We start from the raw sequence: 125661 nt of genomic DNA, 5'->3' as shown, positions 1-125661 counted from the left end.
TCACTCTACTCACTCACACTACTCACTACTCACTACTCACTCTACTTACTCACTCTCACTCTACTCACTCACTCTACTCACTCACTCTACTCACTCTATTCACTCACTTTACTCACTCACTCTACTCTTCACTCACTCTACTCATTTACTCTCACTCACTCTACTCACTCTCACTCACTCTACTCTACTCACTCTACTCACTCACTCACTCACTCACTACTCACTCTACTTACTCACTCTCACTCTACTCACTCACTCTACTCACTCTACTCACTCTACTCTACTCACTCTACTCACTCTACTCTACTCGCTCACTCTACTCACTCACTCACTCACTCTCTACTCACTCTACTCACTCACTCACTCACTCTACTCACTCACACTACTCACTACTTACTACTCACTCACTCACTCACTCATTCACTCACTCACTCACTCACTCTACTCACTCTCACTCACTCTACTCTACTCACTCTACTCTACTCACTCACTCACTCACTACTCACTCTACTTACTCACTCTCACTCTACTCACTCACTCTACTCACTCTATTCACTCACTCTACTCACTCACTCACTCACTCACTCACTCACTCACTCACTCACTCTACTCACTCACTCACTCTACTCACTACTAACTCTACTCACTCACTCTACTCACTACTAACTCTACTCACTACTAACTCTACTCACTCACTCATTCTCTACTCACTCACTCTACTCACTCACTCTACTCACTCACTCTCACTCTACTTAATCTTACAAATCGGAAGAGGGAATTTATTGCAAACCATTAAAATCAAAAAAGGGAGGTGGTATTTTTTCCAGACTCTTTTCATCGTATGTGCCGGTGGACAGGGCCTGTTTCAATCCTGTCTTGCTGGAAATGAAAGTTACCTTTTATGGGCTGATGGTGTTACTGCTCGGTGGCCTAGTTTAACTAGATTGAATTGTTTTATTATTGTGAGAAGCCTTAAGTGTATACGTGATCACATGAACCTAATAAATAATGTTGGCCTAAATTAAATGTAGGCCTAATGGTGAATCCCTATGCTACGCCATTGGCACAGGTTCATGAGGCGTCCACATATATATGCCTAATTCGCTTTCCCAACAGGTCTTTAGTTGGGTGATGTTACTATTTATTGCAGATAGAAGTCAATGAAAGTGCAACTTTGCATGATAAATAGGCCCACCGTAGGTTCCAACATTAAGATGGTGCTCTACACAAGCATTTTTCTGTAAGAAGTGTATGCTCTCCTCTCACCTGTGTTGCGCTCAGAACGACAGAACGGTGTGCAACATTGAATTCAACATAAATGGTACTGTAGTGAACGACCAATTGAAAAACATTGTAATTGCGGTGGCTAAGGTTGCAAACTTTTGAAGTTTACCAGTAAACTACCAGAATTGCGGTCTCTTTCAAGGATTTTATGTAATCTATCACAAGACATCTAGTGTCCTTTTTGGGTACTTCAAATGATCACAGGTTTCTCTTCATGTTTGGCCTACTGTGTGGCCTTATCATATGTAAAAGCATTAAATAGTACCCGCAAAACACCAGTCTCAACGTCAACAGTGAAGAGGTGACTCCGGGATGCTGGCCTTCTAAGCAGAGTCTGTATTCTATTGCCCATCTTAATCTTTTCTTTTTATTGGCCAGTCTGAGATATGGCTTTTTCTTTGCCCCTCTGCGTAGAAGGCCAGCCTCTTCACTGTTGAAGTTGAGGCTGGTGTTTTGCGGGTACTATTTAATGAAGCTGGCAGTTGAGGACTTGTGAGGCGCCTCTTTCTCAAATCAAATCAAATCAAAATCAAATGTATTTATATAGCCCTTCGTACATCAGCTGATATCTCAAAGTGCTGTACAGAAACCCAGCCTAAACCCCAAACAGCAAGCAATACAGGTGTAGAAGCACGGTGGCTAGGAAAAACTCCCTAGAAAGGCCAAAACCTAGGAAGACACCTAGAGAGGAACCAGGCTATGTGGGGTGGCCAGTCCTCTTCTGGCTGTGCCGGGTGGAGATTATAACAGAACATGGCCAAGATGTTCAAATGTTCATAAATGACCAGCATGGTCGAATAATAATAAGGCAGAACAGTTGAAACTGGAGCAGCAGCACGGCCAGGTGGACTGGGGACAGCAAGGAGTCATCATGTCAGGTAGTCCTGAGGCATGGTCCTAGGGCTCAGGTCCTCAGAGAGAGAGAAAGAGAGAAAGAAAGAATTAGAGAGAGCACACTTAAATTCACACAGGACACCGAATAGGACAGGAGAAGTACTCCAGATATAACAAACTGACCCTAGCCCCCCGACACATAAACTACTGCAGCATAAATACTGGAGGCTGAGACAGGAGGGGTCAGGAGACACTGTGGCCCCATCCGAGGACACCCCCGGACAGGGCCAAACAGGAAGGATATAACCCCACCCACTTTGCCAAAGCACAGCCCCCACACCACTAGAGGGATATCTTCTACCACCAACTTACCATCCTGAGACAAGGCTGAGTAACTAGACACTCTAATGTACACTCTAATGTACTTGACCTCTGTACATAGCCCATCTGTATATAGCCCATCCAACTACCTCATCCCCATACTGTTATTTATTTATTTTGCTCCTTTGCACCTCAGTATCTCTACTTGCACACTCATCTTCTGAACATATATCACTCCAGTGTTTTATTGCTAAATTGTAATAATTTTGCCACTATGGCCTATTTATTGTCTTACCTCCCTTATTTGCACACACTGTATATATACTTTTTCTATTGTATTATTGACTGTATGTTTGTTTATTCCATGTGTAACTCTGTGTTGTTGTTTGTGTCGTACTGCTTTGCTTTATCTTGGTCAGGTCGCAGTTGTAAATGAGAACTTGTTCTCAACCAGCCTACCTGGTTAAATAAAGTGAAATAAAAGAAAAAATATATAATTGTTTTATTTATTTTATTATGTCAACAAATGTATTTGTTGTCAATGTTTTGGAGTCAAACTGGTGGCAGTAGTGAAGAAAGTAAATAGTTGGAAAAGTTGCAGAGTTAATTGAATGTTAATGCTATTGTTGATTAGTGTAACGATCGTCGGTGGAATTTGACCAAGATGCAGCGTGGGGTAGGTTAATCATATTCTTTAATGAAAAGCAAGCAAGAGAGCACCAACACAACGTACAGCCTTGTAGGGCTCAACAGCAACAATACAAGGACAAGATCCCACAACATAGGTGTTAAAAGGCTACCTAAGTATGATTCCCAATCAGAGACAACGATAGACAGCTGCCTCTGATTGGGAACCACAATCGGCCAAACACAAAGAAATACAACACATAGAATGCCCACCCAAATCACACCCTGACCAAACCAAATAGAGGCATAAAAAGGCTCTCTAAGGTCAGGATGTGACAATTAGACAGTTTCAAATTAATTAGGCTATTTTCTCTTGAACCATATGGTATCTGCTAGAAACTCAGGGACAATATTGACACATAAATTAATACTATATATGAATACATATAGCTTGGGTGAAGGCCTTGTCTGCATAAGCATTGGACAAAACACAGAACCGTCGACATTGGAAACAAAATGTTGCATCTGCAGCAATCGAGCATTGCAGCTACTCTCTTCCTATGACCAATTGTTATTAAATTAATGTTTTTGGACAGCAAATCTGCAGCTAGAGTAGGATTCTAAGCTAACCTGGGCTGGATTCTCTGTTCCAAGAGAATCAGGAACAGTCGGAGGTGGAGGGGGCTGTGGAGCTATTATCGTGGCGGCGCTTGTGGAAGGGTGGGTAGGCTCTGCATGCGGAGCTACCTGGAGCTCGGCAGCCTCATTCTTTTACTGTTAATAATATCCTGTTGTGACTAAGGGGCAGTATTTAAATTTTTTGAAAAGTAAACGGGATATTTTGTCAGGACAAGATGCGAGAATATGCATATAATTGACAGCTTAGGATAGAAAACACTCAAAAGTTTCCAAAACTGTAAAAATATTGTCTGTGAGTATAACAGAATTGATGTTGCAGGCGAAAGCCTGAGAAAAATCCAATCCGGAAGTGCCCCATGTTTTGAAAGCTCTACGTTCCAATGCGTCCCTATTGAGCAGTGAATGGGCTATCAACCAGATGACTCTTTCTCCGTATTCCCGAAGGTGTCTACAGCATTGTGACATAGTTTTACCCATTTCTGTTGAAGAATACCCGTAAGCGGCTACATTGCGCAAGTGGTCACCTGATGCTGCCAGAGAGATTCTCACGTAAAATACAGAGGTAGCCATTACTCCAATCGGTCCTACTGAAAAACGAATTGTCCCGATGGATATATTATCGAAAAGATATTTGAAAAACACCTTGAGGATTGATAATAAACAACGTTTGCCATGTTTCTGTCGATATTATGGAGCTAATTTTGAATATTTTTTCGTGACTGCAATTTCCGGGCAATTTCTCAGCCAAATGTGAAGAACAAACGGAGCTATTTCGCATACAAAAATAATATTTTGGGAAAAAAGGAACATTTGCTATCTAACTGGGAGTCTCGTGCGTGAAAACATCCGAAGCACTTCAAAGGTAAACGATGTCATTTGATTGCTTTTCTGATTTCCGTGACCAAGTTACTTGCTGCTAGCTGAACAAAATGCTATGCTAGGCTATCGATAAACTTACACAAATGCTTGGCTGTAAAGCATATTTTGAAAATCTGAGATGACAGGGTGATTAACAAAAGGCTAAGCTGTGTCTCAATATATTTCACTTGTGATTTTCATGAATAGGAATATTTTCTAGGGATATTTATGTCCGTTGCGTTATGCTAATTAGTGTCAGGCGATGATTACGCTCCCGCATGCGGGATGGGGAGTCACTAGGGTTTTAATGTAACTAGCCTAAATATAGATTGTGTTGTTTACTAGGGCCTACTTGGTATCGCTGTTTTGTTCTGTTTGCATTCATTTGTTCTTATTCACGGTTGTGTCCGTTTTCTAAGCCAAACTGCTATTCAGTATTTTTGTTTGCATGCATGAAAAACTAGGCTACTACTTTCGGCATTTAGTTTGCATTCTTTTGGTAAATGTTATTGCTCAAGTGAACAGCAAACCTGAAAAAGCAACACCTCACGGCACAACAGCTCTCCCCTATTTGACCAAGATAGTTTGTGTGTATGTATTGATATGTAGGCTACGTGTGCCTTTTGAATTTATTTATGTCCTTGAGCTGTTCTTGTCTATTAATGTTCTATATTATGTCATGTTTCTTGTTTTATGTGGACCCCGGGAAGAGTAGCTGCTGCTTTTGCAACAGCTAATGGAAATCCTAATAAAACACCAAAAGCCTGTTATTATTTAATGAAGTGTACTTTAATAATAAATTCAATGCATCTGATTTTTTAAATATAAATAAAGACTTGCTGAAGTGCCAAAATTCAGCATTTTGACATGTCCCTCTGTGCTCCCTCTCTGACTTTGAGGAAGATTTGAACCCACTTAACCCCAACGTTTCACCATCATTGTAAAGCCCTAGTTATTTTGTTGCTTTGACAAAGTCATTTCTGAAGATTATTTATTTCATGTGATTCATCTAATCACATGAAATGTCTGTCCCTCATTGTAAGGTCAACCCTATTAAGTGAAAGGAAAGGGGGACAACCTAATCAGTTGTACAACTGACTGCCTTCAAATGAACAGTGAACTGAACTCTCATTTTAACATGGTTAAACTATTAATTTCAAAAGAAACATTGAACATATACTGTAACAGTGGAATCAGAGTGTAAAAGCAGGTTAGCTGTTTCTACTCTATTTGGAAATTTTCTGGTGTTTTATGGTGGAAAACTGAACGGGTCGAGCATAACACCCTGTTACGCATAGATAGACAGGTTAAAAATGTTTTAACAATAACATGTGAAGCTTGCATTCAATTGTCCCTTCCTGTTACACAAAGCAAACTTCCATCCCCCTGTCACAACAGGATTTATGGCTGATTTAAAATGAAATGGTCAACCCTGTTACTTTATTTGGCACTTAGTAGGCACTTAGTATAATTAATTTTTCCATTTAACCTCTTGAGATGTGTTTTACTAAGCTAAAATCAGGTGAATATATACAGTACCAGTCAAGTTTGGACACACCTACTCATCAAGCATTTCTTTTTTCTTTTGACTATTTTCTACATTAGTAGTGAAGACATCAAAACTATGAAATAACACATTTGGAATCATGTAGTAACCTTGTTTCATCGCGCACCAGCGACTCCTGTGGCGGGCCGGGAGCAGTGCGCGCTAACCAAGTTGGCCAGATGCACGGTGTTTCCTCCAACACATTGGTGCGGTTGGCTTCCGGGTTCGATGCACACTGTGTTAAGAAGCAGTGCATGCTTGGTTGGGTTGTGTTTCCGAGGACGCATGGCTTTCGATCTTCGTCTCTCCCGAGCCCGAACGGGAGTTGTAGCGATGAGACAAGATACCACGAAATTGGGGAGAAAAGGGGGTAAAATAATAAAAAAAATAGCTTTTACACAGCCTGGAGGTGTGTTGTCCTGTTGAAAAACAAATGACAGTGGGACTAAGCACAAACCAGATGGGATGGTGTATAGCTGCAGAATGCCATGCTGCCTTGAATTCTACATAAATGAATTCTAAACAATGTCACCAGCAAAACACCCCCACACCATTACACCTCCTCCTCCATGACATGTGGAGATCATCCATTCACCTACTATGTGTCTCACAAAGACAGAGGCTGGAAGAAAAAATCTCAAATTTGGATAAGACCAAAAGGACAGATTTCCACCGGTTTAATGTCCATTACTAGTGTTTCTTGGCCCAAGAAAGTCTCTTCTTATTATTGGTGTTCTTTAGTAGTGGTTTCTTTTCAGAAATTCGACCATGAAGGCCTGATCCACGCAATCTCCTCTGAACAGTTGATGTTGAGGTGTGTCTGTTACTTGAACTCTGTGAAGCATTTATTTGTGCTGCAATCTGAGGTGCAGTTAACTCTTATTAACTTGTCCTCTGCAGCAGAGGTATCTCTGGGTCTTCCTTTCCTGTGGCGGTCCTCATGAGAGCCAGTTTCATCATAGCACTTGATGGTTTTTGCGACTGCACTTCAAGAAACTTTCAAAGTTCTTGAAATGTTCTGTATTGACTGATCTTCATGTCTTAAAGTAATGATGGACTGTCGTTTCTCTTTGCTTATTTGAGCTGGTCTTGCCCTAATATGGACTTGGTCTTTAAACAAATAGGGCTATCTTCTGTATACCACCCCTACCTGTCACGGCTGTTGAAGGAGGAGGACCAAGGTGCAGTGTGGTGAGCGTACATATTCTTTATTTAAGATGACGCCGACAAAAACAATAAACACGACAAACAAACCGTGAAGCTAAAGGCTATGTGACCTAAACAAAGTCAACTTCCCACAAAGACAGGTGGGAAAAAGGGATACCTAAGTATGGTTCTCAATCAGAGACAACAATAGACAGCTGTCCCTGATTGAGAACCCTACCCGGCCAAAACATAGAAATACAAATAATAGAATATAGAATACCCACCCCAACTCACACCCTGACCAAACCAAAATAGAGACATAAACAGGATCTCTAAGGTCAGGGCGTGACACTACCTTGTCACAACACAACAGATTAGCTCAAATGCATTATGGAAATAAATTCCACAAATTAACTTTTAGCAAGGCACACCTGTTAATTGAAATGCATTCCAGGTGACTAGCTCATGAAGCTGGTTGAGAGAATGCCAAGAGTGTGCAAAGCTGTCATCAAGGCAAAGGGTGGCTACTTTGAAGAATCTGAAATATAAAATATATTTTGAATTGTTTAACACTTTTTTAGTTAGTACATGATTCCATATGTGTTATTTCATAGTTTTGATGTATTCAGTATTATTTTACAATGTAGAAAATAGTAAAAATAAAGAATGTGTAGGTGTGTCCAAACTTTTGACTGGTACTGTATATTTATTTTACTAAGTTTCACTACCCAAAAAGCTTTTGAAGAACAGTGCACACCATTTTGGGGAAATGTGTCATTCGGTACACACCGTCACGCAATGTAGTGTAGTGACCTTAATCAAACACCTAGCAATCTCATCAAGAGGTTCTGTCCTCTTGGGGTTGGCTTCACAGTCGCTGGACACGGAAATGTGTTCAATATAAATAAATATACACAATATGTAGAAACCAGCTCCTCCTTCACCAGGGACCGACTAGCCAGCAGATCTGAACTAGTGTCGGACAGGCTTCCTGTGTAAATTATGAGACAATTTATGCTTAATCCAGAAATGTGGTCGTAGACTCCGTATGGAGGGTGTGACGCAATTCCTGAGCCTCCGGAGGCACGCAGAGGCCAAAATGAGCCCCGTACAGCATCGCTGTGGGCCTCCAAAAAGTTGTAACAATGAGGAGGGCTCAGTATAGGTTGGTTGACAGTAGATGGGGGCGGGAGGTCCTGTATGAACACAAACTCACTTCCTTGGCAACTTCCTTCACAACAATTCTGCTAACATCTCTGTGCTGCTCCTCGAAGCGCAATAAGTATGAATGTCCTGACTTCTGCAGAGGTCGTATCACTGTAAATGCTGCACGTCCAATGCAGACAATGGATAGACCATGCAGCGCCTTTAAGATGTGTGGAGCCAGCGCAAGATATGTCTCGGAAAACATACCTCAATCCAGGGATGACAAATGCATTGTACTCTGAATTGTCTCATTATCCAAACTGTTTCACTGAGAAAATTGAACAAATGTGCTGTCATTGAATCTTCTTGGTGTAACAATTGGAATAATGGGACAATTCAAAAGTACAATGCATTTCTCAACCCTGGATTGAGGTACTTTTTCCGAGACATATTCCACGCCAGCTCCGTGGTGTCTTAATCTACACAGGAAGCTTGTCCAACCCTAATGCAGCTGTAAGCAAGCAGGTTTGATCTGTTGACTAGGGACTGATCTAGAGCAGATAAGATGCTTCGACCCACCACCGGTAATATCAGAACTCTGGATGACATTATAAGGTCCTACCGAGATTTGAACTCGGATCACTGGATTCAGAGTCCAAAGTTCTATCCATTACACACTAGGAATGGATGACAACATGGCAGCTGAATTTAAGTTTATAAAAGATGGTCACAGTAACATTCTATTTCCTGTATTCAGAACAAACCTACTCTACTGTTTGACATTTTGATTCACCTGAGTAGTATTAAGTTCAAAGCAATGATGTGTAGTAGCTCAACAGCGTTTAGCCATCAGAACCCGCTTGGTTACAGCTGCACTCGGGTCGGACAGTCATTTAATCTTCTTGGTGTAACAGTTGAGATAATGGGACAATTTGGAGTTCCATGCCTTTCTCATCCCTGGATTGAGGTACGTTTTCCAAGACATATCTCTCGCCGGCTCTGAGGTCTCTTAATCTACACAGGAATGCTGTTCGACCCTAGTGCAGCTGTAAGCAAGGGGGTCGGATCTGCTGGCTAAATAGTAGTAAACCATATCAAAGAGTATGCATGCGCATGCAAACAACCTAGATAGCTAGTTTAGCTCTTCCATGCTAAATTTGCACTGCAAATGTGAATAGATGCACAATAGAGTTGCTATACAGATAAAAATAAGTCTGAACTAAAATATTGTTAGCCTGTTTCTATAGAAAATATTAATATCATGACGCCAGTGCAGACATGTCTATAATAAATGAATAATGGTTTCTGCAGGCCAGGCATAACCAGTGCATTGACATAAATGCTGGAAACCCAAAGCTCCATGTTTGAATTGAGGCGTGAAAGTGATTGAATCCATTATTCATCATCCTAGTCCCTCTCTATGGCAATGTAGCAGGCTAGACCTTTAGGCCATTGCAAAACATAGTCACAAAGAACTTTTCAGAATAGGCCTGCCAGTGATGGTAAGTGCTGTCCCTTTACAACACACCTAAGTGCCATTGCTGCTATATCTGGCAAGTGTTGCCATTGATAATATAAATATTATATCAGCTTTGAAGTGAATGTTAGCAATGGAAGACTAGTCAAACAAATTCAGAGAACACGCCATTTCACAGTTTGTTGAGCCCCAACATGTTTATGAGTGCACACACTCTCTGGCCGTCGGAGAGACAATGGAAAACAAGGCACCTCACTCAATGTTTTTGTCATGACCATAATAGGTATCACAACCAGCAAACCTGCCCTTACACCACCATCACCATGGGATCACTCTCTGCAGAGTTGGATAAAAGCGGATCTTTCCCCTAAAAAACTGATATGGGGACTCCGCTCAGGTGTCTTTTTATGCATGCTATGCTAGGTTACCATGGGATTGACCAGTACTCAAGGACAACATTCGATGAGTCCCATTTGGGTAGCTTTAGATTAGCTGGGTTGACCAGACAGATAGGCTCTTGCTGAAATTGGATCACTATCTGTCTGGTCAACCAGGCTAGGGCAGCTTATCATAGGGCCCATGCTTCAGCTTTTATGGGACCCCAACTGAAAATATAATAAACATCAGTCAGCATTAAGAAATTAGGTACACAGAACCCTTTCAAAATCTATGATGCCCTGGATCAGCGTTTCCCAAACTCTGTCCTCAGAACCTCAAGGGGTGCACATTTTGTTTTTTGCCCTAACACTACCCAGCTGAATCAAATGATCAAAGCTTGATGATAAGTTGATTAATTGAATCAGCTGTGTGGTGCTAGAGCAAAAACTAAAACGTGCTCCCCTTGGGATTGCGAGGACTGAGTTTGGGAAACTCTGCCCTAGATAATCCGGTTGGTGTTATAGTAAGTGTCTTGTTTAGAAATATCTCAATCATAGCAGCTGGTTTCGCTATGACTATAAATATAAGTCTGAGTCTAGGTTACTACCACCAGAGAGCGCTAGAGCCTACAGATTTACTCAGCGTCCATCCGGCATGTTCTTGTTTTGATATGATGATCTTCATCTCTGTCTTGTGTCATACTAGAAAACACTAACAGTTTTGTCAGTTTAGAGGGTTATAATAGCATCATCTTATGTCACTCCATCCACATAAATTAGAAGAGGATAATTTAGTCTTATGGAAAAATTAGACCGAGACTAGAAGATGAGCATACATTACCTTGATCGCCGAAGGCTTGCCATGTACACAGTCATGGCAATCCTCCTATACTAGTGTGCGTTTGGTGTGCGTGTCCATACCACCCAAATGCATTTGACCTCTTCATAATTCACCATTAAGGTCAACCACATGGGCTGCATTTACGCAGGCAGCCCAATTCTGATCTTTTTTTCCCACAAATTATTATTTTGACCAATGAGATCAGCGCTGAAAAACATCTGATGTGAAAAGATCTGATGTGAATGGTCAAAAGTCAAATGTGAATGGTCAAAAGTCAAATAAGTGGAAAAATATCAGAATTGGGCTGCCTATGTAAACGCAGCCATGGCAGTAGCAACATGTCAATTTGAATCTTTACAGGGGACATCTACAGTCTTCAACGTGTAGTTCTTTACTATCTCCTGTGCATCAGAGGCAGGGGCGCAAATTTGTTTTTAGAAGTGGGGGGGACATATTTCTTATTAAAAAATAAATAAATCCTGAATGATAAACACTCCAAACAGCCTACCCGACCACTCGGCGGCATCTGCATGGTCCTAAAGCACACTGTTATCTCGTTTTGTATCCCAATCCAATTTATTTTTTATTTTATTTTATAAAAATGTTTTACCCCTTTTCCTTCACAATTTCATGGTATCCAATTGGTAGTTACAGTCTTGTCCCATCGCTGCAACTCTTGTACGTGTCCTCCGAAAATCAACCGTGTCAAGCCGCACTACTTCTTGACACACTGCTTGCTTAACCCGGAAGCCAGCCGCACAAATTTGTCGGAGGAAACACCATCCAACTGGCAACTGTGTCAGCTTGCATGCGCCTGGCCCGCCACAGGTGTTGCAACAGCACGATGGGACAAGAACATCCCGGCATGCCAGACTCTCCCCTAACCCAGACGATGCTGGGCCTCCTCATGTGTCTCCTGGTCGTGGCCAACTGGGACACAGCCCAGGATCAAACCCAGATTTGTAGTGACGCCTCTAGCACTGCGATGCAGTGCCTTAGACCACTGCGCTACTTGGGAGGTCCTCACATTCCAATGATAAAACTGGGGGGGACAAAAATGCAATTTCAGAATGTGGGGGGGGACAGAATGTATCTGAGACAATCCTTAATCTGATTTGAGCTAAGACCCTGATGAGTGTTAATCAACATTTTTGCCTAATTAGCACCTACTACTAGACCCTTTGCTAATCTGCATTACCAACCCATCCCCGGGATGCTGGACATGTGTGTATTGGTACGGTCTCCTCTCATCCATTTGATTAACCAGAACAGAGCTGTCTTGACCTGCCTCCACAGCCGACATCTTGGAATCCCATGGCTCTTACAAAGCCCCCAGACTCACAATAAGACATCCAGACAATGGCAAACCAATTCCACAATGGACCATAAGCAGACGACATAGGCTGCGTTTAGAGAGGAAGACCAATTCTGATATTTTCTCCACTAATTGGTATTTTGACCAATCACATCAGGTCTTTTCACATCAGCTCTTTTTCAGAGCTGATCTGGTTGATCAAAAGACCAAATATTTCCTGTCTAAACGCAGCTACAGAAACACAATGTTTACATTTGCAGGATGAATGGCTTTCTGTCAGAAACCTTTAGGTCTATTCCCAATGTATACATTTATTTGTAATGAACACTTCTATATGTATTGAATGTACTTAGACATACACTTACTATAGATTAATCACACGTCAGTGAACTGCCAGCGAGTAAAAATGTCCTTAGAAAAAGCCATTCTCTCTCCAGAGAATCTCAAATTGGGATGGAGCTACATAAAGGGTTCATATTCAAATTGTGGATGGTAATTAATGATGGACTTTCTCATTCCCCCTCACTCCTCCCTCCATCTCTATCTCTCTGGACACACCTCAATAGAGCAAACAAAAACAATCCTTTTTGTGGGATTTTGGTACAGGGAACAGTTTGTGGACTTAGAATGTTAGCTGTGTCAAGTCAGGTCGAGAGCAAACACAACAGCTTTACAGATTTATCGCAAGCCGGGCTTCAGGAATGAATGAGGAGTATTTGTGCTGCAGAGTCTCAATAGTGCTCTTGTCAAATGTACCATGCCTATGTGGCCAGCGGGGTGTGAGGATGCATATCTATTTTCATCATGGGTGAATCGGTCATGCCGATCTAACGGTCATCTGATGAGGAAGGATCGGACCAAAGCGCAGCGTGATAAGTGTTCATGATTTTTATTAACACTGAACACTAGAACAAAATAACAAAGTGAGAAACGAAACCGAAAGAGTCCTGTCAGGTGCAGAACACTAAACAGAAAACAACTACCCACAAAACACGGGTGGGAAAAGGCTACCTAAGTATGGTTCCCAATCAGAGACAACGATAAACAGCGGTCCCTGATTGAGAACCATACCCAGCTAAAACAAAGAAATACAAAACATAGAAAAATGAACATAGAATGCCTCTAGTGCGGGGACCCTTGCTGCCGACCCCGGACTGGGGACCCTCATTGCCGGCCCCGGACAGGGCACCCTCATTGCGGGCCCCGGACTGGGCACCCTCATTGCGGGCCCCGGACTGGGCACCCTCATTGCGGGCCCTGGACTTGAGGGCGACTGGAGACCGTCGTTGGAGAGAGGAGACGCAGAGAGGGGAGACCTACAGGAGGCCTGGTCCTTAGAGGAGGCACAGGATGAACCGGTCTGTGGGGGAGCACTGGAGATCTGGTACGCAGCCTTGGCACCATTCCTCCAGGCTGAATGCCCACTTTAGCCCAGCACCTCCAGAGTGCAGGCACTGGTCGAACCGGGCTGTGGGGGAGCACTGGAGATCTAGTGCTTGACAATTGCACCTCTCCACTTGGCTGAATGCCCACTTTAGCCCGGTAGGGGCAGAGCGCAGGCATAGGAAGCACTGAGCAGTCCCAGCTCACCAGAGACACAGTGCGCAGAGCTGGCGCAGGCTACCCTGGGGGCTATGAGCGTGCACTGGAGACACCAGTACGCTTTATCGCATAACATGGTGCCTGACCAGTTCCACGCTGCTTCTGGTAAGCACGGGGAGTTGGCTCAGGTCTATAGCCTGACTCCGCCAATCTCCCCGTGTGACCCCCCCCTCCAAAACATTTTTGGGGCTGCCTCTCATGCCTGCTTCACTGACTTGCCTCATATCACCGCCTCTCAGCTTTAGCTGCCTCCAGTTCCTCTTTCGGACAGCGATATTCCCCAGCCTGTCTCCAGGGTCCCTTTCCATCCAGTATCTCCTCCCAAGTCCAAGAATACTGAACCCTCTGCTCCTCCATACCACGCTGCTTGGTCCACTTGTGGTGGGTAGTTCTGTAAGGGTCATCTGATGAGGAAGGATCGGACCAAAGCGCAGCGTGGTAAGTGTTCATGATTTTTATTAACACTGAACACTAGAACAAAATAACAAAGTGAGAAACGAAACCGAAACAGTCCTGTCAGGTGCAGAACACTAAACAGAAAACAACTACCCACAAAACACGGGTGGGAAAAGGCTACTTAAGTATGATTGAGAACCAGACCCGGCCAAAACAAAGAAATACAAAACATAGAAAAATGAACATAGAATGCCCACCCAAATCACACCCTGACCAAACCAAAATAGAGACATAAAAAGCTCTCTAAGGTCAGGGCGTGATAGCCGATGTATACTGTATCTGGAGGACTTCATAGGCCTGTGAGCACATTCTTGCTTCTTAGGATCAGAGGTGGAGATAATATGGTATCTGATTCAGCTGGATTTATTGTTTGTTTGTTGTTGACATTGTAATCTCATCCTTTGAGTAAGTGGCCATTGTGAATTTGGCTCTTGTTTCATCTAGTCTGTAAATAGTGAATTGTAACAAGAGACAGACCCGTCTCTATTGAGAATCAAAGGTGTAGTACAAGAAAGAACGAGACAACCATTTCACACTCATTTGAACGAATTAAGAGAATTTGCAAACATGATCATGTTTGACAGATATGTCTACCAAGGAACTCAACTACTTATTTAACCAGGTAGGCTAGTTGAGAACGCGTTCTCATTTAAAACTGTGACCTGGCCAAGATAAAGCAGAGCAGTTCGACAAAAACAACAACACAGAGTTCACATGGGATAACCAAACGTACAGTCAACAACACAATGGAAAAATCTATATACAGCATGTGCAAATGTAGTAATAACTATCACAATACATTGCTGCATTAGCAATAAGTGTAAAGGGGAGGTTGTCTGAAGATGAGAAAGATAGACATGGACACAGGGAAAAAGAAAGGCCAGTGGCCTCCAGGGGGAGGGAAAGGGACAGCTAATCTGTGACGTCTGTTACATAAGACCTACTACTTGGGCACTGCAAATTATGCCAGAACTCTGGTAGGTCGCAGTCATAAGGAGGCCACCTCCAAAGGCCCCTGTGACATAAATAGCAACGATGGACACACAGTTAGTCAAACATTTACTCATCTCGGGCAAGAAGCTAATAGCGTTGCCTGGAGAGTTTCACAAGGCCTGTTTACTTATTTTACGAACCGCCATTTAAAGATTGGACGAGTCCACATTGCATCACTGGTTTGGCAAAGAGGCCATCTCTCTACTGCGCTGTAAACAACCAGGGTAAATAAGACAGCAGAGTGCTGTCAAGTGCGGTCAAGATGTGATGGGAGCCCTCTTATTTTACCTCTCTGTCTCATCTTCCCTTGTATTTTTCAAGGGCAGTGTCGGCAGGGTTTGGCAGGGAAGGGTGTAATTTTCTAAGTATAACCCTGGCTAAGGGGGTAGTTGGACATGAGTTGCCAGTTTATGTTTGCTTTTTTAAATTGGATCCAAACACAGGCTCAGACGTACAACCAAAAGTCCTCCTGTAGCAGCTCAACTCTTCCTTCCCACCTCTGTCTATTCTCTCTTTCTCTGCAGGAAGGAAGTCTCAGGAGAAATGTGAAGCTGACTACAGTGTTGGGAGGAGTAGGTGACGTCTGAAGGTCCAGCAGGATGACATGCTATTGTCATGACTGTCCTGATCAGGTCAGGTTACAGGAGACCACAACCCTACAGATTATCTCTCAACCCCAACAGAGGAGGAGAGATCTAGGGGTCTGAAGATGTGTTTTTTTTATTACCCCTCACACCCATAGTAAATCTTAGGCCACAGACAAATTCCTTTGTCCTGTTACTACGGAGAACCAGCCTCAGAACATTAAACATGAAATAAAGGGTTTTGAAACAATGGTTTCTGTCAGCCACAATGATGGTCATGACTATAGATGGAATATGAAAATGTATGTCATTTTTGTTTTGTTATTAAAGGTTAAATAGATTACGTTATTACGGAAACATTGTAACGTGAAGAGTTTTCCTAGTATGTGTTTGATGTTTATACATTGTACGTTGTATGGAAAATATCCAAATCAAAGAGAATGTTTTGGGAAAGATTAAATGTGAAGTTAGTTGTCTAAAATTGGATTTGAGTCAAATCAATAACTTGGTATGCCCAGAGTATTGCCCTAAAGGCGGTTACGCCCACTTCTGACCCAAGGGTATAAAACCTGTGAGTAAAGAATTTACAGACAAGACTACGAGACCCAAGCTGCAGCCAAGGTCTAAAAAGTCAACTATCCCAAAACGCAACGCAAGTTTGAAGACAAACCTTTTTCTACCCAAGCTACGGATGAGTAGCTGTGTCTAAGCGGGTGAATTCAAGTCGAATCTACGCTGTTTCATTCCAACGCTGTGAGCTCTGAGCTACAGAGCTGTCTGTCCTCAGAAGACCCCTTCCAGAGAAAGAGTGAGGGAACAGACTCTTAAGCCAAAAGGACACTGACATCGGGAGGATGATCAGAGAGGTGCGCTGGAGAAGTGCGTCATCGAGCAGCCTGAACGGTCCCCTCAACGGTCTATGCAGAGAATCCTCGGAGGTCCTCCCCACGTAATTACATCATTATATTCTGACCAATAAGAGCGGCAGTGTGGGGCAAGACTAGGGTTAGAATAGCATAGCTGACAAATTCACCCAAATGTATATTTCTCTCGTGTACTTTCTTTTTCCTCTCTCTCTTTGAAATCCCCATTTTGGGTAACATGCGCATAGTGTGTTGGCCCGTTATACTAAGTTCTAATCAATAGCCTATAATGTGTATCTATCATCATTTTAGCTTTTTAGTAAATAAATATTCAACTAAGATTGGTGTGGTACGAACTCATTGGTGAGACCCGGGTCTGTGCAGATTCACGGACTATACGAGGTTCAGAACGATATTGTAGAGGCAACTGGTTAATTAGCGGCTGTTGTAAAATCGATATTCTGATATTCTTTGAGTTAATTTGGGAAATAGAAACTCAATAAAAACTAGTTTTCCCATGGTGCCCCAGGTTAATTAGTTAATAATTGCTTGATTCAGTTAATCACGCAATTAGAAACTTTTAATAATTTGATGAGCAACAGTCGTCATATTAACTAATACAACGTCACAACACTGTGATGCCTCATCATAAGTCAACCCTAAGGAGAACATGGCTGACTATACCATATAATCTCATCTGCATAAATCAGGGCCGTTCAAAGAGCCGACCATCTACAATAACAAACATAATGGTCTGCATCTAGCTTGGATACTAACTTTGTGTTATTCCACCTGTTGCCTTGATAACTACTGTTTAAACGTTGTTCTGTTTAACTGAGCTATATCAAACCATCTATTCAGGACATATTCAGATGTTCCATGATCACAGTTATGAGAGGCTATGGTGCCATGGTAACTAGAGACCATTCTTCTCAGCTGTTGCAATGTTTCTGAAAGTGCATCTGACAGGGTGATGACATCCCACTTTATTGTTTCTGTGTCACAAATCTCCCTCTGTACTATAAGGGATAAAGGTATTTGGTTTACTAAACATTTGAACATGTACAGAGTATGCACCTGTTGTTTTTAGAAGATAATAAGACATAACTGAGGTTTGAGTTACAAGGGTGCCCTAGCAGGCAGGGCAATCCCATAACAAATCAGGGCACCCCCATGAGATAATATGTATGCCCATTTCTTTCGACACACCCATTAGTCTGTGTGGCAAAGGTCAAATGATTGGGAAATATTAAAAGTTGGTCCAACGTTTTACGCACACCGTCTAGAATCAATGTGCAACAAATATCCTGCATAAAATAAATGTAAGTCTTTATTTATTAACATTTAAATATATCCTGATATATTTAAATATATATCTTCATTTCATCTTTCACTCATCAATGTATTGTATTTCCTATGGAAAAAAGCTAGTACAAAATTACAGTATATCAACATGTGCTGCATGTGCTGCCAATGCATGTTCATATGAACACATGCAAACAAAGTAAATGAACATTTTCAAACATATATCAATATGAACATGTGCAAACAGAGTATATATCAACCTCCACACCCAAGTGACAACCCACTGGGCACAAACTGGTTGAATCAATGTTGTTTCCACGTCATTTCAACAAACAAATTAAATTTGATGGATGTTAAATCAATATGGAAAATTGATTGGATTTGCAAAAAATCATCACTGTAAAGATCTTTTTGGGAATGTTTGTCTACTTTTCACCTACTTTTTTTAACCTTCATCCAATGACATTGTTAAATGTTTTGTTGAATTCACGTTAGTTGACACCTCAATTAAATGTAAATCAAAACTAGACGTTGAGCGGATGTCTGAGTCCAGTGGGAAGCGCTAATCAATTCAAAACAGAAAACACTTACACACTCGGGTCTATGATTGACATGTCTCGTTCATTTCCGCTCTCTCTTTTGTTCTCTTCGCTGTACGTTTTTCCAGGGATGGTCACATGTTCTGTGTGCTCCTTAACCTCTGATCTGGGGAAGTTCTCACATGCATGGTGCTGTGCTGTGTGTCCAACCCCTCCCTTATCTCCACACAGAGCCAAGTGGGGTAGAGGTGGAGGGCCGGTTGTTGTGCAACACTTGACATTGACCTGGGGCTGATGAGCAATGACACTGCAGTTTACTGGTGTTAAACAGCCGTACAACATGCCTCCTTCCTTTTCACTCTCTGCTCTGCCTGGATTCTCTAGTAATACACACATTGTTGTTGTTTTCCTTTTTCTCTGGTGCATTATGAGTCGTCCCACCTCCTCTCTCTCCTCTTTCACCCAACCAATAATTTTACTGCAGTTAATAAGGAACCTGCATGTAGTATTTTGCGTCAATATTACATTCCAGTGTTCTACAAAACAATTACAGAATATTACAGTTTCTCTGTTGATATGGCCCAATGTGTAGTGGGTTAACAGTTGGAAGAAAATATGAATCAACACTCATGAAATGGGCTTTATGTAGAGACTGGCTGGATATACAGTTGAAGTCGGAAGTTTACGTAAACTTAGGTTGGAATCATTAAAACTCGTTTTTCAACCACTCCACAAACTTCTTGTTCACAAACTATACTTTTGGCAAGTTGGTTAGGACATCTACTTTGTGCATGACACAAGTAATTTTTCCAACAATTGTTTACAGACATATTATTTCACTTTATAATTTACTGTATCACATTTCCAGTGGGTCAGAAGTTTACATACACTAAGTTGACTGTGCCTTTAAACAGCTTGGAGAATTCCAGAAAATTATGTCATGTCTTTAGAAGCTTCTGATGGGCTATTTGACATAATTTGAGTCAATTGGAGGTGTACCTGTGGATGTACTTCAAGGCCTACCTCCAAACTCAGTGCCTCTTTGCTTGACATCATGGGGAAATCAAATGAAATCAGCCAAGACCCCAGAATTTTTTGTTGTAGAAAACCCCAAGTCTGGTTCATGCTTGGGAGCAATTTCCAAAAGCCTGAGAGTACCACGTTCATCTGTACAAACAATAGTACGCAAGTATAAACACCATGGGACCACGCAGCTGTCATACCGCTCAGGAAGGAGACGCGTTCTGTCTCCTAGAGATGAACGTACTTTGGTGCGAAAAGTTCAAATCAATCCCAGAACAACAGCAAAGGACCTTGTGAAGATGCTGGAGGAAACAGGTACAAAAGTATCTATGTCCACAGTAAAACGAGTCCTATATCGACATAACCTGAAAGGCCGCTCAGCAAGGAAGAAGCCACTGCTCCAAAACCGCCATAATAAAGCCAGACTACGGTGTGCAACTGCACATGGGGACAAATATCATACTTTTTGGAGAAATGTCCTCTGGTCTGATGAAACAAAAATAGAACTGTTTGGCCATAATGACCATTGTTATGTTTGGAGAAAAAAGGGGGAGGCTTGCAAGCCGAAGAACTCCATCCCAACCGTGGAGCACGGGGGTGGCAGCATCATGTTGTGGGGGTGCTTTGCTGCAGGAGGGACTGGTGCACTTCACTAAATAGATGGCATCATGAGGCAGAAATTACACAAACAACAACACAGAGTTGAATAAACAAACATACAGTCAATTATACAATAGATTAAGTCTATATACAGTGTGTGCAAATGAGGTAGGATAAGGTAATAAATAGGCCATAGTGGCAAAATAATTATAATTGAGCAAATAAACACTGGAGTGATAGATGTGCAGAAGATGGATGTGCAAGTACAGATACTGGGGTGCAAAGGAGCAAAATAAATAAATAAATAACAGTATGGGGATGAGGTAGTTGGATGGGCTATTTACAGATGGGCTATGTACAGGTGCAGTGATCTGTGAGCTGCTCCGACAGCTGGTGCTTAAAGCTAGTGAGGGAGATATGAGTCTCCAGCTTCAGTGATTTTTGCAGTTCGTTCCAAGGCGGCCAAAGTAGGAATTGGCTTTGGGGGTGACCAGTGAAATACAGTATACCTGCTAGAGTGCGTGATATGGGTGGGTGCTGCTATGGTGACCAGTGAGCTGAGATAAGGCGGGACTTTACTTAGCAGAGACTTATAGATGACCTTTAGCCAGTGGGTTTGGCGATGAATATGAAGCGAGGGCCAGCCAACGAGAGCATACAGGTCACAGTGGTGAGTAGTATATGGGGCTTTGTGACAAAACGGATGGCACTGTGATAGACTACATCCAATTTGCTGAGTAGAGTGTTGGAGGCTATTTTGTAAATGACATCGCCGAAGTCAAGGATCGGTAGGATAGTCAGTTTTACGAGGGTAAGTTTGGCAGCATGAGTGAAGGATGCTTTGTTGCCAAATAGGAAGCCGATTCTAGATTTAATTTTCGATTGAAGGTGCTTGATTTGAGTCTGGAAGGAGAGTTTACAGTCTAACCAGATACCTAGGTATTTGTAGTTGCCCACATATTCTAAGTCAGAACCGTCCAGAGTAGTGATGCTGGACGGGCGGGCAGGTGTGGGCAGCAATTGGTTGAAGAGCATGCATTTAGTTTTACTTGCATTTAGGAACAGTTGGAGGCCCACGGAAGGAGAGTAGTATGGCATTGAAGCTCGTCTGGAGGTTAGTTAACACAGTGTCCAAAGAAGGGCCAGAAGTATACAGAATGGTGTCGTCTGCGTAGAGGTGGATCAGAGAATCACCAGCAGCAAGAGCAACATCATTGATGTATACAGAGAAGAGAGTCGGCCCGAGAATTGAACCCTGTGGCACCCCCATAGAGACTGCCAGAGGTCCGTACAACAGGCCCTCCGATTTGACACACTGAACTCTGTCTGATAAGTAGTTGGTGAACCAGGCAAGGCAGTCATTTGAGAAACCAAGGCTGTTGAGTCTGCCGATAAGAATGTGGTGATTGACAGAGTTGAAAGCCTTGGCCAGGTCGATGAATACAGCTGCACAGTATTGTCTCTTATCGATGGCGGTTATGATATCGTTTAGGACCTTGAGCGTGGCTGAGGTGCACCCATGACCAGTTCGGAAACCAGATTGCATGGCGAAGAAGGTACGGTGGGATTCGAAATGGTTGGTGATCTGTTTGTTAACTTGGCTTTCGAAGACCTTAGAAAGGAAGGGTAGGATAGATATAGGTCTGTAGCAGTTTGGGTCTAGAGTGTCTCCCCCTTTGAAGAGGGGGATGACCGCGACAGAGAGGTTGAACAGGCTAGTAATAGGGGTTGCAACAATTTCAGCTGATAATTTTAGCCTAGCTGATTTGTAGGGGTCCAGATTTTGCAGCTCTTTCAGAACATAAGCTATCTGGATTTGGGTGAAGGAGAAATGGGGGAGGCTTGAGCAAGTTGCTGTGGGAGGTGCAGGGCTGTTGACCAGGGTAGGGGTAGCCAGGTGGAAAGCATGGCCAGCCGTAGAAAAATGCTGGGTGACAGTGTTTCCTAGCCTCAGTGTAGTGGGCAGCTGGGAGGAGGTGCTCTTATTCTCCATGGAATTTACAGTGTCCCAGAACGTTTTGGAGTTTGTGCTTCAGGATGCAAATTTCTGTTTTCCTAACTGCCTGTGTATATTGGTTCCTGACTTCCCTGAAAAGTTGCATATCGCGGGGGCTATTTGATACTAATGCAGTACGCCACAGGATGTTTTTGTGCTGGTCAAGGGCAGTCAGGTCTGGAGTAGACCAAGAGCTATATCTGTTCCTGTTTTTTTTTTAATGGGGCATGCTTATTTAAGATGGTGAGGAAAGCACTTTTAAAGAATAACCAGGCATCCTCTACTGTCGGAAGGAGGTCAATATCCTTCCAGGATACCAGGGCCAGGTCGATTAGTAAGGCCTGCTCGCTGAAGTGTTTTAGGGAGCGTTTCACAGTGGTGAGGGGTGATCGTATGACCGCAGACCCATTACGGACGCAGGCAATGAGGCAGTGTTCGCTGAGATCATGGTTGAAGACAGCAGAGGTGTATTTTGAGGGCAGGTTGGTCAGGATGATAACTATGAGGGTGCCCGTGTTTATGGATTTGTGGTTGTACCTGGTAGGTTCATTGATAATTTGTGTGAGATTGAGGGCATCAAGCTTAGATTGTAGGATGGCCGGGGTGTTAAGCATGTCCCAGTTAGTTCACCTAACAACACGAGCTCTGAAAATAGATGGGAGGGCAATCAATTCACATATGGTGTCTAGGGCACAGCTGTGGGCGGAAGGTGGTCTATAGCAAGCAGCAACGGTGAGAGACTTGTTTCTGGAAAAGTGGATTTTTAAAAGTAGAAGCTCAAATGGTTTGGGCACTGACCTGGATAGTAAAACAGAACTCTGCAGGCTATCTCTGCAATAGATTGCAACTCCACCCCCTTTGGCAGTTCTATCTTGTCGGAAAATGTTATAGTTAGGGATGGACATTTCAGGGTTTTTGGTGGTCTTCCTTAGCCAGGATTCAGACACGTGTAGGACATCCGGGTTGGCAGAGTGTGCTAAAGCAGTGAATAAAACAAACTTATGGAGGAGGCTTCTAATGTTAACATGCATAAAATCAAGGCTTTTACAGTTACAGAAGTCAGCAAATGAGAGCGCCTGGGGAATGGGAGTGGAGCTAGTCACCTGGAGTAACCTCTACATCACCAGAGGAACAGAGGAGGAGTAGGATAAGGGTACGGCTAAAGGCTATAAGAACTGGTCGTCTAGTACATTTGGAACAGAGTAAAATGAGCAGGTTTCTGGGCACGGTAGAATAGATTCAAGGCATAATGTACAGACAAAGGTATGGTAGAATGTGAATACAGTGGAGGTAAACCTATGCAGTGAATGACGATGAGAGAGATATTGTCTCTAGAAACATCATTTAAACCAGGTGAGGTCACCGCATGTGTGGGAGGTGGAACTAAAGGGTTAGCTAAGGTGTATTTAGCAGGGCTAGAGGCTCTACAGTGAAATAAGGCAATAATCACTAACCAAAACAGCAATGGACAAGGCATATTGACATTAGGGAGAGGCATGGGTAGCCAAATGATCATAGGGGTCCCGTGAGTAGCTAGGCGGGCTGGAGACACGGTGATTCAGACAGCTAGCGGGCCTGGGCTAGCAGGTTAGCAGAAGGGTCTTAGAGGGACGTCGCGACGGAAGAAGTCTATTGTAGCCCCCTCGTGCGGTTACGTCGGCAGACCAGTCGTGATGGATCAGCATCACTTGAGTGACTGAAGGATACAAAGTACATTGAAAGCAGGTGCTTCCACATAGGTGTCGTTCCCTGAGAAATTCCTTAGCAATTAATATCTCATCATGCTTAGGGTCATGAATAAAAATGGCTCAAACCCCATATGATGACAATGCCCCCATCCACAGTGCACAAGGGGTCACTGAATGGTTTGATGAGCATGACCACGATATGAACCATATGCCTTGGCCGTCTCAGTCACCAGATCTTAAACCAATTGAACACTTATGGGAGATTCTGGAGAGGCGCCTGAGCATTTTCCAACACCATCCACAAAACACCAAATGATTGAATTTGGTGAATTTGGAAGAAGAATGGAAGAATGGTGTCGCATCCCTCCAATAGAGTTCCATATACTTGTCAAATGTATGCAAAAGTGCATTGAAGCTGTCCTGGCTCGTGGTGTCCCAACGCCACATTAAGACACTTGGGGGCGGTTTCTTGGACAGAGATGAATTTAAATCAGGACCAGGCTAATTCTACTTAAATTAATCCAGATTTAAAAAATTGCTTTCTGAGACTTTGCTTAACTTCAGACTAATTAGTTCTAGACTAGGGAGTCACAGGCTAAGGTAAATAAGGACTACCCAGTTAATTTTTGTGAAGCCTAATTAGATAAAAAATGTGGACCGTGTGCTAACCTAAGGATGCTTCTAAAACCAGGGATGGGACATTAATACATAATCTTACTGACAGTTGTGGCTGCTTTGCGTGATGTATTGTCTCTACCTTTTTGCCCTTTGTGCTGTTGTCTGTGCCTAACAATGTTTGTACCATGTTTGTGCTGCTACCATGTTGCGTTGCTGCTTTGTTGTTGTCATTCTGTGTTGCATGTGTTGCTGCCATGTTGTATTGTTGTCTCAGGTCTCTCTTTTATGTAGTGTTGTGGTGTCTTGTCGTGATGTGTGTTTTGTCCTACATTTTTATTTTATTTTAATCCCAGCCTCCCTCCCCAGGAGGCCTTTTTGTCCTTGGTAGACCATCACTGTAAATACGAATTTGATTATTGACTGGAATTGGAGCAAGTCATCTAAACCAAACAATGGACGGAGGTAAAATAAAACTTTGAAAAAACCCTCAAAGTGAATTGTGTCAAATCACCCAATTATCGAGAATAAACAGAATGATTCATCAACAGAAAATAAGAAAAATAATGCCTGGACCACCATTTGTAATGAATTGAACTCTAATAAAGTGTTTTTTTAAATCACAAAAGGATGCTACAATAACTTCAAACAAAATGCTATATTTATTGTTGCCTCACTTTTACAAATCACTTTGAAATGTTAGTTTTCTTGCGTAATAACACAGTGGGGCCTAAATGTATTTGTGACAGTAACAAACTCCTGAGTGGTGCAGTGGTGTAAGGCACTAGGTGCCATAGGTGTCACTACAAACCCGGGTTCGATTCCAGGCTGTGTCACAGCCAACCGGGAGACCCATTAAGTGTCGCACAATTGGCCCAGTGTTGTCCAGGTTAGGGGAGGGTTTGACAGCCCGGGATGTTCTTGTCCCATCGTGCTATAGTGACTCCTAGTGACAGGCCGGGTGACTTTGTGTTGCCAGCTGTACTGTGTTTCTTCTGAAACATCGGCGCTTCTGGGTTAAGCAAGCAGTGCGGCTTGGAGGGGTTGTGTTTTGGAGGACGCGTGGCTCTCGACCTTTGCCTCTCCCGAGTCCGTACGGGAGTTGCAGCAATGGGACAAGACTAACTACCAATTAGATATCACTAAAAAGTAATACAAAAAAAATTATATTATTTTTTAAATGTAACAAAACAATATCATACATAATTACGAATAATTTCTATATTATCTTGTCTTTCTAAGGTCCTGTGGAAAAACATAAAAATCAACTAAAAGAAGACAAATGCTGTTGCTCATAGGGAGTGTTTCAAGACTGGTGGCTGACCCCCTAGTAAGACCACAGACAGATCAGATTGGGGACCATTCCAATCCTCATTTGGTAGGAAAAATGCATTCAACATGTGCTATCCCCGGACTGCAGGGAATATGTAATGTTGTAAGTCATGTCTTGTACTCCCATAATAAAACATAATGCAAGGAACTCAACTCTAGAAGAAATAATGTTCTCTAATGCAGCAATGTCATCATTTTCTATAGGCTGATGATCACCTTAGATTGTATGGGACAAGACAGGATGAAGGGCAAATCACTACATCTGCAGCTGCCAGGAGGGAAGATTGTGTCACTAACTCGGGCTGGAAGACAAAGACAGAAGCTGAGCATGCATGAAAAACTGACCATGGAATTTCATGAGCGCAAACTAATGTATTTAAAAGAAGAGCATGACATGAAGATGCACATCCTTCATGTTGAGTTGTCTATGAAGGAGGAGGAGAGAAACATGAAGCAGCAGTAGTACCAATCTTCTTCTCAAATAAGCACCAGTTCGGGGTCCCGGTATTTCCATTTGTGAATAAAAAATGTTTGGGATATTACTTGTTTCAATCACCTGAGCTGTCTTTGTTGGGAGAAGTGCTGCATAGCAAAAGCATCTCTGCAGGCGAGTCCATTTCTGTCATTCTCTGCCTCAACCATGGGAACCATCCTCATCTTCAATGCGAGGATCTGGGCAGCCATGCTGTTTGGGGTAATTGTGAAGCACTGCTGTTGGAATTATGACAATGCAGCATCTTCTTGGTAGAAAGCGCAATGTGTTTCAGAGACACTAGAAACAACTCTTTCATACACCAAACGTGCGCTCCACTACACCACAGGTGCCGATATGAGCTTGGTTGTAGCGTTGTTGCTAAGGTCCTATTACATGAAGATGAGCCTTCCCCTAAGAGAGTCAGATGAAAGCCTTGGCTCAAGCAAATAAATTATGTCAACAGCATTTTCTTTGTACATACGGAAATTGTCACACAAATTGATTTCATCAAAATCATTCAGAGGGTTGCTCCTCTCTATAACTGCCTTTCTGCCTGGCCTTGATGGTGCTCTGTGATCATCATTGAAAGTCCAGGCAATCAATTTTCCTCCATTGCCAAGGTCAACCTGGGGACCAACATCCATTCATCTGAAGTTTAACCTGCCTCTGGCCAGGTTTCATTTTAAGGCTTCACTTAGATCTAGATTAAGGCCATTTCAGTTAGTCCAGTTTAAAAGTGCAATTTAGTCTATGATTAGGCTTAATCTGTGTCCGCAAAACCACCCTTTTATGTTGGTCTTTCCTTTATTTTGGCAGTTACCAGTATTTTTTCACATAGTTGATTATGTGTTTATTACCAGGATGATTTGTGTTGTATTGTTTTTCTCTATACTTTATCTCAGAGGAAGGGTTATACGTAGATAGGTGAGAATCCTTTTCAGACAAAGCTGCTGCTTGTTAATGTTCCTCAAATAAGTGGAAATTGTCTATCAAACATTTCCCTTGGGTTAAGTGGGCTGGGAACTCACCCAAGCCGCCTACAGGCCTGTATAAAATGAAGTCAACTTTTGTAAATAAGGCATAATGCAGCAAGAGGTCACAATAAGTGTTAGGATTTATGAATATGTCATATCATTGATAATTAAATGGTAAATGATTACTTTTATAGCGGATAGAGTCTCTATTTCAATTCATTTTAAACTTACTACATTCCCCATGAGTTCAAGTTCAAGACAGCATTCATAGAGTCATGGGCCTGGTCAGTGAGCTTTTATTTGCTTTTCCAGCTGGACTCACTGTGGCTCTGGGGCTTTTTAAATAGGACAGTCTGGGATATGTGCCCTTGTGGTGAACACAGTAAAAGCAGAACAGTAAACATGATGGACTGAAAATTGCAAACGTCCTTTGTGCATCATCCTTTAATACACATTTCACTCACCATCAAGAGCACTGGGCAAACGGGAATTTCAACCAATGGAGGTGAATCCAGAGAATTTGTGGCTTGTTTATGTTCCAGTGGAGTCTGCATTCGGGAGAGAGGATGCCTAGTGTATGGAGGGGGTGTGAGCATGGGGTGGAATTTGAGAAGGAGAGAGTGTCTCCTGTTCCTCAGTTGCACTGTGTTTACACAGTGGACACACCCCTGACCCAGGAACCACCACACACCCCCATGCCTCACTTCCCCCACATACACTGATCCGCCCCTCAGACACAAAGCCACAGGGATGGCCTAGATTCCTGCACGTGCAGACGCAGGCACATAAAGGCACAGGGGAAATATTACATGCCTGTTCTGTTGCACATGCGACCCACATACCTTGCCAGATGTTAATTTACATGTACACATAGCACAATGATGCTCACGCCAGATTCACACACTCCATCATATGCTGTGTGTATGAGCATGTTGAAAGACTAGACTACTAACAATTGCCTACACATTCACACACATGTATACGCCCACACAAGGTATGTAGACAAAGCTTTATGCGGTCACTGTTACACACTGAGCCCCCTCCTCCACACTACACACATCTCGCCATCTGCAGAGTGCTTTGTGAGGAGAGTTCTGGTAGGTTCGATTTGAGAGACACACCCAGGTCGCAGGAAACCATCCGAGTGGGGCCCTTGTGACTCTACAACAACACCACTTTCCAATGAGTGATGAGTGAGCATGTGTCCTACTGTTCACAATATGGCTTTGAGGAACCACTTGGTGCTATAACAAATCTAATAGCCTACTGGTCAAAGATGTGGCTCTGGTTTAAAGGTCTGAAATTCTCTATTATTTGTAAGTGAAACCAACCTACCCAAGCTCAGCTCGCAGCCTCACACATGATCACTGACAGACAAAGAGGCCTGACAGTCATTCCTTCAGACTACCTCCAGAAAGGCATGTGCCCCAAGTTAAGCTCTATATCAACAACAACACTGGGCTGCATACAAAATCAGTTTCCCTAACCTGCATTCGCTTTCAATGCAGAGAGGAATAGAGGCTTTGATGCAGCCTTTGACAATGTATAATTCATAACCAGAAACACTTTACATTTTTGTATCCACATTGTTAATGTCTCTTTCTTGCAATATAATCATAGATCACTGTAGAAAAACAGCAACATTCTCCAATTCTCCTTTCAGTCATTATGAGAAATCCCCAAATACACATACATAATTCCAAACTTCACAACAGCCGAATTGTTTAGCGTTTAGCTGGTTTTCTATGACGTCAGGACACACCCCTACATGGCAGGGGGGCATCGTCTTCAATAAATTCCGAGGAGTTCTATTCGACCAAAAATATGAGACTGTCATGCTCCTGTCCAATAAAAAGAGAGATTATTCTTACATGTTTGTTATGATTGGCTGCTTGCGGTGATATACTTACAGATATGCCTTTCTGCTGAGCTATGGGGCGGGACAACGCAGAAGTGGTGGTCGTAGCTATTTATGGGTAGATTAAAGATTTGCCTCCGTATGGATTAATGTAAGTTGTTTTACTAATAAGCTTACAATTAGGTCCTTATAACATACAAACGTTTTAAATACATTTGATAATGAGCCACTGACTTTTAGTAATATGTGTTTTGATGCGTTTGAGACTGAAAAAAATGGTTCGCTCGCGCAGCGCTGCACGCTTTGCTGGCGCTTCGCAACTGCGCGGCTAGCTCGCGGCATTTTAGCCAGCTAGTTTGTTAATATTTTAACATGCTGACAATGTAGTTAGTTAATGTAATTTTACAGCGTTTAATTTGGAAATGTTGGTGAATAGTATTCTTATATACTTTATGAGCTACTTAATAGGTCTACCTAGCTATCTTGCTACAATATTACTTGTTAGCGAGTTATACTCCTAACGTTAGCTATTTTGTTCTGCATAATAAATGTTTTGATTTATCGTCTTTAGTCATAGCTAGCCCGTTACGGTTACGTAAAGTTTGTGTGATCCATTGCCATTTCTTTCAGTTTAACACCAGAAAAGTTTCCATTGAACGAAGAATACGTTCACCAGCTACCAAACATTTGGAAAATTCTCGACCTGGCTTCAAGTTTAACAGTCCCGGAGACCCTACCCAGCAAAGTAAAGAAACGTGACATGCCACATCAGGTATGAACATAACTAGCATTATGCAAACTTGCTAAAAAGCTAACTAACTTTAGTCACAAACTCAATTAATCCAATACAGCAGGGACTGTGATGCAGCTAGTTGAGGAACGCTCTAATCCTTTCTCTTATCGAGGCTGAATTGAGTTTTGATATCTGGTCGCGGGATTTTCTAGCAACAACATTCAGTGCGGGTACATGCACACAAAAGCGATTATTTAGTATAGTCTGATTATTATAATAGTTAGATTAAAACGTTTACTTTGCAAGAAGAACCTAATAATCATTTTTACATTAACACATCTGAAATCAGGTTACCTGATGGTAATCTGATAAATGCAGAAAATAGTGCTGAGTGATTAGTGCTTTTTGGTCATTAAAAAAAAACATCAAATGCATTATGTGGGTTGAATGCTGTAACAAGACAGAATAAAACGGGTAATAAAAGTCCCATGATGGTAGTGACCGCCCATTACTGCTTATTACTTATTACCTATTAACTATTTATTCACATTACTTTACTTAATTAAAATGTTTCAGTTGTGTATATTATATTTGTTTTATTCACTGGCTATTTCATTCCAAGTCATCTCATCTCTATAGAACTGCTGCCTATGCTATCTGACAAAATCACTATTTTGTAGTTCTTCAAAGTAAATGAGGCATACTTTTGAATATCAACTATCAATCACTGAATACCAACTATCAATCACTTAGATCATGTATTTTCAAGTAGATGCTTCCCAAAGCAACTGTTATTAGTTGTTTGAAAAGTAACTTGCTCGGCACTAGCAGAAAACTGGCAATCAAAATAAACGTTCCACCACAGCGAACATGTTATTTTTGCTAAGCATATTCGATGCGGAGTTCGTACATATAAAGTTTGTATGTGCAAGCTACTTCTAAGATGCATGCATTCAGTTCCGAACACAGTTCTCATGCTTAAGAGGGAGACTTGCTCGGCTGGTGCTAGCACATGCGCAGATCAACTGCACCGCTGGTATGTCGATTTTAAGGTCATTACGTGTCGTAATCATTTTGAAAGATTGCTTAGAAATCCAGGTGTTTTAATCTGCGAATGCTCTCTTGATTTTGACCTTACGCAGATTAAAGCTGCAATATGTAACTTTTGGGGACCTGAGCAAATTCATGTAGAAATGTGACTTATCGATCTCTCATTCTCATTGCAAGCAAGTCTAAGAAAAGGTACATCTGTTCTACCTTCCCATTCTTAAGTTTTGTTTTTGCATCTTTTAGTTTCTGTTTTGTACACCAGTTTCAAAAAGCAGAAAAATACGATATTTTTGGTTATTGAAAAGATGTTTAACAGCGATTTAAATGGTACAATGATTCTTTACATTTGTTTTCTCACAAACTGAAATGGATGGATGGATGGATGGATTTTAGCAACTAGGAAATGGCAGTGATTTTTCTGCCTAGTGTACCTTTAAGATAAGATAAGCAGAGTATGGTGTTTACATGACTATTGCATAATCGGTTTAATATAATTTTTATTGGGTAAACTTATTAATTGTAAACCTACTTATTTGAGTTACTATCAGTCGATCCTTGTGAAAATGTCAATTCTGAAAACGATTCTGTTTTTCCTGTACAACTGCGGTCCTGCTGAAATTCATATTTTTAATAACTTTTTGCTAATACAAACACTGACTTTTAAAAAATCTAACATTTAGGTAATGTACTTTTACCTTTGCTGCTATTTCCCATAGAAACACATTGAATTACTCATTTGTACATGGCAAAACAGATAGTCAAAAAATAAATCATAAGTTTCTGACAGGTCTGTCCTAAATCGAATCAAATAGGCTTTGCAAAAATGTGGTAGAATGTTTATTTTGATTGGCGATTTTCTTTTACGTCCCATCAGGTAGCCTGCTTTTAAATGTGTCCATGTAAACAAGATTATTAGGGAAATAGTTATTCTTGAAAGCATGTAGATGTTTTTTAAAACTATTATATTAAAGGGAAACTCTGCAACTTCATATTTACTATCTCCGCAGCAAACCAATTGTCTACATATGTGAAAAAGGCACGTTTCTATCATCTGTGGTTAAAAAAAGATCAGAAAGTTCCTAAAAAAATGCAGGGTAGGATTTAAATGTAAAAAAAAAATGATTTTCATAGCCTGCCATTTGTTTCTAGCCATACGGATGGTATTTCTTTCTTCCCAAATCACTGTGAATCTGTTTGAACATCACTGCTTTTAAAATGTTTAAACTTTTGATATCAGTTAACTTCTTTACGTTCCATTTTTTTCTTCTTCTGCAACTTAGAAATGTGGCATTTTTTTCTTATGTAGACACTGGTTTGATGAGGATGGAGATAATGAATATGAGGTTGAAAAGTTTCTGAGTTGCCCTTTTTAATGAGTATCCACAAACCCTAATTACTCACTAAAGTAGCTGTATGGGTCCCAAAAAAAGATAAGGGAACTAAAATGTTACATTTTTTATTTCAACCCTTAGTTTAGTGTCTGAAATATCTCCATATACTTCCATTCATTTTTTAAAAACTGGTTCCAGGGACTTTCATACGAGGCTTGTGGGCATCCTAGATCAAAGTGGAGAACACCTTTGTGAGAGTCTCTGGTTTCAATAGTGGTCATAATAGGCCAAACCGTTTGGATGCTACAGATGTTTTCATGAGAAGACCAATTTTCGGGAAGTGTATGGTCTGACAAACACCACTGTAGCTCTGCCACCTTTCACCGCAGATGCGGAAGGGAGATATTGGCGGATGTGGTGGATTGAGACACAGCTCATTCAAAAAAACACATCTCTATCTAGGTTTACAAACTGAAGCTTTCCACTAAATTACCTGGAATTTCTCCAGAAATTTTCCATGGGAATTTAAGCCCTGGAATTTTGCTTAAATTCGTCAAAAAAGTTAGCTTGTAACTGAACTTTTTTTGTGGGATCTGATACACATAAGGAAATCTAGGTATTGTGGCTTATTTTGGTTAAACTATCCCCAATTCAATGAAATTGCAACCCTCTGCATGCACACTGCTTGCACACTAATGAGATTCTATTGAGCCCACGCTACTACACTGTCTGAGCCAAGGACTACATGCTTTCTGGTAAGTTTTGATTACAATACTGGGTGGGGTGAATATATTTTATGACACATGATTTGTTGTTAACTAGTAAATAGTAGCCTACAGCAAAGTGTGTTTAAATAATTTACAACTTGTTAACAATTTCTGCTAGTCAGTTTTTGCTACCATGTGGGTTTTTAGCTTGGTTAAGCCTGCTAAAACTGAGTGTTAATTCACCTGTTTCCATACATGTTTCATTTAAAAACATTTATCTTATAATGGAGTTTAATCTAACTGCTTAACTATTTATCTGTACATGAAATTATATATATTTTCTTACTAAGTTTTTATTTTATTTCATCTAATCTTTACAGGAAAAAGCCACAGGCACTATCTGATGTGTGGAGACATTTCACTGCAGCTAATATAGAAGGAGAAAAGCTGTGTACATTTGCTAATACTGTGCCAAATCATATGTGAAGAATGCAACAAAGATGCAGAATCATCTGGCCAAGTGCATAAAGTTCCCTCAGCACACGCAACAAACAAGCTCTGACAAAAGTCCCTCTACTTCTATTCAAGGTGAAAATTATGAATCTGACACCTTATTGATAGCAACAGCTCAGGGTCCTCCTGGAATCAGAAGTTTTTTTTTGACTCAATGGAGGAATGTAGTCAGAGAGATGCTGATGAATGTCTTGCTTGAGCCGTGTATGCAACTGGTTCACTTCTGATGCTCACAGGCAATGTGTGTTGGAAGAGATTTCTGAATGTTTTTTTCGCCCAGCTTACACCCCTCCAACCAGACATGCTTTATCTACCAAGAGTTCAAGTGAAGGTCAAGCAAATCGTAGAGAAAGCAGACTGTATTGCAATCATCTCTGATGGGTGGTCGAATATTCATGGGGAAGGAATAAGTAACTACATCATCTCCACCCCTTAACCAGTATTTTACAAGAGCACAGACAAGGGACAACAGACACACCAGTCTCTACATTGCAGATGAGCTGAAGGCAGTCATCAATGACCTTGGACCACATAAGGTATTTGTACTGGTGACAGACAATGCCGTGAAAATGAAGACTGCTTGGTCTAAAGTGGAATAGTCCTACCCTCACATCACACCCATTGGCTGTGCTGCTCATGCATTGAATCTGATCCTCAAGGACATCATGGCACTGAAAACAATGGATACACTCTATAAGAGAGCCACGGAAATGGTTAAGTATGTGAAGGGTCATGAAGTTATAGCAGCAATCTACCTCCCCAAGAAAAGTGAGAAAAATAAGAGCACAACATTGAAGCTGCCCAGCAACACCCGTTGGGTTGTGTTGTCATCATGTTTGACAGTCTCCTTGAGGGGAAGGAGTCTCTCCAAGAAATGGCCATATTACAGTCTGACCATATGGACAGCCCCATCAAGAGGATCCTCCTGGATGATGTATTTTGGGAGAGAGTGTTAAGCAGCCTGAAACTCCTGAAACCTATAGCAGTAGCCATTGCACAGATTGAGGGAGACAATGCCATCCTGTCTGATGTTCAGACTCTGCTTGCAGATATAAGAGAAGGAATCTGTACTGCCCTGCCCAGTTCACTGTTGCTCCAAGCAGAGGAAACTGTAGTTCTGAAATACATCAAAAAGCATCTGGTGAAGTACACTTCTAAGCAAGGGCTTTGGGATTGAGATGCAATATGGGATTCGTGCCAACATATCTCATCAGCCACCTGGTGGCAGGGACTTTGTTGATCTGAGGGTCTTTCCTCTTTTGCCTCCATCATCCTCCAAATCCCACCAATGTCAGCCGCCTCAGAGCGCAACTGGTCCTTGTTTGGGAACACACACCAAAGCAAGCAACAGTCTGACCAATACTAGGGTTGAGAAATTGGTGGCCATCCGGGCAATTTTGAGGCTTTTTGAGCCTGACAACGAGCCATCCTCAACTAGTTTGAAAGATGAGGCCTCAGAGTCTGAAGTTCAAGAGGTGGACATTGAGGAGGTTCAGGAATAAGACATGGAAGTCTGAGAGGAACACAACCAAAGCTTTAGTTTCTGGACTATCATTTTACAGATGTATGTTGAAAATGTTTTTGGGAGATGCGATGGATCATTGGGGATCATTATTCCCTTATCAGTATTCCCATGTGAAGCGTCAATTCATTTAATTAAAGTTCATTTTGTAACTAAATTGTTTTTTCTTCTTCTATTCGAATGGTTTAATAATTTGCAGTTATGTCTACTTATGGTAAGGTAAAAGGTTTCTGTCTCCATATGATATTAAAACCTCTACATTTAAATGGTATCTTAATATTAATTGCATATAATCCCATGGAAAGTTTCCACTTCTGAATATTCCCTAAAATGTGCAACCTATCTTAAACATATGGATTTTTTTAAAATGTATGTTAATTGTGTTAAAAGTAAGAAAAACAATGATTTTCAAAACCTGCAATGAGAGAGGGTATTTCCCCCCCCCCATATCACTGCAAATCTGTGTTTGAAAATGACTGACTTTTTAATGCACTTTTTGTTTTCTTCCTACAATTTACAAATGTGCCATTTTCACACACACACTGGTTTGATTCTGGAGATAATGAATATTAGATTGAAAGGTTGCTGAGTCGCCTTTTTAATCTGACTATCCACAATACTCATTATTGTGTGCATGTAACCCTACTCACTAAAGTAGCTATGTGGGTACTGTTACATCCTCCTGTATGTGAATCTATAGAGACATTCTCTGTTGCAGACACATTTCTAGTGACTTGGCAGTGTTCATAACTTTACCAGACTATTAGCTTTTTTTTACCTGAGTGGTTAATTTAATTTATTTATAATTTATTTCCCCCCCAAATTCTGTTCTCTCTGTTTTGTTGCTTCAGGTTTTCACTGTCAATCACTTGTTTAACACTTGCTTAAACCACAGACTACTTTTGAGGCCTGGGGAAAAATAAATGTTTTTGTTTGAGTAGTTACTCTTTTAATGGAAGTGTATACCAGCAAGAGACTGTTTCATTAGCAGTGTTTCTGTAACCCTCATGTGATTGCAGAGTTTGCTAAACAAATGGCCACTGGATTCATAGGCTAGTTTGTAGTTCACATTTAATTGAGAAGGTTTTGGGAAAGCCTTTCCGTCTGATTCAAAAGATGGTTATCGTTAGCATTGTCGCTAATGGCTACACATGTAGACATGCGTACGCACGACACAGATGAGCATTCCTGTGCTTTTGCATTTTGTCTTATGATGCATTTTATTCATGTCTTATGTTTAACTTGGGAAAATGTAATGCATTTTCTAATAAGTTAATACATTTAGTTGATTTCAATAAAAGTTCAATATATTTAAAAAAGATTGTTAATTTTTATGTCTGGATTCTTTTCAGCGGTCTCTGCAGCGCAGACTGTTCCTAAATGTTGTAGTCTGGCCTTATTTGTGGTCTGATGTATGGATAAATTTGATGTTTTTAGCACCATTATCACATAGGCTAAATCTCGTACCTCTGTGAAAAGAGACTTTGTCTACGGTACTTTTTGTGGCTGATGGCCATATTACGTTGGGAGTCACTGTATTGTTTCAGAAGCCATTACCATGCAGAGATCTTGGCTGGCATGGTTGGGCTGTTTGATGTGGTCAGATTGTGAGGCACTCCATGCTTTTCTGAGGCAGTGCTGATAAAACCCTTTACCCCTCACCTCCCCAGAGCAGAACAGAGGTTCACTTCGATAGGGAAAGAGCCAGAAGATTTAGCACTGCCAATGATCTTTGTTTACCCTCAAACTGTAGGCAAGAGTTGTTATCAAAGAGATTTTATGTGATGGTGGAGTTTGAAAATAATCATATCATTCTGCCAAGTAAGCATAGGCTACTTTGTAGTTAACATTTAATTGAGAAGGTTTTTGGGAAAGAGTTTCCATCTACCAGAAGACTTTCATTAGCATCATTGCTAATGGTTACACAAAGTGGTACACTCGCGCACCACACATACCCAAATGGGGAATTGTCAATGTCTCTTCAGAAAGTTGCAGGAGATACAAATCACTGCATGCATTCTGTTCATGTCTTATGATAAACTTGGGCAAATTAATACATTTTCATTACATTTAGTTGATTCCCTAAGTGCCAATATGTTTTTGAATATTGTTGAATTCGATTTTAATGTCTTGTATTCCTTCCGCGTTCTCCGCATTGTGTATTTTATATGGCCCTACATAATAGGCCCCCATTCAGGCAAGTGTTCCCAGCTCATCTGAGTTCTGCCCTAGTAGCTGGTTAGTTCAAAGTGCAGTACAAACTGTCAAGCAGAAATGTTTCCAACACCATAAACAAACACGTCCAAGTATCTTGGCTATTGCTGGTCTACAGCAATTCCCTGGCTTGTGGTGTGAGTGCACGTGTTGCTGTACAGACGGTGAGCTTTCTCTTGACGGCTCCCATATGGGCAAGGCTTGTGAAATTTTGTGTACATGCTTTGAAAACAGAACTGAAGGTGTATCATTTGTGTTCCCCCAACCACACATTGCAAACAAATAACTTGCTGTGCAGGAAGGCCCCTTGCGCATTGCGTAGGACCACCCAGCTATGAGTGACACGAGGGAGATCATTCAACAAGATAAAAATGGTCAGTTTTTTTAATGAGTGGAGACCCATGCCATTATTAATTAATACCCTTTGCCTTACTGTCTTTCACTATTTTCCTTGAAGATGCAGGTTACGCCTAAGTATTTAACTGTTAAATCACTACACTCCAGTAGCCTTGCAGCCTGAGTAGTGGATTACTTTGAAAAGGGGGCTAATGGTTTCCACATGAGTGTAATTGCAATGGAACAAAATAAGTGTAGGTATAATTCAGGCCTTTAGAAAAATCGCTGATGTTATAGTTTTGTGATTAGGCCTTGGCCTTAGGGGCTTTGAGATCCCCAGGGGTGGCCAATGTTTGTAACAGGCAAGCCAGGTGGCTTTCTATGACTGATCTGTACACCTTGACACTGTTAGTCTCCAAGCACGTTGACAGAAGCCACATGGCTGGTTAATCCTGTGCTAGCATTCAATACCGACAGAGAAAACGACAAGTTGAAGTACTCCATTGAACTATTTAAGTTTTAACAAAACCGCTCTTGGAGAGGACATTGACTTTTTCAAAAGGTTTTCATAGTGTTCATTTTTTTCTAAATAGGTGACTCGATCAATGGTAAAGGCCTTGCACAGTGCATACAACATGGAATTAAAGTTACCAGAGAACAAGGATTACTTCAGACTTGTTTTACTTTTGGCTACTCGATTACACTAGTTTAACTACCATTACCTTAATGTTTTTACTGCTACAATAACATTTGCTCGTAGTGCTCATTAAGCCTTAATGGGCAGTGTTGATGTGCTGCTGTGTAAAGTGTATCCCTGGGGCTTGCAGTGCAGGAATTCACATGCTTTTGTCCTGTGCAGGGTATGATCCCTGGACTTGGAGAGAGCATAGCAGTAGGGAGGGGCTGTGTTTTGTAAAGGACTCTGGTCTGAGCTCTCCCTCTCTGACCGGTTGTCCTCACAAAGAGGCCCAGCGCAAGGGGGGTATCCACTCCTCCCTCCCGCTCTCTCGCTCCCCTCCTTCCTCTCTCCGCAGCTCATGGGTCGAGTGGATCAGGGAGGGATGGGGTGTAAACTGAGTCCACTGGATAGGATTGGTTGAGAGACAACAAGCCCCCCACTGCAGCCTCCTCCCCTTCCTGTTTGTGTCCTAGTCATGCGCACCCCAGACCCCCCACCCCTCATCCTCACCACCGCCACTACTGCACAGAAGAGCTGCTGACTCCTGTGGATCTTCTGTGAATACAGAACACAGGGGTAAGCCCATGGAACAGGACTGAGCATGTTTGGCTTGAAGTGTTCTTCTCCACACTCTCTCCCTTTTCCTTCCACTCCTGTCTCCTCTTCTCTCCTCCTGTTTTTGAATGGTTCTGATTTTCATTTTGGTGTCTGTCTCAGAGGTGTGTAATATGAGGTAGCTTGTTGAAATGTTTTTCTCGCTCTGGGTTTCTGTCTTTGTTCTACTGTTGTTCTTGTCCTTGGTAGCATCTGTTTGGTTCTGTGCTGTTTTTTGGGGCCATTCTGAGGTCTTCTCGGGTCAGATTTGTTTTGTGTCTGTGCTTGTAGTCTGCCAGCTATAGTATTCTTTAAACCAACACCCACGTTCCTTTCTCTTAGGAACTCTGTCAGATCAGATGACAGATATTACCCAGTGACGCAGCATGCATTAGAGTGACTTAATGGGGTAGTTGGATATTATTTTTTGTTTGGTTTCCTCTGGCATGATGTATTTGTCTGATTGCTGTATGTGGGGTTCCCTGTATGGATGTGAAAGCTGACACCACTATGCTTCAGTGACCTTTCTGCCTACACCACAGGCTACAGTTACGCTCATGCTGCGTTCCTGTGTTCACCTTTCATCCCAGGGATGTTATTGACTTAACAAAATGCTGTTGACTATTGAAATGGAGTACCTCTGGAATGCATATGGGAAACCTAAAGAGAACGGATACAATGTGATTGCAAATATTGTGCGAACTAAGGACATCTGACATTTATGCTTATTCTTTGATGCTGTTCGTTAACACAGGAAACCATGAAACCTTAGATGGTGGCTATTGTCTCTATTGCATAATGTGTCTGTAATCTCAACAATCATTTTTAATGCTCAATTGCACTGTTGTAGTGCGGGGTGTTAACATTTAGATGAAATTTGGATCCTTAACGTTATGAAAATCCTAGACTGAAATGTCCCCTCCACAAAATTAAAATCACAGTGCAGTTATCACAAACATTATTGTCCGTGTTATAGCCCAACTAGACAATAGGCTATAAAGGCCTGGGAAAAGTTGTGTTATTTAAATAAAACCAGAGCGGAAAAGGCTAACTTTGGTGAATTTTGCGAAGCATGCAAGACAGATTACCAAGACACATGCACACCCAGCCTGCCTCTCTCTCCGTCGCGCTGGCTCGTCTGGTGCGTATTCATTATGCTGATTATGTTACAAAACATTTCTTAAATGGGTGCAAATGGGACCTTCCTGAATTTGGCCAATAGAAACTCATTTTAGATGAATGATTACACCCCTGCTCTTTCTCTTTGCTAATGATGCAAGTGTATGTTGTGTGTAGAATATCCTTGCCTATTCATTTTTCTTTTCACCTTTATTTAATAACAAGGTAGGCTAGTTGAGAACAAGTTCTCATTTGCAACTGCGAACTGGCCAAGATAAAGCAAAGCAGTGTGACACAGACAACAACACAGAGTTACACATGGAGTAAACAATAATCAAGCTAATAACACAAACAAGTCAATGACAGTAGAAAAAAGAAAGTATATATACAGTGTGTGCAAAGGCATGAGTAGTTAGGCAATAAATAGGCCATAGGAGCGAATAGTTACAATTTAGCAGATTAACACTGTAGTGATAAGTGAGCAGATGATGATGATGTGCAAGTAGAGATGCTGGTGTGCAAAAGAGCAGAACATTAAATCAAATAAAAAACAATATGGGGATGAGGTAGGTAGATTGGGTGGGCTATTTACAGATGGACTATGCACAGCTGCAGCGATCGGTTTGCTGCTCAGATAGTTGGTGAGGGAAATAAGTCTCCAACTTCCGTGATTTTTGCAATTTGTTCCAGTCACTGGCAGCAGAGAACTGGAAGGAAAGGCGGCCAAATGAGGTGTTGGCTTTGGGGATGATCAGTGAGCTATACCTGCTGGAACTTGTGCTACGGGTGCGTGTTATCGTGAACTGAGATAAGGCGGAGCTTTACCTAGCATAGACTTACAGATGACCTGGAGCCAGTGGGTCTGGCGATGAATATGTAGCGAGGGCCAGCCGACTAGAGCATATAGGTCGTAGTGGTGGGAGGTATAAGGTGATTTGGTAACAAAACAGATGGAGCTGTGATAGATTGCATCCAGTTTGCCGAGTAGAGTGTTGGAAGCTATTTTGTAGATGACATCGCCGAAGTCGAGGATCGGTAGGATAGTCCGTTTTACTAGGGTAAGTTTGGCGGCGTGAGTGAAGGAGGCTTTGTTGTGAAATAGAAAGCCAATTCTAGATTTGATTTTGGATTGGAGATGTTTAATATGAGTCTGGAAGGAGAGTTTACAGTCTAGCCAGACACCTAGGTATTTGTAGTTGTCCACATATTCTAGGTCAGAACCCTCCAGGGTGGTGATGCTAGTCGGGCGGGCGGGTGCGGGCAGCGAACGGTTGAAAAGCATGCATTTGGTTTTACTAGCGTTTTAAGAGCAGTTGGAGGCCACGGAAGGAGTGTTGTATGGCATTGAAGCTCGTTTGAAGGTTAGTTAGCACATTAATGCTAGGTCCTACTCTACTGCAGTTGCGATACATTGCAAGCTAAGAAATTGTGAGATTAAGCATTACATTGCAAGATACAGCTTTTGATTGCCAATCGAAGGCCTAGTACACAGCTCTGACTGTCTAGCTGGGGGCCTATACTGTGCCTCTCTTTCTCTCTCTTATGAAAGATACAAGTGTTTGATTAGCTGCCGTACTTCAGAGAACAGTCTACTCCGTTCCAAAAATACTGAATCTTAGGTGTCGATTCCTAGCGGAAACTAATCTTTACGCTCAGAAATATGAGTCGACGTGCAAAGTTGAGGAATCAATTATTTTAGTCGACTCACCACCACTACGTCGTTATCCTTTGGAAAAATAGCAGAGGAAAGGCAAGCAACAGCAACAAAGTTTAATGAGAAGGAAATGTAAACTTTGCGACGTGGAATTGATGTAGGCCTACAATAATGTTAGTTGAGTTGCAATGCTTAACCATCTGAAACGGACACATGAGACCCAAGCACAGAAAGTCCGTGGCACCTTAATTGGGGAGAATGGGCTTATGGTAATGGCTGGAGCAGAATAAGTGAAATGGTGTCAAACACATGTTTGATGCAGGGGCGTAGCCAGAATTCTTTGGGGGGATAGGTCTAGAAAAATTTGAATAGGCATTTTTTTCCTACTTGTTTATTACATTTATTTTGCGATGTACACCGTATATTATTTCGTAATCCAATCATTTTATACTAGTGCATAGTACTTGGAGCAAACTTGTTACATATACAAATAATTACTTATCCCAGCATATTAAAATAAGACAGTTGCCAACAACATAAAACTGATCTTCAGGCACACTTTAATCTCGATGGGCAAATATGCCTATATTTGATGCTACCATGTATACCACGACGGGCAGTAGTACTATAAAAGGTACCTTTAGTAGACGTATCATAAGGCGTGACCTACATCACAAGGTGCAGACTGTGAGGCTTTGCGTTGACTATAGTGATGATTTCATCATAATCCAATGTATCCATCAGTTCACACTCAAAAGACAGCAAACTGAAGTGGATCAGCCGGGCGCTTGTCATTGATGTGCGAAGACTATTTAAAAAAAAATCCTAGTTGTTGAGAAAAGTCTCTCCGCACTGCATGATGTCATTGGAAGTGTGACAGTGATCCTTAACAGAGAGTTTATATTAGGGAAAATATCATCAGGGCAGCTATCATGTACACTCATTATGGAGGAAAAGTCACTCTTTTCCCATGTTCATTTTGTGACTCAACTGCTGAATAAAAACAGTGAATTCAGCATCCTCAATTGATATTGTATAATGATCGCATGTGGTCTTCAGCTGCTCTTTAAGGCCGCAGGTTTGGGATTCTTTGGAAAAGGAGACGCTTGCATGATCCCATATGTGTGTGTCTTCTTGAAATCTTGAGTTTAACTCAGTAATCTGTCTGTCTGAATATTGTTCCAAAGTTGCCTCAGGTCACTGTCACTCTTGATGCTGGATCTTTTCCCTAATGAAGTTGTGAAGTTGTGACTACAGACAGTTTTCGCTGCCGTGATGCGCTCACATCCCAATTACTAATATCATGCTTAATCATCATCTCTTCAGTTAGCTTGAACTTTATCAAAGTCTCCCCCGAGTTATCTCTGAATGTAGAAAAGCTGCTTTTAAGGATTTCAATTAAACCAATACAGTCCGTCACAGATAATGTATAGCTTTGTAATCCCTTCGTAGCAAAATCACTAGTGTCAAACAATTTGCTAAACGTGACTAACAGGAATAAAAACGTATTGTTCTGGTTTTGTTGTAAGAGGGCATCGGCTTCTAGTTTGGTTTGTCCACAAGCCTCTGAAAAATCTGCAAGAACCACTAAAAGCACTTTACTCACAGACCCTGATTTTGAACTCCAAAGTACATCTGTGGATCTTTCTAGTTCGATACAAGTTCTATCGGGATGCAACTCTTTCTGTGCTTCTATGAATAGAGCATGTCAGTGGGATCCACTCAAATGTGTGTAGCTGGTTTACTGTGTCAAAAAAAGTACTGACATGTCCCGACACTTTTGCAGCGGTGCACAGAACCAAATTCAAACGGTGGGAGTTGCAATGCACATATTCCTTTTGCTTTAGTAGGACATGTTCCCCTATATGACTGAAGCGCCATCAAAACCCACACACATAGTGGGATCCAACTCCAGGGGTTGAAACACTTCAAGTATTTTCAGAGAAATTCCTTGTGCAGACAAATCAGCTGTTTCCATAAACCCAACAGCTCTTTCTTTAATCATTCCAGCATGAATGTATCGGATGCACACAGCAATAAGTTCTCGTTTAGATTGTTCTTTATATTCATCTGCTATTATGGCAAAATACGCAGAAGGTGCAGAATGAACTTCATATTTTATCCTGCACAGTAACAATGATGCTGCACACTCCAGCAACTCGTTCTGAATTTTGGGGCTCATAAGTGTGGCATTGCGAGGTAGCTCATTAAGCCTATTTTGTACTACATACTTTGAGATGAAATTGAAGATTTCTAAAAAGTAACCTTTTGTTGATTGCCTCTTCGGTTTCTCTATGCCCTCTGAGTGGAATATCCTGCTCTGCACACATTAGAACAATATCTATGACCACTTTAACATGTGCACAGTTTCTTTCTATGAAATCCATGTTTGCATCACCATGTATTTGGTTTAACTCTAGGCCTATGGGTCGCCTTGTAGGATTCAAAATTTGCAAAGGCACTAGCATGTAATTTTCTATTCTCATGTTTGCAGCAAGCATTTCTTGTGAGTTTCCAGTTTTTAAATCCATCTCGTACAAATCTGAATTTGACATTTGCCCCAGGAAAGTGACTGCAAAACTTACAATAAATTGCATCTTTTGCTTTACTATACTCAATCCACACAAACTGGTCCACCTTGAAGAGAAGCAGCGTGATTTATCATACTTGAAGGGAACTATGCTAGCTTTGGTTGACAGGCTGGTCCATCAACGGCTGTCGGTGGACCTACTGCAGGTTCACCCCCGCCTGCAGCATCAAGAACGAGAGGAGACTGTGGGGTAGGCAAGCATGCCTGGCTCAACGTGGCATTTGTGGTTGTGATGGCTTTTGCCATTGTTTCTTTCCTGGTGCCACCTGTTAATGTCTCATTCTGGAAGATATCGGTAGATTGAGCCAAATTATTTTCTGGCACACACTTTTTCCTCCAGTTGTCTTTTTTCTAAAAACCCAGTGGTAAACATTTGGTTTGACATTGCTAGAACTACTAAATTAATTTGAGTAAGCTAGCATGGTAGAGCTTGCTACCTTATGCGCTACAAAGTTTATCCACGTGACGTTCAGGTAAACCACCGTATGAGTTTATTTTAAATGTAACCAATAGTCGGAAGCCAACTTAATCCTTGCGGACTATTACATTATATTAAAATTACCCATAGAAAATACATCTCATAAGCATTTCTTTTAAAGATTTAATAAAATAAATGCAAATAAAAATGTATATTGAATAATAAAAACTTTATTTGGGGGTAGGCCTGAGATCAAACACCCAGGCCTACCTGTGGCTACGCCGCTCGTTTGATGCCATTCGCTCTGTTCCTGCAGTTTTACTATGAGCCGTCCTCCCCTCAGCCTCCACTGGGCCCAAGCCATTGCAGGCAGCAGCGCAGCTGCATTGTGAATTTCTGGAGTTCTATGATTTTTTTTTTGTGCATTTTAATGGACAAAGTGTCTTAAAGATTGTCAAATTGTCATATCCCTAGTTGTAGTCGTCAAGTCATACTGACTATAACAAAAGTGAATTGACTGACTGGTCTAAGATCTGAGGGACTTGCTTCTTTGAGAGTGGTAGGCATGCACAGTAGTGACGGGTCAGCTATTTGTTTACCTTCCCGCAATTGGTAATAACCCTCTTTCGGCAACCGCCCGACAATATGTGATAAAGTGAAAATCTGAGGCCCGACCCTCCCCTGCAAATATAAAGAATGATGTGTTAAACAGTCAGTTGGCAGAGCAAATATTTTTGGTGGGATAGGACTATCTTTGTGCTTAGAATTTCTGACATTTTGGAAGGCTACTTGTTCACTAGAGAACACATTATCACATGTTATAATACCTTTAAAATGATAACCTGCACTCCAGATCGCCAAATCAGCCAATAGATGGTATGGGCATACCTGTCTAGAACACATCCATCAGTATATATCGTCATGACAGAGTATGTGCCGTCAGATTAATACCCTTAATACTGCAAATCAGTTTTCCCCTCTCGGCTCCCTGCCAGCGGGTTCTTGACCTTTGCACGTTTCCATAGCAAACTCAGCAACTCAGTTTTGAGCTAAACACATGATCTCTACCAGATTCAAAATTGTGAGAATGTAACTCCTAAGTTGATAGTGCAGTGTGTTTCAGGGATTTTACAGCTAGCTACCAACGTCACATGCTGATATTGACTTTGGTTTTATTGTATGTAGCTATGTTTTCTAACTAGCTAGCCAGCCTGTACAGAGTTAGCATTGAGTTTTGTACCAAACAAATTTCCAAAACCATTTTCATGTGTTGCTTCCTACCTTATCACAATTAAATGCAAAAAAAAGCATGGTATGTTATTACATTTTCCTTATTTAACCCCCTTTCGGTATTTTAAAGGAGTAGTTCATTATTTTACTACATGATGTTAGACTACTTTCAGGGTGAGGAACTATGGGCCGGGAGAAATTGTAATCCATGGTTCGGTTTTCTTAAAAAATTCACTACAAACTTCAGCTAACTCTAGCCACCGCTACCTAAAATGAAATGGTAATGATAGGAGCATGTGAACACGTATTTATTTTTTGATTCAAAATGCAGAAATCACTCCATTTCCTGGTTACAAAAGTTCTAATAGTTTGCCTAATTTCAGTTTGTGACAAAACAAGCAAGTATAGTGTGGAGAATCATTGTACTGTCTAAACCGCTGTGAAATATGCTTTCCATAACCAAAAAGATTTTGTTTATTCAGCGGTTTAAAACTGGTGTAAAAGACGCAAAAACTTAACTTAAGAACGGGAAGAATAGAAATAGTGCTCGTAACAGATCTATAACACTAATTTCTAATAATAATGAAATAATTTCTAATAATGAAGCTTTAAAATGGCCAAATCACCTTTAAGTAACATCAAACCAAATATGAAGTTGATTTCCAGTGATTGTGGTCACAGGTGATTTCAGGCCCCCACCACTGCCATTTTAGATTTTTAGCTGCATATTGTAGTGGCGGTTTAAAGAACCAATCTATGGAGCAGAATTTCTTCTTTCTCATAGCCTACTTTCAGGGTGAAGAACCATCTAACATGTTGTAAAATAGTAAACTACTCCTTTAATTTCCCTTAGCCAGGAATTGAAATCCTTCAATGGATCTGCACTCATAACTCTGTCCTGTGTGCCAGCTGGGCCTGGTCAGCTTTAGGAGATGTAGGCTACAGCAGTAGTGTAATGGTGGTGCAGTAGTAGTGGATGATGTGATGGCAGGCTGCAGCACACTCCCTCATTGCAGTACCAGCCAGGAGCCAACAAAACTGTGCCTTTTTCTCCTGTGTACTGCTGCTGCATTAACACAGACAATCCGTCGTTTCCCTGAGTAAGGGTGGGAGGGAGAAACGAACTAAGCCAACACCAAATAAGAGTGAGGTAATGATTTTCGGAACTGCCTCTCTCCCGCTCTCTCTCATTATTTTCCCCGTATGGGCTTGGTTGTTGTTTTTCCTCCCTCACGTAGGTTTCATGTGGGAGCGACTCATGCCTGGCTGAGGAATACAGAGAAACATCCAGCTCCTCTCTGGACTGGAGGGACAATGTAGCTGTTTGCTGCTGTGCCCATTCTGTCCATAAGGCCTTGTTGTTTACACTTCTGTTGGATAGAGGTGGTGTACCAGATTTTGCAATCAGATATTCACTGTTCAAACAGATGTTTTACTGTGATCTGATTTATGATTTTTAAAATTATGATTGGTCAATCTGATTTAATTCCTCTGTGATAATTCAGTGATAGAGAATTATTTGTCTCCATGGCAGACAGCAGTGGTTGGATCCACCAGTGTGTATGTGTAGTTTGGGGCTTGGCTGTGTGGAGCAGAGTAGCTTTCCCTGCAGGTACCTCCCACACTGTACAGTAATGAACTCTGACTCTTGCTGTGTGTGAGGTCTTTTTCTGCTGTCCTAGACAAGTGTGGTAAGTGCAGCAAGTGGGTCTTGAATTAGTGGCATCTATGTGCTTTCCCCACTTGCCCTCTTCCATGTTTTGCTATAAATCTCCTCCCCTGACTTCAGCTGTGGGCTGCATTTGCGCTGGCATGATTGTCTACTCACCCACTCGCTCGCTCACTCACTCACGCTCTTCCTCGCTGTCAGTTTCTGGAACAGCCTGTAGATTTGTTTTTTTTCTTAAACGGATGTAGCAGGCAGCGATGGATGAGTCATTTTCTTTGTTGCGTGTAAACCTTTTTTCCACATCTCTTTTTTTTATCATTAATTGATGCCAGGGTTGCTTGGTGAAATATATTTTTTTCTGTTCTTTTTGTAATGGTGGAGATGTGTGGAGGGAGATTCAGGGCCGGCTGAATCCCTGAGCAGATGGAGTGGTGGTGTGTCTGTCTGCTGAAGATGTGGGTTTGGACACCTGACTCCAGGAAGGGTTAATATTAGGTGAACTCTACAAAGTGAGTGGAAAGCAGTGCTCCAAGCCAATTACAGACCTACTGCAAATCATCTATTTTCTAAGAATATTTTTTTTTTTAAATATGATTTATTAGAAATATTTTCATAGTTTCTTATACTCATGATGGTTAATTTATGTCTACCCCTTTAACACTAGAACCACTAAAGCAGTCATTCTGACTGCTCATGATTATGAAACATTTTCTCTGCCATTTTTAAAGTCATGACCCCCTCTGTCCTTGACTTTTCCTAAATATTTCAACAGGCTCCTGTTTAAATGTTAATATCACAAACAGAACTGGAGTTATAACAAGTTTTAGGAGGGTATGTCATTTAAAAAAAAAAAAAATGGTTTTCCCTCATTGCCCCGCTTCCCGACAGTAGGGCCGATCTGCGCCTCCTCCCAAGTTGCCTCAACTGAACCTAAACTATACCGCCACTAATTTAATTTATGTATCTCAGCAGATGAAATGAATGAAGTGAAGTATGATGGGTGAGTTGATGAGCGAGGGGAAGTGAACAATACATAGTTATGTAATCACCAATTGTGAATGAAGAACATGGCGGGCTGTTCTGCTTTTTAATTTTCTAATTATAATCTCAAAATGGTATGTACCCTATCTCAGTCCACCAAATCCAATCCGTTTTAACAGTCTACTCTGGCCTACTTGGGAGTACACAGTGAGAGCGTGCACAATTTACCATGTCAAGAAGACCAAGACGAATGGATGCACATGCTAGGTTAGCGCTGCTACAAGATCTGAAGGAAAACTACTTGGATAGTGGGAAAGAAATTAATCATGACATCTCTGATTATTCTTCTGATTCTGGGCTTCAGCCTGAAGAGCAAAAAAGCCAGAACGGTGCACACTGAGCAGGGGCCCCGCTCCACCACCCAAATGAAACGGTGAGAGGGGAAGGGACGGCACCATTTGGATAGAACAAGCCGGTGACAATGTTACGGGACAATTATCAGCACAAAATGTCAGGCTCTACACCTCTTAAGCAAAAAACATCAGCAATGTACTCACCAGCTTTCATTGTTTATGTGAGATGGACAATGCTACAGCACATCAGGGACAACTGTGTCTGAAACACTGCCTGGGATCTGTCTGTTGATGAGCTGGAAGCATTCATTTCAATCCTGTGTGTATGTGGAGCATTCGGTGGAAAGAGCGTGTATATGGAGAGCTTCTGATCAGATGTATTGGATACCTTTCTTTGGAGAAACCATGTCACGGGATTGCTTCAGAGATCACGTGTTACCTTCATTTTGATGACTAAGAAACGTGACCATGACGCCTGGAAACAGACATTCACTGTGGTGTCCTACATATAAATAATTGACTATTGGTGACTGCTGTCATATCCCCACTATTTTTTATTATGCCATTTATTTATTTTGTGCTGAATTTCTGAGCCAGAAAGAAAATGTAGCTCCAGTAAAATGGGTATTTAAAAAAAAAAAAAATGTTTTTGAATGGTTTGAGCTACAGACGAGCGGTTTTCTGTATTGTGAAGGTGCAACCACAGGCACAAAGCCATGCTCTGTTTGTTTCTATGGCAAAGGCTGTGGTGTGCCTAATCAGACTTGCCTGTGCTAATGGTTTTCAGAAGTAAAAAATGGCAATTTACTTCAAATTTAGTTTAAATTGGTGCGTATATTTTCATTACCCATCACCTGTCAGCTGGTTTTGGAGTGAAACGTGCTTTTATAAGCCCAATCATTGTGCAACAAATAGCAATTCTAAATGCAATCGTGTATTAAACTGTAACGGCTATGATTTATTTTTTTTAACTTTTTTTTCTTCTCAACTCGTAATTTAAGCTTGCATCCCATTCTCCATTCGAGTGCATAGGCTATCAGTGCGTCACCCAATGTCAGTTCCAAGTATGCATGCATAGCATTTTCTGTTGGTCTTGTCATTTTACTGTTTGGAAAACATTTAACTATTTGTTGACTGGTTAATGAGGGTCGGTTAGTCGGCTGAAAAATGTACCGACATGTGCGTCCCAAGTCAAAATTCCACAGGCATTCCTGTGAAGTAAAAAAATATATAACAAGATTAGGAAAGGATTGGTGGCACACCTGAGTTCCTCAAGGTTTAGAGCCACTTATAGATCACAGGACTTTATAGATCCTTGGTTTGTAGGCTCTCTTATTTTTCCCCTCTCCTCGGAGACGGGCACTTACAGTGGGGCAAAAAAGTTTTTAGTCGGCCACCAATTGTGCAAGTTCTCCCATTTAAGAAGATGAGAGAGGCCTGTAATTTTCATCATAGGTACACTTCAACTATGACAGACAAAATGAGAATTATTTTTTCCAGATAATCACATTGTAGGATTTTTTATGAATTTATTTGCAAATTATGGTGGAAAATAAGTATTTGGTCACCTACAAACAAGCAAGATTTCTGGCTCTCACAGACCTCTTCTTTAAGAGGCTCCTCTGTCCTCCACTCGTTACCTGTATTAATGGCACCTGTTTGAACTTGTTATCAGTATAAAAGACACCTGTCCACAACCTCAAACAGTCACACTCCAAACTCCACTATGGCCAAGACCAAAGAGCTGTCAAAGGACATCAGAAACAAAATTGTAGACCTGCACCAGGCTGGGAAGACTGAATCTGCAATAGGTAAGCAGCTTGGTTTGAAGAAATCAACTGTGGGAGCAATAATTAGGTAATGGAAGACATACAAGACCACTGATAATCTCCCTCGATCTGGGGCTCCACGCAAGATCTCACCCCATGGGGTCAAAATGATCATAAGAACGGTGAGCAAAAATCCCAGAACCACACGGGGGGACCTAGTGAATGACCTGCAGAGAGCTGGGACCAAAGTAACAAAGCCTACAATCAGTAACACACTACGCCACCAGGGACTCAAATCCTGCAGTGTCTGACGTGTCCCCCTGCTTAAGCCGGTACGTGTCCAGGCCCGTCTGAAGTTTGCTAGAGAGCATTTGGTTGATCCAGAAGAAGATTGGGAGAATGTCATATGGTCAGATGAAACTAAAATATAACTTTTTGGTAAAAACTCAACTCGTCGTGTTTGGAGGACAAAGAATGCTGAGTTGCATCCAAAGAACACCATACCTACTGTGACGCATGGGGGTGGAAACATCATGCTTTGGGGCTGTTTTTCTGCAAAGGGACCAGGACGACTGATCCGTGTAAAGGAAAGAATGAATGGGGCCATGTATCGTGAGATTTTGAGTGAAAACCTCCTTCCATCAGCAAGGGCATTGAAGATGAAACGCGGCTGGGTCTTTCAGCATTACAATGATCCCAAACTTTTTGTCTCTGAAGTTCCCTGTCCCACTTCAACCCTATACATTTTTCCCTCAAGGCTACAGTAGGGCTGTGAATCTGTGTTTAAATGAAGTTGAATCTTTTTTCTGCTGCAATTAAAATCAGTGTAATTAGTACTGGTTTGTGATAACGGGTACCAATCATCATAAATTAACAACAAAAAAAACATTGTCTTGCCAATGACCCCAAGCATACAACCAAAGCAATGCTGGAATTGCTTCAGAACTAGAATGTGAAAGTCCTTGAGTGGCCCAGCCAAAGCCCGGACTTGAATCCCATTTGAAAGTCTGTGGAAAGACTTGAAGATTGCTGTTTACTGCCACTCCCCATCTAACTTAACAGAGCTTGAGAAAATCTGCAAGGACGAATGGGAGAAAATTCCCAAATCCAAATGTGCAAAGCTGATGCAGATGTACCCAAGACGACTCAACAGTGTAATGCCCACCAAACGTGCTTCCACAAAGTATTGACTCGGGTGTGAATACTTGTAAATTAGATTTCTTTCATTTTTCAATACATTTGCAAGCATTTCTAAAAACATGTTTTCACTTTGTGTGTAGATGGGTGACAATACCCCATAATGACAATCTATTTTTTTCCATTTTGAATTCAAGCTGTAACATGTGGAATAAGAATAATTTCTAAAGGCTCTCTGTGTGCACGTTACAGCCTTGTTACGTTACAACCTTATTCTAAAATGGATTAAATAACAATTCAATCTACACACAATACCCCATAATGGCAAGGGACTGGGAGACTAGTCAGGATCGAGGGAAAGATGAATTGAGAAAAGTTATTGATGAAAACCTGCTCCAGAGCACTCTGACTGGGGGGTGATGGTTTACTTTCCAACAGGACAATGACCCTAAGCACACAGCAAGACAACGCAGGAGTGGCTTCGGGACAAGTCTCTGAATGACCTTGAGTGGCTCAGCCAGAGCCCGGACTTGAACCCGATCGAACATCTGTGGACAGGCCAGAAAATAACTGAAGCGACGCTCCCCATCCAACCTGACAGAGCTTGAGAAGATCTGCAGAGAAGCATGGGAGAAACTCCAAATACAGGTGTGCCAAGCTTGTAGCGTCATACCCAAGATTACTCAGGGTTGTAATTGCTGCCAAAGGTGCTTTAAAAAAGTACATAGTTCAGGGTATGAATACTTATGTAAATGTGATTAGTATTTTTTAAATATATTTTAAAACATTTGTGAACACCTGTTTTTGCTTTGTCATGATGTGGAATTGTGTGTAGATTGAGGCGTAAATGTGTTTATTCAATTGTAGAGTAAGGCTGTAACATAGCAATGTAGAAAAAGTCAAGAGGTCTGAATACTTTCTGAATGCACCTTAACTGCTGAGTATACCAAACATTAGGAACACCTTCCTAATATTCAGATGCACCCCCCTTTGCCTGCAAAACATCCTCAATTCGTTGTGGCTTGGATTCTACAAGGTGTCTAAAGCATTCCACAGGCATGCTGGCCCATGTTGATTCCATTTGCCTGGATGTCCTTTGGGTTGTGGACCGTTCTTGATACACACGGGAAACTGGGAAGTGTCCAAACCCAGCAGCGTTGCAGTTCTTGACACAAATCGGTGCGCGTGGCACCTACTACCATTCTATGTTCAAAGGCACTTAAATCTTTTGTCTTGCCCATTCACCCTCTGAATGGCACACATTACACAATCCATGTCACAATTGTCACAAGGCTTAAAAATATTTTCGCAGCTCGCTGCTGCTAAATGAAATATGGGAAACACTGAAGATGCCTTGTCCTGTTCATAAAAAGGTTGTGTTCAGCTCAAATGTCTTGTGACAGAAGGTCTTCAGGTGCTGGGTTCTAAAGGAATATACATTAAAAAAGGGAAAAACCTGCGCTCACTGAAACATTATTTCGATTTTAATGAATTTTTTTAGCACCAGAGGTAAGAAAAAATTGAGAGGTTTTGGCAGTATCCTTCACCAGCGTTTACGAAGGCTGCTGCCTAAATGCGCCCGTTTCTTCTGACCTCTGCTGCTAAAAAAAGACATTAAAACACATATTTCAGGGAGTGCTGTTCATCTCAGTGCCTTCAGATCGAAGGCCAAGGGGGTGTCAAATTGGCGATGGTAGGGACTGAAGCTCGGTGGGGAGCCTGTATACATTTTGTCTCCCTGGGCCTCGAGGAGCTCTCTGCCTCTAGGGTGCTACTTTTCACCATTTTTAAACTGCCCGGAACAGCTTTTTATCTGGAGTACCAATCACAACCATTTCCTTCCAAAAAGTACATGAAGATAGAGTCCGTGGCCTTTTGCCCCTTTACCAAACCTACTGTACACGGCCAGTACGACATGGCTAGACACTTAGATATGCATAGCCTAAACATTGATCGCAATTTGGATTAACAAAAGTTTCTGATTAGTTAGCTGATTGGCTATAAATCATACTACTCTCACGCTTGAAGTTTTCTGGTGTGTGATATCATAGGGCAATTCCACCGTTATAGAGTGACACTGAGACTGATTGTTCACTTTAAAATCTGTCAAACAAAAACCAATGATTGCAAAGTTAAAGAACCCGTAACTCTATGCACAATGCTTACTTTTAACAATTTCCACTGAGTTGTATGGCTTAACTTGGAAATCAATGGATTTTGTTAGACATTTTAAAGTGAAAGATCTGAGTCTGTCACTCTTACTGTGGAATTGCCCCATAATTACCCAGCATACCACTCACTGACCTGAATCGCTCCCTGTCGTACCGTTTTCTCAGCTGTGTTTGATATGTAGGCTAATGCCTGCTGGCTTTATCTGATAGAAACGCCATGGAGTAAGTATAGCGATCAGTGCTCTGATATGTACAGTGCATTCGGAAAGTTTTCAGACCCTTTGACTTTTTCCAAATTTTGTTCCGTTACAGCTTCATTCTAAAATGGATTACATCGTTTTTTCACCTCAATATACACATTACCCCATAATACATTTGCAAACATTTCTAAAAAACAGTTTTTGCTTTGTCATTAAAATAAAATTGAACTCACATTTACATAAGTATTCTGACCCTTTGCTCAGTACTTTATTGACGTACCATTTGCAGTGATTACAGCCTCGAGTCTTCTTGGGTAAGACGCTACAAGCGTGGCACACCTTTATTTGGGGAGTTTCTCCCATGCTTCTCTGCAGATCCTCTCAAGCTGTCAGCTTGGATGAGTGAGCATCACTGCACAGCTATTTTCAGGTCTCTCCAGAGATGTTTGATCGGGATTAAGTCAGGGCTGTGGCTGGGCCACTCTCGGACATTTAGAGACTTGTCCCGAAGCCACCCCTGTGTTGTCTTGGCTGTGTGCTCAGGGTCGTTGTCCTGTAGGAAGGTGAACCTTCACCCTGGTCTAAGAACCTGCTCCAGAGCTCACAGGACTTCATGAAGGATCTCTCTGTACTTTGCTCTGTTCATCTTTGCCTCGATTCTGACTAGTCTAATTGTTCCTGCTGCTGAAAAACATCCCCAGAGCATGATGCCGCCACCACCATGCTTCACCGTAGGGATGATGCAAGGTTTCTTCCAGACTAGAGGTCGACCGATTTTATGATTTTTCAACGATGATACCGATTTATTGGAGGACCAAAATAAAGGCTTAATTTATTTAAAAATATATATTTAAAAAAAGTGTAATAATGACAATACTCAATGAACAATTATTTTAACTTCATATAATACATAAATAACATCAATTTAGTCTCAAATAATGAAACATGTTTGGTTTAAATAAGGCAAAAACAGTGTTGGAGAAGAAAGTGAGAGTGCAATATGTGCCATGTGAAGAAAAAAAGCTAATGTTTAAGTTCCTTGCTCAGAACATGAGAACATTTGAAAGCTTTTGGTTCCTTTTAACACAAGTCTAAAATATTCCCAGTTAAGATGTTTTAGGTTGTAGTTATTATAGGACTTCCTCTCTATATCATTTGTATTTCATATACCTTTTGACTATTGGATGTTCTTATAGACACTGTAGTATTGCCAGCCCAATCTTGGGAGTTGATGGGTTTGAATTCATAAACAGCGCTGTGCTTCAAGCATTGCGAAGAGCTGCAGGCAAACGCAGGAAAGTGCTGTTTGAATGAATGCTTACGAGTCTGCTGCTGCCTACCACCGCTCAGTCAGACTGCTATATCAAATCATAGCCTTAATATAATAAACACAGCAATACGAGCCTTGGGTCATTAATATGGTCAAATCCGGATAACTATCATTTTGAGAACCAAACGTTTATTCTTTCAGTGAAATACGGAACCGTTATGTATTTTATCGAACGGGTGGCAAGCCTAAGTCTAAATATTGCTGTTACATTGCACAACCGTCAATGTTATGTCAGAATTATGTAAAATTCTGGCAAATGAATTACTGTCTTTGTTGGGAAGAAATGGTCTTCACACAGTTTGCAACAAGCCAGGCGACCCAAATTGCTGCATATACCCTGACTCTGCTTACACTGAACGCAAGAGAAGTGAAAAGATTTCAGGCACCGCATTGATTATATGCAACTCAGGACAAGCTAGTTAACTGCACATGGTTGATGATAGTACTAGTTTAACTAGTGATTATGTTAAGATTTTTTTTTTTAATAAGATAAGTTTAATGCTAGCTAGCAACTTACCATGGCTCCTTGCTGCCTGCATTCACATAAAAGGTGGTCAGCCTGCCACGCAGTCTCCTCGTGGATTTCAATATAATCGGCGTCCAAAAATGACTTGTGAAAATTTGAAATCGCCCCTAATTAATCGGCCATTCCGATTAATCAGTCGACCTCTACTCCAGACGTGAGGGTTGGCATTCAGGCCAAATCTTGATTTCATCAGACCAGAGAAATCTTGTTTCATGGTCAGTCCTTTTAGGTGCCTTTTGACAAACTCCAAGTGGTCTGTCATGCGCCTTTTACTGAGGAGTGGCTTCCGTCTGGCCACTTTACTATTAAGGTCTGACTAGTGGTTCCAAACTTCTTCCATTTAAGAATGATGGGGGCCCTAACCCTGTTCTTGGGGACCTCCAATGCTGCAGAAATGTTTTGGTACCCTTCCCCTGATCTGTGCCTCTATAAAATCCTGTCTCGGCGCTCTTATGGACAATTCCTTCAACCTCATTGCTTGTTTTTTGCTCTGACATGCACTGTCAACTGTGGGATCTTATTTAGACAGGTGTGTGCCTTTCCAAATCATGCCCAATCAATTGAATTTACCACAGGTGGACTCCAATCAAGTTGTAGAAACTCTATGGAAACAAGATGTACCTGAGCTCAATTTCGAGTATTATAGCAAAGGGTCTGAATAGTTATGTAAATAAGATATTTCTGTTTTTATTTTTAATACAAAAATGTCTAAACCTGTTCACTTTGTCATTATGGGGTGTTGTGTGTAGATTGTAGACTATTTAGTCCATTTTTAGAATAAGGCTGTGACAAAATGTGAGGGTTAAGTCTGAATGTTTTCCGAAGGCACTGTAAATGTCATGTGATCTGTGGATATGGTGCATAAGGAGTAGAGGATGGAGAGTAGGAAGGAGGGGCTTTGGATGACTAAGGTGACCCACTCTGCCCTGATACCTATGCTAGCCTGTATGCTAGTGAGGTATGGTACACTTAGTACTATCATTTGCATGACCACTTAACTTTTTTCTACACTTTCTTCCAAGATCTTTTTTCTTCCACATTTTCCTATCCCTACTCTTGTTTCTATTTCATCCTTTTAGGAAAATGAGTGAATTTCTAATGAATTCCTTCAAGTGAGCTGCACTGGCAAATCGGAGATCATTTCCATGAGAGCTTCATATCGATCTTTGTTTTGCTTGTTATCAGACTGATGTCATCATTTAGCTAGGCAATCTCCTAGCACCCCACTCCTTTAGTCAATGGCACCAGTTTTCTTGGTTGATCGTCACCCTTGCCTGGCGGGGGGGTCTACATGCTTGGCCTTGTAGACCGGAGGACTCATCACAGTGCTCCCATGATCAATTGTGGTGATAGTTAAGGTATTATTGCCATCATTACTTTCAACAACAGCATTTGCAGCAATTCAGATGGAATTAATTAACCTTCCTTCACACTTTGTCTACCAGACAACGAGTCAGGTGACTGAGTCGGGTGGCAAGAATCTGCATGACTCAATGAAGGTATAGGCTGGCCTAGCTTATGCATTTGTATGGGCACTATTTGGATGTGCTGATCTGTTGTTTGTAGTCAAGCATGCCTACTATGTGGGTGCACTCTGCTGATATGTTTCTTGTGTTATTAAAGTACCCACATATGACTGTCTAGGCCTGAAACTGCTTTCCTCAATTTCCTTGCCAGTATCTGTTCATTCAGATGTGGACAAAATGGAGGATAAATATGTTGCCTTTTGACTGTTCCTGGTCGGAACAGAAGATGGGATAGAGTTGCATAGGCCTACCTGTTGAGGTTATCCTCTGCTTTTGGCCTCCCCACCACACAAAAAGATCAGCTCACCTTAGCTCACAAAATGCTATCTAAATAGGTCACATTTTCTGCCAAACAGTCTGATGTGGACAGATATGAGGTGAATCTTTTGGGATGAATTGTGTTAAGTATGTTTTGGAGGCCAGTGTTCCTGAGATCAGTATGGTTGCAATCAATGACAACATGGAGATATTGAGGGTAATATGACAGTTGGAACTAAGGGGCTTGGGGGGTCCTGACGGTGGTAAAGCATTAGGAGAGGCGTGACCGTTCGGTTTGCTCCATGGAGGCAGCATCTGTTGTAGACTGCTGAGTGCAGCCACAACTTTGTTTGGTTAAACCCACATTTATTTGATTAACTTTCCCTTGTTTGTTTTTGTAACCACCTCTGTCTTGGCCCAGACGGTTACTTCAGTGCAACCAACTCTACCCCTGTCTGCCTAGGGCTGTGACAGTCATGGAATTTTGGATGGCGGTGATTTGTTTGTCAAATGACCAAAGTCACCAGCGGCAGGTAGCCTAGTGGTTAGTGTTGGGCCAGTAACCGAAAGGTTGCAAGGTTGAATCCCCGAGCTGACAAGGTAAAAATCTGTCATTCTGCCCCTGAACAAGGCAGTTAACCCACTGTTCCTAGGCCGTCATTGTAAATGAGAATTTGTTCTTAACTGACTTGCCTACTTAAATAAAAAATAATTAGAATAGTCCATTTTTAATACTTAGAATAGTCCATTCCCCCCCAAAACACACAATTTCACTCCTGCTCCTGACTGTCAGTGTGCCCTGTTTTTGGTGCATGAATTTCATGATACTCGTTTGCTACAAAACTTTGCTGAACAAGGAGCAACAAAGTTTCCTCATGTTAGAAAGTGTCTGATACCATGAGAAATGGACCACACTGCACAGCTGCAGCTGTTTCATACAAAAAAAAACGGCCTTTTTTCCTTCTCTCCTTTTATCGGGTGTTACATGTGAACTAGGTGTAATTTAACTGCTTTTTGGCTAAAGTTAGTCTTAAATTAAGTTCAGAAAACATAAAGATTATGACTTGTTTTCATTATGGTCTTCATCATAATCGTTGTAACACGATTATTGAAATGACCATGTAAGCCCTATGCCTGCCAAAAACAAACATCACTTGAGTTTTCATATCCTCTAGCCTCTGTCAACTAGATGTCCCATAAATTGGTGTTTTCTGCTGTTATTACTGTGATATCAGCTGCATTTCTGTACAGTAGTATTAACTAAGGGTGTGCTGAGTACTCTGACAAAATGAGTATTATAACGGATATGGAGAATTCTTCGTAATGATCAGTGATCGACAAAGTTATTTTCAGCTGTCAACACGCATCTCTTTCACCGTGTGAAGCGTTGTGTGCTCCAAACAGCTATTGGCTAGTTCTTCTGTCTGTAATGAAGCGGGCGGGGTATTGGTTGAGCCTGCTGCAGAGACTAGGACAATCCCCTCTCATTTCCAAAGACAGGCACGCGCGACTGTTTCACTCACTCAGTCACTTATCTCAGGGCACAAGCCTCCCCTTCTCCAAAGATGATGTATGAATCTGTAGCTAGACATTGTTCAACCTAATTATTTTCTGTACACATTGCTGAAGCCTTTTGGGAAACTCCAAGTGGGTTGTCACGTGCCTTTTTACTGAGGAGTGGCTTCCGCCTGGCCACTATCATAAAGGCGTGCTTGGTGGAGTGCTACAGAGATTGTTGTCCTTCTGGAAGGTTATCCCATCTCCACAGAGGAATTCTGGAGCTCTGTCAGTGACCAACAGATTCTTGGTCACCTCCCTGACCAAGGCCTTTCTCCCCTGATTGCTACATTTGGCTGGGTGGCCATCTCTAGGAAGAGTATTGGTGGTTCCAAACTACTTCCATTTTAAGAATGGATGCCACTGTTTTTGGGGACATTCAAAGCTGCAGAATTATTTTAGGTACCCTTCCCCAGATCTGTGCCACAACACAATCCTGTCTCTGAGCTCTGGACAATTTCTTCGACCTCATGGCCTGGTTTTTGCTCTGACATGCACTGTCAACTGGGAGGTCTTGTAGACCAATGTGTGCCTTTCCAAATGTCCAATCAATTTACCACAGGTGAATTCCTAGTTGTAGAAACATCTCAAGCATCTCTACTCAGCAAACTGGATGTAGTCTATCACAGTGCCATCTGTTTTGTCACCAAAGCCCCATATATTACCCACCACTGCGACCTGTACGCTCTCGTTGGCTCCAGGTCATCTTTACTAGGTAAAGCCCCGCTTTATCTCAGCTCACTGGTCACCATAGCAACACCCACCCGTGGCACACGCTCCAGCAGGTATATTTCACTCGTCATCCCCAAAGGCAACACTTCCTTTGGCTGCCTTTCCTTCCAGTTCTCTGCTGCCAATGACTGGAATTAATTGCAAAAATCTCCAAAGCTGGAGTCTTATCTCTCTCTCTAACTTTAAGGGTCAGAGCAGCTTACCGATCACTACCTGTGCACAGCCAATCTGTAAATAGCACACCCAACTACTATCTCCATGTTGTTACTTATCCTATTGTTCTTTTGCACCCCTGTATCTCTACCTGCACATCTATCACTCCAGTGTTAATGCTAAATTGTAATTATTTCGCCTCTTTAGTTCACTTGCTTTCGCTTTATTCCCCCCCCCCCCCATAATACAGCCTTTGTCCCATTGCTGAAACTCCCCTACAGGCTCGGGAAAGGCAAAGGTCAAGAGCCATGAATCCTACAAAACACAACACTGCCAAGCCGCACTGCTCACTTAACCCGAAAGCCAGACGCACCAATGTGTTCGAGGAAACTCAGTCCATCTGGCGACCGAAGTTTGCTTGCAGGCGCCTGGACCACCATGAGTCACTAGAGTGTGAATAGACAAGGAATTCACAGCTGGCCTAACCCAGACAACCCTTGGCCATTTGTGACACAGCCTGGGATCGAACCCGGGTCTGTAGTGATGCCTTAAGCACTGCAATGCAGTGCCTGAGACAGCTGCGCCACTCTGGAGGCCCCTTCTTGGGTACAGGAATAATGGTGGGCATCTTGAAGCAAGTGGGGACAGCAGACTGGGATAGGGAGAGATTGAATATGTCTAAACACTCCAGCCAACTGGTCTGCACATGCTCTGAGGATGCGGCTTGGGATGCTGTCTGGGCCGGCAGCCATGCGAGGGTTATTGCACTTCAATGTCTTACTCGCATTGGCCACGGAGAACGAGAGCTCACAGTTTTCGTGAGCAGGGGTGGCCTTTTTTTCTTTGAAGCAGGCAAAGATGTTAAGCTTGTCTGGAAACGAGGCGTCGGCGTCCGCAACCTGGCCGGCTTTCCCATTTTAATCCGTGATTGTATGGAGTCTGTCACATACTTTTTGTATCTGAGTCGATGAATTACAACTCCACTTTGGCCCTGTACTGTTTTGCCTTTTTGCTTGCCTTATGGGGGTCATAGCTGGTCTGTACACGCCCACGTTCCCAGTCACTTTGTCGTGGTTAAATACGGTGGTTCGCGCTTTCAGTTTTGTGCAAATGCTACCATATATCCATGGTTTGGCTAACTCAGTCACTGAGTCATTGTATATGTCGATACTGTTCTGAGGCAACCCGGAACATTTCTCAGTTGGTGTGATCAAAACAGTTTTGAAGCATATGTTCCAATTTTTCTTCCCAAGGAATGCTATTTGTCTCAGCACCTCTCCGCTCAATCACTGGATTTCTTTGTCTCTTACGCATTTGTTGTCAGTTTGATGTATATTCAAACCTATATCAACTTCTGATTCCATGTCTCTCTTGTCTCCAAATCTAAAATGCATTCTGCAGACCATCCCATAGGTTACTACTGGAAAGATCAGTGTAACCTTGTCACCACTCCATTCAGTTCCAAACCGCCAAACCACTATTAGAGGAAAATAAGATTTAGAGAAAAATATGATCAATGACGGAGCTACTGTTTCAACTGTCAAGGACTCTGGGCCAACGAGAGCGATGAGGGGCCTCAAGTAGCAAAAAGCTTTCCCAGGCCCATCTCCCCATGGTAACCCAAATGCCCATCTGATGTCCATTGCATCCTGTACATCTCATGCCCTATAGCTGTACATAACCTAAATGAGGTATAATAATATTATAGCTAAGTACCTTTAAAGCCCACCCAAATGTAAGTTTAGACATTTCTAAGGTACAGCCCTATTTAAAAAAATGTAATAATAATATTTTTTTAAGAGAAGTGGAAATAAAATTAAACATTAGTCATGACTTAGTTTTATGATGTATGTATGTATGTATGTATGTATATGTATGTGTGTATGTATATATTTTTATTTATTTAACACTTATTTATTTTAATAACACTTATTTATTTTAATAACACTTAAAAAAATGTGACAAGTCTGGATTGAACTTAATAGGTACTGAATGTACCCTTTAAGACCATAGGTATTCCAAATAAGCCAACCTCTTAAATAATACTTTTTTTTTTTGTAATTTCCAAATGTTCAAAACTTGCAAACTGATATTTCTTATAGGGAGATTAATATAATCCAAATTTATATTAATCTCCCCAAAGTTATTCAAATAAACTGATCATTGCTGTTAATCATGAAAGTAGCAGTTATGAGAGGAGGGTGTCCAATCGTATCCACAGAGATCAATGTGGACTTAGGCTTTTGTTCTTGCTAACCAGTACACACACACCTGACTCAATTAATCAGACTTCAATCAAGACCTGATTAGTAGAACGGTGTTGGTCTGTTGCTTGGTCAGAACACAACCCTGTACCCACACGGGCGCTCTGTGGATAAGAAGCCATGCAACAAAGACCATAACTTTAAATGAATTATCTGGAAGGTGATTCACATTTGCTGTACTGGTTTTCTTCTTAATTAGTCCAACTTGTCTTCCTAAAGTCTATTTAATGTGTATTAAAAAGGTACCGGTGCTAAATCAACAACAGAAAATCACCTGGATGAATGAAGGACAACAATATGACGATGCCCCCACCCAAAAGTGCATGAGTAGCTGCCCAATAGTCATCTCTTGTCCCTCACTTGTTTGCATTTTTGTCCCTCACTTGTAGGTCTTCTGTCCCTCTAACCTGATCATATTCTTCCCACTGCATCGACTACCTGTCCACCCAGTCTTGGATAGATTACAGAGGTTTCACATTTTTCCTAATTGTTTCTAATCTTGGTAAAGATACAGTATTTAAGCTCATGTTCATTGAAATATTAGGGATATCATACACTATCGACATGTGTTTCAATGCAAACAGGGCTTAATAGGAGTGATTTTTATGGTGACAAATATAGAATAGCAGTCTACTCATAAAATATTTGGAAACCAATGGTTTAGGGTATAAATATACACTATGGATTACAATATTATGCAAAGTTAGTATTGAAAAATATGTATTTTGTAATTTACATTCTGTATAGAGGGAGTGCTGTTTGTGCTCCTGTACCATTTAAGCCCACCTGAGAAATGTCAAATTTACAAAATGGAATCTATGTATAACAATGCAAGGTTCAAAATTACTAACAAAAAAGTAGCTGTGAATGCCTGATATGTTGTAGTTCACCAAGTTATGTTGCTACTGTGTGATATATGCAGGTATGAAAAACCCATATTTTCAATTGGCAGGAAGTAGTAATACATGCTCATGAAATATGCTGTCATGAGAATTTACAGTATCAGTACATGAATCTCTTAATTTGACCAAGTATGATCACATATCTGAGAAAGTATCTGATGTGTATCTGAGGGTCGCCTTAAGTTTTTAAACTTTTTTATTACATTTTTTTTCATCTTTGAAATTGGCCATTACTGGGAACTTAACCAATGAACAGTAACTTAATAATAACTTCTGATTGGCTTATTATTATAATAACCAGTTATGGATATAATAACCAGATGAATAAATTGAAACATTAAACAGCAGATATTTGTTCCTATATTTTAGTTTTTTAAATCCAAAAATGGAAGTGGGCTTAACCCTTGTTTGGGTCTGTAGGACCTATATCCAATTATTACTAAAAGAAAAATGATACAATTCAAAAAATGATTAATCTGAGACACATTGGCCTTGGCTCATCTTCTGTGAAGAACATGCAAAATAACACATTTTCATTGAGTGCACACTGTGCACCTCCCTGCACATTTATAATACATATGTGGTGTTCAGGTCCAATGGATCCGAGGGTAATAAAAGTGTGTGTGTAGGTGAAAACCCTGTGCCGGCTGTTTCAACATAGGCAGGTTATTGGTGCTGTCTCCCGCTTTTCTCAGAATCTTTACCCTTTGTAGTGTGTGAAACTACACAATGTCTTGCGGGAACCTGCACAATGTTATTACAATATATTATGTTGATACATTGTAAAAAATAAGAAAAAAAGAAATGCTGTACATTCCCACTCTACCCCAGCCAGGTGCAAATTGAGGGAGGGACAACAAATAAATAGCTTAGCATGTGTGGCTCCTTACCACAATCAGTATGGCAAAAATAATCTCTGCCTCTGAATTTTCCAAATATGAGGATCATGTCTCTGTCACTTCGGAGTCTGAAAGTGAGATGGAAGGAGATTGACCCTCAGCCAGCCCCAGGACCATCCCGTCAGCAGCCAGCACCAGTACCAGCTCGACAGTAACCAGCTCATCAGCTAGCTGCAATCAGGTCAGTGTGGGACAAGTGGTTAGACCGCCTTCCCCTTTTTTACAACCCTGGGCCCAACGTTACTGTTGATGAACAGCTTATGCTATTTAGGGGCCTGTGCCCCTTCAGGCAGTACGTACTGTCTAAACCAGCAAAATATAAAATCAAGATCTGGGCTGCCTGTGATGCTGCTTCATCATATGCGTGGAACTTCCAAGTGTATACGGGAAAGCCAGATGGAGGAGCCCCTGAGAAGAACCAAAGGATGCAGGTTGTCCTGGATGTGACACAGGGACTCCGTGGACACAACATCACATGCAATAACTTTTTAATTTTTTACTTTGCACAAGCTGGGACAGGAGCTCCTCAAGAGGAAGCTGATGATGGCAGGAACCGTATGAAAAAACAAGCCAGAGCTCCCACCTCAGCTATTAAATACACGGAACAGGCTTATCAATTCCTCTAAGTTTGTGTTCACGGCCGACACGTGCCAAAGAAAGGCATAAATGTGGTACTCGTGAGTACTCTGCATAGTGATGGGAGAATCTGTGGCCAGGAACATCAAAAAACAGAAATCAGAATGGATTACAATGCCACAAAAGGAGCAGTGGACAATTTAGACAAGCTGGTGACTGGCTACCGCTGCAAAAGAAGGAAAACCCTGCACTGGCCACTTGTGATATTCTTCAACATCTTGGACATCACGGCATACAACATGTTTGTTTGTTGAACCCAGACTGGAACAGAGGGGAGCTCCAGAGGAAACGTCTCTTTCTTGAGGAGCTGGGCAAGGCATTGGTAAAACCTCAAATCCAGAGGGGGCAACATATCCCAAGGACCCCAGCTTCTGCAGCCATCGTGAGGTGGATGCTTGTGACCCATCTACCCGACCCACAGAACCAACAACTCCAATACTGGAAGTAAATGTGAATGATGTGTGTGTGTGTGTCTGACTCTCCTACCCTTGTGTGTGTGTGTGTGTGTGTGTGTGTGTGAGAGAGTAAAATTCCTCAACAAAGTGTTCATTATTCTAGTTTGCAGCCGGTAGCAATAAGAAGAAGCCCTGTGACGTGTGTGTGGACCCAAGAAGGACAGGAAGACACAATACACATGCATCAAGTGCAAGAAATACATTTGCAACACACACACAGTAAAATTCTGTCCCTCTGCCTTAATTTGTGTTCAATGGGACTTAAAAAATAATAATTTTCATAAAATACTGTATGTACAGTTTGTCCTTCCAATTTGTTCATTTCAACGCAATAAACATCAATAGTGATAAACCTTGTTTCATTTATATTTGTTCATGATATCATGATTTATTCCACCAATGTTTTTTCAAACAGCGCTTTTATTAATAAATGTGATCTAGCAGAGTTAAATGGCAAATAGTAACCATGTAAGCTGTCTATATTGCTTGTAATTTAAGTCAACATCTAAGTTAAGTATTTTTACGTAAATTGTTATGGCTGTATTGTTTTAAAAACCTAATAATGTGGGTCCGTCAGACCTGCGAACATTGGGTGAATAACAAAAACATGAACACCACAAAAGGGTTAATAGGTACGCTTACCCTAACTCTCAACCAATTTAGTAATTGTTCAATAATCTACAGATCTAAAATGAAGGGAATTTCTTTTCTTTCTTTTGAAACTAATTTATTTTGAGTGGCTGAAGTGAAGATGAATGTGTTCCTAATCATAAATCTCCTCATGTTGCATGTAGGGCTATTACTGCCATATTAGGCACCTTTTTATTCAACAGGCTAATATGTTACGCTTGGCACTTTTTTTTTGCCTAACATGAAGATTTGGCAGGAAACAAAGCTCAGATCTTAATCTGTTCCCCTTCTTAACCAAGTTGATAATCTCAATGTTCTTGTTGAGTCCACCCCTATTAGCTGAGGAGAACTTAATGTATAGTTTCCTCAACCCCCTCACAAACTTGAGGTCTCGGTGCTGTACAGACAATGGGGCGTTTCCCAAGGTCATATGTCGCTACCAGTATGTTTAATAGAGATGCATAGCCTGATGATTCTCTTTTGAAGGGCTCATCTGCCATGTCTTGTCTTGAGGTTAAGTGCACTCCCCTACAATTTCCATCGCCTGTTTGTTTTTGAAATGCAGTACTGTAATAAAATCCAAACCTTCCTGTCAAGTGATTTTTTTTTATGTAGGCCCTACTCCCATTGGTCAGGTGATGTAACAACGTACTGGTCGGTGGCTCAGTGCACACGGCAAGCAGAGCTAAACTCTTCAGACATTTCAGAACATGGTTCTGCTAACCTACAACATTCCAATGTCATGTGGGCTGTTCCAGCTTATAGTCGATTCCATAGAAAAAAGTCTAAATCAAAGGGGCTTATTCAGCTAGAATGTAAGTTTTACTTTGCGAAATATTGGTTGAAAGCAATCTCACCGTAACTATCGGAGCACCATAATACCGTTACGCTGCATTATGTTAATATAATGCTAACTTTGATCTGTCCACACATCCTACTTACTTACTGTGTTTATGTAATTATTTCCACACTTAAGTGAATGTCAAGTACATACTCTTGTTTTAAAGGCTGGTCTGTTAACTGTTGCGGTTTCACTACCTGGCCTTTCCTTGCTCATGGTCCTTTTTATTTTGATTAATGCAATTGCATGTCAGGATGTTATGAGAACATTTGTACTGCGTCTCCCTGTGTTATGAGCACATTTTTGGGCCACATCTCATATGTTGGTGGACCTCTCTCCTTTGCCCACACCAGTCCTGGAGTTTGCACTGCTGACCCCATGAGTATGTTAAACATTAACTAACACCACTCACCTCTTTGGCATCACTACCGAACCGGTACAAAGAGAGACATTACTGCACCTGAGGGGTTGAGCCACCAAAAGGAGTGTTAGGCAGAGGAGAGAGGAGAATACTCTTTTTCTCACAGACCTTGGGGGATTTTGTCTGGAAACTGTATTTTCTAATTCAGAGGAAATGGATCCACAGACCCCTCTCTGAGTCGCTCAGGTCAGTGCTCCTGTGTTTTACCTAGTTTGATGAAGTCTGAGTTATCAATTCTATGTTTATAGTCATTTAAGGATTTCTTGTAGTTTCTGCCTAATAGTGCCCACTGTATGTAAGGTATTCTAGCTTTTATTTTAGGAGGTGAACACTGAGCCGTTTCTTTGGGAGCTTATCTTTGTGCATTGGACTATTAAATTAGCCTGTGTTCAATGCCCGGCCAATGAATGTGTGAACACAAGCTGTCGAAAGAAAAAGACCACATGGTGAGCACTGAGCACTCATTGACAGCTCCACTCCTCGGTGAATGCTTAGTGAGCCCATCTAATACTTGAATATGAGTACCTAGCCTCTTAGGTTTTAATAGGCAAGTTTTAATGTGACTCTTCAGGGAAAAGTGATGGTGGCCATAGTAAAATTGAGCCTAGTCGGACATTAGCTATAAGTGTGTCAGTTCAGTTCATTTTTCATGCACTGCAGCTGTCTGCTGGGCGTTTCATTGACGCTTTGGTTCTATACTGCAATTCTGTAATTGACAGAATTCCATTGATCTTTGCGTGACCTCTCAGCAGCTGAGTTGTCACACTGGTGTTGAAATCTGACTTGAAGAGACCCCACGTGGCTTTCCAGCAGAGGGGGCATTGTTCCCCACAGGAGAATCACTTTACTACAACGGGCCTATATTGATGAGGAGCAGCTATTTTGTTTACTAACAGTCTTAACATATGTTAACAAACAAAACGTGAAAGGGATTTGCAAGAACGGCAAAATATGAATATACTAGTCCCTTGTATTTTGCAGTTTTGGTAAATCTCTTTCGGTTGGCTGATATTATCGACTGATTATTAGCCTTTCACAGAAATATTTGGATCAGTCTTTATTCCACCGATAAAGCATAAATATTATATACATAGAATGAACAAATGTGCTCGTTTGCGGCTCATTGAACGTCATTCAGCCCGTAAGTCCCAACGTGACTCAGTGGGCATGGTGGTTTGACGGTGGTGCATGGTGGTTAGCTTGCGACAGCGTATTTCAATCAGTAAACAATCAAAAGTACACTTCACCAAACAAGCAGCCCTGTCATCACATGCTCACTTGGTTAACATTAGCTGACTAGCTAACCAGCAAGGTAGTTAGCCAGGCTAGCTTGCAATCTGTGCTACTTATGTGAGAACACTAGACTGTTGCCAAAGTTAACGCTGACTCATCCTTCATACAATAATAACACTGTTACCGTCTGGGCCTGTTATGTTAGTGGGCTTATTTAGATATATAGCCAGTACATTTTGTATTGAATAACAGTGTAATTTAAGGTTTCAGTCATTTTTTTTGTCATGAACAGCTAGCCTGTGCTTGTCATAACACAGTACATTGTGATAACAAGCCAGAGAGAGAAAAGAGGGGATAGGAATCCCATTGGGCAATGAATGGAGGAACGTATAACACCTCACAGCACTTTCGATCAGTCGCGTTCACGTTGTCATGCTGTGTTGCGTGATTGCTGAGCTAATCGCCAGGCAATTGCTTCTCAGTCAAGAAACCTGCCTATTTTCCTTAAGTACGTAATGTCACAATTCCAAAACTCTGCGATATTTCAGAGAACAAGTTAATTAACTCACATCTCTGAAAAATATTTGTTGTACTTCTTGTTGACAAAATTCATGCTAATGTTGTTGTTTTTTGTTGAGCTAGTGCCCAATTGACTCCATACAGTCCTCGAAGGAGAGCTGTATGGAGTTGCCAGAATGCACTGCGCGTTCCATTGACGATGCATGGGAAGCATACACAATGGCTGTTAATACAATGGAGTTTCCCATCTCTCGAAAGTATCTCCGAACAAGCTGTCATTGCGAGGCTGCCGTAAAGTGTTTATTTACATGACATTTGACTGTTGCAAAGCGCTAGTAAATCTACTCAATGCAAAGTGGTGGCATTATGAACCGCATGCTACAGGATTTCACTGCATAGTTTGATCTTGTGAAAAGTGCAGTTTCAGGTTTACTTTGAGACCAAGTTCAATTAATTTGTTCCTTGTTTATTAGTGTGCTTGTGGTTCTTCAGCACAAACACTTCTACATTCTTATCTACTCCCATAGATATGTATAACTTAAAGATGTGTCTAAGAAGGTAAACTGAAGAAGTGTTTTGTATTTACTTTCATATTTATAGAGGATAAAGTTGTTTTTGGTGGTTCATGTAAACCACAAAATGTTCTTTAAATAATGTAATTGTAATGTTAAGAAAATTTAAATTAATGTTATCTGTGAATCCTTTGGAGCACAATTTTGAAAAATATTTTAAAGTATTTTTTTTCTTTCCACACTATCGACAGATGTCATTTGATTTTTGCCTCCCTAAAATCAGTATCTGACCCAAAAATCACATTTCGGTCGGGCTCTAGTCATTTGATGTTTAAAAGTACACTACTTTTCTTTGCATTACACAGGGATGTAGTACATGCTTGTGCTCTCGTGCAGTTATTTGACTAGTTGTTTCAGCAAGGTAGGAGGATTTGCCACATCTAAACCTTTGACCAGGTATGTTATCACTGCCCTGTGGGGAACATACAATTCATCTCTCCTTTTACCTTATCGGTCTGCCCTCCATTCTCTCTAATTGTCAGTCAAAGCTGCCTGAGTAAGATGGCTGACATATCAGTCATACTAGGAGAAACAAGTGGCTTGCTGCTCTATAAGGAAGTTCATCTCCCTCCAGCTCATCATGCACTGTGATAACCTGTCAGCCCGATAGGCTATACCGTTGGACGTGTCTCACGCTAGTTTAAATCCCAAAGGTTACAAGCCAGTCTGTTTTTGTTAACTGCTTTATGCACTTATCAGGGATATCAGAGTTCAGGCAATCATTCCCAGAGAGAGGGATTTCTTTGCTGTGGTAATCTGATTTGTGTTTCTGTCTGTGTGCATCCTCTGTTGTTGCGCCTCTGAACTTTGAACTACAGCCCTCTTGATTAAGTCAAGGCAAATGGAGGATGGGCTGAAAGCATATTTTAGAGAGGGGACAGGGTGGGAGGTTAGATTTTGTGTGGTCACAACTCTTCTAATTTGTGGTCACAAGATGACACACCTTGACCCCAGTCAGAGATACCATACTTCATCCTGTCCAGTTTCGGAGACCATAAGCACTACAGTTCTTTTTTTAGTTTGCTCTTAAATGTATCTATTAATGTAATGACAGTCTCTTACTGTTGAAATAAATAAAATATTGATCAAAGGGAAAGTTGGTTTAGTTACTAATAATACATAGCTAGTAGAATTCAGATATACATTCCACCATGGTTGCGAGAGTGGGGTGTGGACAGTCGGCATCGTAAAGCACTGCTCAGCTCAGTTATGCTGCTATGCAAGTTTATGTTCCTGTTATTCATCCCTACGAGGCCTCGCCGAAGGGATTTGGGGCCCCCCATACCACAAGTTGTTTTTTTTCTCTCTCCCTTCTCACTTTTGTCAGCCTGCCAACAACACGGCGGCCTATTCATTTCCAGCCAATGCCGAAAACAAGGTCCAAAGTTCAGAGTCGCTGCAGCAGTGTGGATCTGGGGAACGGGATAATGTTATTTTATTTTATTCTATTGCTTTGATGAGCAAGAAAAATAATATTAGTTATCCAGTTTCGGTGCCCATATCCAGGGATGCTTAGGGAAGCCTGGTGAATTCATTAGCATATTATCAGTTTGTACAGTCATCGACAAAAGTTGAGAATGACACATTAATTTCCACAAAGTTTTCTGCTTCAGTGTCTTTAGATATTTTTGTCAGATGTTACTATGGAATACTGAAGTATCATTACAAGCATTTCATAAGTGTCAAAGGCTTTTATTGACAATTACATGAAGTTGATGCAAATAGTCAATATTTGCGGTGTTGACCCTTTTTTTAATAACTCTGCAATCCGCCCTGGCATGCTGTCAATTAACTTCTGGGCCACATCCTGACTGATGGCAGCCTATTCTTGCATAATCAATGCTTGGAGTTTGTCAGAATTTGTGGGTGTTTGTTTGTCCACCCGCCTCTTGAGGATTGACCACAAGTTCTCAATGGGATTAAGGTCTATGGAGTTTCCTGGCCATGGACCCAAAATATCGATGTTTTGTTCTCCGAGCCACTTAGTTATCACTTTTGACTTATGGCAAGGTGCTCATCATGCTGGAAAAGGCATTGTTCGTCACCAAACTGTTCCTGGATGGTTGGGGGAAGTTGCTCTCGAAGGATGTGTTGGTACCATTCTTTATTCATGGCTGTGTTCTTAGGCAAAATTGTGAGTGAGCCCACTCCCTTGGCTGAGAAGCAACCCCAGACATGAATGGTCTCAGGATGCTTTACTGTTGACATAACACAGGACTGATGGTAGCGCTCACCTTGTCTTCTCTGGACAAGCTTTTTTCCGGATGCCCCAAACAATCTTAAAGGGGATTCATCAGAGAAAATGACTTTACCCCAGTCCTCAGCTGTCCAATCCCTGTACCTTTTGCAGAATATCAGTCTGTCCCTGATGTTTTTCCTGGAGAGAAGTGGCTTCTTTGCTGCCCTTCTTGACACCAGGTCATCCTCCAAAAGTCTTTGCCACACTGTGCGTGCAGATGTACTGGTGGTGCCCCGATCCCGCAGCTGAATCAACTTTAGGAAACGGGCCTGGCGCTTGCTGGACTTTCTTGGGCGCCCTGAAGTTTTCTTCACAACAATTTAACCGCTCTTCTTGAAGTTCTTGATGATCCGATAAATGGCTGATTTAGGTGCAATCTTACTGGCAGCAATATCCTTGCCTGTGAAGCCCTTTTTGTGCAAAGCAATGATGACGACTCGTGTTTCCTTGCAGGTAACCATGGTTGACAGAGGAAGAACAATGATTCCAAGAACCACCCTCCTTTTGAAGCTTCCAGTCTGTTATTCGAACTCAATCAGCATGACAGAGTGATCTCCAGCCTTGTCCTCGTCAACACAAACTCCTGTGTTAACGAGAGAATCACTGACATGATGTCAGCTGGTCCTTTTGTGGCAGGGCTGAAATACAGTGGATATGTTTTTGGGGGATTCAGTTAATTTGCATGGCAAAGAGGGACTTTGCAATCCATCTGTTCACTCTTCATAACATTCTGGAGTGTTTGCAAATTGCCATCATACAAACTGAGGCAGCAGACTTTGTGAAAATTTATATTTGTGTCATTCTCAACTTTTGGCCATTACTGTACAGCTGGGCATGTGTTGAACCCTGCTTACTGTGCTCACTGTTAAACAACCATGTCTCTGCTGCAGAAGTGCCCAGGATTGATGACTTGGCCCATATGCCACCATGTGTTTTTTTGGCGTGTCATGTGTGTGCATCTCACCCAGGTTTTACCCTCGCCTGCTCCTTGTCTGCCCTCAGCTCACTAAGAATAGGAGACCGCCCACCTGCTCTTTAGCTCAATTCTGCCCCTATGATTGTTGCTTCAACAACATGCACAACAAGTGAGGCAGCACAACAAGTGAGGCAGCACGCAATGGTGCTGTGACCAGGTCTATTTTTTTTTTTTGCTTGTAACTTTGGCCAGTGAAACCGCACCTTATCAGAGCGATGTGTCCATGGGGGGCGCGGTAGCCGCGTTAGCCAATCTGAACATTGTGTGTATTTTTGGGGGAAGGCTTGGGGAAGGCTTCGTTCCGTCGTTGGGTTTTTATGTCTGTGACTAAATGCGACTCTCACATGGCCCCTTTCCTATGGCCCCCTATCTTAATGGTTTCTGGGTCGTTTGCTCTATGAGCGAGCGTCCGGTTAGATAACATCAGCGCTTTCTTCCCTCTTGTGTGATGTCCTGTAGCTGCACTGAGGTTGGTTGTTTCTCAGGTCAGGTCTGGAGCGACAATAGGAACAACGTGTAGTGACTGGTGACTAAACTAATCACCCTGATTAATAGTGTAATAGTTAGGTCCCTGAGTAGCAAACTCGATTACACAGCAACGTAACATTCAACCTAGCCCAGGGCTCTAGGCTGCAACCATTTAGTCGCATTTTGCGACCCTTGACATGGCTCTGCGAGTAAAATGTTTAATTTGTCGCATCAGTGCAGGTTACAAATTTGCTGGTCACCTCACTCAAAACCAAGGCTTGAAGCCAATTATTTTTTGCTACTCGTTCTTTTGGACAAGTAGGAAAGATATATATTTTTTTACTTGTCTGAAAGCTGAAGTCTCAAACCATTTTTGCTGCAAGGAACCACTTTACAAAATACAATGCTTTACTATCCTTTTTCAATAGAACCAGACAAATGTAGGCTACACTCTGCCTATTAGGCTTGAATATGCAAAATGAGCTGTCTCAAAATACAACATTTCCCCTTTAAGGCTCTCCTGGAGGATGGTTGGACACAGTTTGAAGCCTATAAAATATTGCAACATTACAATTTACAACCAATTTTTTTCTTGATAAAATAATTCCTTCCAGGGCTTAATTAATGGCGTCCCGTCGTCCTTGGGACGATTACAAAAAAAAGATGGCTAAGACCAAAACACACTCTGGGACAGTTCTGGGATGACAGATCCAAAAATCATACAACCACTCCACATCCAAATATTGTAAAGCAATGAGGCTGATGCAACAGATCAGACCATTTAGCTTAAAATACTGACAGTTCTCAAAAGCTCACCACACGTGCGAGCGGTTTCATGTGATGACGATCTCTGTTAGAGGGGAGATCTAAAGATGCATCAACTGGCATGAGTTACTAATATGACTAGGATTATCATCATCTAGCATGGGTTACTAATATGACTAGGATTATCATCATCTAGCATGGGTTACTAATATGACTAGGATTATCATCATCTAGCATGGGTTACTAATATGACTAGGATTATCATCATCTAGCATGGGTTACTAATATGACTAGGATTATCATCAACTGGCATGGGTTACTAATATGACTAGGATTATCATCAACTGGCATGGGTTACTAATATGACTAGGATTATCATCAACTGGCATGGGTTACTAATATGACTAGGATTATCATCAACTGGCATAGGTTACTAATATGACTAGGATTATCATCAACTAGCATGGGTTACTAATATGACTAGGATTATCATCAACTGGCATAGGTTACTAATATGACTAGGATTGTGCCTTTGGCTGCTGGACAATAAAGTAACATTGATTTGAAAACCTATAGAACATGAGAGAAATGCTGGTTTCAATGACATATGAAGTGTTTTTTATTTTTTATATTGCCCTCAACATGTCTGTAGTTATATTTTGGCTAGGCTACTTTGAAACCAGGTAAGACATGCATCATAAAATGACATAAAATGTTGATTTTAAACAATTACGTTTATGGTTAAAGTTTCAAAATGCTGATTTGCCTCTGCCCAGATTCCATGTGGGTGACGTGTGGTGCACAAGAGGCGCTGTCCTTCACTCTCCGGTCTTGTGACTATTTGATATGAACGAACCGTGCCTCAAGCATGTCGACAGAATCAAGTCTTTTAGACATTAATGTAAATTATCCTTCATTATATCTGGTCAAACATGACTGGCGTCTAGCCTATATTTATATAATTAAAAGTCTCATTAAAGTTTGTCTACATTTTCTGGCGCTTCGTGTCTGTGTTTTGGACATGTAGCCATTCGGACAACTTAAATCAATGTTCTTGTCAGATTTTTTTTTTTTTTTTTACTTGTCCAGAACAACCATTAATGTTGAGCATTTGGCTTCTAAAACCATGATTTGGTCAAACCATACACCTAAATTAAAGTGCATTGATTCCTGCCATGAAAGTGCCTGCCCTGCCTCTGACTGTGCCTGCTGTGAGAGCTACTCACATTCCCTCTCCCTCCCCTGTGCAATGCATTTTGAGGAAAGAAATGCATTCTTCAAAATGCAATTGTGGGAAAAACTGTTAAAAAAAAAAGTGATCAAATATATGCTGTTAGTTTGTGCGATTGACACAGTTTTAAAAACCAACGTTTCTGGCATGTCTTTGAGCTGTAGAGCGTGCAAATGTTTTTAGGATATTACTGCTAGATGAATCAACTACACAGCTAACTATCAGCACTATTTAAAAGTTGCCGCTCTAGCTGTGTTTTTTGGTTTCCACTTCCTCAGGTCTTGAATTATCCCCAAATGAATTAGCCTATTAGCTAGTGCACAAAAACATTTAGGCAAATGGATCTCTATTGAGCAAAAAGAAAATCTCAATTCTAGAGTGCTATTTTGACAGTAGTGTATATATCAAGAATAACCTAATTGTCAACCCAAAATGTTTGATTAAAATCACTCGTAAAGGTTGAACATGTTTGGTTAAAAAAAATCTATCATACCATCTCAGGAGTCGATTTTTTAACAGCAAAAATTTGCGCTGAATGCATTTTATAAGGTGATTACTAATTTAATGGGCTGGTGCCACCAACTGAGAAAGTTAGTCTAGAGCCCTGACCTTTCTTTTCATTATCTTCTCAGTGTGAGACTCCAGGCAGGCGGTAGTTCACTGTCAGAGGTCTGTTGTGGAACATCAGATTTGTGATGGCAAGAACTCACAAAGAGAAGACTGGCACTGTACTACTTGTTAGTGGATGGTGCGTGCCAAGAGACCAGAAGACAGATGCAGTCAAAGCAGGGTGGAGGATCCATGTTTTGTCTCCTGGCCTGCATAGATCAGATGAAACTAGCTTAATATTGTTGCTTTATTGCACTTGTTCCATTTGTTTACATAAGAGCCCCCATCCAGTGAAATAGCATAAATTGCTGCACCACATGTGTTGATAGTTGGGTGTTTACTGGGTCTTGTTGAGCATCTGCTCAAGGACCTGACTGAGATTTGACTTCTTGCTCTATTCATTACACAGCACTGTTGGCGGGTGGATCATGTTTCGAAAGAAAGTGATTATCCCCATGTTGTGGAGAGCACAGAATTGTTTTATGGGACACCTGGCACTGTCCATGTCAGAATGACAATTAAACCAAGCTACCAGCCAAGCTAACAAAAATACAGCAGATGTTGAAAGTGCACATACACTGACATAGACCCAGCACTATTAGGAAAGTTAGTCCTAGTTTCCATTCAGCTCTGTGTTTGGGGAGTGATGGGGCTTTAAAAGCCTGTGTTTCAATGATTGGCACAATGATGGGGAAGCCCTGGCCCAATCCTAAATCGACCCCTAAGCCCTACCTACTCCTTATGCACTTGTGGAGATCTGAGTGGATTTGACAGGTGTAAGAAATATGGTAATCGTTCCATCTTGCCCTCTGATAGGCTAGGGTGTAGGGGCTTGGGTTGATTTGGGATTGGTCCTCTATCTCATATGAGACAGGCAAGTAGCAACGCTGGAATAGTCTACCGTTGGGGCAGCCTGGCTTTATATTAGGCACCTCTGTCTCTATACAATTCTTTGCCAGTCAGACCAACAACCTAATGATTGCTTCCAGGAATAGAGAGGGACCTGCTTCGCCAGTCTGCATTATATTTTCAGCTTCCAGCTAAAGAAAAACAACTTGTTTTTCTGTTCTGGCCCTGTGGTGAGCCGTGGACGAAAGAACAAAATGCTCAAACCAACCAGTGCCTTTGTCAGCAGAGAAACAGATGACAGCTGTTCAATTATTCAAATCTTGGCTAAACCTTGTTGATTTCTCTAGTACAACGATGAATTATGTTATGGTCTGTGGTTGGCCTGATTTGATAGTGTGTCGCCCATGTTTATCAATCAACATCATGCGTCTGCATTGAATCTCCATGCATATGTACACACACCCCTGTTACACATGGGTAATTTACTTGCTGAATAAGAATTTTATTATTGCTGTTTTTCAGTCTTATGGTTCAGAATGTGCTAGTACTGTGTATTGAGAAATGGCATGTCCTTGTTTTCTATGTATAAGGGGGTTATTGGTGTCTGGCATTTTGATGGGAATGCCTAATCAGTAGGTTTGGGCGATCTATATCAAATTAATTCAAATCTATTTTTGTGCGATATTCCTAATGCCTGTAATATTTTAATGTTTTTATGAGCTTTTGTGCTCGAGCATTTTTATAGACTCTTAAAAATCAGATCAGTGAATATTGAAAAAAATAGCATGATAAAATTATTACTGGGTCTCATGGTTGTGGAAGGCTTGGGCCTATATTTAGCGTCACAAGCCCAGAATTAATTTGATTATTGGTGACTGTTTGAAATGCTGTGTATTTTACCAGTATAGCAATGTTTATTTAGAGAACAGTTAAAAAAAAAGATGTATGTTGTGAATCACTCTTAAGTTGAGAGGTGATTTTTAGGCCATATCACCCTGCCCTGCTAATCCGGGTGAATGGATTTATCCCACGTTTTTGCCTTTTAACATTTGAGTTATTTATCAGATGCTCTTATCCAGAGCGATTTACAGTAGCAGTTAAGGTTACGTGCCTTGCTCAAGTGCACATCGACAGATTTTTCACCTAGTCGGCTTGGGATTCAAACCAGTGACCTTTTTTGTTACTGGCCCAGCGCTCTTAACTGCTACACTACCTGCCTGGACCTGTTCCCAGTTCCCTGCTCCATCCTCTAATGCAGGGATCAACTACATTCAGCCACATTTTTTTTAAATTTCTTGTGCGGATGGTCAGCGGTCAGAACATGATTACAAATAATAAATGCTATAAAATTTTACTAAAACATTTCACATCTTTCTAACATTTATATTCAATCACATCTCTAATTATGCTTGGGAATACATTGGAACAGATTATGAAAATGTAAAACCACTTGAAGCTCATTTGCTGGTGTTTTCAGTCTAAAATCCCCCACAGGCCAAATTCAGCCCGCGGGCCACCAGTTGGGGAACCCTACAGGCAGGCTAAACCCTGTCTGGCCATGTGACTGACTGACTGACCTCTCACGCCCCGTCAATCACAACCTCTTCCCGGTTCTCTTTTCTTTGGTCCAGCTTTCTGTTCTGTGTTAGATCTGCTTCATCCTCCTGGGAGGTCCCTAATTCCTATATGTAACACCACTACTAGGATATAATGTCTCTCTGCTCTTCTCTCTCCATACAATGCTAGAGGATCTTTGGCTGTCAAAGGAAATTAGTCAGAGTGAGATTGAAAAGGGGTTTGGGTGTGTTACCTCTGGTGTGCATTACTCCAGTTTTTTTTCATTGACAGGGACAAATGGCGTTAACTCACTAGAGAGCCAATAACAGGAACAATCATTGGGCTGTTTCTTGTCTTGTGGCTTATGATGATTTCTTCAACACCTGTCTCTATAATTTGAGTTGCAACACATGCAACCTGTCTGTTACAGCCTTGCTCTCACACATGGGAAGGATGGACTGCACCAGACCACTGCTAACCAAACACACCCTCTCCTCTCTCATTGCAGTGATGGAGACCATGGCTGTGAGCACGTCTGTGGTGGGGCCTGATGAGTTTGACCGCAACGTGCCGCGGATCTGTGGCGTCTGTGGAGACAAGGCCACAGGCTTCCACTTCAACGCCATGACCTGTGAGGGCTGCAAAGGCTTCTTCAGGTGGGTACTGACCAGGACAGGTACACTATGCATGGGATGGTTTTGCTGGAGGGTCCAGTTTGACTTGAAACAGAAAGGGTTATCTTGAAAGGGTTGTCTATTTCCGGTTGCTTGCCCTAATGAACACAATGTAGTGGAGTAGTCTGTGGGGCTCCAGGGCTTATTATGGCTCAATATTTCCCACACAGCGGAGGACATACCACACTGTCCGGGAATAAAAACAATGTAGTTTATTAGGCAATATTGAAATGATCTGACAGCCTCCGATCCAAGCCAAACTAAAGTGCTGTCCATATGGAAGCTTATTATCTGGAATCTTTTTAAAGCTAGAGCAAGCTGGTCTTTTGAGCAGGAACGGGAGAATGTATTTTTGTTTAATGACAAGGAATAGGCCGAGAGGGTGTAACTTTATTAATGTGGCCTACAGACTGTAGGCAATTAAGGTCACAGTTATGAAAACTTAGGACACTAAAGAGGCCTTTCTACTGACTCTGAAAAACACTAAAAGAAAGATGCCCAGGGTCCCTGCTCATCTGCATGAACGTGCCTTAGGCATGTTGCAAGGAGGCATGAGGACTGCAGATGTGGCCAGGGCAATAAATTGCAATGTCCGTACTGTGAGACGCCTAAGACAAGGAGACAGGACGGACAGCTGATCGTCCTCGCAGTGGCATACCACGTGTAACAACACCTGCACAGGATCGGTACATCCGAACATCACACCTGCGGGACAGGTACAGGATGGCAGCAACAACTGCCCGAGTTACACGAGGAATGCACAATCCCTCCATCAGTGCTTAGACTGTCCGCAATAGGCTGAGAGAGGCTGGACTGAGGGCATGTAGGCCTGTTGTAAAAGCAGGTCCTCACCAGACATCACCGGCAACAACGTCGCCTATGGGCACAAACCCACCGCTGGACCAGACAGGACGGACAAAAAGTGAGGCGAAAAGACGAGTCGCGGTTTTGTCTCACCAGGGGTGATGGTCGGATTCGCGTTTATCATTGAAGGAATGAGCGTTACACCAAGGCCTGTATTCTGGAGCGGGATCAATTTGGAGGTGGAGGGTCCGTCATGGTCTGGGGTAGTGCATTATCAGACTGGGCTTGTTGTCATTGCAAGAAATCTCAATGCTGTGCGTTACAGGGAAGACATCCTCCTCCCTCATGTAGTACCCTTCCTGCAGACTCATCCTGGCATGACCCTCCAGCATGTCAATGCCACCAGCCATACTGTTCATTCTGTGCGTGATTTCCTGCAAGACAGGAATGTCAGTGTTCTGCCATGGCCAGCAACGAGCCCAGATCTCAATCCCATTGAGCACGTCTGGGACCTGTTGGATCGGAGCGTGAGGACTTTTGCCATTCTCCACAGAAATGTCTGGGAACTTGCAGGTGCCTTGGTGGAAGAGAGGGGTAACCTCTCACAGCAAGAACTGGCAAATCTGTTGCAGTTAATGAGGAGGAGATGCACTGCAGTACTTAGTATCTGGTCAGATGAATTAGAGAAAGTTCCTACAAGAAAGAAGGAATAATGCCAGACATCTCAGGCATCGTGTTGTTCTCATTAAACTCAACCATTAACTCTTAAGTCAGCTGTCCTCTCATGTCTGTCGTTCCCAATTTGGTATTTTGGAGAAAGGTCAGCTGACACCTGTAGGTACCCCAGTGTGTGAATATTTGGGAACAATAGGGACTCAAGTACTTATCTATGGGTGTTTTATTTATGCTTTTGGTGTGTTGATCTATTTCTGAACTTTGTGTGTGTATCTATCTACCTGTGTGTGTGTGTGTGTGTGTGTGTGTGTGTGTGTGTGTGTGTGTGTGTGTGTGTGTGTGTGTGTGTGTGTGTGTGTGTGTGTGTGTGTGTGTGTGTGTGTGTGTGTGTGTGTGTGTGTGTGTGTGTGTGTGTGTGTGTGTGTGTGTGTGTGTGGCTTGTTGTAAATGGGAGGCTGTATGAAAAAGAAAAAAAATCCTTCAAAGTAGATTTATGATTTTTCAACGCCGATACCGATTATTGGATGACCAAAAAAAGCCAATACCGATTAAATCTGCCGATTTGTATTTATTTATTTGTAATAATGACAATTACAACAATACTGAATGAACACTTATTTTAACTTAATATAATACATAAATAAAATCAATTTTGCCTCAAATAAATAGTTGAACATGTTCAATTTGGTTTAAATAATGTAAAAACAAAGTGTTGGAGAAGAAAGTAAAAGTGCAATATGTGCCATGTAAGAAAGCTAACGTTTAAGTTCCTTGCACAGAACATGAGAACATATGAGTCTTCAATATTCCCAGGTAAGAAGTTTTAGGTTGTCGTTATTATAGGAATTATAGGACTATTTCTCTCTATACCATTTGTATTTCATTAACCTTTGACTATTGGATGTTCTTATAGGCACTTTAGTATTGCCCGTGTAACAGTATAGCTTCCTACCTGGGCTCAAGTCAGGAACACAACGACAATAGCCACCCTCGAAGCAGCGTTACCCATCCACAAAAGTTGCGGCCCCTCTGTAAGGGGAACAACCACTCCAAGTCTCAGTGAGTGACGTTTGAAATGCTATTAGTGCGCACCCCGCTAACTAGCTAGCCATTTCGCATCGGTTACACAAACCTAATCTCGGGAGTTGATAGTCATAAACTGCTGCTGGCAAACACAGGAAAGTGCTGTTTGAATGAATGCTTACGAGCCTGCTGCTGCCTACCATCTCTCAGTCAGACTGCTCTATCAAATCATAGACTTAGTTATAACATGATAACACACAGAAATACGAGCCTTAGGTCATTAATATGGTCGATTCCAGAAACTATCGTCTCAAAAACAAGACTTTTATTCTTTCTGTGAAATACGGAACCGTTACGTATTTTATCTAGCGGGTGGCATCCATAAGTCTAAATATTCCTGTTACAATGCACAACCTTCAATGTTATGTCATAATTACGTAAAAATTCTGGCAAATTCGGCGGCCCAAACTGTTGCATATACACTGACTCTGCGTGCAATGAACGCAAGAGAAGTGACACAATTTCACCTGATTAATATTGCCTGCTAACCTGGATTTCTTTTAGCTAAATATGCAGGTTTAAAAATATATACTTCTGTGTATTGATTTTAAGAAAGGAATTGATGTTTATGGTTAGGTTCACATTGGAGCAACGATACGCACCGCATCGATTACATGCAACTCAGGACACGCTAGATAAACTAGTAATATCATCAACCATGTGTAGTTAACTAGTGATTATGATTGATTGTTTTTTTATAAGATACGTTTAATGCTAGCTAGCAACTTACCTTGGCTTACTGCATTCGCGTAACAGGCAGTCTCCTCATGGAGTGCAATGAAAGGCAGGTGGTTAGAGCATTGGACTAGTTAACTGTAAGTTTGCCAGTTTGAATCCCTTGACAAGGTACAAATCTGTCGTTCTGCCCCTGAACGAGGCAGTTAACCCACCGTTCCTAGGCCGTCATTGAAAAAAGAATGTGTTTTTAACTTCTCTAGGGTAGGGGGCAGCATTTGGAATTTTGGATGAAAAGCATGCCCAAATTAAACTGCCTTCTACTCAGGCCCAGAACATAGGATATGCATATAATTAGTGGATTTGGATAGAAAACTCTCTAAAGTTTCCAAAACTGTTAAAATAATGTCTGTGAGTATAACAGAACTGATTTGGCAGGCGAAAACCTGAGAGAAATCCATTGGTCTGTGGTCCTGTGGTCTGCCTTCAGATTTTTCCACATACCGGACACCATCACAACCCTGGTGAAGTCGTACTTCCAGGATCTGCAGTTCTGCTTCACCACCTCAGAGTTCACCACCTCATGGCAGTGCCTGAATGTAGGTATAATGGCGGGATGTACCATTTCTCCGTTGGCATTCATAATGGCAATGGAGGTTATCATCAGATCCTCAAAATGGGTTGCTGGTGGACAGCGAGTCGACTCTGGTTTCCGCCTCCCTCCACTCAGAGCCTACATGGACGACATTACAATATTGACCACCACTGTCCCATGCACCAGGAGACTGCTCAGAAAATTTGAGGAGAACATCAGCTGGGCCCGTATGAAGATTAAACCATCCAAGTCATGCAGCATCTCGATTGTGAAGGGAGTACTCTCTGACCTGAAATTCATCATCGGAGATGACCAAATCCCAACAGTGTCTGAGCAGCCGGTAAAAAGCCTTGGAAGGTGGTATGATGCAAGCCTGAAGGACAAAGACCAGGTGCAACAGCTGCGCAAAGACATCAGTAGTAGCCTACAGTCCATCGACAACACCCAGCTACCTGGAAAGTTAAAGGCCTGGTGTCTGCAGTTTGGTCTCCTACCCCGGGTGTTGTGGCCCTTAGCAGTGTATGAGGTTCCAATCTCAACAGTGGAGAAGATGGAAAGAGGAGTCACAGGCTACTTAAAGAAGTGGCTCGGAGTTCCACGATGCCTTACCACCATAGGCCTCTATGGAGATGGTGTCCTCAAGCTGCCCCTCACCAGTCTAACAGAGGAATTCAAGTGTTCAAAAACCAGGCTCCAGATGACACTGAATGAATCTCGAGACCCAGTGGTGAGCAACAACGCGCCGACCTTGGCAACTGGGCGCAAATGGAGGCCAGGAAAAGCAGTCCAGGAGGCAACAGCAGCCCTCAGACATGCTGACATTGTGGGTCATGTTCAGCAAGGGAGAGGAGGCCTTGGGCTAACTAGCCGTGCTGCTTGGAGTAAGGCCACTGCACCAGAGCGGCGGAAGATGGTAGTGCAGGAAGTACGCCATCAGGAGGAGGCTGCAAGGTGGGCCAAGGCAGTCTCTCTTTCCAAACAGGGACAGTGGACTCGATGGGACAGTGTGGAGAAGAGGAAGATAAGCTGGAAGGATCTGTGGGCCATGGAAGCGAGGCGGTTGAGCTTCTCCATCAGAGCAACATATGACGTCCTTCCAACACCAGTTAATCTTCACCAATGGTATGGTGAAGATCCGGACTGTGCCTTCTGTTCCATGCCAGCCAACCTCAGGCACATTCTCACAGGGTGTAAAACAAGCCTCACTCAAGGACGCTACACTTGGCGTCACAACCAAGTCCTTAAAAACCTTGCGTCCGCCCTGGAGGACAAGCGAGCTGCCACCAACTCCCTACCACCCCCAGCAGCATCACACCCCTTACGGACAAACTTTGTCCGCGAAGGGGCTAAACCACCGAAGCGCGGCTCGACACCATTAGAGCGAGACCAGCTGCGCTTGGCCCGCGACTGGAAAATGCTAGCTGACAATGACCGGCAACTTGTGTTTCCTCCGGAGATCGCAACCACCACCCTAAGACCTGACATGGTGCTCTGGTCCCGTTCACTCAAGAAGGTCTTCATCATTGAGCTCACAGTACCCTGGGAGGACTCAGTAGATGAGGCTTATGAGCGAAAGCATCTGCGCTATGCCGATCTAGCTGCCGAAGCACGGCATCAAGGCTGGAACACAGAAGTCCGACCAGTGGAGGTGGGCTGCAGAGGTTTTGTGGCAACATCTACAACCAGACTGCTTAGAGACCTTGGAATTAAGGGCCAGAGCCAGCGTTCGGCAATCAAAGCTGTATCGGAGGCGGCAGAAGGCAGCAGTCAGTGGCTCTGGATGAAGAGGAAAGACCCCAGCTGGGCCCCGAAGTGAGAGGGCCAGGAGGTATGCGGTCAACAATGCTTGACTCAGGGAGGAGGATGCCCCTGCCATGCATAGTCCCATGGGATGTTGGCTATCATCAACAAGGCAACTCCTATGACTAATTGGGAATGGGACGCAAGCGTAGGATTGATCACCCTGTCGCTGGCCGCCTTTGGGGAGGGTGTATAGTGTGAAAGGCCGAAACACCCTAGGAACCAAAGGTACACTACTGATGATGCGCTCCCCAAATTTCACCAGGCTCACTGTTCATTAACTCTTGGAAGTGCTTGCACAAAGGATAGTAACATCTCATCCTGTGTTCTTGGAATCATTCAGGAAGTAGAGTTTTTTATTGTTGTAGTTTTATATTCTATGCCATTACAGTATCCATTGACTTAGGACTCAAATTGCAGTTCCTATGCCTTCCACTAGATGTCAACAGTCTTTATAAATAGTTTCAGGCTTGTATTCTGAAACATGAGGGAGTAAGAGCAGTCTGAATGAGTGGACCCTGCAGTGTCAGAGCTTTTTCATGTGCGCAACCAGAGAGAGTGCCTTTCTTGTTTACCTTTTATATTGACAACGTTATTGTCCGGTTGAAATATTATAGATTATTTAGGCTAAAAACAACCTGAGGATTGAATATAAACATTGTTTTACATGTTTCTATGAACTTTACGGATACAATTTGGATTTATGGTCTGCCTGTTGTGACTGCGTTTGTGCCTGTGGATTACTGAAGAAAACACGCGAACAAAATGTAGGTTTTCGGATATAAAGAGACTTTATCGAACAAAAGGAACATTTATTTAGGGCACGCTGCGTGACTGCTCATGATATGTTTTTTCTGTGAGAGGGGTAGTGTGTCTTTCTTATTCCGTTTGTGTATCTGCAAATGTAATCCAGTTTAGTAATAATCCCATCTGCCTCCATTTTGCAAAAGAAATCCAGTGTTTTTAATGTCTCTGTGTATATTTGAACGTGTCAGTGAGCCAGGTTTCAATATCTCTGTCTCGCTGTCCCCACCAGACGCAGCATGAAGCGTAAGGCCAGTTTCACCTGCCCCTTCAACGGCAGCTGCACCATCACCAAGGACAACCGGCGGCACTGCCAGGCCTGCCGGCTCAAACGCTGCGTGGACATCGGCATGATGAAGGAGTGTGAGTGCTCAGAGACTGATTGCTAAATGGTCATAAATACAGTAACTTCAGCACTTTAAGTGCTAGGCTCATGCTGGCTAAAGACTACATCATATAGGCCTAATGTAAAAAAGCAGTACAGTGTACTGTACAAAATGTTAGTAGAATCTGTTTTACTGTACATTCATGCATAGTCATTGTTGCCTGGACATGCTCTTTATGTTTTAGATATCTGTATTTTTGACCTGTTTCAGGAAACTAGGCGTATGTCGCGGGTCACTACTTCACACGGAACATGGAACATGTGAACTTTCATGTGCCTTAATAACGAACTTGTATGCCATCAGTAAATATGAATAAAATGACTTAATTACAAGCCTAGTTGGTTTAGCCACAGAAAAAGGAAGTAACCTTCCCGCTAGCCATGATTGGCTGAGATAATGAGTGGACTGGACATGCCGAGAGATGAGTTCGGATTGGTCTGCCATATAGCACGCTTCTGTCTATTTGAGCTGGTCAGTATGTGTAGGTAATCATGTCTAACGCTGGTTTTAATTTTTAAAAAGTTTACATAGTAGAACTGCATAAGTGTTGCTCTCCATTTTCTGGAGGACCGAATTTTGAAATCAGTGGAATTAGTTTATGATAGCTAAGGAGATGAAGAACACCTGTCTCCGGATTACATCTTCAAACTAAGGGCAACCTTGGAATCTGTAACAGGAAGAGGCGTCCATCCATGATAGTCTAGCTAGCTACATTTTCAGATTTTAGACATTTCAAATTTTGACAGAATTTTCTTTCAAGTTAAAGTGTACTGTTAGCTGACTCGCTAGCTAACGTTACGTGTATGATCTTGTTATTCGTATCTGAGCCATTTTGCTTGGCTAGTTATAGCCTAATGTTGGCTAGCTAACACTGAACCTGGTTTGTTAGCTACTTGCAGATTCATGCAGGGTAGTAACGTCATGAGTTGGGATTATGGTTAATTGTTTACCTAGCTAGCTATATGTCTTGACAAAATACTCCACTATGCAAGTAACGATTTCAGGTGCTTTTGTAAATTCAGTCTTGCCATCTACTTTGATTTCAGAGCACTCTCGTCTTGACTGTGCCAGAGCGCAGAATAACTGATGAATTTATGAACGCTCAACACTCGTTGAATATGACTGGTGTCAGTAAGCGTCCAGCAAAAAATAATAATTAAATTGTTGGCAGCAGCACAGTTAGTCACCAACGCTCTGGATAACATGAAAACAGCCTAACCAGCTCTGCTAGGGCAAGTAAAGTGGTCAGAGTGGGGTGTTCTCTCATTTGTGTCTGGAAGTAGCTAGCAAAGTAGCCAATGTTAGCCAGTTAGCTTGGGTGCTTGACTGCCGTTGTGAGGTCAGAATGCTCGGATCACCTCATCAAATAGTGTCCAGTGTGCGCTCTGACAGCACATTTGCAGCCACCAACGCTCTGGATAACATAAAAACAGCCTAGCTCTGCTAGGGTGAGTAATGTTAAGTGAGCTGTTCTCTCATTTGTGTCTGGAAGTCATTAGCCAATTAGCTTGGGTGCTTGACTGCTGCTGTTAGTACAGAACGCTTGTGTCAACCCTTAAAGATGGGTCAGGCTAAAGCTTAAGAGGGTGTGAATGATGGTGAATGGGTGTAGACAAAGAAGAGCTCTCCAGTTGGTACCAAAACGTTCAAAGGTCATTTTCTCAAAAGTGAAGATACAAGTTTAGCAACTTTCAAAGCAGAATTACTTATCCATTGTTCCTCAAATATATTGTATGATTTACCATTTTGTAGCTCTGCTTTTATCCAATGTAAAAACACTTTATAATTTTGCTACACAAGATTGAATCAAGGCGGTCGGTCACATTTGGGTTGCATTCAGCCAGAAAATAGACCAGGGCTGTACTGTTTTACATTCTGTACTGTATTAGAAAATATGTGGTGGTTTCAGAATATTTAGACAAATTTACTGGCTAAGTCATATTAATCCTGCTTTATGAAATACCCTCCACTTTACTGTGCCGGAACACCAACAAATCCGCATGGTTATGGAAATAGACAAGTTGTGCATTTTGAAGTGACAAAGAGAGAAGGGGAAAGAGTGGGAGAGAAATAAAGACCAGTCCAACAATGATACTCTTTCTCCTGCCCGTTACACAATGGTCCGATACAGAGTGGTGCTGCTGCCCTGTAGCCTAGCCTGCAAACAGTCACAAGCCTAAATGAGCCCCCTGGAAAATAAAGAGGATTCAAACCACTAAAATGGCCTCTATGTCTGCACAAGTGCTATAGCTTCAGGCCATGGGGTCATGGATGAGGAGGGAGCTGCCTGGCGCTGCATGCCCCAGTCATGTGGACCTCACTCATGTAAAAAAACTATGTGGTATGAAACATTTCAGGCAGAGGTCTGGCACAGAATGAGACTTGCGATTGGATGAGCATGGTGACTGAGCAATTGTCGAGCTGTGCTAAGCTTGATGTGGATACAATCTGAGGCGGTTATTTAAAGTGTTAAAATGTTGATCTTCTTTAAATGTTGCCTGTTGGTCCTCTTTTTTGGACTGCTACAGTTACGGTATGTGTCTCATTTAGCACTGTATGTACACATTAATAAATCAGGTTTTTGTGTGTGTTAATGACGGTTGACATTGATGACCCGTGGGTGTAGTCTTAACACTGTAATTGGTCAATCCGAGCCTCGCCCCTAAAGATTTTTTGTTGCTTCTTCACAGCGCTGCTGCCATGCTGAGGATCCAGCCACATTGTCCGCAGTTGTTAGTGTTAGTGCCAAGACAACAGAGCAGGCCTGCCCACTCGGCGCAGCCTGCCAAATCAGTGAGCAGTACACAATTACTCATGCTCCCTTAAGCTGCAGGGTTGCCAGGAATAGCGCCTCTGTGCTCATTCTGCATGGAGGTGCCTCCTACCTTACTTTCTCTGAGTAATAGAGGGATTGTAGTAGTTGTGGTGATATTAACAATATCCTGACCCAGAGTATTAACACCCTAGAGTTGATATCCGCGCCCTGAGAAAATAGTTTAAATCTTCTGTTTGGGAACATTTTGGCTTCACAGATTACAATGGCGATGGACAGAGTTGTGGATAAAACGTTAACTGAATGTCGCCATATCCTATGCAGTGGCTTGTTGTTGGCCACTCACAAGTCAAAGCGAAACTACAGTCATAGAGCCTCCCTATGTGGCAAAGCAAGTTGCAAGATTATCTAATCAATGGAAAATGGAATTCAAATGAAGGATATGCTACAACAACCAAGAGCCAACAGGTACGCTGCTACTTAATAATTTGAATAGAGGTGTTATTTGGATCTGTAGGACAGGGAGAAAGCACATGATGCCTTAGTTAGCCTAGCTAGCTAGCTTCTCTCAGTTTGATGCAGTCAAAACAGGTACCACATAATCATATTGAATGATAAATACACTAGCTGTGACAAACTAGAAGTTAGTACACTAGCGCAAGTTTGGTTGGTTGCTGTCTCTCTCTCCCTCATCCTTGCTCCTGTATCACTTGCTCACATTACTCACACCACAAGGCCCCTCCTACACCTGCTAGAGCGTCTCTCCCTTGCACTTTATCAGCTCTGTTAATAAAGTCGCTTACAAATTCACATCGTTGCTGCTTCCCTCACTCTGACCAAGTCTCTCTTGCCTTCTCTCCTCTTTCTCCCCCTCTTTCTCTCTGCTGTCCTTCTCTTTCACTCTCCTTTCACCTTTCTCTCTACTCTTGATCTCCTTTTCCCTCCTATATCCTTCTCCCTCTCTGCTCTCTTACTCCTTTGCTCTCCTTTCCTCTCTCCTTTTATTTCTCCTATTTATACTTCTTTCTCTCCTCATTCGCTCGTTCTTTCTCCCGCTCCTTCCTCTTTCTCGCTCTACTTCTCCCATTTCTCTCGCCTTCTCTCCTCTCCCTCCTTTCTCTCTGCTCTCTCTTTGCTCTCTTCTCATCTTTCTCTCTTGCCTTCTTTCTCTCTCCTTTCTCTCCTTCTCCTTTCTTTTTCTCTTTCTCTCTTGCCTTCTCCTTTCTCTTCTTCCTCTCCTGTCTTTCACACTCCTCTCCTTTCTTTCACTCTCCTTACTATCTCCTCTTTCTCTCACCTCTCTCCTTCTTTTGTTCTTTCTTAATCTTCTCTCTCACCCTGCAGCTCAGTCATCTGCCATGTCGATCCAGGCATGAGGCTAATGAATAAATGTGAACAATTTTGTGGTAAACAGCTCGATTTTCTGGCCTCCGCTGTCTCACACTTTACCGCTGTGCCATCCAAACAAAAAGGCACTGTGAAATACTATCCAGACAGCACAGCAGACTATTGCTGGTGAACTCTGGGAAATTACCACACGCTTGCCTGGCTGCGGCAGTGGTCCTTCTGACTATGCCATGCTAGGTGGGCTACTCGGTGTCCCATTCTGGCCTGATGTCAGCCAGGCAGCAGTAGTAAAATAAGATTCTATCATAGAGTAAAGCTGGTCCAACTCTAGTTCTGAACAGTGTTACTGTATGTTTTTGCCATTGTTGATAATCCTTAAATATGGCAATAGAATAAATAAAATGTTTAGCCGCAGTGGACTAGTCCAAAAGCTAGCATATAACACAAACCAGATGCCTGGTTGTGGTTAGTCAGCTCCTAAAGTGTTTTGGTTTTATCACCTACATCATGTACGTTTCCTTCAATCTGCTGTTCAGTGAAGACTATTGGCAAGTGATAAACATAATGTATTTGACCACAGCTGCTGTTAATGGCAGACAAACTTGATTTAGTAGGAATTCGATCTGTCCATGTGTGAAACAGGCAACATCAGGCATGACAAGATTGCCCTGCCATGAAGATGATTCCCATTTTGTGATGGGGGGGGTCGATAGTTTTTGCGCTAGTTGGCTGTACCTGCAACAAAACTCCCATATTTTTCCTTCATAGAGAGCCAATTTGTTTTCAGCACTTTTATTTCCGTGACTGAGAGACTCATTTTCTCATGTTGTATCTTGTCCATGTGCAGCACACATATGGTGTTTGGAACATCAAATAAAATGTTATTAGTCACATGCATCGAATACAACCATACAGTGAAATGCTTATTTACGAGCTCCTAACCAACAATGCAGCTTTAAAAAATACGGATAAGAAATTAAAGTAACAAGTAGTTCAAGAGCAGCAGAATCGCAATAAAATAACAGTATTGAATCGCAATCCACATAGAATCGTGAGAATCGCAATATATATATCGGCACCTAAGTATAGTGATATCATGAGGTCCCTGACATTTCTCAGCCCTATTCACATTCAGGAAAGGATTTTAGCTTTTTATTGCTAGTTATTTACAGTTATTTAGCAGTTAGTCTGTCTGATTATTTGTTTCATCATTGAAACTAAAATGAGCTTTTAGTTTAGTTTCTATTTATTTACTAGTGTGTAGTAAAGCTGTCCCTGACTATATACAGTGCCTTGCGAAAGTATTCGGCCCCCTTGAACTTTGCGACCTTTTGCCACATTTCAGGCTTCAAACATAAAGATAGAAAACTGTATTTTTTTGTGAAGAATCAACAACAAGTGGGACACAATCATGAAGTGGAACGACATTTATTGGATATTTCAAACTTTTTTAACAAATCAAAAACTGAAAAATTGGGCGTGCAAAATTATTCAGCCCCTTTACTTTCAGTGCAGCAAACTCTCTCCAGAAGTTCAGTGAGGATCTCTGAATGATCCAATGTTGACCTAAATGACTAATGATGATAAATACAATCCACCTGTGTGTAATCAAGTCTCCGTATAAATGCACCTGCACTGTGATAGTCTCAGAGGTCCGTTAAAAGCGCAGAGAGCATCATGAAGAACAAGGAACACACCAGGCAGGTCCGAGATACTGTTGTGAAGAAGTTTAAAGCCGGATTTGGATACAAAAAGATTTCCCAAGCTTTAAACATCCCAAGGAGCACTGTGCAAGCGATAATATTGAAATGGAAGGAGTATCAGACCACTGCAAATCTACCAAGACCTGGCCGTCCCTCTAAACTTTCAGCTCATACAATGAGAAGACTGATCAGAGATGCAGCCAAGAGGCCCATGATCACTCTGCATGAACTGCAGAGATCTACAGCTGAGGTGGGAGACTGTCCATAGGACAACAATCAGTCGTATATTGCACAAATCTGGCCTTTATGGAAGAGTGGCAAGAAGAAAGCCATTTCTTAAAGATATCCATAAAAAGTGTTGTTTAATGTTTGCCACAAGCCACCTGGGAGACACACCAAACATATGGAAGAAGGTGCTCTGGTCAGATGAAACCAAAATTGAACTTTTTGGCAACAATGCAAAACGTTATGTTTGGCGTAAAAGCAACACAGCTGAACACACCATCCCCACTGTCAAACATGGTGGTGGCAGCATCATGGTTTGGGCCTGCTTTTCTTCAGCAGGGACAGGGAAGATGGTTAAAATTGATGGAAAGATGGATGGAGCCAAAAGACCTGCAAAAGACCTGAGACTGGGACTGAGATTTGTCTTCCAACAAGACAATGATTTAAAACATAAAGCAAAATCTACAATGGAATGGTTCAAAAATAAACATATCCAGGTGTTAGAATGGCCAAGTCAAAGTCCAGACCTGAATCCAATCGAGAATCTGTGGAAAGAACTGAAAACTGCTGTTCACAAATGCTCTCCATCCAACCTCACTGAGCTCGAGCTGTTTTGCAAGGAGGAATGGGAAAAAATGTCAGTCTCTCGATGTGCAAAACTGATAGAGACATACCCCAAGCGACTTACAGCTGTAATCGCAGCAAAAGGTGGCGCTACAAAGTATTAACTTAAGGGGGCTGAATAATTTTGCACGCCCAATTTTTCAGTTTTTGATTTGTTAAAAAAGTTTGAAATATCCAATAAATGTCATTCCACTTCATGATTGTGTCCCACTTGTTGTTGATTCTTCACAAAAAAATACAGTTTTATATCTTTATGTTTGAAGCCTGAAATGTGGCAAAAGGTCGCAAAGTTCAAGGGGGCCGAATACTCTATCAAGGCACTGTATGTATACACTGTCTATATCCTGGGCAACCTAGAGTAGTTTGTTCTTTCGACCAATCGCTTGATTTACATTTTTAAACGTTATTGTTCCCTATATAGACACACCCTATGTGTTTTAATAAAATAACTTATATTGTCATTGCCAACTATGTTAAAATAGCCTACATAAAGCCAACAATAATTAACCTTGCAACCTGCAGGTAGAAAATATCCTGGTAAAAACATTAGCTACACATGGCCTGAAACATAGAACTTGGGTCTGGCCTGAAGCTGGCACGAGCAAACTTGCAACATTTGTATAAAATATTCTGGGCCCTCAGTTTCCTGCCCAGTGAGCTCTAGACATAGGCTATTTGTGCCAGGGATAAGAAGTAATCAGGTAGGCCTATTTTATGACGTGTCCACCAGATAAGAGCAATACCTTTTTCTCCTTTCACACCGAGTGGTTACCAAGAGAGCTGGTAAGATATTTCAGATATCAGATCCCCAAATGGGCACACATTTGTGCGCAAGCCAGGTAGCCTGGGCATACTTCTATGCATAATCCGCTGCGTGTCCTTACTCAACATTGACAGGAGCACCACAAACAAAAGTCTGACTATATTGACAACTCCTAAATGGAATGAAATAAACCAACTTGCTCCTCACAAGTGTAGCCTAGGTTGTGCGGTCCTCGAACAACGTGTTCACTCTGACAATGACAACGGTAAAAGACTAATAATATATTGAACGCATTAACCGAAATCAAATCAAATTTTATTTGTCACATACACATGGCTAGCAGATGTTAATGCGAGTGTAGCGAAATGCTTGTGCTTCTAGTTCCGACAATGCAGTAATAACCAACAAGCAATCTAGCTAACAATTCCAAAACTACTACCTTATAGACACAAGTGTAAGGGGATAAATAATATGTACATAAAGATATATGAATGAGTGATGGTACAGAGCGGCATAGGCAAGATACAGTAGATGGTATTGAGTACAGTATATACATATGAGATGAGTATGTAAACAAAGTGGCATAGTTAAAGTGGCTAGTGATACATGTATTACATAAAGATGCAGTAGATAATATAGAGTGCAGTATATACGTATACATATGAGATGAATAATGTAGGGTATGTAAACATTATATTAGGTAGCATTGTTTAAAGTGGCTAGTGATATATTTTACATCATTTCCCATCCATTCCCATTATTAAAGTGGCTGGAGTTGAGTCAGTGTGTTGGCAGCAGCCACTCAATGTTAGTTGTGGCTGTTTAACAGTCTGATGGCCTTGAGATAGAAGCTGTTTTTCAGTCTCTCGGTCCCAGCTTTGATGCACCTGTACTGACCTTGCCTTCTGGATGATAGCGGGGTGAACAGGCAGTAGCTCGGGTGGTTGTTGTCCTTGATGATCTTTATGGCCTTCCTGTGACATCGGGTGGTGTAGGTGTCCTGGAGGGCAGGTAGTTTGCCCCCGGTGATGCGTTGTGCAGACCTCACTACCCTCTGGAGAGCCTTACGGTTGTGGGCGGAGCAGTTGCCGGACCAGGCGGTGATACAGCCCGACAGGATGCTCTCGATTGTGCATCTGTAGAAGTTTGTGAGTGCTTTTGGTGACAAGCCAAATTTCTTGAGCCTCCTGAGGTTGAAGAGGTGCTGCTGCGCCTTCTTCACAATGCTGTCTGTGTGGGTGGACCAATTCAGTTTGTCTGTGATGTGTACGCCAAGGAACTTAAAACTTACTACCCTCTCCACTACTGTTCCATCGATGTGGATAGGGGGGTGTTCCCTCTGCTGTTTCCTGAAGTCCACAATAATCTCCTTAGTTTTGTTGACGTTGAGTGTGAGGTGACACCACACTCCGAGGGCCCTCACCTCCTCCCTGTAGGCCGTCTCGTCGTTGTTGGTAATCAAGCCTACCACTGTTGTGTCGTCCGCAAACTTGATGATTGAGTTGGAGGCGTGCGTGGCCACACAGTCGTGGGTGAACAGGGAGTACAGGAGAGGGCTCAGAACGCACCCTTGTGGGGCCCCAGTGTTGAGGATCAGCGGGGTGGAGATGTTGTTGCCTACCCTCACCACCTGGGGGCGGCCCGTCAGGAAGTCCAGTACCCAGTTGCACAGGGCGGGGTCGAGACCCGGGGTCTCGAGCTTGATGATGAGCTTGGAGGGCACTATGGTGTTAAATGCCGAGCTGTAGTCGATGAACAGCATTCTCACATAGGTATTCCTCTTGTCCAGATGGGTTAGGGCGGTGTGGTTGAGATTGCATCGTCTGTGGACCTATTTGGGCGGTAAGCAAATTGGAGTGGGTCTAGGGTGTCAGGTAGGGTGGAGGTGATACGGCCCTTGACTAGTCTCTCAAAGCACTTCATGATGACGGAAGTGAGTGCTACGGGGCGGTAGTCGTTTAGCTCAGTTACCTTAGCTTTCTTGGGAACAGGAACAATGGTGGCCCTCTTGAGGCATGTGGGAACAACAGACTGGGATAGGGATTGATTGAATATATCCGTAAACACACCAGCCAGCTGGTCTGCGCATGCTCTGGGGGCGCGGCTGGGGATGCCGTCTGGGCCTGCACCCTTGCGAGGATTAACACGTTTAAATGTTTTCCTCACGTCGGCTGCAGTGAAGGAGAGTCCGCATGTTTTGGTTGCAGGCTGTGTCAGTGGCACTGTATTGTCCTCAAAGCGGGCAAAAAAGTTATTTAGTCTGCCTGGGAGCAAGACATCCTGGTCCGAGACGGGGCTGATTTTCTTTTTGTAATCCGTGATTGACTGTAGACCCTGCCACATACCTCTTGTGTCTGAGCCGTTGAATTGTGACTCTACTTTGTCTCTATACTGACGCTTAGCTTGTTTGATTGCCTTGCGGAGGGAATAGCTACACTGTTTGTATTCGGTCATGTTTCCGGTCACCTTGCCCTGATTAAAAGCAGTGGTTCGCGCTTTCAGTTTCACGCGAATGCTGCCATCAATCCACGGTTTCTGGTTTGGGAATGTTTTAATCGTTGCTATGGGAATGACATCTTCAACGCACGTTCTAATGAACTCGCTCACCGAATCAGCGTATTCGTCAATGTTGTTGTTTGATGCAATACGAAACATATCCCAGTCCACATGATGGAAGCAGTCTTGGAGTGTGGAATCAGATTGGTCGGACCAGCATTGAACAGACCTCAGCGCGGGAGCGTCTTGTTTTAGTTTCTGTCTGTAGGCAGGGATCAACAAAATGGAGTCGTGGTCAGCTTTTCCGAAAGGAGGGCGGGGCAGGGCCTTATATGCGTCGCGGAAGTTAGAATAGCAATGATCCAAGGTTTTTCTAGCCCTGGTTGCGCAATCGATATGCTGATACAATTTAGGAAGTCTTGTTTTCAGATTAGCCTTGTTAAAATCCCCAGCTACAATTAATTACCGTTACCAAACAAACATTGTAGATTAGAAAATTATAGGAACGGTCGATGTTGGTGTGCCATCCCCGCGGCCTCCACAATGGATTAGTCCATTGAGACAGGCGTGGATCAGACGTGTCTTGTGTCCCATTTAAAAAATATATAAACAGTAGCAGTCAAAAGTTTAGACACCTACTCATTCAAGTGTTTTTCTTTATTTTGACTATTTTCTGCATTGTTGAATAATAGTGAAGACATAAACTATGAAATAAGACACATGGAATCATGTTGAAACCAAAAAAAAAGTGTTAAATTGAAATAAATTATATTTTTGATTCTTCAAAGCCACACTTTACCTTGATGACAGCTTTGCACACTCTTGGCATTCTCTCAACCAGCTTCACCTGGAATGCTTTTCCAAAAGTCTTGAAGGTGTTCCCACTCTGGTCCAACTCATCTCAAACCATCTCAATTGGGTTGAGCTTGGGTGATTGTGGAGGCCAGGTCATCTGATGCAGCACTCCATCTCTCTCCTTCTTGGCCAAATAGACCTTACATATGATAGTCCCACTAGGTGCAAACCAGATGGAATGGCCAATCGCAGCAGAATGCTCTGGTAGCTATGCTGGTTAAGTGCGCCTTGAATTTGAAATAAATTACAGACATTGTCACCAGCAAAGCACATCACACCTCCTCTGTGCTTCACGGTGGGAACCACACATCCGTAGATCATCCGTTCACCTCCTCTGCGTCTCACAAAGACACGGTGGTTGGAACCAAAAATCTCAAATTTGGACTCATCAGACCAAAGGACAGATTTCCACCGGTCTAATGTCCATTGCTTGGGTTTCTTGGCCCAAAGAAGTTTCTTATTCTTATTGTGTGTCCTTTGATAGTGGTTTCTTTGCAGCAATTTGACCATGAAAGCCTGATTCACTCAGTCTTCTCTGAACAGTTGAGATGTGTCTTAATCATTTGTTTGGGCTACAATCTGAGGTGCAGTTAATTGACGATTTCTGGGGCTGTTAACTCTAATGAACTTGTCCTCTGCAGCAGAGGTAACTCTGAGTTTTCCTTTCCTGTGGTGGTCCTCATGAGAGCCAGTTTCATCATTGTGTCTTAAAGTAATGATGGACTGTCGTTTCTCTTTGCTTATTTGAGCTGTTCTTGCCATAATATGGACTTGGTCTTTTACCAAATAGGGCTATCTTCTGTATACCACTCCTACCTTTTCACAACACAACTGATTGGCCAAAACGCATTAATAAGGAAAGAAATTCCACAAATTTAACAAGGCACACCTGTTATTTGAAATGCATTCCAGGTGACTACCTCATGAAGCTGGTTGAATGCCAAGAGTGTGCATAGCTGTCATCAAGGCGAAGGGTGGCTACTTATGTTTTACACTTTTTGGGGTTCTGATTCTGTTTGTTATTTCATAGTTTTGATGTGTTCACTATTATTCTACAATGTAAAAAAAAATAAAAAATTTAAAGTAAAGAATGCTCTGGTAGCCATGCTGGTTAAGTGCGCCTTGAATTTGAAATAAATCACAGACAGTGTCACCAGCAAAGGAGGAGGTGTGTCCACACTTGACTGGTACTATATATATATATATATATATATATAAATATAATCTTGGTCGACCAACAGCCTATCGATCAAGCAATCGATCAGTCGACTAAAAGGAGTCAGCTCTATTTTGTAGTTGTTAGCCTCTGTCTGGTACAGTTCTATTTTGTAGTTGTTAGCCTCTGTCTGGTACAGTTCTATTTTGTAGTTGTTAGCCTCTGTCTGGTACAGTTCTATGTTGTAGTTGTTAGCCTCTGTCTGGTACAGTTCTGTTTTGATTTGATTCATCCATTGCCTTGTGCATCATCTTCTAGTTTTGGGGTATCAACTCATTCCATGGAGGGCTGCAGGTTTTTGTTTTTTCCGTTCAATTAAGATCTAGACATCCAGGTGAGGGGAGTTCTTTATTAATTATTGACCTTAATTCATCAATCAAGTACAAGGGAGGAGCAAAAACCCGCGGGCACTCTGCCCTCTGTGGAATGAGTTTGACACATGGTGTATTGGCATGTAAAATTATTCTTGTCTGTCAGATTAGTTTGAGAAACAGCACGGCTCAGATTACACTGCAGCACTCGTGGTGCTTATGGTATTCTCCTTGGAAGATTATTAGCCTACACATTCTAGAGTCTCGCATAGCTAGCTGCTGTTTGTGTGAAGAAAACAGCAAGTGACAGTCACTTAACGAACACGGTTGTCAGTAGATCTGAGGCTCCTGTGTGAGGCAATCAAGCTAGCTGTGTTCTTCCTTCTCTCGCTCTCCCCCACCGCTCCTCTTCTCACCTGTCTCCCCCTCGCCTCTCTCTGCCCCAGTCATCCTGACAGATGAGGAGGTGCAGAGGAAGAAGGACCTGATCCAGAAGAGGAAGGAGGAAGAGGCGGCGCGGGAGGCCTTGAGACCTAGGCTGAACGACGAGCAAAGCCAGGTCATCGCCTCATTGGTGGAGGCCCACCACAAGACCTATGATGACTCCTACTCTGACTTCTCACGCTTCAGGGTCAGTACTGGTCAAACTAGCCGAGCCGCTCACGTCCTCACTTTTTTTGCAATATTGTTTTTATATACTAAACCACAGATATTGCATGATGTTAATGTAATGTTTTACCATTCTCATTTCAAGTGATTATGGGTCTGTTTTATTAATCACTTCTATGTGCACGTTCCAAGACAAATCAAAATATGTTGCATTATGTTAATTGTATGTGTTTGCAGCCCCCAGTGCGAGAGGGCCCAGTAACACGCAGTGCCAGTCGTGCAGCCTCCCTTCACTCTCTGTCAGATGCCTCCTCAGACTCCTTCAACCACTCACCAGGTGAGGGACACATGCACACGCACATATAGCACTCATACACACAGTATACATGCACCACAATCACATTTTCCATTAGCAAGATGTGTTGGCATTAAAAGTCTCAAAGGTCTCCTTACAGTGATAGGGTAAAACCAAAGGCCATAACTTGGCCGTGGAAAAATTCACAATCACACCACGCCGAGGTTTGTTACACAGCTGCTGTGTACCATACATTTTGCTTTTATAAAATGCCTGCCTTGGGTGTCTTTTAAAAAAAAATCTCTCAAACATAGTGTCCAGGTGTACCAAGGTTCTTTAACAACACGTGTGTCCCTGCCTTACTTCTACACTACATAATGGCATAATGGGCAGTACCTTTCATTGTAAACCTGTTGCTTCTTTTAGCAACCATTTCTTTACATTCCCCATGAACTATTATATTTCTGCTCTGTCTCTCTCTAACTCTCTCTCTTTCTCACTCTCTCTCTCTCACGCTCTTTCTCCCTCCTCTGTCTGTCTCTCGCTCTGTGTCTCTCGCTCTGTCTCTTGCGGTCTCTGTGTTTCGGTATCGCTCTCTCGCTCTCTGTCTATCTCTCTCTGTGTATGTAGAGTCTGTGGACACCAAGCTGATGAACTTCAGCAGTCTGTTGATGATGTACCAGGACAGTGCAGGCAGCCCAGACTCCAGTGAGGACGATGGCTCCAAGCTCTCTATGCTGCCCCACCTGGCTGACCTGGTCAGCTACAGCATCCAGAAGGTCATCGGCTTTGCTAAGATGATTCCTGGCTTCAGGTGGGACTCTAGCATACCGTGTGCCTACTAAAGGTGTGGGGTGGAGTTACCCTTAGATTCTGGTCTTGGGTCAGTTTTGTTTTTCCCCCCACTAATGTTAAAGGTTAGGATTGGGGAAGGGGACACTGATCCTATATCTGTACGTAGTGGAAACTTCGCCCAGGAGCCTTAATATAGTACATTAAAAGGATTGTGTAGGACACATGATTGCTCCACCATATATCTTTAATTAGGCCATTACACAACAACATTTCAATCTGAAATTGGATCTTAGTTAGGCTTCTACTGTCCATTAAGCTTGTAATAGTTATTTGTGGGTGGATGACTTCGGTAATTGCATAGCTACATGCTTTGGTACAGTGTGTTATTATGTATGTAAGGCATTTAATAAAGACCTATGGCTCAGTGGTATTCCTGGAATACACTGGAACAGACTATTCACCAGTTCAGTAAAGGTTCCCTATCCATCTGCTCCCCAGATGCACAGTGCATTCAAGAAGTATTCATACATCACTTAGCACCTCAGTCAATACTTGCCAGAAGCACCTTTTTCAGAGATTAAATTGGAGTCTTTCTGGGTACATTTCTAAGAGCTTTCCACACCTGAATTATTCAACATTTTCCCATTTACTATTTTCCAATTTATTCAAGCTTGTCAAGTTGGTCGTGGATCATTGCGAGACAAACAGGTCTTGCTATAGATTTTCATGTCAAAACTTTAACTTGGCTACTAAAGAACATTCACTGTCTCATTGGTAAGAAACTCCAGTGTAGATTTGGCTTTGTTTTAGGTTATTGTCCTGCTAAAAGGTGAATTCATCTCCCAGTGTCTGTTGGAAGGCAGACTGAACCAGGTTTTCCTCTAGGATTTTGCCTGTACTTAGGTCTGTTCCATTTGTTTTTTTTATTCTTAAAAAATACGACTCCCCAGTCCTTAATGATGACAAGCATAACATGATGCAGCCACCACTTGAAAATGTGTTGTATTGGATTTGCCCCAAATATAACACTTTGTAATCAGGACAAAAAGTATTTCTTTAGTGCCTTGTTGCAAACAGGATGCATGTTTTGGGAATATATGTATTTTGTACAGGCTCTCTTCTTTTCACTCTGTCAATTAGGTTAGTATTATTTGCTAACTATAATGTAGTTGAACCATCCTCAGTTTTCTACTATCCCAGCCATTAAACGTTGTAACTGTTTTAAAGTCACCATTGGCCTCATGGTGAAATCCCTGAGCGGCTCCCTTCGTCTCCGGCAACTGAGTTATTTTTGTAGTGATTTGGTATATTTCTACACCATCTAAAGTGGAACTAAACTAGAGTTATGTTTTTTTGCATGAGCTGTGTCTCAATCCACCGCATCCGCAAATGGCGGCCTTTCACATCTGCGGTGGAAGGTGGCCAAGCTACAGCGGTGTTCTTCTCATGAAAACATCCGAACGGTTTGGCCTACGTGTCACAAACACAATGGTGTTCTCCATTTTGCTCTACAACCCCCACAAGCGTCACGGGACTCTGCCAACTTCTGTCTGTAGCGTTCGAACAGTTTGGGCTACACACTAATATGACCCCTCTATGGAAAGGTGAGACTTCCACCAACACGTACGTTGGTTATTTTGCTCTAGGATGCTCACAAGACTCGTCTGAAGGTAGCCCGATAACAGTTTTAAAAAGTTAGTGCTTTGTTAAAACTAAAAAACATTGCTGATCGTACTTATATAAGGAAACTATAGGACACTTTAAAACAACATTTTGATTACATTTTGTGCTCTGTTTGTTTGTGTATGAATCTGTTAAATTATTATATGAAAATATATTTTATATTTGAGATTCTTTAAAGTAGCCACACTTTGCCTTGATGGCTTTGCACACTCTTGGCATTCTCTCAACCATCTTCATAAGTGTGAATTTGTGCTCACCTGGAATGCATTTCAATTAACAGGTGTGCCTTGTTAAAAGTGAATTTGTGGAATTTCTTTCCTTAATGCTTTTGAGCCAATTAGTTGTGTTGTGATAAAGTATGGGGGTATATACAGAAGACAGCCCTATTTGGTAAAAGACCAAGTCCATATTATGGCAAGAACAGCTCAAATAAGTAAAGAGAAACGACAGCCCATAAGGCTGTAATGTAACAAAATGTGAAAAAAAGTCAAGGGGTCTGAATACTTTCCCACAGGGTTTTTACTCACATCCAAAACGTGATTAGTTTAATAAAGTTTTGATGATTTAAGACATATTTCAAAGAGGTGTCACGAGCCAAACCCTTATCAATAGTCTTGACTACTTGAGTCCAACGCAACTGATATACTGCTTTCTCAGGAACGGGCCAAAATCCCTTCATTTGCGTGAAGAAAAGACGAAGAGGGGGGGGGGGGATTTCGGGCTGCCTTTTGAGAATTCGTAGGCGAGTGAGTAAACGCCCCACTGTCATCTGTTCTATTGGCCACCGTGCAATCATTGGAAAATAAAATGGATGACCTATGATCAAGATTATACTACCAACGGAACATTTAAAAACTGTAATATCTTATGTTTCACCGAGTTTTGACTGAACTACGACATGGATAATATAGAGCTGGCAGGATTTTCCATGCATGGGCAGGACAGAGAAGCTAGGTCTGGTAAGATGAGGGGTGGGTGGGTGTGTGGGTCTTTGTCAATAACAGCTGATGCGCAATGTCTAATATTAACCTGTCTAGGACTGGGGTTCCGCTAGCGAAATGAAACCCAGTCCTAGACAGCCAACAGCCAATGAAATTGCAGGGCGCCATATTCAATCAACAGAAATCCCATAATTCAATTTTCTCAAACATACAAGTATTAGGCACCATTTTAAAGATAAAATTCTCCTTAATCCAACCACAGTGTCCGATTTCAAAAAAGCTTTTTGGCGAAAGCAGAACATATCATTGTTAGGTCAGCAAATAGTCACAGAAAGCATACAGTGATTTTTCAAGCAAAGAGAGGAGTCACAAAAAGCAGAAATATTGATAAAATGAATCACTAACCTTTGATATTCTTCATGAGATGACACTCCCAGGACAACATTTTACACAATGCATGTATGTTCGATCACGTTCATATTTATATCTAAAAACCTCAGTTTACATTTGGCTTTGCCTCCAAAACATCCTGTGAATTTGCACAGAGCCACATCAAATCACAGAAATACTCATAATAAACATTAATAAAAGATACAAGTGTTATTCACAGATTTAAATATATACTTCTCCTTAATGCAACTGCTGTGTCAGATATTTTTTTAACTTTACGGAAAAAGCAAACCATGCAATAATCTGAGTATGGCGCTCAGACGACATACAAAACCCAAGAATATATCCGCCATGTTGGAGTCAACATAAGTCAGAAATAGCATTATAAATATTCACTTTGATGATCTTCGTCAGAATGCACTCCCAGGAATCCCAGTTCCACAATAAATGTTTGATTTGTTCCATAAAGTCCATCATTTATGTCCAAATTCCTCCTTTTGTAAGGGCGTTTAGTAAACAAATCGAAACTCACGAGGCGCGGGCAAGTCCAGCGGAAATGTCGGACGAAAATTCCCAAAAGTTATATTACTGGTCGTAGAAACAAATAAAAAACGATGTATAGAATCAATCTTTAGGATTTTTTAAATCATAAATGTTCAATAATGTCCCACCTGGAGAATTCATTTCTCTGTAGAAAAGCAATTGAACGAGAGGTAACTTTCTCATGACCGCACGTCACGAGACCGAGGATGCTGGCAGACCTCTGACTCATTACCCTCCCTTTCAGCCCCCCTTCACAGTAGAAGCCTGAAACAACGTTCTAAAGACTGTTGACATCTAGTGGAAGCCACAGGAAGTGCAAGATGACCCATATCCCACTGTATATTCAATAGGAGCAGAGTTGAAAACCTACAAACCTCAGATTTCCCACTTCCTGGTTGGATTTTTTTCTCAGGTTTTTACCTGCCATATGAGTTCTGTTATACTCACAGACATCATTCAAACAGTTTTAGAAACTTCAGAGTGTTTTCTATCCAATACTACTAATAATATGCATATATTAGCATCTGGGACTGAGTAGGAGGCAGTTTACTCTTGGCACGCTTTTCATCCAAATGTGAAAATGCTGCCCCCTATCCATAACAAGTTTTAAAGGAGTCTCGAGGTATTTCTCGCCTGAGGTAGAGTACCTTATGATAAGCTGTAGACCACACTATCTACCAAGAGCATTCTCATCTATATTATTCGTAGCCGTCTATTTACCTCCACAAACCGATGCTGGCACTAAGACCGCACTCAACCAGCTGTATAAGGCCATAAGCAAACAAGAAAATGCTCATCCAGAGGTGGCGCTCCTAGTGGCCGGGGACTTTAACCTGTTGCGACGAGCAATCCCGTATCCGGGAGCGTAATTATAGCCTCAAGCTCATTACCATAGCGCAACGTTAACTATTCGTGAAAATCGCTAATGAAATGAAATAAATATATTGGCTCACAAGCTTAGCCTTTTGTTAACAACACTGTCATCTCAGATTTTCAAAAAATGCTTTTCAACCATAGCTACACAAGCATTTGTGTAAGAGTATTGATAGCTAGCATAGCATTAAGCCTAGCATTCAGCAGGCAACATTTTCACAAAAACAAGAAAAGCATTCAAATAAAATAATTTACCTTTGAAGAACTTCGGATGTTTTCAATGAGGAGACTCTCAGTTATATAGCAAATGTTCAGTTTTTCCAAAAATATTATTTGTGTAGGAGAAATCGCTCCGTTTTGTTCATCACGTTTGGCTAAGAAAAAAATCAGAAAATTCAGTCATTACAACGGCAAACTTTTTTCCAAATTAACTCCATTAATATCGACAGAAACATGGCAAACGTTGTTTAGAATCAATCCTCAAGGTGTTTTTCACATATCTATTCGATGATAAATCACTCGTGGCAGTTTGGTTTCTCCTCTGAACAAAATGGAAAAATGCACGCACCTGGAGATTACGCAATAGTTTCGACGGAGGACACCGAGCGGACACCTGGTAGATGTAGTCTCTTATGGTCAATTTTCCAATGATATGCCTACAAATACGTCACAATGCTGCAGACACCTTGGGGAAACGACAGAAAGTGTAGGCTCATTCCTTGCGCATTCACAGCCATATAAGGAGACATTGGAACACAGCGCATTCAAAATCTGGCTCACTTCCTGTATGAAATTTCATCTTGGTTTCGCCTGTAGCATTAGTTCTGTGGCACTCACAGACAATATCTTTGCAGTTTTGGAAACGTCAGAGTGTTTTCTTTCCAAAGCTGTCAATTATATGCATAGTCGAGCATCTTTTCGTGACAAAATATCTTGTTTAAAACGGGAACGTTTTTCATCCAAAAATGAAATACTGCCCCCAGAGGTTCAAGAGGTTAATGCAGGGAAACTTACTTCTGTTTTACCTAATTTCTACCAGCATGTGCAACCAGAGGGGGAAAAAGCTCTAGACCACCTTTACTCCACACACAGAGATGCATACAAAGCTCTCTCCCGCCCTCCATTTGGCAAATCTGACCATAATTATAGCCTCCTGATTCCTGCTTACAAGCAAATACTAAAGCAGGAAGTACCAGTGACTCGCTCAATACAGATGTGGTCAGATGACGTGGATGCTACGCGAAAGGACTGTTTTGCTAGCACAGGCTGGAATATGTTCCGGGATTCATCAAAGGGCATTGAGGAGTATACCACCTCAGTCATCGGCTTCATCAATAAGTGCATTGACAACGTTGTCCCCACAGTGACTGTACGTACATATCCCAACCAGAAGCCATGGATTACAGGCAATATCCGCATCGAGCTCAAGGAGCGGGACATTTATCCAGATGCTTAAAATAAATCCTGCTCAGCCCTCCGATGAACCATCAAACAAGCAAAGCATCAATACAGGATTAAGATTGAATCCTATCACATCGGCTCTGATGCTCGTTGGATGTGACAGGGCTTGAAAACTGTTACGGACTACAAAGGGAAACCCAGCCACGAGCTGCCCAGTGATGCGAGTCTACCAGACAAGCTAAATTACTTTTATGCTCGCTTCAAGGCAAGCAACACTGAAGCATGCATGAGAGCACCAGTTGTTCTGAACGACTATGTGATAGCGCTCTCGGTAGCCGAGGTGAGCAAGACCTTTAAACAGGTCAACATTCACAAAGCCTCGGGGCCAGACGTATTACCAGAACGTGTACTCTAAGCAGACAAACTGGCAAGTGTCTTCACTGACATTTTCAACCTCTCCCTGACTGAGTCTGTAATATCTACATGTTTCAAGCAGACCACCATAGTCCCTGTGCCCAAGAACACTACGGTAACCTGCCTAAATGATTACCGCCCTGTAGCACTCACGTCAGTAGCCATGAAGTGCTTTGAAAGGCTGGTCATGGCTCATATCAACAGCATCCTCGCGGATACCCTAGACCCACTCCAATTCGTATCGGGGCACCCTGTATATAGCCCCGTTGTTATTTATTTTTTTACTCATATTTATTTGGTAAATATTTTCTTAACTCTTTCTTGAACTGCACTGTTGGTTAAGGCTTTGTAAGTAAGCATTTCACAGTAAAGTCTACACATGTTGTATTCGACACAGGTGACAGTTTGATTTGCATTGGGCAGGACAAAAACAACTGCCTTTATTGAGAGGAGGGGAGGCTATATGCTTGTTTTTTAATCGAATGAAACGAAATGGGTAAGAAACGTTATTCATACTTCGGTCTTAGTAAGCATTCAGGTAAATGGCTGAATCCTGTATTTGTGACGAAGGGTTAGATCACAGGTGTAAACAGATCTCCATTTCTAGCCATGTCAGTCAGTGTTGCATGTATTCAGGATTCCCTTTGTGTTGGAGGATCTGTTTAGAATAACCTGGCTGACTGTGTGTTAGCCACACTAACAAAGGCTGTCAGGCTCATGATGACTCATCATAAGAAGGGAATAGGCACAGAGGCAGAGCGGATAGAGTTTCCCGTTAGTTTGGTGTTAACCTTCGTACCGGTGTGTGAATATGGAAGGTTGGATGAGGTAAAGCCTGTGTGCTCATGCCTCCAATAGCAACATTTAAGTGAAGCACACGCTGCAGTGCACCATGGAAGGCTGTTGTCCCGGTAACCATAAAATTCATTGTGCTACCTGTCCTTTCCGGTCTCCCCCTCCCCTAGAAAATTCTAGAAAACAGTGCTCATTCAATTCATTCATCTGTGTGTACAAAAAAATAGAAACGAGCAAAAGATGGCAATTAAATATTTGTCAGACAATGAGGCAATTCCAGTTTCAAGGTTAAGAACTACTTCGTTTAGTTTGGAAATAGAAGAATGACATCGCCCAATGTGCTGTAAGATTCCAGTCTTTGATTGTTGTTATGCCGATTCCCTCATCTTTTGGTACCAATGAAACACTGTCTCTGCCATCAAATCTGGAATGAATTTCACATTGGGAGAAATAGGTTGCTATTGCCACAGTTTCTCATCAGGTAAAGTAAAAGCAGATAAGGCCCTCTGTGTATGATGGGGTGAGGGCACCCTGTCAATCTGCATGTTTGGCTCAATACATGTATTGTGTGTTTCCAGAGGGCTGACTGCTGAGGACCAGATCGCCCTGCTGAAATCCAGTGCCATCGAGATCATCATGCTGCGTTCCAACCAGTCCTTCAACCTAGAGGACATGTCCTGGAGCTGTGGTGGTGGTCCTGACTTCAAGTACTGCGTCAACGACGTCACCAAGGGTGAAATACATGTACACACACACACACTCTACACACTGTATGTAGACTCCCCTCCGCATGTTTAAATTTGGCTCTATACTTCAGCCTTTTGGTTTTGAGATCAAATGTTTCATTTAAAGCAACTGTGCATGAATGCCACCTTTTATTTTAGGGTATTTTCATATGTTTTACTGTTTAGAAATGGAAGCACTGTGTACAGTGCATTTGGAAAGTATTCAGACTCCACATTTTGTTAAGTTATACTTATTCTAAAATGGATTAAATAGTTTCCTCAATCTACACACACTACCAATGACAAAGCAAAAACTGGTTTTTAGAAATGTTTGCAAATGTATAATAAAAAAAATATGAAATATAACATTTACATAAGTATTCAGACCCTCTACTCAGTACTTTGTTGAAGAACCTTTGGCAGCAATGACAGCCTCCAGTCTTGTTGGGTATGACGCTACAAGCATGGCACACCTGTATTTGGGGAGTTTCTCTCATGCTTCTCTGCCTATCCTCTCAAGCTCTGTCAGGATGGATGGGGAGCGTCGCGGCACAGCTATTTTCAGTTCTCTCCAGAGATGTTCGATCAGGTTCAAGTCCGGGCTCTGGCTGGGCCACTCTAAGACATTGAGACTTGTCCCGAAGCTACTCCTGCGTTGTCTTGGCTGTGTGTTTAGGGTCGTTGTCCTCTTGGAAGGGGAACCTTTGCCCCAGTTTGTTTCTGAGCACTCTGGAGCAGGTATTCATCAAGGATCTCTCTCTACTTTACTCTGTTCATCTTTGCCTCGATCCTAACTAGTCTCCCAGTCCCTGCCGCTGAAAAACATCCCCACAGCATGATGCTGCTGCCACCACCATGCTTCACTGTAGGGCTGGTGCCAGGTTTCCTCCAGATGTGACGCTTGGCATTCAGGCCAAAGAGTTCAATCTTGGTTTCATCAGAGCAGATAATTTTGTTTCTCATGGTCAGAGTCCTTTAGGTGCCTTTTGGCAAACTCCCAGCAGGCTGTCATGTGCCTTTAACTGAAGAGTGGCTTCTGTCTGGCCGCTCAACCATAAAGGCCTGATTTTGGTGGAGTGCTGCAGAGATGGTTGTCCTTCTGGAAGATTCTCCCATGTCCACAGAGGAACTCTGGAGCTCTGTTAGAGTGACCATCGGGTTCTTGGTCACGTCCCTGACCAAGGCCCTTCTCCCCCGATTGCTCAGTTTGGCTGGGCAGCCAGCTGTAGGAAGAGTCTTGGTGGTGCCAAACTTCTTCCATTTAAGAATGATGGAGGCCACTGTGTTCTTGGGGACCTTCAATGCTGCAGAAATGTTTTGGTACCCTTACCCAGATCTGTGCTTCTACACAATCCTGTCTCTGAGCTCTATGGACAATTCCTTCAACCTCATGGCTTGGTTTTTACTCTGACATGCACTGTCAACTGTGGGATCTTATATAGACAGGTGTGTGCCTTTCCAAATCATGTCCAATCAATTGAATGTACCACAGGTGGACTCCCAAGTTGTAGAAACATCAAGGATGATCAATGGAAACAGGATGCACCTGAGCTCAATTTTGAATCTCATAGCAAATGGTCTGAATACTTTTGTAAATAAAGGTATTTCTGTTTTTTATTTTTAATACATTTGCAAACATTTCAACAAACCTCTTCGCTTTTTCATTATGGGGTATTGTGTGTATGTATGTAGATTGACGAGGAGGAAAAACATATTTTTTAACATTTTAGAATATGGCTGTAACAAAACAGAAGAATTCGTAAGTATTTGAACAAATTCACTTATAGTGTATTAAATTAGTCAAGAGTTTTAGTATTTGGTCCCATATTCATATTCATATCCATATTCACAATGATTACATCAAGCTTGTGACTCTACAAACGTGTTGAATGTATTTGCTGTTCGTTTTGGTTGTGCCCAATATAAAAATTAATGGCAAATAAGGAATTATCATTTTGGAGTCACTTTTATTGCAAATAAGAATAGAAGATGTTTCTGAATGCTTCTACATTAAAGATGCACTATACAGAAATTGCTCCACAATTTCTTTGTTGCTAAAATTCTAATAGTATAGTTTAGTGTATCATTGTACCATGTAAGCCGGTGTGAATTAAAACTGGTGTACAAACCCGAAAGAAAAAGACGCAAAAACGAAGCTTAAGAACGGGAAATAGAAATAGCGCACATAAAACAGATCTACCACTTCTTAGACTTGCTTTCGATGAGAATGACAGACAGATCTATATCACACTTTTCTAAGTTGAATTTGGTCTGGTCGCCCAAAAACTGACATTTTGCAGCTTTAATGTAGATGCTACCTTGATTAGGAATAGTTGAGCAATAAGGCCCGAGGGGGTGTGGTATATGGCCAACTCAATGCGGATGAGTGAGAATGTTAGAGGCACAAAGACCAAAGAGGCACATACCCCCTGTTATTGGTAATGGTGAGAGGTTAGCATTTTAGGGGGGAGATTATCTTTATTATTTGGGGGTATAATCATAATTATTCAAGATTCATTCATGATTATCCCTAATCATGGCAGCATCCACATTAATGTAGAAATGTTCAGAAACATCAAATTTCATTTTTCAATAAAAGTGACTCCAAAATGACACTTATTCACCATTCAGTTCCTATTGGGCAAAGCATAATACAAAGCACAACCAAAACAAACTGCAAATGCATTCAACAAGTTTGTAGAGTCACAAGCTTGATTTAGTCATTGTGTGCTTGGAATATGGGACCAAACACTACACTTTTGACTACTTTAATACACTAAGTGAATTTGTCCAAGTACTTAGTGTACCTGGAGTATCGAGACAAATGTAAACATTTTAGCTTCACTGTCCAAATAAATATGGAGGACCGTGTCAAACCACATGAGCACACACTTAACCCACTGTCGGCCCCTCCCTGTAGCGGGTCACACTCTGGACCTGTTGGAGCCACTGGTGAAGTTCCAGGTGGGCCTGAAGAAACTCAAGCTCCATGAGGAGGAACACGTGCTGCTCATGGCAATCTGCCTGCTGTCTCCAGGTATCTACCCGCTTGCTGTCATGTGTGCTTGTTAGTGTGCTTTGCATGCTTTTGTACATGTTTGTGCGCACATGTACAGCATCTGTTTGTGTGGTATTTTTGTGTGCATTCCCCTCTCTCCACCCCTCCTTTTAAGGGCCTCTCTCTCCTCCCTGTAGATCGACCTGGGGTGCAGGATCACGCTAAGATCGAGGTTCTCCAGGACCGTCTGTCAGAGGTGCTCCAGGCCTACATCAGAGTGAACCACCCAGGAGGACGGCTGCTGTACGCCAGGATGATCCAGAAGCTGGCCGACCTGCGCAGCCTCAACGAAGAGCACTCCAAGCAGTACCGCTCGCTGTCCTTCCAGCCAGAGCACAGCATGCAGCTCACCCCGCTGGTGCTGGAGGTGTTTGGGAGCGAGGTGTCATAGCAGCCCCTCTGACCCCTCCCCATGAGGGACCCCCAAGATGGCGTTAAGTTGCTGGATGGAGGGTTCAGCGATGGAAGGGTATCTGAGGGGGGATAGCCGAATGGACCTGATAGTGTCACTGTCAAAGAAGGTTTTGGGGGGTTAATTAGGGGATTATGGGTAAAGAGAGTGAGGGGCTTTGATAAGGTTGGAATTTCCCATTGATAAGAAAAAGGGAATTTCAAACAGAATGTATTTATAAATATATATACATACATACATAAGCTAATATCTATATTTAAAAAAAGGTTGTTTCGATTAAAACAAATGGATGAGTAATCTAATGTATATGATAGGATATGTAGGCCCTATTTGTGTGCATATGAATGTGTGTATGTGTTGACATGGTGTTTCAAATGTAAAAAATGTAATGCATGCATACAAGCATACACGCACAGACACACCCCGAGTAGAGTGTGAGGGGCCTTCTATTTTTGATGTTTGTATATTGAATGACCACAAGAGGGTGTTGTGCACAGGCTCTGACTGAGTGTTTAGTAGTGGGACTAACATCTGTGTTTCAGTAACAGTTAATGGATTGGTTAAAGTGCAGGCTACATGGGATATGTGTGGAAAATCTGGAAACTATTTGGATCTGTTGCCCCTTCAAATATATACATTTGCCACTCAAAAAGCTCTTGCCTTCATAAGAGGAAAGAGCAACATGTTTTTAGTTCATTTTCATTATGGATTATTGGCTAGCTAAAATAAAATGAGCTAAACTAACCTAGTAAGGTGGCTAACGGCCATGCCTCAGGGAGAAGTTAGCCGTTGCTAAATACATATGTACAGTTGAAGTCGGAAGTTTACATACACCTTAGCCAAATACATTTAACTCAGTTTTTCACAATCCCAGTAAAAAGTCCCGGTTTTAGGTCAGTTAGGATCACCACTTTATTTTAAGAATGTGAAATGTAAGAGAATGATTTCTTTCAGCTTTTATTTCTTTCATCACATTCCCAGTGGGTCAGAAGTTATACACTCAATTAGTATTTGGTAGCATTGCTTTTAAATTGTTTAACTTGGGTCAAACCTTTTTGGGTAGCTTTCTACAAACTTCCCACAATAAGTTGGGTGTATTTTGGCCCATTTCCTCCTGACAGAGCTGGTGTAACTGAGTCAGGTTTGTTGGCCTCCTGGCTCTCACACGCTTTTTCAGTTCTGCCCACACATTTTCTATAGGATTGAGGTCAGGGCTTTACGATGGCCACTCCAATACCTTGTTGTCCTTAAGCCATTTTGCCACAACTTTGGAAGTATGCTTGGGGTCATTGTCCATTTGGAAGACCCATTTGTGACCAAGCTTTAACTTCCTGACTGATGTCTTGAGATGTTGCTTCAATATATCCACATAATTTTCCATCTTCATGATGCCATCTATTTAGTGAAGTGCACCAGTCCCTCCTGCAGCAAAGCACCCCCACAACATGATGCTGCCACCCCCGTGCTTCACGGTTGGGATGGTGTTCTTCGGCTTGCAATCCTCCCCCTTTTTCTCCAAACATAACAATGGTCATTATGTCCAGACAGTTCTATTTTTGTTTCATCAGACCAGAGGACATTTCTCAAAAAGTACAATCTTTGTCCCCATGTGCAGTTGCAAACCGTAGTCTGGCTTTTTTTATGGCAGTTTTGGAGCAGTGGCTTCTTCCTTGCTGAGCGGCCTTTCAGGTTATGTCGATATAGGCCTCGTTTTACTATGGATATAGTTACTTTTGTACCTGTTTCCTCCAGCATCTTCACAAGGTCCTTTGCTGTTGTTCTGGGATTGATTTGCACTTTACGCACCAAAGTACGCCCATCTCTAGGAGACAGAACGCGTCTCCTTCCTGAGCGGTATGACGGCTGCGTGGTCCCATGGTGTTTATACTTGCGTACTATTGTTTGTACAGATGAACGTGGTACCTTCAGGCGTTTGGAAATTTCTCCCAAATATGAACCAGACTTGTGGAGGTCTACAACTTTTTTCTGAGGTCTTGGCTAATTTCTTTTGATTTTCCCATGATGTCAAGCAAAGAGGCACTGACTTTGAAGGTAGGCCTTGAAATACATCCACAGGTACACCTCCAATTGACTCAACTGATGTCAATTAGCCTATCAGAAGCTTCTAAAGCCATGACATAATTTTCTGGAATTTTCCAATCTCTTTAAAGGCATAGTCAACTTAGTGTATGTAAACTTCTGACCCACTGGAATTGTGATACTGTGAATTATAAGTAAAATAATCTGTCTGTAAACAATTGTTGGAAAAATTACTTGTCATGCACAAAGTAGATGTCCTAACAGACTTGCCAGAACTATAGTTTAACAAGAAATTAGTGGAGTGGTTGAAAAATAGTTTTAATGACTCCAACTTAAGTATGTAAACTTCCCACTTCAACTGTGTGCAAGCCTACAAAAAAAACAGTTGTCCTCTTTAGTCAAACCTGTCTGTCATGACTAGTAATTACGCAAACTTTTTAATCTAATCTGAAGATGCTTTTAACGCTAGATCAAATTCTAATCACAATGAAATACAATCACAAATTCACTCCCACCAGTTTGTTTGAGAGCCGTTTGGTTTTGCTTAGTAGGTCGAAGGGTCAGCATATCACAGTTGTGTTCTGCAGGTCTGGCTCTCCCTCTTGTGGTCATTGCCTGTAAATACCACTCATTTCTGTACATAAGGAAGAAGATGGCAAATACTAAGATAATTCAGTTGAGAAGTATGCTCTGGAGATATATGCAAAAATGAGATGGACTATTTTCTTATGTTGTACCTCTCTTTGAGGTCTCAATAAGCTTTGACAACTATATATCTATACTTGTTTTGATGCAAACTCATTACTTTGGACTGGTTTGATTTTAATCAAGATTGTTTCCTAAAATCAGCGTTCATTCAGCTGCGTCAAGACCTTCTCACATACCAAGGAGACGTTCTGACTCAACCTGCTGCTCTATAAAGCTGCTCTGTAAAGCTGCTCTGTAAAGCTACCACACCATTGGAACCAGGAAAAAGACAACAATCATGCGCTTTACTACTAACACTGCCTCAACTCAAACTGACAAGGATACAGGTCAATCAATCAGTCACCGTAGCGACGGGCATGCCTCTCTTCAACAAGCCAATCAACGCCTCTTTTTCTGCAATAGAACAGCAGCCAGCCTCGCAGGACTCTTCATAGCTTTAACGCGACCGCAGCCATTCTGGCCCAACTCGATGGTTGTAGTGCACCAAGGGCTGATGGGACTGAATTCGTGTGTAGTGGCTTTGAATATGTCACTCTGATTGATAGGTGACGTCCCTTACCTAGGAAGTGACTGACACTGAACTGATCTAGCGAGGAGCGCTTGGGGAGTTGGACTCGGGAGTGAACCCTGAGACTGTATTGCAAATTTAAAGATGAATTTTAGAATAAGAATCATAGAATACCAGTGTGCAGAGCGTATATTGATGTGTCCTCCTCCCGGCCCAAAGTGGTTTTCTCACACTGCAGCCCTTGTCCAGACCCCACTGTGTGTAAGCCAGGTCATGTGGAGACAGCTGGCTTTTTTTGAACCTATCACGTATGCATAAACCAATGTAAAGGAATGTAGGGAAGATGGGGTCAGGGGCTCTAATGGGAGGAACTCCTCCAAGAGCTATCTGCCTGCTGCCAAGCTGGCTCAGAAAGACACACCCCAAAAACTGCACCCCTCTCTCCCGACGCAGGTCAGCAACTTCACCTCGGTAGCCTTACAAAACTCTCAGTTCAACATTAAACAGATACCTCATTGAAACTGAAAACTTTCATAATAGCATAGAAGGGAACCAAACGTAACACAGTGACACACACACACACACACACATATGCATACATCCACACACACGCCATGACTTTCTCTTCGGCAACCTCTGCAGTGTTCTGTTTTTCGTCAAGTTCTTTGTTTGAAGTGAAACTGCCTAGAGAGATGCGTTGCAGACCCAGTATAGAGGGATCCCATTGTTTTCACACACAGGGTGTCGGTCTGTTTTTCTTTATCACAGCAAGACAATCATGTGTACAAGAGGCAGGCCGCAACATTTCACACAAAAAACTATGAGTCATAGTGCGTCTGACTCGATGGTTCCCGCTGCCACTGTGTCCAGTCCTGCTCAGTATTGTTATTGAGAGGAATATGTGATGCTGAGGAATGACTAATAATATGTATATCATGCAGTCACCATGGCTGATTTGAGGCAGTGTCTCTGTGATCAGTGCCTTGTCAGGTTTAACGACATGAAATAACCTGACTTGGCAGAAATGTTACATAAAGTAATAAATGTCTTGTTTCAGTGTAATATTAAGCTCTGTAAATGGTTGCAGACAGATTCCTGATAAGGCACTGCTCACAGCGGCCCAGCATTCGTTTTTGGTGGCTCTGTTGTATTCCTCTGGTGACGTGTGAAGCCAGCTGAATTCTGAATAGAGTTGCAAAATTTTTTTATTGAAAGTTCCTGGAATTTTGCAACCCTAATCCTGAATCCCAGTTAGAGTTGATTGTATACAGAGTTGTGCCGCCAGGCGCTGTGTTAACCAAAACAAACTACCTCTCCCATCCGCACATGTATTTTTGGCATGATTGTTTCATCTATTTTAACACTAATTCATTTTATTTATTCCTTTTACTTCTCAAATGCTGGATGATTTACCTCAATACATCTCAAAATAAGCCTACAGATCAAGAGGGGGCTGTCGCCACTCCACGTCTCTTAGTGTTGGGGGGGTTGAAATGGCTCCTCTTTTTATTAAGTGTCGCCTTCAATGCATTGATGCTAACAACTTGGTTTGGACAGCTTGTAGCTGGGATATTATGACATTGCTTCCTCATGCTAGAGGCCTTAGTTAGCGTCAGTTAGCAATCATACACAGTTAGTTGGTGTATAATGTAGTGTCAAGATTTATGAAAGGTTTTATGAAATGGTTATGTTGGGATCCTGTCTTGATGTTTTAGTTGTCTTTGTCTTGCGTCTTTGCCATTGCTTGCTCAGGCTGCTCTCAGCAAAGTGTTCTACTGCCCCTCTTACTCATATCTCATCGCTCTGGAATCAAGGTCTTTATTGTAAAACGCTGACGTACAGGACACGGCCCTATGGTGGCACAGTGCTTTACCAACAAAGCATGCTGTTTAAATGTTTCTGTAAAGGACTCAAGGAAGATGTGTGTGTGTGTGTGTGTATAATCATACTTTCACCCCCCTTCCTATGTCTTTTTGAAAGGCAAAGTTTTTATTTGGCTAGAGAGCGATGAGAAAAGATATGATGGAAATTGTATATCTCTGAGGAGGAAAGCCTCTTTTAGTCTGTAGTCATATTGGTCACTTTTGGAATATTTTTGTTTTGCTGTGATCATTATCTACTACCTCTTAATATGCGCTTGCTTACACACATGTCACAAACAAACACAAAACTACAATATGTGCACACACTCGGTGTCCACACTTTCACCAGCAGTTTTTGCCAATGATATACTCATGTTTCTGTCTCTGTGCTCTGACTTACGTCTGAATTCTATTACTGATGATCACTATAGCAAATCTGCAATGATGTAGGCATCGCAGGGTCATTTAACAGTTTGTCTTTTAACATTGAATGCACATTTTAGCTCCGTTACCTTGGTGTGCCTAGAACCCAGAGCCTTATTTTAGGACAATATCAGGGGTTTAATGAAACAAATTACTTTTTTTTCCCTGTTTTAAGACCTTGTTCAAGTGGCTTTTCACAACTACATTCCTTTTATTGTCAAATCAATCTTTAGTGGTTTAGAGAATAACCATTGGCTCACCCCTTCTGGGAAGCACATGTCAAATGATGATCCACCGGACGTAAATATGCTTCACTTCTTTAAAGCTATCGGGCTCTCTTTAGACAGATCCCTTAAAACATAGGTGATGCTTTAGGGACGTACGTAAGGCCAACATAACATGTATATAGACACCATGTCACACCTGACAGTTTTTATTTAATACTATAGACCATCATAGTGCAATTGCTCTGCAGAGAGGATGTGGTTCAGTATATTTGTGTGAAATATAACAAATGGCCATTCTTCCTCATATTTATGTTAAGTGCCATGCTATGCTAACGTAGTTGTTATTAGAGCCTATGTATACTTCTGCCAAATACAGTTGGTACGCTGTATGTAGCGAAAGTGTCACTGGAATGGAAGGTGTGACTGTTCTGAATCTTTACTCCTATTGGATGCCAGTAAATAGTTGTTAGCAAGCACTAGTGGTCGAGTTCTCCTTTTGTATGTTTGTTTATAATCCTAACCGCTTTCCTTGATGCGTTCTCAAAGGACAATATGTTACTATTGAGTTTATGAAGTAGCATCTGAATTGATCTTGTGAAAAAAATGCAACGTAAACTGGTAAAGTTTTGGACTAGTTGGACGTGGAATTTTGTTGACTCTGACTTCTGCTAACCATACCATTTCTCATTAGTAATCAATCATTGTAATTGATCTCAAAGTCCCAAGATAAGTACTTTTATACATGCACACCATGTAATTCTCAAGACTCAATGCTTCAAACTGTCTTTCAACATAGCCTTGTCATTGATCTAATTGATAGTATTATCATTGTCTTTGTTCAATCACCGCCCGTTCTGTATCTTTTACGTTTCTTTTATTCTTAAGTTGATCCATTGTACATTGATTTATGTGCATTGTATGTAGTATATCATGTTTTGGAAAATCACAAATAAACCGCTGTACATAATAATGCAAAGATCATGTGTATTTTCCTATTTCTCAAGAAGAAACATACTAGATTTGTTACCCTCAAGGAGGGCCTGTATAAGTCTTGAACATTTGAATTAATTTGTATACATGGCACAAAAGCTCTTGCTGTTTCTTGATACCTTCTTCACCAAAATAATTGCTCTTGTTTTGTCCCATTTGGCCAGTAGAGAGAGCTAGTCTCCTGCTTAGTCAACTTCTTTCTCTGTCAACTGGCCCACCTCCCCAGTCATTTTGGGACTAATGTGAATCATGCATATATGAATGGGTTCTAGGGATCAGCGAGAGGCCGAGTGGGGAAAACAAATGAGGGTTTTGTTTGTCAGTGCACATACGTAGTTGGTTGGTGGTTGTGATCATATGGCTTGCCTTCTGAAAGTTTAACGTGCGAGATTTGTAAGTGCAATTCAGTGTGTGGGGGTGTTTTTTAATCGCCCTTACGTTACACATTCAAATTGGGCCCCATTATTGCTGAGCAGATGCACTCACAAGGAGGAGGAGGCCAGCTGTTTGGCTTCTTTTATGAAAGTCATCCAAACAACATTAGGCCAATCTCTGCAATGTGACTATCGAGAATGACTTCGATGTACAGGAGTCTGTACTTCCTGCGAGAGGCAGAGAGATGGTTGAAGAAAAGGAGAGACAATTCTGGGATATTTCTTCTGAGATGCAAAATAGAAAATAATTCCTTAGTCTCGACTTGTCGGCATCGTAGGCTTGTGGGGTTAGGTCTCAGCACAGCGTCTGATGTGGCTGTGAGGTCCAATCCATGAGAGGCAGACTCGGCCACAGATGTCACATTTGTAGGCTGGCCCGAATGTTGTTACCTCTTTGCTTTTCTGTTGAGCTAAGGCTAGTTTCTCTTGTCTGCAGCCCTCTGCGAAGTCCCTGCTGTCAGTGGAGACGAGTGGTGGTGAGGTGGGAGGCAGCACATCTTGTTTAATTCCACCTCAGATTTTGAAGGGGTCTGAAGTGGACACGTCGAACTGGATGGTGCCTTGTTGCATGTTGGTGTGGAAGGACTGAAGTCTATGGGTTGGCAATCTCGTTTTTATGAGTGCCTTGAAAACACTAGCCAGATGCTATGCAACACAGTGTTGATTGCTAATGATCTGTGTGCGTCATGATTGCCTCATGAAGGACTCACTCGGAAGTGTTTATAAAATCACATTCCTGCGTATTGCTTAGCCAACCGCTAACAGTCAAGTTATTGATTCAGCCCCCTTCTGAGATGATTAGTCATATCCTGCTCTGCTCAGAGATTCAGATGTTCCTTCCTGGAACATCGCTGAGTATAACAGAATAAATACAGTGCATTCGGAAAGTATTCAGATCCCTTGACTTTTTCCATGTTGTTATGTTACAGCCTTATTCTAAAATGTATTAAATTGTTTTTCCCCTCATCAATTTACACACAATACCCCATAATGTCAAAGCAAAAACAGGTTTTTAGACATTTTTGCAAAAAAATGTAATCTAACCCCATTACATAAGTATTCAGACCCTTTACTCAGTACTTTGTTGAAGCACCTTTGGCAGTGATTACAGCCTCCAGTCTTCTTGGGTATGACGCTACAAGCTTGTATCCTGAGCTGTCTGGGGCAGGTTTTCATCAAGGATCTTTCTGTACTTTGCTCCATACATCTTTCCCCCATCCTGACTAGTTTCCCAGTCCCTGCCGCTGAAAAACATCCCCACAGCATGATGCTGCTGCCACCACCATGCTTCACTGTAGGGCTGGTGCCAGGTTTCCTCCAGATGTGACGCTTGGTATTCAGGCCAAAGAGTTCAATCTTGGTTTCATCAGAACAGAGAATCTTGTTTCTCATGGTGAGTCCTTTTTATGTGCCTTGTGGCAAACTCCAAGCAGGCTGTCATGTGCCTTTAACTTAGGAGTGGCTTCTGTCTGGTCACTCTGCCATAAAGGCCTGTTTGGTGGAGTGCTGCAGAAATGGTTCTCCTTCTGGAATGTTCTCCCATGTCCACAGAGGAATTCTGGAGCTCTGTCAGAGTGACCATCGGGTTCTTGGTCACCTCTCTGACCAAAGCCCTTCTCCGATTGCTCAGTTTGGCCCGACAGCCAGCTCTAAGAAGAGTCTTGGTGGTTCCAAACTTCTTCCATTTAAGTATGATGGAGGCCAATGTGTTCTTGAGGAGCTTCAATGCTGCAGACATTTTTTGGTACCCTTCCCCAGATCTGTGCCTCGACACAATCCTGTCTCGGAGCTCTACGGACAATTCCTTGGACCTCATGGCTTGGTTTTTGCTCTGACATTCACTGTCAACTGTGGGACCTTTTATATAGACAGGTGTGTGCCTTTCCAAATCATGTTCAATTAATGTAATTTACAGGTGGAATCCAATCAAGTTGTAGAAACATCTCATCTTTTTCATTATTGGGTATTGCGTGTAGATTGATTAGGGCAGGGGGGAATAATTGTATCCCATTTTAGAATAAGGCTCTAACGTAAAAAAAAAGGGGAAGGGGTCTGAATACTTTCTGAATGCACTGTATGTCCAACATAGCTCCGCTGGACTACACATGAAGTGGTTTTACAGGGGAGCATGCCTTGCAGTGTGCCAAAATACCCCTGAGGAGAATCTGGCGTAAAGGGGTTAAAGCCTATGGCTCCCCCTCCTGATCGCTCTTCTTGCAGTGGTCCAGATGGGCTAGTTTGAGTTTCACAGGGCTAGTTTGGTAGCTCTGAAGAGGGAGGTTGTCCTTGACCTTGAGCTGTGGAGAGCAGAGTGGGAGGAGAGCGAGAGGGGCGCTGGGTGGTTCAGTTCAGCTAAGGAGTAGAGGGGGGCTCGAGGCGGTGGTGTGGCGGTTTGGTCTAGACTGCTTTGGGAGAAGGAGGTGGTTCGGGGAGAAAAAAGGCCTACTGTAACAGTGCTGACGCACGATTTGAAACATGAAGTGAGGGCAAATGGAATCCCTGGCAGGAATCTCTAATCCCAGTGACTGGGTCATGGAGCCACTGGCGACCGCGTGAATGTACTTTGCAACCCACATGAGGGGAGGAGAATCTAGCACTCTGATAGCCGACAACTAACAATTACCTATTCATTATTTGACTTGATCTAAGTGCTCCAGGGAAAGGGGATAGCATCTAGCACTTGTTGAAAGTTTGATAACCAGAATGTTGTGTTCCATGGAGGGTTTATTAAACTGTAGCATGATGGGTGAACAGAGCAGCACGAGCTGGGGAGACCGACTCCAGACCAACAAGCCTGCCTCTCCTGAGACGCATTGTTTCAGCAGCGGAAAGTAATGGACCTTTTAGTTTCCTACCCCACAGCACAGAAGCCACCGTCCGGCCTTCCTATCTGTAACTAGGGAGGACAGGACGTGGCCTGGTGGAAGTGTCTGCTTGAGAAAACAGTGCCAAAAAGCATTCCCTTGAAGGGAAGATATTGCTATCTACCATTATCAACACTTCCTCACTTTACTATTGTGTGTGTGTGTGATCCATCTTGACACAACATACAGTTGAAGTCGGAAATTTACATACACCTTAGCCAAATACATTTAAACTCAGTTTTCACAATTCCTGACATTTAATCCTAGTAAAAATTGCCTTACTTAGGTCAGTTAGGATCACCACTTTATTTCAAGTATGTAAAATGTCAGAATAATAGTAGAGAGAATTATTTATTTGAGCTTTTATTTCTTTCATCACATTCCCAGTGGGTCAGAAGTTTACATACACTCAATTAGTATTTGGTGGCATTGCCTTGAAATTGGTTAACTCGGGTCAAACGTTTCAGGTAGCCTTCCACAAGCTTCCCAGAATAAGTTGGGTGAATTTTGGCCCATTCCTCCTGACAGAGCTGGTGTAACTGAGTCAGGTTTGTAGGCCTACTTGCTCGCACACACTTTTTCAGTTCTGACCACACATTTTCTATAGGATTGAGGTCAGGGCTTTGTGATGGCCACTCCAATACCTTGACTTTGTTGTCCTTAAGCCATTTTGCCACAACTTTGGAAGTATGCTTGGGGTCAATGTCCATTTGGAAGACCCATTTGCGACCAAGCTTTAACTTCCTGACTGATGTCAGGAAGTGGCCTTTCAGGTTATGTCGATATAGGCCTCGTTTTACTGTGGATATAGATACTTTTTTACCCGTTTCCTCCAGTATCTTCACAAGGTCCTTTGCTGTTGTTCTGGGATTGATTTGCACTTTTCGCACCAAAGTACGTTCATCTCTAGGAGACAGAAGGCGTCTCCTTCCTGAGCGGTATGACGGCTGCGTGGTCCCATGGTGTTTATACTTGCATACTATTGTTTGTACAGATGAATGTGGTACCTTCAGGCGTTTGGAAATTTCTCCCAAGGGTGAACCAGACTTGTGGAGGTCTACAAACATGCTCTTTCCATGACAGACCTATCAGATGAAAGCTATGATCCCTTATTGATGTCACTTGTTAAATCCACTTTAATCAGTTTAGATGAAGGGGACAGGTTAAATAAAATGTACAAAATAAAGTCCTTGAGACATGAATTGTGTATGTGTGCCGTTCAGTGGGTGAATGGGCAAGACAACAGTTTTGGAGAGTATTCAAACCCCTTCACTTTTTTCTCATTTTGTTATGTTACTGCCTTATTCTAAAATCGATAAAGTAGTTTTTTTCCCCCTCGTCAATCTACACGTAATTCCCCATAATACTAATTTTTTTGTGCAAATGTATTCAGATCCTTTACACCCCCACCGTTAACCGTACTCACAGAAGCTTACAGACCACATCGAAGAATGGGGAGCCGCCCAGACCCATCGTAGTCAAATTCCACTACCTTCTTGGGAAGGAGGATGTCCTCTGTAAGGCATCACAATATACTAGTTTGAATAGTATTTTATTTACAGTACATGGCACAATTATTTTTACCAACTAGCTGCGGCTGGATAGCCTCGGTGCTTGGTGGCACGGTACTAATTAGCCTAGTCGTTGGAAGGCTTGACTGTAACTCCATGATGGCCCAAGTTGGACCATCCTTATTTTCAAATGTATAAACCTAATGAACACATTTAGATACATTTGCTGACCAGTAGTAGTGTAAAAAATTGGGGGATTAAGGATATACCTTTCTCATTAATGGATTTGACTTATTCCAAATTAAGTTGGAAATGTAGCTGCCCAGTTGTTTTGAACATTGACTTGGGAAATGGGAATAATTTGGAATACGTGCAATAACCTAGGTAGTACAGTCATCTTAACAGAATTAATGTGACCTGCTAATGAAAATGTGAAGAGACGACAACCTTGTGAAATCCTTCTTAGTGCGCGCCAGGAGTGTTTTGAAGTTGTGTTTAAAGAGCCTTAAATGAGCTTGTGACCTTTATCCCCAAATAAGTAGACCTGATGCTCCACCTTAAATGGGAATGGGGAGGAGCACACTTTTTGTTAGGTTTAACTTCTAACCAGAGAATGTCCAGTAGATGATAGGGTATGGACTCCACAAGGTTAGAGATGTAGAAAAGAAGATTGTCTGCATATAAGGACACCTTGTGAGTTCCGTAGCCCCTTAGTATTCCTTTAATCCTCTAGTCCACGCGCAGGCTGATAGCAAGAGGCTCAATAGCCATATCAAATAGGAAAGTGGATAAACAGCAACTCTGCGTGGCCCCCCTGTGGAGAGGGAACAGAAGCCACTGGGGACGAGTACAAAATCTTAATCCAGGAAAGGAATGACGTGTCAAACCCAAATCTCTCTAGTACCGTAAATACATATTCCCACTCAACCCGGTTGTAATGACAACCTCTGGCTGTCGAGTTGAGTGGGCAGAATAAACAACAAATAGCCGGCGCATATTATAGAAAGATTACCTACCTGAGACAAATCAGGTTTGGTCTGAGTTAATTATATTATTATAGAAAGATTACCTACCTGAGACAAATCAGGTTTGGTCTGAGTTAATTATATTAGGTATCACTGTCTCTAAATGGCGCGAATGGACCTTGTGAGAATTGCATAATCGCAGCACAAAAGGCTTATAGGGTGGTATGAGCCACAGTCTTTTGGATTCTTGTCCTTTTAAGCAAAACCGAAATAGTCGCCTGGATAAGTGTCTGGGGCAGTGTCTGACTAGAAAGGATTTCATTGCACATTGAGGATAGGGGATAGTTTAGAGGATAAATTCTTTATAAAATTCAATAGGGAAGCCATCAGGCCCAGGAGCTTCACCGCTCTGCATGGACTCGGGTGCCAGAGTAGCTTCATAACTTATTGAGGCATAAGCGGCAGGGACTGGGAAACTAGTCAGGATGGGGGAAAGATGTATGGAGCAAAGTACAGAAAGATCCTTGATGAAATACCCAGAAAACCTTGGACCCCTGTGCTGGCCTTGCTGCATCTACCTCTCCTAGACTAGAGCAAAATACTACCATGTTAAACTGAGCCTCAGTAGAGCTCTATCCAACTGTGTTCTCTAATGTATCTTATGCATATTTGAAGAATAATAACAAGATACACTACCGGTCCAAGGTTTTAGAACATCCTACTCATTCAAGGGTTTTTATTTTATTTTAACAATTTTCTAACAATAATAATAATATAATAATAGTGAAGACATCAAAACTATGAAATAGCACATGTGGAATCATGTAGTAACCAAAATTTATATTTATATTATAATTTATATTTGCGATTCTTCAAATAGCCACACGGTTTTGCCTTCATGACAGCTTTGCACACCCTTGGCATTTTCTCACCTGGAATGCGTTTCAATTGACAGGTGTGCCTTGTTAAAAGTTAATTTGTGGAATTTCTTTCCTTAATGCATTTGAGCCAATTAGTTGTGTTGTGACAAGGAAGGGGTTGTATACAGAAGACAGCCCTATTTGGTAAAAAGGCCAAGTCCTTATTATGGCAAGAACAGCACACTTGCACATCATCATCTGCACATCTATCACTCCAGGGTTAATGCTAAATTGTAATTATTTCACCAATGGTATATTTAATGCCTTACTTCCCTACATTTGCACACACTGTACATAGATTTTTCTATTGTGTTATTGACTGTACGTTTGTTTGTAACTCTTATTTTTTTTGTCACACTGCTTTGTTTTATCTTGGCCAGGTCGCACTTGTAAATGAGAACTTGTTCTCAACTGGCCTACCTGGTTAAATAAAGGTGAAAAAATAAATAAACAGGAAAGGAAGACCCAGAGTTACTTCTGCTGCAGAGGATGAGCTCATTAGAGTTACCAGCTTCAGAAATTGCAGCCCAAATAAATGCTTCACAGAGTTCAAGTAACACACAGCAAATGTTTAGAGACTGTGTGAATCAGGCCTCCATGGTTGAATTGCTGCAAAGAAACCACTACTAAAGGACACCAATAAGAAGAAGAGACTTGCTTGGGCCAAGAAACATGAGCAATGGACATTAGACCGGTAGAAATGTGTCCTTTGGTCTGGAGTCCAAATTTTTGGTTCCAACCGCCGTGTCTTTGTGAGACGTGGTGTGGGTGAACGGATGATCTCTGCATGTGTATTTCCTACCGTAAAGCATGGAGGAGGAGGTATGATGGTGTGGGGGTGCTTTGCTGGTGACACTGTGATGTATTTAGAATTCAAGGCACACTTAACCAGCATGGCTACCACAGCATTCTGCATCGATTCGCCATCCCATCTGGTTTGTGCTTAGTGGGACTATCATTTGTTTTTCAACTGGACAATGATCCAACATACCTCCAGGCTGTATAAGGACTATTTTACCAAGAAAGAAAGTGAT

General features: G+C 42.0%; 1 protein-coding gene across 4 annotated transcripts; it reads left to right on the top strand.

The window, feature by feature from the left end:
• Positions 1–29372: 29372 nt before the first annotated feature.
• On the top strand, positions 29373–117919 carry LOC139416602 (vitamin D3 receptor A). Of its 4 annotated transcripts, XM_071165467.1 has the most exons (10): positions 29373–29465; positions 29945–30086; positions 78941–79088; positions 85775–85905; positions 98688–98872; positions 99088–99187; positions 99776–99959; positions 107559–107713; positions 110626–110742; positions 110901–117913. In XM_071165467.1, exons 3-10 carry the CDS (start codon positions 78943–78945, stop codon positions 111152–111154), a joined length of 1272 nt encoding a protein of 423 aa, XP_071021568.1. In that variant the 5' UTR covers positions 29373–29465; positions 29945–30086; positions 78941–78942; the 3' UTR covers positions 111155–117913. The 4 variants fall into 4 exon arrangements, with proteins under 4 accessions (XP_071021568.1, XP_071021569.1, XP_071021566.1 ...); XM_071165468.1 differs by lacking the exons at positions 29373–29465; positions 29945–30086 and adding an exon at positions 38908–38975 and having other exon boundaries at positions 110901–117919; XM_071165465.1 differs by lacking the exons at positions 29373–29465; positions 29945–30086 and adding an exon at positions 39017–39118.
• Positions 117920–125661: the final 7742 nt, after the last annotated feature.

Source organism: Oncorhynchus clarkii, chromosome 9 (assembly GCF_045791955.1).
Source record: "Oncorhynchus clarkii lewisi isolate Uvic-CL-2024 chromosome 9, UVic_Ocla_1.0, whole genome shotgun sequence".
NCBI classification, from domain to species: domain Eukaryota; kingdom Metazoa; phylum Chordata; class Actinopteri; order Salmoniformes; family Salmonidae; genus Oncorhynchus; species Oncorhynchus clarkii.
This window is presented reverse-complemented; position numbering and strand designations above follow the sequence as displayed.

Coding starts and splice junctions, on each gene's coding strand:
- LOC139416602 (XM_071165466.1), top strand. CDS start 52,540: ATGGGAGAAACTCCAAATACAG. Junction 98,873..99,087: donor CTGACTTCTCACGCTTCAGG/GTCAGTACTGGT, acceptor ATGTGTTTGCAG/CCCCCAGTGCGAGAGGGCCC. Junction 99,188..99,775: donor CTCCTTCAACCACTCACCAG/GTGAGGGACACA, acceptor CTGTGTATGTAG/AGTCTGTGGACACCAAGCTG.